This window comes from Magnolia sinica, chromosome 5 (genome assembly GCF_029962835.1).
Source record: "Magnolia sinica isolate HGM2019 chromosome 5, MsV1, whole genome shotgun sequence".
Classification (NCBI taxonomy): Eukaryota; Viridiplantae; Streptophyta; class Magnoliopsida; order Magnoliales; family Magnoliaceae; genus Magnolia; species Magnolia sinica.
In genome coordinates this window covers 26,479,087-26,623,265 of record NC_080577.1, presented here as the reverse complement: position 1 = coordinate 26,623,265, position 144,179 = coordinate 26,479,087, and the positions used below count along the sequence as shown (strand labels likewise).

At 39.6% G+C, this 144,179-nt stretch overlaps 2 protein-coding genes across 2 annotated transcripts; both read left to right on the top strand.

Annotated features, from left to right (window-relative positions):
* Positions 1-23,468: 23,468 nt before the first annotated feature.
* LOC131245828 (uncharacterized) lies at positions 23,469-51,223 on the top strand. The gene is made up of 18 exons (XM_058245546.1): positions 23,469-24,178; positions 26,132-26,242; positions 26,374-26,430; positions 26,636-26,712; positions 26,797-26,896; positions 27,711-27,784; positions 28,334-28,434; positions 28,670-28,773; positions 37,067-37,120; positions 37,221-37,276; positions 37,368-37,406; positions 37,742-37,883; positions 38,906-39,090; positions 45,753-45,820; positions 46,016-46,088; positions 47,043-47,104; positions 47,770-48,985; positions 50,773-51,223. The coding sequence occupies exons 1-18, from the start codon at positions 24,098-24,100 to the stop codon at positions 51,029-51,031; spliced, it is 2,859 nt and encodes a 952-aa protein (XP_058101529.1). The 5' UTR covers positions 23,469-24,097; the 3' UTR covers positions 51,032-51,223.
* A 6,025-nt stretch (positions 51,224-57,248) lies between these two features.
* On the top strand, positions 57,249-124,482 carry LOC131245827 (glutathione reductase, chloroplastic-like). Its single transcript, XM_058245544.1, has 17 exons — positions 57,249-57,490; positions 57,682-57,841; positions 63,791-63,855; positions 64,248-64,317; positions 66,635-66,706; positions 96,091-96,294; positions 98,107-98,180; positions 98,324-98,407; positions 106,754-106,841; positions 106,941-107,022; positions 107,291-107,364; positions 107,616-107,723; positions 107,854-107,918; positions 121,486-121,599; positions 121,953-122,052; positions 123,610-123,663; positions 124,145-124,482. The coding sequence occupies exons 2-17, from the start codon at positions 57,701-57,703 to the stop codon at positions 124,238-124,240; spliced, it is 1,491 nt and encodes a 496-aa protein (XP_058101527.1). The 5' UTR covers positions 57,249-57,490; positions 57,682-57,700; the 3' UTR covers positions 124,241-124,482.
* Positions 124,483-144,179: the final 19,697 nt, after the last annotated feature.

Sequence of the window (144,179 nt, the reverse complement as noted above, 5' to 3'; positions counted from 1 at the left end):
CTTTATTTTCCTTGAATACACAAATTTCTCCCCTGCTTGGGGTAGAAAAGTCCACTGACTTTTTCTATTATATATAATATAGATAGGTTATTTTTCTCTAAGTGATTAGGGTAGAAGATTAGCAACACCAATAACCTTCCACTCACGTGAAAGATGGTAGAAACGATTGCTTTCCTAGCATATGTTACCCGTTCAAAAAGAGATGGATAACTGTGAAACTGTGAAAGCCTCGCAAGCATCCCTTGCACGCCCTTACACATGACTACACGTGCCATCCAATCCTGTAAATCATTTGGCCAATCAAGTGGACCATACGGGAACAAAATGAATGGACGGTAGACTAGCTTGAAGATGTCAGACTTGTTAGAATTTTAGAAATATAAGAGTTTCTTGTACACAACGGAGGATAGAAGAAAACGATCAGATCTATCGAGTTCAAGGCTCGACTTGAACAGTCAATTTCTCAAGACAAATTTGCTGCCCTTTTTTTGAAATTTCCAGCAAGTGCAAACAAAGGAAATCTGCAAATTGTCTTCAGGATACAATGAGCTCTCAATCCGATTTTCAATACGAAAATTTGCACATTTAAGAGTTGAATAGATCTCTAATTTTGACACCGATATGCCTTAAGACATTCAGAAAAAATTCAGCAAAAAATCAGGTCGAGAGTAATTGCACAGAAGATGATATAATCTCAAGGATTAAGAGTATTATCTTCTGGATTATAATATCCAGAATTTATATTAATTGAAAGGTTATGGATTTCTTCCTGAAGAGGTGCTAAAGTGCCTCTTCAAGAATTCATATCCATTCATAGCAAATAATTGCCTTCCATGAAAGGACATGACTCTATCCTATGACAGTTATTTCTGTACCCATTCAAGCAGAAGCAGTTATCTAACAGGAAAAACTATATCCACATAAGTGACACATGGCATAGGTGTCACATGTACAATCATGTCACAATTACTCTCAATTAGCAAAAAAGGTAATAAAACATCAGGGTACCATGGCCCAAAAAATTGAACCGTGTGCCAAAAAGACTAAGGTAATAAAGAACCAGTGATGGGGACATCACGCGCACTCACGCCGCCCCCCCTACGCATGTACGTACGTAGAAGGAGGACCCCACCATCGATCTGGCTCGATGACGACATCCAGGGAGGGCCTCCTAGCTAGAAGTCAAGTTTTGGTTCAGAAAAGTGGCCCGATAGTCAAGAAAAGCCCACCATGGGATCTCATGATCGTGGCCCACTCGTCGAATTGGTTTTATATTTTAGGTTTTGCTTATTATTATTATTTAGAACATCGTGAACGCTTTAGATTTCCTTGTTTGGTTTTTATTTTAGTTTACTTCATCGTCAAGTAATAGGTGTCGCACATGGTGCGAGTTTTTGGGTATAGGATTCTCCCTATAAATAGGCATCCCTTGTAGTTCTTTTGATTGATTGAAGTTAATAAAAAAATTTCTACATTATTTTTCTGCTCTCTTCGTGAGTTGTGGAAGAATTCAAAAGTGGGTGCGAAGCCCTCCCTTTTCGAAGGGCTAACTACCGTGGTGCGAAACCACATCGATCCCAATTCACCCCCATCTTCCATCATCTTTTTTTTCCATCTTCTCCCACCATCCATACTTCGAATTTGTCCTTTTGTTGCACCAGATTTCTTCATTGAAGCAGGTTTTAAGATTTCGGCCCGCAGGCGAGCTGAAACTTCAGCGGAGCACCACGCACAAACCGTATATCGGATCGAACTGAGATTTGGAGGTTTTGGAGTCCATCCCTAGCCGACCAGGGCCAAGGTGGCCTTTTTCTGAATAGTGGGCCCCACACACGTGCGGCCGGGATCACACGCACGTCCGTCTGGGCCATTGTTGCTGTCCACACGCGGGATCATCTTTTGGCTCAGGTTTTTATCCTCTTTTATCCTCTCATAGCCCTTTTTTTCATGAATCCTAACCCTATATTACATTATCCCTAATTGATTTGCCCCTTTTCATCACCTTAGGGTTCCTTGAATTGAAATTAGAGAATCCCTTGGATTATGGGGCTGATTTTTATGCATGAGCAGTTGATTTTATTTCCCTTTGACATTGTTTGGCTTATAATTTTATTGGTCCAGTCCTAGCCTGTGTCGGCTTGGACCCGCATAGATTCCCCTTTAACTGAATGTTTGGATTTTCATGTGGGATGTGGAATTTGTGTGATTGTTTCTGAATTGGTGTGATCTAAGCCTGCAATCTTGCATATTATATTTAAATTCACATCCTGCATCAACCAGGTACCATGACTCTTAGTGCTAAGTGCGCTAATAAAGCGTCCAAGCAGCCCTACAGCCCACGCCATGCGCACGCGTGCGCAGACGGTCCTCGAGGAGATTTAAACCCTAGTTACATAAGAAAAACCCCTTCTCTTACCGACTGGATATATAAACTATTTATGAAAAGTTTAAATAATTAATATATTTATTTACTTTCTAAAAATAACTTTTATTTTTGAAATTTATTTTTATTCTAAAAAACATAATAAGACCCTCTCTTTTTTTCATGGCCTACCTGATACTTTAGTTGTCTCAACTTTTGAATACACGATTTGAACCGTGGGTCCCAACTGATACATGGATAGGATGTCGAGAAATTTGTGATCGTGGACCCCACCTTTTATCCAATGGTATTTTTGGAGCAATACAAACATAAGTTGCAAAATTAGACCACCACGTACTGACAGCGAAATTTGGAACGAAAATGCCACTCCTTTCACAGAAACGGATTGGGTACTCCCTCGCTGCCTTTTACAGTGTGGTCCACTTGATAGTTATATCTATCTTATTTTTCGTCTCAAGCCTTAATATGAGCTCGCTAAATAGATGGACAGTTTGGATATAACACAGACCTCATGATGGGACCTACAAAAGCAACACAGAAAAAAAAAATGTCAGACTGTCGCGGCACTACTGCCGGTACGGTGGCAGTGCCGCGGTAGTCTGACATTTTTTTTTTACAAGGAGAACTTTTTACCCCTTACATTTTTCTCTACTACATAATTATGTAAATATGTATAGATAAGTATATAAAAATATTTTTCTATCTTTTAATTCATTTATTTGTCTATTTATTCAACAAGTATATCTCCTAAACTAGAATAATGTATTTAACGTACCACATATGATTTTAGGGTAGGAGAAGCTAATTAAGCCAAGATTCCATTGGGTCGATAGTCGAAAATCCATTTTATTCACTTTGTGGTCAATGTCAATCACTTCACGATCAAACTGGAAATTCAGCGGGGCAAAAATGAAATTGAGTGGGGCAAACTAGAAATTGAGCGGGGCAAACATGAAATTGAGCGGGGCAAACTAGAAATTCAGCGGGCAAACATGAAATTGAGCGGGGCAAACTAGAAATTGAGCGGGGCAAACATGAAATTGAGCGGGGCAAACTAGAAATTCAGCAGGGCAAACATGAAATTGAGCAGGGCAAACATGAAATTGAGCAGGGCAAACATGAAATTGAGTGGGGCAAACATGAAATTGAGCGGGGCAAACTAGAAATTCAGCGGGGCAAACATGAAATTGAGCAAGGCAAACATGAAATTGAGTAGGGTAAACTAGAAATTCAGCAGGGCAAATATGAAATTGGGCAAGGCAAACATAAAATTGAGTGGGGCAAACTAGAAATTCAACGGGACAAACATGAAATTGAGCGGGGCAAACTAGAAATTCAACAAGGCAAACTAGAAATTCAACGGGGCAAACATGAAATTGGGCAAGGCAAACATGAAATTAAGTGGGGCAAACTAGAAATTCAATGGGACAAACATGAAATTGAGCGGGGCAAACTAGAAATTCAACAAGGCAAACTAGAAATTCAACGGGGCAAACATGAATTTTAATGGGGCAAACTAAAAATTCAGCAGGGCAAACATGAAATTCAATGGGGCAAACATGAAATTGAGCAAGGCAAAGTAGAAATTCAACGGGGCAAACATGAGGTCTGTGTTAGGGACCGAATGCATTTTATATAGGGGAATGGCTATGGGAGAGAGTCCATCCATTATAGAACTCTTTCACTTAAGTCTTCTCAATCTCTCATGTACAAGGAGAGAAGTCATTCTTCAATACAATTATTTCTTGAGTTGTCTATAATACTTCATGCCTATAAAACTATATATACCTAACGTGATTAATTTAAACCAATCATTGCATTACCAGATGAAAACATGTCATACATGGCCAATGATTCCAACATTCTCTAACTTGGGATAATCATGATATTCTTCAATATGCAATGTATTATATGGTAATTCATTAATGATTGAGATTCTACTAGATATTTTAATGGATCCTATAAAGTATCCTGAATTATTTAGTCGATTAGAACCATCGACATTAGACCACAGTAATCATCACCTCATTTATCAAAGTAGGACTAGGCGTGATCACAATGTCAGCATTTCCAACGATATAAATACTGAAAACATTAGTATAAAACATGAAAATCTCATGCTAGGTGTAACTGGCATGCACACTTCTAAGTGGTCCAATCATCTCTATCAAGAGATGCCTTAGCTTCAATCATAGCCATTCATAACCGTTAATTTCACCTTATGCATGCCTAATGAGTATATCTTAATAAACAATAATTGAAGTTTGAATAAGCAGTTAAATCTTAATTTACTGAAATGCGTATGCCAACTTAATATTTGTACTCGCTCTGAATATGAGCATCCTACGATACAATTATCAGATAGGGTTTACAAACAATATTTGACAATTACAGATCATTTTTCTTTAAAAGAACCTTAGTGTATGCTCATTTGCATTGCATTACTGATTCGAAGACCCATGAGAAAAACCTTATCTTTTACTTTCTTCAAAAATCCTTTCAAACCCTCCTTCTTCTTCTTTTTTGAGGGGGGGAGGGGGGTAGCTTGTTAGTACAATCCACTGTCAGTGCACACTCCGCTATTAGCCACCCCCACTAGGGAATTGATACCAAGACCTCAATGTTGAAACGAGGTATCTTCACTTAGTCTACCACTTAAGATATGGTCCAAGGTGTAATTCTTTCAAACCCTTAAGCATGTCTAGCAGTAACTCTAATATTGATTACACCAGTATATATAATCAAAACTAGAAATAGAAACAAATTGCATAAAAACACTCAAAACTGTGTAACCTATCTATCCATCGAATCAACCGGTCAAAACGCTTTGATCGATCGGGTCGACATGTTAACTAAAGTTTTCGATATGTCGAAAACTCCAAAAATTGTCTAAATTTTTTTGTCAAAAATTTAAATTTCTTTGATAACATTCAACCTTCATGTTTGCCCCGCTAAATTTCATGTTTTGCCCAGCTGAATTTATAGTTTGCCCCGCTAAATTTCATGTTTGCCTCGCTGAATTTCTAGTTTACCTCACTCAATTTCATATTTGCCCCGCTGAATTTTTAATTTGCCCCGTTGAAATTCATGTTTGTCCTGCTGAATTTCTAGTTTGCCCTGCTGAATTTCTAGTTTGCCCCACTCGAATTCATGTTTACCTCGCTGAATTTCTAATTTGCCCCGCTCAATTTCATGTTTGCCCCACTCAATTTCTAGTTTGTCTCGCTCAATTTCATGTTTGCTCTGCTGAAATTCATGTTTGCCCCACTCAATTTCTAGTTTGCTCCGCTCAATTTCATGTTTGCCCCACTAAATTTCTAGTTTGCCCTGCTGAATTTCATGTTTGCCCAGCTCAATTTCTAGTTTGCCCCACTGAATTTCATGTTTGCCCTGCTAAATTCCTAGTTTGCCCTGCTCAATTTCATGTTTGCCCCGCTCAATTTCATATCTACCCTGCTTAATTTCTAGTTTGCCCTGCTCAATTTCATGTTTGCCCCGTTGAATTTCTAGTTTGCCCCGTTGAAATTCATGTTTGCCCGTTGAATTTCTAGTTTGCCCTGCTGAATTTCTAGTTTGCCCTGCTCAAATTCATGTTTGCCCCACTCAATTTCTAGTTTACCCCGCTCAATTTCTAATTTATCCTGCTGAAATTCATGTTTTCCCTGCTGAATTTCTAGTTTACCCCACTTAATTTCATGTTCGCCCCGCTCAATTTAATGTTTGCCCCGCTCAATTTCTAGTTTGCCCCGCTCAATTTCCAGTTTGACCGCGAAGTGATTAAAATTGACCACAAAGTGAATGAAATGGGTTTTCGACCATCGACACGATGGAATCTTGGAAATTAACTAGGTTGGTTGGCTAAATTAGCTTCTCCTACTCCAAAATCATATGTGGGACGTTAAGTAAATCATTCAGTTTAGGAGATATGCTTGTTGAATAAATAGACAAAGAAATGAATTAAAAGATAGAAAAATATTTTTATATACTTATATATAGATATTTACATAATTATGTATTAGAGAAAAATTTAAGGGGTAAAAAGTTCTCCTTGTAAAATAATAATAATAATAATAATAATAATAATAATAATCTGCCATACTTCCACGGCACCGCGATAGTCTTTATTTTATTTTTTTTTTGCTTTTGTGGGTCCCATCATGAGGTCTGTGTTATATCCAAACCGTCCATCTATTTGGCGAGATCATATTAAGGCTTGAGACGAAAAATAAGACAAATCTAACTATCAAGTGGACCACACTGTAAAAGGCAGTGGGGGAATTGAACGTCTACCATTGAAACCCTTTCAGGGGTTACAGAAGTTTTGGATCATAATGAAATTTGTTTTTCCTCTTCATCCAGGCCTTTGCGACCTTATGAATAGATTGGATGGAAAATAAATGTTATGGTGGCCCTATAAAATTTTTAGCGGGGAAATTTGATTTTCACCACTGCTCTCTGTGGTGTGGTCCAGTTGATCTTTGGATATGATTTTGTTTTTTTTTTTGGATAATGCTCCGAAATGATCTCAAAATATGGATGAAGCGTTGTGGATATAATAAATACATAGCTGTGGGGCCATGTAACTTTGATCTTTTTTGAGCCGTTCGTACAACTCTCAGTTGGAGGAGCGTCAGCGCTCGTCCTGGAAAGGAAGGGAGGGGTATTTTCATCCACAAATTCGTTATCCGTACGAGCAGGTCTACGTTCGCAAGTTAAGTTTGTATTGTTTCCAATAAACCATTGGATAAAAGGTGGGGTCCACAGTCACAAATTTCTCTAGGATGTCACATGGTCTTGTCTGGTATGGCATATTGATCGTTTGCCTCCAAGTGCAGAGGTTCGTAAGTAGTATCTCGTGAATACAGGGTCTATCCCACAGGGAGATGAATTGTGAGAAGAAAAAAAATCAAATGCAAAACAAACTAAGTAATAAAAATTAATCTGATGATTTGATTTTGAAATTTTTGAATGGATGTAATTCAACTAAATAAAATAACACCTAAGCTTCAAAGTTCTACACATAAGTTAATGTTTCAAAATCATGATGACTTGGATAACACAACTACGATCTGAGCACTATGGTCAACTTAATCGAAAAATAAAACAGTTTGAATATTTTAATAAATGATAAAGAAGATTAGAAAATAATGGATTTACACCATTGACATATATTCTCAAGCGTCAATGATTTTAAGTATTCAATATCTATAGGATAATAAATATCAAAGAAATATAACAGGTTGAGAACATCTCCTATCAAGGAAATCTGATTGATCTAAGGTAAGCCTATCCATCAATGTGGATCTCATATGATGGAAACATATGGATCATATGGATCTCACAAGAGGATAAAAAAACAAAACATAAATAATAGATAACATGCATACACCATTCTTCTCATCATTAAAACAATCAATCATCGTAATCTTAAAAAATTATTAAACTCATGTGCTTCCCTTCTAGCTTGGGCTAGAAGGAACTTAGAAAAACATAATTAAATTGAAGAAATAAAAAACAATAAGAAAAAAAGAAAAAAAAATGCAAATAGAAAAGATCTAAAATAAAACAACTTATAAAGTTTTAATAAAATTAAAAACTCTTTAATAACCCTGAATATTACTCTTGAATGCTTCTAATGATGTTTAAGAATGCCTTAGGAAGCCCTATTTATAAGTAGGAAACTCCAATTTTTGTACAAAGTTGAAAAACCCTAGAAAATGCCTCAAATATACGTATTTTCTCAAAATAGACTTCTCACTGTATAGTTCGTTTAAAACAGACTTCCTGCTGCGCTGTTTTTCAAAATAGACTTCAGAGCTTTAGAATACACTTTTCAGGACGATTTCAGGATTCTTCACTTCAAATCTTCAATTATTTTCATTCCTCACTTGTTTTTCTTGTATCTTTAGCATGTGAATTCTTAAATCTTAGTTTCCTACAATTCATCCCTTGCCTTGGTGATTTTCGAGCATCAAATTCTTACTTTTTAGAACCATTTTTCAATCCAAGCTCTTAAATTCACCCTGTAACACATACATGAGTAAAATAGAATATTAAGATAGTTTATGTTCATAAAATCAAAATATAAATAGAAAAAATTATGCAATATTTGAGTCTCAACACATAAATAGCAGCGTGTAAAGGTGCGTGTGTATGGGTGTGTTTGGGCTATCAAACCTCTTACCAGGACATACTCATCTTGCTGGGTCGTTCAGCTCCTAACCCAAATAAATCCAGTCGCTAGAAGCAACCGTTTCCATTAATGACACTTCTGCGAGTGTTTATTGGAGTATTTCTTCGTGAGATATCAAATTAACGGTTGAAATTTCATTCATTCGTTCATAAATATAGACGGCCTACATGTACAACAATCTGGACCATCCAAGTGGTGAGGGCTATTTTTGGGGCTCATGAACTAATTGGAAGATCCCCAACCATCAGATTCCATTCAATGAATTTCAACCGCTGATTTCCTATCTGAGTAATGCTGCTGCATTCGCCATACAAGTATTCCTCTGAAGGTGGGAAGTAATAAGCTTCTGACCGTCCTGATGTGCGGGTGATTTCTAGTCCATCCATCAGTTGCGACAGATCATATTAGGACATGACTCAATAACCAGGCCAGTCCATAAACTCAAGTGGGACGGATCATAGGAAACAATGAGGAATGAGATGCATGACATAACTCATTTTCTGACCAGGACAAGTAATAGTTACAAGTACCTAATGGCTCGTTGGAAACCAGTTTCCACGAGATAACTCGTGAATGCTCTTTTTAAACTATCTCCCATAACACGTGATATATATATATATAGGGAAAAGGTACAATGCGCTCGACCTCAGGAGTCCGTCCCATGAGGTCTAGCTGTGTGGGCCCCACCGTGATGCCTTTCGAACATCTAACCCATCAGTCAGACGCACCATTCCATCATGGGCCTAGGTCTCAAAAATCAATCAATCCGTGACTTTTGTGGGCTACACCACATTAAGAAAAGTGGGGAGGGGCTGTGCACCATTAAAACATTCATAATCAGTTTTTTGGGCCCACAGAGATGTGGTTTGCAAATCCAGCCCATCCATTATGTGTGTCCCACTTGCATGAGGGTTCAAACCAAGTTTCAGCAACATTCAAAACTCAGGTGGGCCCCACCAAGTGCTTTTATATGTTTTAACGGTGTTTCACATGATTTTAGATGGTATGGCCCACCTGTGTTCCATATACGGCTGATTTTTCGGATATCCCATATTTTAGAGGGTACCCATCAAATGCACGATGTTGACGGTCGACACGCATCATGGTGGGGTCCACACAGCTCGACCTCACGGGAGCTTATCGTGAGGTTGAGCACATAGTACCTTTTCCCTATATATATATAATTCAACTAATTCATTAAATGAATTACCTCATTAAATTTTTACACCTTCAAACTTAGCCTTGATCTAAATTTTTAGTGAGTCATAGAGAAGTGAAAGATATATTAAAGGAAAATTTTACAAAAACAAAAAAAAATTACCTCTAGCTCTGCTATGGCCCATCAAATTTTTACATCAATGTAACTTTTGGAATATTGAAATTTTATGAAGTGACTCATTTAATACTGTTCAGATTTTGTGCACACATCATGTGTTAAAAAGTACTCATGAGTTTTAAAGAGGACTGGTTTCATGTGAGCATTTCACTTTGGCATACTATTCAAACTATAGCAATTAAATTATATCATATTAGCAAATGTCACACATGTAAGGCTAATGAAAGTAGATGATGTAGTACCTTTAGGATTCTCTTGAAAAATTTAAAACAAAAAAATAAAAAAATAAAAAAATCTTTAATTGCAGAAAAATGCTCCTTACAATTCATCTATCAGTTAGCTTGATCCAAAATTTTAATGAGTCATAGAGAAGTGAAAGGTATATTAAAGGGAAAAAAAAAAAAAAAACAATTCATCTATCAGTTGCAATAAATTATATTAATACATGAGTCAAAAATTAGGCCAGTCCATAAACCAAGTAGGACATATAATAAGTGTTACGGGTAAATCCGAACCGAGCTACAACAAGTTAACTTCGGCGTCGATGAAGAAAGCCTCGGACGGGTAACATCCAAGCTGAGGAAAACATCCGACTCGGGGGATTCTGGTAGAACTATATGTCAACCCGATCCTCTCGTCATCTCGTGAATACGACCTCAGAGCAGTAGCAATATGTCTGAGCCCACCTGTCCTTCACATCTGAGCCAGATTGTACTCCACGCTTGATCGACATGACCCTCTAATTGAACGTATTGTCTCATCCGTGGGCTTGACTCAGGTCACTGAGTAGGATCCGAGCTGGGAGGTTGATTCGAATGGTAGCCTGATCAACGACATCATTTAATGAGTCACTCCAGTAACTCACGATTAGAGTTATGCCCGGCGCATGTTCTTTAGGTAACTACCAACTATTGTATCCGCATAATCCTCGCGTGATAGCTATGACTATACTGAGATTGTCAACACGTTCACTACGACCTTCAAGTATAAATACAAGTCATTTCTACAGTTGAAAGTATGCAATCTCTCCCACCCTCAGGTCATTTCTACGGTTGAAAGTATGCAATCTCTCCCACCCTAATTGTACGTTACACAACTAAGACCCAATTTCTTTAGCTTGACTTAAGCATCAAAGAGTCCCCTGCTTCAGCCAAGGTATCTTTTGTCTGTTCCTTTATGCATGACCAAGGTTCGCTCCGAGCACTGAAGGCTCGGCAGAGGGTGGTATAGATTTTTGCATTAACAATAAGAAATGGTGGAGTTTTTTTTTCCTTTCTTTCTTAATTAAGAAATGGTGAAGATGAAAGCGCACAACAAATCTCAAGTAGCATTGTTCAAGTTATGTTACATGCGGTGAAAATGTTTATCTCCATGCACAAAAATGATAACAAACGAGATTTACAGCGACCAAATGACATGTTGACGAATGTGAAGCTATGATGGCATTATCGACACCGTAGGAATCAAATCATATTAAAAGTTTTATTGGCAAACATTGCATATGTGAGACAATTGAAGGTGGATGATGTCATCATACAGTTTAGGTCTTGAAAGGCACATTTTTCTTCAGTCATGGAAAAATGCTCTTTGTAACAAGTTTATTATTTATTTATTTTTAAAGGTACAAATTATATTTCTCCTAAATTCTCATTTAAAAAAAAAAAAAAAAAAAAACTTCAGAAATAATAAAAAGCTTAGCTTCTTGGGAGATGGGTGTGTATCCTTTCTTGCTGTGAATATAGACACGCTCTGGGTGCTCTCTTTATAAACGGTTGGATGTCCTGTAAAAGATCACGTACCCATAAAATGTTTCAACGGTGACCGTTATCATTCCTATTTTCCGTGTAGCATGGCCTATTTAAGTTTTGTATCAACTTTAGTTTTGGGATCACGTCTTAAAATGAGCTGGCACAACTGATGAACCCAGCGGATGTTGCACACACCTTATGGTGGGCCCCACATAGCTTTCGATTGTATAAGGAATCCCCCCGGCGATGTACGTAGCATTATTCAACGCTGTAGCCAAGACAGTTCAAGAAAGTAGAAAAGTCTCCTCGCGATCACAGGGTCACTCTCTTTTTAATTCCCCCGGAGGCCGATTGAGTTCTGAGTAAATTCTGTGGGGTCCACTATTGACGGAGAGGCAGGTCCGTCAATGAGTGATCCTAGCCATTTGTTGAAGCGGACAACTACAACCAATGATCTATATTTAATGCCAGCTAAATGGCAGGGATCAGGGTTATCTATGGGTGGAGCGGATTAGGTGAGACCCCGAATACACCCAGGTGGGTGGGACCCCTGACTGTGGGGTTATGTGCCTTAAATCCACACCTTCCAACCGTTTTAAAAGATCATTTTAGGGCATGATCCCAAAAATAAAGCAGATCCAAATTTTATGTGGACCATACCACAAGAAACAACAGTAGCTGAATCCCCAACATTAAAAGCTTCATGAGGTCCACCGGAATATTTATTTGCCATCCAACCTGTTGATAAGGTCACAAAAATATCGATTAAGAGACTACACAAATATCAACTTGATCCAAAAATTATGTGGCCCACAAGAAATTGTTAATGATGGATTACAACTGTTTCCTGTATTATGATCCACCTGAGATTTGTAACTGCTTCATTTTTTGGATCATGCCCTAAAATGAACTTTTAATACGGATGAACGGCCTGGATGTAGTTACATACATCACAGTGGGTCCCACGGTGGATCCGGGGTCTCACCCGCTCCCATCTATGGGAAGCTTTTGACATCTCACCCGTCTAAACGGTGGGACCCACCAGTAAGACCTCGTGCCTAGCAAAATGAGGCCAGTCCAGTCCACTAATCAGGTAGGCCACGTGTATTGAATCAGATTTTTGGTTGTCCATTGATACTGATGGTGCGGACTGCCTGATGTGCAGATTGGTCTTATTTTTGTTCCACATGATCTTCACGGTGGGGCCCACCTTTTAGATAATGAACCCAAAAATAAGGAATATTCAAGGCTCAAATGGACCCCACAGTGGGGATTAAATTTATACCGTTGAAAAATTATCAGGGCCACGGAAGTTTTGGATCAAGATGATATTTGTTTTCTCACTTCATCTAGGTGTATATGGCCATATACACAGGTTGGAATAAGCCCTAAGAAGGTTTCGGTGGTGGGTCCTTAGCACTACTGCTTCTGTGGTCCATTTGAGCCTTGGATCTGTATTATTTTTGGGCTAATAAATCTAAAATAATATGGGAAAATGGATGGACGGTGTGGATAAAATCCATGCGTAACGGTGGCCCTCGATGGCCGCTTGGAGCCTCCGCCTGTCCTGAGGTCGGAACCGGCTGTGGTAGTACCTAATCCGCGCTCCCTCACTTTTAACTGAAATGGATTGGCTACAGACCCTGTCACTGGCCAATGGCTAGTGGTCGGTATTCCGTGGGTTCCATCATGATGTATGTGTTTCATCCATACCGTCCATCCATTTTTTCGGATCATTTTATGGTATGAACCCAAAAATGAAGTTGATCCAAATCTTAAGTGGACCGCACATTGTTCATTGAACGCCCACCATTAAAATCTTCCTGGGGCCACAAAAGTTTTGGAAATTCTGATATATATATATATTTTCCCTTCGTCCAAGTTTGTATGACCTAATCAACAGGTTAGATGTTAAATAACCATTACAGTGAGCCCTATGAGGATTTAAATGGTGGATATTCAATCACTATTGTTTTCCCATGGTGTAGTACACCTGAGTTTCCGATCTACCTAATGTTTTTCCTAAGAAAGAAAATTATCTTTCAAAATGGGTGGACGGCATGAATAAAACACATACATCATGGCGGGACCCACCCACGGACCACTTGGCAGCCTCACTAGCCAAACCGCGTCCACTACGAACCACTTCGTATTACCAGAAGGTTGGTCCCGCACGTACGGTTGGTTGGACTATTGTCGTGCAAGTTTTGTGGGTTTCGTCATGAGTTATGTGTTATATTCAAACCGTCCGTTCAATTGACAAGCTTGTCTTAAGGCTTGAGACTAAAAATAAGATAAATCATACTATCAACTGAACCACATAATGAGCTTGTCTTAAGGCTTGAGATGAAAAATAAGATACATCGAACGAACCCTACTATAAAATGAGTAGGGGATTAAACATCTACCATTGAAACCCTTTTTGGGGTTATAGAAGTTTTGGATTAATATAAAATTTATTTTTCTTCTTTATTCAAGTTTGTGTGACCTTATGAACAGACTGGATGGAAAATAAGCATCATGGTGTGCCCTACAAATTATTTAACAGTGAAAATCATTATCTCTGCTTCTATTTGTGGTGTGGTCCAGATGACCTTTGAATATGATTCATTTTTTGTATAATGCTCTAAAATGATCTCTAAAAATATACAAACGGTATAGATATATTAAATACATCAATGTGGGTCCATGTAACTTTGATCTCCTCTAAACCGTTCGTACAACTTGGCGCTCGAGGACCGTCAGTGCTCGCTTCACACGACACGTACCTACAGCAGCTATATAGCTGGTGTGAGGTACACCAGCCGATCCGCTTTCCCCCCTTCTGCACCACCAAGTCATGATCCAGACCGTTCATCTACGAGCTGTTGTAAATGAATGAAGAAAAAAAAGGCTCCCAGAAATTGTTTGGAATCTCCATCTCCACCGAGGAGTTTCTGCATAACCTTTGTATGGGCGGTGAGGATCTTGATGAGCGAGATTTATACCATTGCCCATATACGGTAGGCTGTTATATCAATGGTTTGGATTATAGCTACGTGCGATCAGAAGGGGCGAGCGTCCTGACAAACTGTGGGCCATAGCTCTGAAATCACAGCAATCAATGAATCCTGATGAAAATTAATTGGATGGTTAAAAAGTAAAAATACAGAGCTATAAACTCAACGGAAAAATTCAGATGGTTTCCATCATCGTATCAGTGTGGCTTTTGCGTTATGCTCAATCGTAAACGTGGGTCATTGATTTGGACGGTCTGAATCCCTTTACAAGCGTGCCATGTCTACAGTGACGAGTCACCACCATTTCCAAAATGGTCTTAAACTATCATTAGACTCTACGGCAGATTACGGGATGGTCATTCTGTCCATAAATGACCAAATTACCCTTCCCTTTCTAGAAGTGTGGTTGGGAAAGTTGGCTTTGGTGAGGGAGACTCGGTCCACATTAAGGTATTTGACATTTCTCGGTGAAATCTGAACTGTTGAGTGTTATTTGGGAAAATACCTAAGACTTTATTAATCACAAGTTATTTAACTACGGTATTTTTAAAAAATTTCAAAATACTTACGACGACTTTATTTAAAATGTCTTCTTTATTTTCATTGAATGCACAAATTTCTCCCCTGCTTGGGGTAGAAAAGTCCACTGACTTCTATTATATATAATATAGATAGGTTATTTTTCTCTAAGTGATTAGAGTAGAAGATTAGCAACACCAATAACCTTCCACTCACGTGAAAGGTGGTAGAAACGATTGCTTTCCTAGCATGTTACCCGTTCAAAAAGAGATAGATAACTGTGAAAGCCTCACAAGCACCCCTTGCACGCCCTTACACATGACTACACGTGCCATCCAATCCGTGTATTAGTAGGGACCCACCCTGTAGATCATTTGGCCAATCAGGTGGACCATACGGGAACAAAATGAATGGACGGTAGACTAGCTTGAAGATGTCAGACCCTCTCTTTTTTTCATGGCCTACCTGATACTTTAGCTGCCTCAACTTTTGAATACACGATCTGAACCGTGGGTCCCAACTGATGCATGGATAGGATGTCATGTGGACTTGTCTGGTATGGCATATATATATATATATATAGCCGGGTGTAAAGGTGCGTGTGGATGGGTGAGTTTGGGCTATCAAACCTCTTGCCAGGACATACTCGATCTTGCTGGGTCGTTCGAAGCAACCGTTTCCATTGATGACACTCTTGCCAGTGTTTATTCGAGTATTTCTTCATAAGATAATCAAATCAACGGTTAAAAATTTCATTCATTCGTTCATAAATATAGACGGCCTACATGTACAACAATCTGGACCATCCAAGTGGTGAGGGCTATTGTTGGGGCTCATTAACTAATTGGAAGATCCCAACCATCTGATTCCATTTAATGAATTTCAACCGCTGATTTCCTATTTGAGTAATGCTACGGGATTCACCGTACAAGTATTCCTCTGAAGGTGGGAAGCAAGAAGCTTCTGGCTGTCATGATGTGCGGGTGATATCTAGTCCATCCATCAGTTGCAACAGATCATATTAGGACATCAGTTAAAAAAACAGGCCAGTCCACAAACTCAAGTGGGACAGATCACAGCAACAGTGAGAATGGAGATGCATGACATAATTCAGGTAGCATTGCTCAAATCATGTACCTATAATAACTACAACATGTAATAGTTACAAGGGCCTGATGGTATATATATATGTTGGCACACTAATAATACTCACCTGAGAACTGGTCCTTAGGTGAGAACTTGCATGTATTTTTTTTAAATTCATTTCACATGATGTATATATGCACACAGTCTACTAGATAAGTTACCTCGTGAAATTTCTACAGTTTAAAACTTTGCTCAATGTAAAATTTAGTGGGTCATAGAAAAGTTAGAGACAAATCAAAAGAGAAAATTACATTTTGCTTTGCCATGTCCCATCATTTTTTACATCAGGCTAACTTTTGGAGTCTTAAGATTATGAGGTAATTCATCTAATGGACCCGTTTAGATTTTGTACATAGATCACGTGAAAAAGTGGTCACGAGTAAAATTGGATGATGTCCCTTTAGGTTTTACTCTTGAAACACTCTTTTTTTTTTCTTTGGTCATGGAAAAATGCTCTTTGTACTCTTAGTTATCATAATGTGTGTGATGTCCAATGCATATATCAGTTGCAACAAATCATATTAATAGGTACGTCAAAAACTAGGTTGATCCACAAACTCAAGTGGGAAATATGATAGGGAATAGTGAAGATGAAAGCGCAGAACATATATCAAGTAGCATTGTTCACATTATGTTTCCTCTAATAAAAAAGTTTATCTCCATACACAAAAAATCATAACAAATGAGGTTTATAGGGACCAAAATAATGGCATGTTGGTGAATGTGAAGTTGGAATGGCATTATCCAAACCGTAGGTATCAAATCGTGTTGGAGATTTCATTAGCAAATGTTGCACATGTGAGATAATTATGTTGAAATTTTAGTTTATAAAATAAATAAAATTTTAAAAACTTTGTTTTTCCTCCAAAACATTTTTAAAAAAATCAAAGAAAAATTGGATTTTCTTTAATCCAACATTGGATGGAGTGTGAGAAAAGTTGTTATTTACAAGTGTTTAAGCGAAGCGGGGAGTATTCTTAGTTGGAAAATTTGAGGATGAGATGCTTGGTTTGTGTTATTCCGATGCCTAACTATAATACACATGGGCATGGGTGTGTGCAGTGTGGCTGTAGTGGCGTTAAATGGCACACTTCACACTTCGCACGTGCTTATCGTGTTGCAAAATAGTTACTCCCTCGTAACCTTACGCGAACTGCGACCTTTTTTTCTTTTTTCTTTTTAAATGGCTAATAGCCTTAATATGCAAAACGGTTTGAAAACGGACAAGCCTTAATGATCCAACGATCTGAAACGTTTAAAAATTAGTGCCAATGGTCAAAAATATTTCACAAACATTATAAACCATTGATGACCACCTGGCAACAGTCCACACCCCAGATACTATATAAATTAGACCATTCGGGTCCTAAATCACCTAAGTCAATCAGATTCAATTAAAATCCAATCTAATCTCAACATTTTTATTTTTAAGAAATTGTTAAGTAACTCGAACATTGTTTGAGTCATTGAGTTCGACCACTCAACAAATTCGCTAGATTTATGAATTGCGTCAACGGAATCCCTGAGTAGATCCATACATGATTGTTGCACTTATGATCGTAACAAAAAGGCTTGTCTCATCATGAAATCAATTCGCCATTAACCCATCAATGGTCTTAATTTTAATCGAAAAAGGGGTGAATCAAGCATTAAGGACAACATATTACATACATGATTCAGTCTAATGTTAATTTTATTTTATTTTTATTTTCAATTTTTTAATATAATTTGTCCAACAAATTGAAGGTGGATGAGGTCACCCTAGACTTTAGCTCTTGAAAGACACATTTTTCTTTCATCATGGAAAAATGATCTTTGTAATAATTTTATTGATTTTTCAAAAAAATTTTAAAAAAAGTAAGGAATTATATTTCTCATAGATTCTCCCAAAACAAACTTTAGAAACAATAAAATGTTAGCTTGGTGGGAAGGAATTGGATTGGCTGGTGTACCACACACCATCGATGTGGTTGGTGTGTTGACGTCACCAAGTTATGTGGGTCCCATCATGAGGTGTGAGTTATATCCAAACTGTCCATCTACTTGGTGAGCTCGTCATAAGGCTTGAACCTAAAAATAAGACACATCTAAAAATCAAGTGGACCACACGGTAAAAAGTAGTGGAGGATTGAACATCTGTCATTGAAACCCTTTTGGGGGTCACAAAAATTTTGGATCAATATTTATTTTTTCTCTTCATCCCGGTGTGTGTGACCTTATGAACAGATTGGATGGAAAGTAAATGTTACCATGAGCCCTACGAATGTGTTAACGGTGAGAATCATTATACCCACTGCTATTTGTGGTGTGGTCCACTCAGAAATTACTCATTTTTCAATCAACATCTAAAATGATCTCATAAAATGGATGAACGATTTAGATATAATAAATACATCATTGTGGGGCCCATGTAACTTTGACCTCCTTTGAACCGTTCATCCATTTGGCAAGATCATTCTAGATCTTGATTCGAAAAAATGACTAGTTTCCAAGGCTCAAGTGGACCACACTACATATAATAGTGGGGACAATGATCCTCACCATTAAAACATTCGTAAGGCCCACCATAATGTTTACTTTCCATCTAATTTGTTTGTAACATATACCTGAGTGAAGAGAAAAAACAAATATCATATTGATCCAAAATTTCTCTGACCCCTTGGGGGTTTCAATTGAAGGCGTTCAATTCTCCACTGCTTTTTACAATGTGATCCACTTATTTTTGGATCTATCTTATTTTTAGCCTCGAGCCTTAAGATGAGCTCACCAAGTGGATGGACAGTTTGGATATAACTCATACCTAGTGTTGGGACCCACGTAACTTGGTGACATCAACACAGCACCCACATCGGTAGTGTGTGGTACACCATCCAATCTTCTTCTTTTTTTTCACCACGCCATAGTGGGATTTCACCACCAATGGATGCTCAGCCCTCGACCGAGTGTTGAAACTCTTGAGAGTCTACCACTGGAGCAAGAGTAAGGATCCGAGTAAACCGGGTAACTGGGTCACTCTCTTTTTTATTCGTCCCACGTTCCAAGTAAACTCTGTTGGATCCACTATTATTTATGTATTTTATCCACTTCGTCTATTCAATTTACCAGATAATTTTAGAGATTGGGCCAAAAATGAAGCATATCCAAAGCTTAAGTGGACCACACTACACTAAACAGTGTAAATTTAAGTCATCCAGTAGAAAATTTCTTAGGGCCAAGGAAGTTTTTGATGAATCTGATATTTGTGTTTTCCTTCCATCCATGTCAATGTGATCTTATGAGCAGGTTGGATGACAAATAGGCATCACTGTGGCCCTAGCAAGGTTTCAACGGTGGAAATCATTATTCCCATGGTTTCCTGTGGTGTGGTCCACTAAAGCTTTGGATATGCTTCAATTGTGGACTCAAACTCCTAAAATGAGCTGGAAATTAGGGTGGAAATCATTATTCCCACTGTTTCCTGTGGTGTGGTCCACTTGAGCTTTGGATATACTTCGATTTTGGGCTCAAACCCCTAAAATGAGCTAGAAATACTGATGGACGGCGTGGATAAAACACATACATTCATGGTGGGCGCAACAGCTATCGTACTCAGTACACAATCCATTTCATTTCCCCGACCCAGCAGTGCTACAGTTGGGACCCACTTTTCAGTAATCTAAGCCAATTATCCCCTCAATGAGTGATCCTAGCCATTTGTTGAAGCAGACAACTACAACCAATGATCTATATTTGATGCCACCTAAATGGCAGGGTCAGGAAGCCGATTGGTTGATGTACCACACACCAGCGACCTGGCTGATGCGGGTACGTGTCGTGTGAGGACGAGCGCTGACACTCCTCGAATTCCGAGTGGTACGAACGGTTCAAAGGAGATCAAAGTTGACTCGACTCGACTCGTCGTGAATTTGAGTCGAGCACAAGCACCTTTTGTATATTCGTTGTGCTTTCGAGTAGAGTACGAGTTGGGCAGTACTTGACTCGTGTGCTCGACTCGATAGTAGACTCGGTACTCGACTCATACTCGGGTGTATATATATATCCATCTCAAAAAACAAAAAATCCTACGCCCCCCTTTTCGCCCATCGTTTTCACAGCGCAGCCCGCTCGTTCGAAAAACCCAAATTCCTTCCCTCCCAGCGCCCATTCGAAAATACTCTCTCTCCTCTCATTCCCCTGTGACTGTGAGGCTGTGACCCTGCCCGGTGTTGTCCGCCGTCCGGCCGGTCCCTCTTCTTCCCTCTCTCTCTCTCTCTCCCTCTCCCTCACTCACCTGTCCAGCGAAGCTAGTCCCTGCCGCTCGTCCCTGCCTGCCCGGTGCCCCTGTCTGGTGGTAGTCTCTCTCTCGTTCGGTCGTTTCGACATTCTCATTTAAAAAAAACCCAAAAACCCTAACCCGCACGGCCACGGTGACCGTCTGGCGGTCCCTACCCTGCCCGATCGCCTTCTCCCTTACCCTTCTTCTTCCCTCTCTCTCTCAGGATCTCACATTGCCCTGTCCACAGCTCGTCACTGCCTTACCCTGTTCGCAGCCCGTCCCTGCTCGGTGCCCCTGTCCCTGTTGCAGCTCATCTCTGGCTTGTTTAAGGTAGAAAACTGTACCTTGATTTATGCATTAGCATGCAAATAATATGATGTTGGTCTATAATAGCATGCAAATAATATGATGTTGATTTATGTAATATGATGCAAATAATAGCATGCAAACTGTACCTTTTTTTTTTCCTGAGGCTTAAATCATGGGCTTCATCTAATAGTTATTTTCTAACTTAAGGGAAGGTGATGATCATGTATGAGTCTTATGGTTGGAAATGGGAAGAAAGAGTAAGGTGCTCGTACTCAAACTCGCCTCGAAAACTCGGACTCAACTCGACTCATTTTCTACTCGTACTCGACTCGCAGGGAGTCCATGCTCGTTGGCCGAGTAAAGCCGAGTACGAGCAAGACTCGGGCGTTAAGAGCCGAGTACGAGTAGGGCGATACTCAGCTCGGCTTGACTCGTGTACAGCTCTACATGTAGCAGACCAGTACGGAATCCAGATTATAAATATTGTGGGCCATAACTCTGAAATCACAGCACTCAATGAATCCTGATGGCTATCAATTGGATGGTTAAAAAGTAAAATATCGAGCGGTACAAAATTATTATTATTATTTTTTTTGTGTTTGAGCACGGGTAACCCAAATATCCACTGGCTATCCCGGGCTATCTCACACGCCACCCCTCTCACCCCAGTGAAAAGTCTCGGATACCACTTAGATGCAGGACAATTAATCAGTTATTCTAAAAACTTGAATTGTTAAAGCAAGGTGAATCAATCCCTTTATCTCATAATCTAGTCCCCACATCTCATGAATTAAGACTTCAGTCGAACCCTTCCGTGGGCCTCAAATCACATGGGTACCGCCTCACACAAGCCACCCAAATCACACAAGTGAAGCCCACCTCTCACAAGCTACGCATCACACAGTCTGCCCACTCCAAGTATGGCTCCGCATCCCACATGCTACCCCACTCGAACCCGTATGAAAATGCCCTGCATTATAATAATTTCAAATATTTAATTTTTTTTGAAAACCAAATTTCAACATTGCCATCTTCATATCAGTGTGGCTATTGTGTTACGGTGAATCGCAAACGTGGGTCATTGATTTGGACGGTCTGGATCTCTTTACAAGCCTGCCATGTCTATAGTGACGAGTCACCACCATTTCCAAAATGGTGTTAAACTATCACCAGAGTCTACGACAGATTACGGGTTGGTCATTCTGTCCGTAACTGACCAAATTACCCTCGCCTTTCTAGAAGTAGTTTACTTCATCCGGACTCGCAGATTCCCGAGTATGGATTCTTCAATGCCGGACAGAGACCTCCGTCTCTCCTATCTTGCCGGTCCACGTTAGCAACCCCAGAACATAAACGACTCGAGTCTAAACTACGCACAAGTGCACGGTACGCACACTCATTTCAGTTGCCCCACCTAGAATACGCTACAACATTTGGACGTACTGCTACTTTCTACGTCGGAACTGAGGCAGTCATACGTATGGTCATCTTGCAAAATTGCAATGATCCAGAGCGCTAAAATGCTGATCCTCACAAATGGACGGTTGATAATTGATATCCTAAAAGCAGATGGTGAGATGTAGACAAAAGAACCGGAATATGGTAGAGCCATCTCTCTACAGTCACGTGTCAAGGTCATGTGAAAATCTGGTCGGCCATTTGCGGAATTCCATCATGATGGTCCATTTCTCAAAAGCACGCCTGTTAGACAATCTTATCCATTTTTTTTTACCCCTGGCCACTAAAGTGACGGTGGAAAATCAAACTAGCTAACGGTCGAAAATTCGGTGGGATAAACTGTCGAGAAAGCAAAGGATAATCTGCCGCGGATCAGGTAGTGTTGGGCGCTGTAGGGCCTAATGTTATATATTTCTTTTATATCCGTGCCGTCCATCAGATTTTCCCCCATCAATTTAGGGGATGTACGAAAAAAATGAAGGATATCTGAAGGTCAAGTAGACCACACCACAGAAAAAAATAGGGACTGAAAGGCCACCGTTAAAAAATTTCTTGGCGCCACGAAAATTTTATATCAAGCTGATATTTGTGTTTTCTTTTCATCAAGGTATGAGTGACCTTATCAATTAGATGATAAATAAACATTACGGTGGCCCTAGAAAGATTTCAACGGTAGGTGTCTTTATCCCCACCGTTCTTGTGGTGTTGTCCACTTAAGCTTCGGATCTGCTTCATTTTTGTGATCACACACTAAAGTAATAGGGAAAAACGGATGTACGGTGTGGATATAAAAAAAATGCATGCAACACATCAATGCACCTCCATTACGGGTGGTGTTGGCAATTAGAGAACACGGTCCATGTGAACAGTCAAACTGTAAAATGATCAAAGATCGACGTATTTCAAGCTGGAAATCTCCCATCGAAAGTGAGGCCCACCACTGAACGGTGTGGATACTTGAAAATGATCCAACATCCAATAGCTACAGTGCCGAGGTATAAAACAACAGTACGTCGAGATGTCTTGTACCAACCCCATCCAACTCAGCCGGACCAATGATTTCGGTGTACGCGTGGATGCACGACAACAACCGATATAGGCGTCGTTGCGTACCACGCACTCATAAGGAATGCGATGCTCCCTCAAGATTACAGCAGAAGACAGACCCAACGCTCTACAACAGACGGCGAATCGCTGTCTTCCAACGCCGAAGAATCGGCCTGGCTATGTTCCGATTCCCAAAACGAGTTTCCATGATTCTTCCGTAGTTGAATTTCGTCGACGTTTTTGATTCGTTTTATTATTATTATTTTATTTTATGTTCTTGATGTATGGGAGTCGATATCGAAAAGCTGCAACGGTTTTAGATGACGATCTGCTGTTCTGGAAAAGATTATTTTTTATGATTTGCATTGTCGATTGAGAGGATTTGGGAGATCTAGGGTTATTCGGATACGTCTCATGCTTCTGAAGTAATTCGATTCGTGCTTCTGAAGGAATCTGATGTAAGATCTTCTGTCTGAAGAATTCGCAGAGGAGTTCAGTGTTTTCATTTCAAGGAATTCTTTGATTTATGGTTCCAGAGAAGTTCGATTAGCAGTTCTGGATAAGTCTAGCAAACTGCGGTTTGGATTGGAAAAGTTCGATTCAGAGTTTTGGAGAAGTCTCGTTATTGTGATTCAAAGTGGAAGAGTTTGATTTGCAGTTGGAAGAAGCTCGATAAGAGCTTTTGGAGCCTACGATCTTTGAATATGGTGAGCGGGCATCTTTTCTATTATCGGAAGAATTCATGGCCTCCGGAGGAGTACGTCAGCAAGGCTACGTTGCAGTTGGTGAGTTCCCATCCACTGACTGAGATTCATTAGGAATTCTGTTTTATCTTGTTCGCCAAATCCTTCTTGAATCATTGCTCTAATTTGGTTTTGATTCGATGTCGTTAGAGTTAGTTTAGGTTATGAAATAGTTGGGAAGCTTTGGATTCTAATATAGGATTAGGTATGCTTTTGTGCCTCATGAGATTCAATGAAGTTCTCTCTTCAATGTACACATTTCAAATATGTACGGCAATGATAGGGACTGTTGACTTTGTGGTCACCATGTGGACCACAAAGTTAAACATGGCATTGATTGAGCGATTCTGACCATGCTGTTGTTGTGAATTTTACTTGTTGAAATGTGGATGATTGCTCTGTTTTTTTTTTTTTTTTCTGGGTTAGCTTGTTAGTACACACACATGTCAGTACACACACTCCATGTTAGCCACCCCCACTAGGGATCGATGCCAAGACCTCAAGTGTTGAAACGAGGTATCTCCACTCAGTCTGCCAATTGAGCGATGGATCTGGGTGTGCTCTGCTTTGAATGAGCCATCTCATTTTCAGGTTACTGATAGGATGGTAGTTACCGCAGTCCGATCACCTTGATTGTTTGTATGGCCCATCCACATGGTGTAGCACCAAACTGATGGTCATGATCACTGTGCACTAGGGGTTGGTTTTCTTTTATCTATGTCAATTTATCTTCACTCCCCTGAATTGTTTTTCAGTCGGTACGATTTCCGGTTGAATCTGCAGATTTCATTTCCATTTAGTTGATTTTTGTTTAGAAACTCAGTTGAGTCCTTGCAAATCTTGCTAAGCTGTTTCTAGCTTTCTACAGACTGAAATTCAGGTTGAATATAGGAAATAAGTCCTCCTTTACCTGCCCAAGAGGAAGAAAATGAAGTGCTTGGAGAGGTCATCAATTTTCCCAGTGCCCATTGAGTTCTGATGACTCAATCAAAAAAAGTAGAAAGAAAGAAATTGCAAAACTTAAAAGTCACTAGTTGTGTTCCATCAAATTTTTTTTTGGGTCCATAAGGTTTAAGTGGTTCAACTGTTAACCATATCCATGAAATAAAATTAGGAAAGAAAGAAAGAAATGAAATGAAAGCACCGCTCTAATCTTTTCCTTCCCTTTCATGCCATTAAAACTGTAGATTTGTGACTATCATCTGATCAAACATAATGATTCTTAAGAATTTAGCTTTTAAATTCTTTATTTAACTCAAGACTTAGTAATATACGTAATCATTAAGAAAACAACAGTCATATTGGTGATACACTTTCTTTTGAATAAATTTTTGTCTAGATTTTCCAAACAAACTTTTAAGGAAAATTCCAGAAAGCCTTGTCTGCTGCACGGTTTTAGTTAGACTCTTACTCAAGCCTTCAGCAATTCTTGGTCTCATTCAGAGCATTTAAATCTCAACGTAAATGATTGGTATTAGGGGTGTAATTTGGGTTGAGTCGTCTCAGTTGCAATCAATCATTCAACTTGTTAACCCAAACCTAACAGAGCAGATTTTCAAGCTGACCTCATCAACCTGAACCCAACCCATTTTCTTATTACCCACATCCCTGACCCAACTAGACCTGAATTGTCATATTTGGGTTATGAAACTTCCTCAGACCAGTGATGACCCAAAACTCTTCTAGGTTGTATTCAGGCTGAGTTGGGTTGGGCAATGACTTAACCTGAACCCAACCCAAATTTAAACCACATAATAGAAATATACCCTGAAAACAGCCTAAGTTAAAGATTCAGATTGGGCCAGTCTAGTTTTGGGTTGAGCCTAGCCCAAGTTGTAGCACTAGTTGGCAATGTCTGCAGCCCCTAAAACGATGGGAGGTTCATTTTAAGATGACATAGCAGTTTTAGTGTTTCTGTTTCTTCTGGATCATACTATCAGATCTTCATGTTATTTCATTTTCCTTCCACTGATAATTTTGAGATTCTGCTTGTAGCTGGACTTTGATAGCGCTGCTCCACCAGAGCAAGCATGGAGAAGGAGACTAAACAGCCATGCTGATAGACTAAAAGAGTTTAGTGTGACATTTACAGAGGCATTGAAGATGGTAATCTCTTCTTTAGAACTTGATTCCAAAGAATGCAGAAGACCTGCATATCATGGTAGATGTGGTTATGTACTTCTTCCTCCTTGTTTTTACTGAATGGCTGCCTCTGTGTATTGTATCTTTGAATTCAGATTCGTCTTGGGGTTCGTCTTTGGTCATATGTAAGGGAAGAAGCTTCTCAGGGAAGGGTAATTATCTGATTTCTTGACCATTCTGTGAACATCTTGCAAAATTTCAGGAATCCTTGTTTTGTCTTTGTAAACTTCTAATGGTTGGCTAAAAATGTAACTGCGCGGACATAATAAATAATGCTGGTTTTACACTTTGGACCACCTTTCATGTTTAGCTTTGTTTGGCATTTGAAATTTAAATTGCTACTGTTTTTCCCCACAGAAAGCACCTATTGATCCATTTACTCGAGAAAGTTGTAAGCCCTCGGCTTCCCAAGGGGTACCACTTGGAGGCATGGGGTATGTAGTGGATGAATTCTCGTATTTGTTCCTTAATTACAATTTTGATTTTCCTCTTGATATGAACTTGTTTCTATGTTGCAGAAGTGGTAGCATATCAAGAGGTTTCAGAGGGGAATTCAGGCATTGGCAAATTATTCCTGGTTTATGTGAATCGTCGCCCGTCATGGCGAATCAGTTCTCCGTAAACTTCTGCCCTCCATTTGACTTGTGTATTTTTACCATTAAGGCTCTGTTGTATTTTTACCATTAAGGCTCTGTTTGATATTTTGGCTAAAGTCATAGACATTGTACTTGCTCGGCGAACATAAGATATCATTACCATCATCATCTTCTTCTTCGTTATCATCGCCGTCACCGTCATTGTTATAATCACCTTCATCATCGTCATTTGCATCATCATCTTCATCATAAGCCTTGTCCCGGCTTTTCATGGTCAGCTTTATGAATGCAATGCATCTGTGTATTTAAATATTAAATGGGTCTGTACAGTTGTGAGATATGTGGAGAGAGAAAGATGTGATTTGTCTGAACATGCATGCATATAGGCCATATAAACATGAAATGGGTTTGTGGACTTCACTTTTCTCTGTTTATCTGTTGATATGTGGTGGAAATTTCATTGTTTATCTGTTGATATGTCGTAGAAATTTTGTTGTTTATCTGTTGATATGGGTTTGTGGACCTTCAGTTTAGCAGTTGCTCAGACTGGACACATAACACAAATCATTTAGGAGTTTGGCATAATGCATAACATGTTAAAACAGAATCTCCATTTGCATTCATCCTCTCAAGTTCTGATATCATTTGGGTTCTCTACTATTGTTGAGATTGGTCAGATATCCTTCTCATGTAACCAATCTGTCTTTGATTGTCTACAGATTGTTGTATGCATTCTTTGTGTTAAGTAATTTATAGCTACGTAGAGGTTGATAGTCACAATCAATTTGTGTTTCACCCATAAGTTTGTGTTTTGATCCATCTTTTGTAAGCTGCAGATTTTCATATCTCGAGACGGAGGAAACAAAAACTACTCCTCAGTTTTAGCCCCTGGCCAGCATGAAGGGATAGGGTAAGAAGATTATTTTAATGCAAGAAACTTATGTCATCTGTTAATAATTATCTTCTCATTTACTGACCATGAATTTTTAGGTATAAATTATTTGATTCCTTAACAAATCATGATTGATTAACCTAAAATGTGCTAGACTGATGCAGTATAACATTTCTCTACGAGGGTTATAATAAACAGTAGAGATCATGTAACTCCATTCAAACTTCTTTTCCAACTGAGACTAGACCTTTCTGCTACCACCTTGTGCTTGTTGCTATCGTTCTGAATCTCGCTTGTTGACTAAATGCAGCCCATTCACTGACAAAGTCAAAAGGATGATAATATTGTCCCTTTGAGACCTTGACCCACTTCACCTTAAAGAGTTTTAGCCGACTTTAGCTTGTTTATGCTGTTATTCATGGGGATGCAGGATCCATGAACAGACCAAGAAATGCTTCCAGCTATCAAGCACCATTTCTTTCCTTTTCTTTTCTTTTTAAGATGGATAAATGATGACCAAGCTCTACATGGTTCCTCAGGTTTTGTTTCTTTTTGGTTTTCTTTCAGAAAAGCTGGTGATCAGGGTATATCATCGTGGGGCTGGAACCTGAGTGGTCAGCATTCCACATATCATGCCCTATTTCCAAGGGCGTGGACAATCTATGATGGTATTGTTGCTAAGTAGCAATTTTCCTTAAGATCATTGCCTTTTCTTCTTGTTTTAAATAGTTTTTTTTCCCCCTTATTTTTTGACTCAACATATTTAATTTAGAGAGAGAGAGAGAGAGAGAGAGAGAGAGAGAGAGGTGAACATTTTTTTTTAATGTTCTGGAACTTTTTCTTTTTCTTTTTCTTTTTCTTTTTCCTTTTCAAAAAACATCACTCCTTTGTACCTATCTCCAGGTGAACCAGACCCAGAGCTGAAGATTTCATGTCGCCAAATATCACCATTCATACCACATAATTATCAAGAGAGCAGCCTTCCTACTTCTGTGTTTGTTTACACTGTAAGCATATTTGACTTCCTTCCATTACCTGGGGAAGGAAATGAACTTTATAATCCAAATACGTGTTGCAGTACACTGTATGCTGAGTTTTCTTTTTATCAAATTTCGATTTGAAGACATACTCTGGAGTCTGGATACTGAAGATGGAAAAACATAAATTACACGAGTGGGAATCAGTTGCATGAATATGGTCAACAACATCTTGACCTATGTGCAGTAGCACAGTAAAACTGGTTATTTATAAACTAGACCATCTTCACGCTTATGATGATGAAAATATTTGCCTTCTTGAAGGTGCAGAAGAACCGGTATCGGAGTAAGAAACTTCATTTGATGAGATGCCAGTCGTGGACAAATTAGAGTCAGTTTCCCAAGAATATCTAAATATCGTGGAAATGCGAGAAAAATGCAGTGTGTGCTCGGGAAATGTGGAGGATATGCATTTACAAGTGTAGTTTTGTAGATTAAGATAAAAGAAGAGAAGAAAGCGGGGGGTTGGGTGGATGGGATTAGTGTCCTCTCTCCCCTTTATATTATTCAATAAAAAGAATAACAAAAATACCCTTTAAGTAACAAAAACAAAAATCTCCACTAAGTCCTAAACCAGCACAACAGCTAGTTAAAAAGACTAGGTGAGCGGTACAATGGTATGACCGACGTTCATATCTGTGAATAATCCAATCCAAGTTGGAGCATAGATGTTGTCGATGCCAAGCATGGGTATATGCATATAGATAGATTGATTGTGACTAAGGACCTTGGTAAATGCCTCAGCAAATTGATCTTGAGACCAAATATATGGCATAGAGATCTCACCACAAGAGACCTTCTCACGTATGAAGTGACAGTCAAAATCAATATATTTAGTTCTCTCATGAGAGATCGAATGGTTTGCAATGTAGAATGTTGCTTGGTTATCATAAAATAATTGTATAGGTAGATTCACTTCAAACTAGAGTTGGGCACAGGACGAGTCGACTTGGTAGACTCGTTCAAACCCGACTCGACCCGAACCTAGTGGGTGATTTGATCCGAACCGAGAAGACTTTGCCCAATCCGAACTCAAACTGAGTTGACTCTGGGTCACCCAGTAACTCGACTCGACACAACCTGAAATCTGACTCTGTACTGACTCAACTCAATCCGAAACCTGACTTGACTCGGGTTCGAGTAGTGTGTGTGTGTGTGTGTAAAACAAAACCCTAAATCTAATCTAACCTACCGGCCGCACCTGACCCAACCCCTCTCCCTCCTCTCCCGAGCCTAACAACCACCCACCACCACCAAGCCACCCTCCTCTCTCTCTCTCTCTCTCTCTCTCTCTCTCCTCTGTCCCTTCCTCATCTCTCGCACCCGACGTTCTCAACCCGATAACCACTAGCTTGGCAACTCGGCCACTCGTCTCGACTGAGCAACTCGTCTGCACCCACCTGGCCCACCCGCTCACTGCCAACTCTCAATAACTACCCAGCTCTCCAAATCAACTAATTAAGTTAATTTTGTGTTTGAGAAGACTTCTATTTCATTATTTTCATCTATTATTGTGAAATATATCACGCTAGGGTATTCTAATTTGGGGGTTTTGTGAAATTGGGGTCGGGTAGGGTTGAATGGATAAATTGGAATGGGTCGGGTGCTTGTATTTGGTTCGGGCTAGCTCGGGTGCTTCTAGGTTGGTTGTATGTATTTGGTCCGGGCTAGCTCGGGTGCTTCTGGGTTGGTTGTAGTGCGTCTGGGCTGGCTGTAGTGTGTTCAGGCTGGCTCGGACTAAGCCATTTGTAAACCCTAAACTGTAAACCTAAATCCAAACCCTAAACCCTAAAGGTCAATAGGAAAATAAAAATGTCAATTCGACTCGACTTAATGATGACTTGACCCAACTCGGTCCCCTGTGACCGAGTCGGACTCAGTCCGGGTTAGTCCAGGCCAAACCTGAAATCGGATCGGGTTAGGCATGCTGGACTCAATACCAATTCGGGTCGAGTTCGGGTCAGGTCTATTTCAAAACTGAGTCGGGTTAGGTCGGCCCTAACTCGGTCCGACTCGACTGGATGCCCAACTCTACTTCAAACCCCATCTCGTGTAATAGCTTCTTGATCCACATAACTCTTAAGTAGTATCATTGCTCTATATTTTACTTCAACACTTGATTAGGCTACAACGATTTGCTTCTTACTCTTCCAAGTGACTATATTCCGTCCCACAAACATACAATACCTACTAGTAAACTGCCAATCTGTTAAAAAAACTATCCAATTTGCATAAAAGTACTCTAAGATACGAATATGATTGTTTCGTATGTACAAAATTCCCTAACCTAATGCTCCTTTAAGATACCACCGAATCTAAACAATTGTACCCACAAGAGGTACCCTCAGAGAGCTCAGAAACTGGCTTACCACACTCACAACATAAGATATGTCTAGCCAAGTGATAGTTAAATGGATGAGTTTCACAAGAAATCTTCTACACCTTCATGGGTCTTCAAATACATCTCCTTGATCACCAACAAGTTTGTGATCGAATCCATTGGTGTATCAACTAGCTTAGTATCAAGAAAACTTGTCTTGGTAAGCAAATCTAGAACATATTTCCTTTGAGATGAATTAATTCATTCCTTTGATTTGACAACTTTCTATATCAAGAAAGTATCGAAGATGACCTAGATTTTTTATGATAAAATAGCTTTGAAGATACGTCTTCAACTCCTCAATCCCCCTATTGTCACTTCCTGTAACAATAATATTATGAACACATACCATTAACACAATAAGACATGAGGTGTCTTTCCGTACAAAGATGGAATGACCGTCGTGACTTCAAACAAAGCCATAGTTCAATATAACTTTATTGAATTTGTCAAACCATGCATGTGGTAATTTCTTTAGCTCATAAATCGTCTTTCTCAGTTTACATACCTTGTCTGAATGTCCCTGAGCAACGAATCAAGGTGGTTCCTCCATATTGACCTCCTCTAAGTGATCATGAAGAAAGGCATAACATCCAGTTGGAAGAGGGGCCAACCATAATTAACACCCACTGAAAATATAACACGAATAGATTTCAACTTGTCAATAGGAGAGAAGGTTTCGGTATACTCAACACCAAGGGTCTAAGTATATCCCTTAGCAACCAAGCGAGCTTTTAACCATTCAAATGTACCATCAGGGTGGAACTTAATGGTGTTCACCCACCTGCAACCAACAACATATTTATTGGCAACTAGATTGGTGAGCTCCCAAGTGTTATTCTAGTAAAGGAGAGCCATTTCCTCTTTCGTTGCTGGCTTTCACTCCTTATGTAACAATGCTTCTTGGTGTGACTTAGAAATAGAATAAGAGGACAATTATAGGGCAAATATATGAAAAGTGGGAGATAAATATTAAAATGAGACATATTTGGAGATATGGTGATCAGTACATGCACACTTACCTTTCATCAAGGAAATAGGAACATCATACCTATTTAGAGACGTCAATGGATCGCTAGGTTCAGAAGAAGTTATGGTGGATGGCATGTCATGAGTGGCTGCACTATCTTTTTGTTTTAAGCTTGAGTAAACTTTCAATTTAGGCACAGTCAGTATGGAGTAAGCAAAGGGAGGAAATTGGATTATGTCTTCTACACCACAATAGGTATAGGCACAGCTTACATGTCAAGAGATTTACTGTCTTTTGATAAGAAATGAGTAGACTTGAAAAATGTAACATTTGCACAAACATATTATCGTTGAAGTGAAAGACTATAACAACGATAACCTCTGTGTCTGAGAGTTACTAAGAGAAATGCATTTAATAGCTCTAAGATCTAATTTATCATGGATCCACTCTAATTGATCAATAAAGCTTACACATCAAAAGACTATGGGAGGCAAAGAAAACACTGAAGTATCTGAGAGTAACACTTTGTGAGATGATTTACCCATTAACACAGTCGAGAGCATTCGGTTCATCAGAAAACACATCGTGAGTATTGCATCACTCCAAAAAACTTTAGTTTGGAACACTATTTTGTTGTAAGGTGTGGTCATGCGATGTTTTGATGCAATATATCTGTTTCAGAAAAATACAAACTAAAGGATTGGGACATATTTCTTGGCATTATTTGAACAAAAAACCCGACACTTTTTAGTTATGGTTTTGTACTTTTATGTGAAAAGTCTTAGAAGTAGAGAATAATTCAGGTCTACCTTTCATTAAATTGATCTAAGTCATTAACAAAAAATCATCAACAAATGTGATGAAATACTTATATGCTGAACTATTGAGAATTTTTAACCGATCCTCAAACATTTGAATGGACTAAAGGAAAAGGAACTAAATTGCGCTTTTCTAGATGTGGTGGAAAAGTAACACAATGATGCTTACTTAACTCACACACTTCACAAGCTAGAACTGATATTGATGATATTGATGACATTGAAATAATAACGGCTTTGAGAATTTTCATAGATGGATGACCGAAACGACAGTGCCACTCATAAGGAGAGATGTTCTTTTAACCTGCTAGGCCAACTACTCTGTGGTCAATATACTACAACCCATTATGTTCACGTTCTCCACAAAATCTTCTTCTTCATCTTTAGATCCTGAAAGACACAAAAATCGCAAACCAATTAAGAGATTTGGTGAGCTTACTAACAAACAAAAGACTTAAAAGAAAATTTAGGGACATAAAGAACAAATGACAACAAGATGGAAGAACTTAGACGAACAGTACCCATTTCACATACTTTGAATTGGTTACTATCTGCCGAAGTGATAGATTAACCATTAACAATGTATTCATAAAGGAAAATGCACTCGAATCCCCAAATATATGGTGAACAAGGAACTTGGATCCTAAATAGGCCATATCTGAAGTCATGAAAGTAGCCATAGGAGCGGAAGTAGGCACAAAAGTAGCAGGAACAAACTGATTCTGTAAATTTTTTAGTAACATAGAATACTCCTCTTGAGTTAGTGTAACTATTTCTCTAGATATACGTGGTTGTTCTATTGTAGAAGTATAACTAACCGAATGAGACCCACTGCTCTCTCCAATGTGAGATGCCTGATTAACTCATGTTTTCTTTCCATGAAGGTCCTAACATCTTTCAACTTGATGATTCATAAGCCCACAATAGGTGCACTTCTTAGGTCTTACCTAGTGTTTTAAATAGCTAGGTTATGTAGCGTGTAGCTTAGCCTTAATGCTACTTAGCTCATGAAAATAACTTTTAAGTCATGTGTAGCCCATGCTACATGATAATTTGCATACACTACACACCACATAGAGCATGTTGCACGCTACGTCGCTCACATTATAAGTTATTTTTCACTACAACAATAAAATCATTTAATGTTTTCAATGATTCAGTACATTTTTTCAATAAAAATTAGTTAACCTTTTCAATTCTTTTAGTAAAATAATATAAGTAATAATATTAAATAAGTAATCCTATATATATATATATATATATATATATAGGATTACTTATTTAATACTATTACTTATATTATTTTACTAAAAGAATTGAAAAGGTTAACTAATTTTTATTGAAAAAATGTAATGAATCATTGAAAACATTAAATGATTTTATTGTTGTAGTGAAAAATAACTTATAATATAAGTAATAATATTAAATAAGTAATCCTATATATATATATATATATATATATATATATATATATATATATATATATATTGCCCTTTCTTTACCTTTATACTTGATTATTTCTTATTACTATAGGTTGCGTTTGATTGTACCAAATATCATGAAATTTTATAAATTTCAATATTAATCATCCTAATTTGGTGCAAAATATCATGAAATTGGTACAACCAAGCACAACCTTTATTAAAAATATAGAAGTAGCATGTAGCTTATGCTACACGCTTCAGAGGGGTGAAAGCTACGCTACATGCTATTCGCTATTTAAAACATTGGCTACACCACCTCTTCCATGACCTCCTTCCACTTCATCACAATCACCTTGATTACTTATACGGTTAATACCACAATGAGCATCTCCTCTTCCTCTTCTAGTAAAATATGCAAGTGCAAAGGTATCATTGGCTCCACCCTTAGATCCTAGTGATACATGTTGAATGAGTGCATATACCTCATTCATAGATGGCACATCTTTGCCACCCAAAATCTATACAACAATGGCTTATACGTAGGTTTTAAACTAGATAAAAACCTAGCCACCTGACTCCCCACGTTGCTGATGTCTCCTTTTCAAATTAGTAGTAAGAGGTTGGTATACATTTAGTTCCTCTCACATTCCTATAAATTTTGAATAATATTCACCCAGAGATTTACCTCCTCACTGAAATCCAAATATTTCTTCAAATAGTTGGTACATATGAGAGATGTTTTTGCCAAATGAATACATCTCTCGTACCACATCCCACACTTCCTTTGTAGTATCTAAAAACATTATGTTCGCACCAACAGATGGTTCCATACCATTTTACACATCTGCCATAATTTGAGCATTCTTCTAGTTCCATTGACCATACCTGTTAGCATTGTTATCAGGCTTTTTAGTGGCCAAGTATTTTAATTTTCCTTTGACAGTTAAAAACACTTGGATGGATTTGGACCACTAAAGATAGTTTGTTCCATTTAATTTAATAGAGAGTATTTTGACCCCTAAAAATTAGATGGATTTATGAATCCAGTTCTCAAATCACTTTTTACTTCTATCTAGGACAATTGACTGTGATATATACCTCAAAGCTTATATGAACACAGGTCAACCTTACGCTTCACACATTATGCACACCACACTTGAAGAGAATAACTAGCCCACACATGTTCTAACCAATCATGAGGGTTGATCATCACTAACACGACATCCGAAGAAGGCAATCAGGCCACATGTTCACACACGAGAGGTGCTGATCATGAATACTTCATCCCCTTCTCATGCATGGACCATTATAAAGGCCCGGCACAACAAAAAGAAAAGAACCTAGGTTTCTTAAGATTTTCAGCACAAGAGGGATGGGAGAGACCAAAAATAAAAGGAAAAAGAATTATGAGATAGAAGGGAGAAAGATGGATTATATATATATATATATATATATATATATATATATATATAAAAGAAGCAATGATACCATGGAGTTTCTGTAGATTTAAGAGTAATATCATTCAATAAAAAGAATGTGACAAAAAAAACCCTTAGGTAACAAAAGAAAAAATCCCCTATTTGTCCTAAACCAGCATAACAACTAATTAACAAAGGAAAAAGACTATGATCAAAGACTAGGTAGGCCATACAATGGTGTGGCCCGCATTCATATCCATCAGCAACAAGAAAACATCAACTGAAAATGATTATGTTTTGCCTCTCCAATGTTGTCCTTAGTGGCCGTTTGGATGCGTGGAAAAATGTTTGCAAGTGAAAATCCATAGCCATGGATCTTTAAATCCTGTGTAAGGAGTTCAATCAAGATGAGGTTGTTTAACAACTCTTGGCAATCATGTTCATGATTCAGAATTCAAAAGTGTAGTGCGGACCATTTATTGATAAAGTGATCAGTGGCACATGTACCAACGTCGCAAACATGTGCTGATGCATCAGATCTGAGCTATGGACCAATCCGGTCCTAAAATGTGATCATGCCCTCCCTGAAATCTAGACCATGTACCATTGGGTTGCATCTGCTAGAGTGGGCTACTAAGGTTGCAGTAGCGATGTGGATTATAGCCATTTTGGGGATTCCTTATTCCATTGATAACAAAATTCCAGTTTTTGGGATGGGAACCTAAGTATTCCACTCTTGTTGAAACCCTTGTCCAAGGAAAGCTGTTTTCTGCCATACCTATGGCATCCAAATTGTGGAAGCCTTTGTGCATTTGATTTCACCCACTTGTAACTGTCTTACTTATTTGCACAAAATGTGGAAGCCTTTGTGCATTAGTGCATTTGATTTCACCCACCTGTAACTGTCTTACTTGAAAACATTTGAGAATTACTTTTGGAGCATTCTCAGATTCTCAGATCTCAACCTCTTGCCTAGCTCCTTTTGAACAACCATGTAAGACTGTCATATGATGCAAGTTGGCTTCATGCTCCCTTTGAAAATCAACTAGAAAAACAAGAATATGTTTCCATTAAATTGCCATCCTAGATGGATTTCCTAAATGGGCACTAGCCATGTCATGCTGACTCTAGTGATTGCTTGCATCATTTTTGGAGTGCCACAGGATGATTATCGTAAGATGTGAATAATGGTTTTTGATGGTGTTTAAATTCTATCTTATGCTTAGCATAATCTTACTTATTTCCAATTGTAGTTAATGAACACTGGAAGAGAAAGGGCAAAAGTCAGCCTGCTCTTTACCTGGGTGGTAAGTGAGTTTCTTCCTATCAAATCATGTAAATAGTATCTAGGCAGACTGTAAACCTGCTTACCTTTACGATGTCCTTTTTTTTCTTCTGTTTGCACAGAATTCAATTGGTGGCACTTCACACCAATCAGGAGATCATGTCAATGAGCCATTCATGTCAGTACATATGCTGTATTTTTCTAATAAAATATTTAGCAATCCAATATTTGATGTTTGCACTGACTATTGTCCCACTTTCTTTGTGTAGAAGTGAAGATGGAGTTTCTGGCGTGCTTCTACATCACAAGCAAGTCGTCAACCCTTGATTGCTCTTTGTGATGGTTGGTAGTAGATTTCCTTAGGTCATTTCTTGTGATCCTGTAAACTCCTGTCCTCAGCCTCTATGCTCCAACCCTTCCATATGTTTGTCCTTAAAATAGAAAACTTCTGTCAATTCTCATGGCTTCTCATTATTATCTGATACTTAAGCTAGATCTTAAAATATCTTCCTTAAGATAGTTTGTATGTCCTTCTATCACCGTTTCCATTATCATTACCATTCATTTTTCTTCTCTTATAACCAACTTGTAGTTAGTAGTTTATGCAAAGAGAATAATTCTGAATATGGCGGAAACATTGCAGGACTGCGAAAGATAACCCTCCTGTGACTTTTGCTATTGCTGCATGCGAAACTCAGAATGTCAATGTGACTGTTTTGCCAATTTTTGGGCTGTCTGAAGGAAGCCATGTTACTGCTAAGGATATGTGGGGCAAAATGGTGCAGGTACAGATGGATTCATTTTTTCTTTTTCTTTTTTTTTTTCTTTGCACATCTTGTCCAAAACTTTCTTTTTGTCATGGCTCAGACCAGTGTTCGAAGTATCTGTGATGCTACAAGTTCCGCTGGCCGGGGATACGGAAACAATATCGATATTGCCGATAATATCGCCAATTTCTGGCAATGCAGGGAAACCTGGGAAGACGATGGAATTTTTCAGTGAAACTTTGGGAGATGCTAAAATACACATATTTGAATATTTAGGAATCAAAATTTTGCAAAAGGAATGTATACATTATAAGTTTCCATTTAATGGGGCCCAAAAGTATATGTTGTCGTAAGAAATAAGCCCAATAGTAATACAAAAATCACTTAAATCTCATTAAACTGATTAATTAGCAAACAAACATGCATAATGCATTCATACATTATACATCCATGCATAAATAGGCATATAAATGCAATACACATGCATGATGATCCAACCATCCAACCATCAATCCATCCAACCATCCATTCATCCCGTCCATCCATCCATATAAACATTTTTTAATAAACAGCTTTTTGGCGATATCGATACATTGGCGATATTATCAAAATATCGCCGATACACCTAGAATTTACATAGTCGAAAATATTGGCGATACTAGCGACACCTGGAATTTACGCAGTCGAAAATATTGGCAATATCGATACATCGACAATTCTTAGCGATATATCGCCGATACCTGGAATTTTTTATACTACTAGTGTTATCAATATCGCTACCAGTGTTATCGGTATCACCAAGCTGGAGATGCAGATAATATTGGGGATATTATCATAATATTGAGGATACTCTAAACAATGACTCAAACACATATTGATGTACTCTAAACTTCGTATTTGCAAGTCATCGTTTAGACTATTTCCTAGTGAGTTGTTGAACTTTTGTTTGCAGCTATATATATGATTTTTCTTTCTTCTTCTAATGAGACCAGCTTCCAGTGGCTTGGGCATTATTTCTAACAGACTGTTTATTTCTCAAGGATGGTCATTTTGATAGAGAAAATTTCAATACTGGCCTCAGTATTCCATCAGCACCTGGAGACACAATTTGTGCAGCGGTGTCAGCTTCTACATGGGTAGAACCTCACGGAAGGTGCACTGTTGCATTCAGTTTAGCATGGTCATCGCCAAAAATAAAATTTCAAAAGGGAAGTATTTACCACAGGTAAAGTGCTACTATAGATCCATCAATTGTTGTCTATTTGTGATAGCATATATCCGATTTCCAAGCTTTATTGTGTCTTTTTAGGGTTTACTGATAAACATTTGGGACAATTCACACTCCTGACCAAAATAAAATGAAATATGCATTAGATGTGCTTCAAGATCTTTGGTAGGGATTGGCAGTGGGCTGACCTGGCCCCCCATGGCCCAGTTTCAAGACTGATTTTTGTGCTTGTTAAAGAAATGGGCCCTAGTCTAGTTTTGCCAACCTTTTCTGTAGAGGCCCAACCCCGTGTGGGTGCCATGGTCGTGAGTTGATGCCGAATGCAATCTGGCTCAAATCATCGCAAGTAGAGTCACCACTAGCTCTTGTGAGTTGATGCATGTGGAAAGCTAGAACTACACAAGAATTGAAGAAAGAATTGAAGAAAACTTACTCTAATTTCACGGGGTCCAACCCGAGATCTAAGGGAGCCAGTTACAATGGGAGAAGTGGTTAGGCACCTACCCTTGCCCATTTGCACAATCTCCACATCAAGAAATATGACAAAAGCAAGAAGAATTTAACGAATTTCAATGCATTTGATAAATTGAATACTATGAATGATACAAGTAAGAAAATGGAAATAAATTGACAAGAGCGTGGTGGTTCTCTGACTTCTTCTTGGCCTTGATCTCCTTCTATAATCAGCAATTCAACTCTAACTTCCGGCGTTTGGCTTCTTGAAAGAGAAAACTCAAGCCAGTGTAATCCTTTCTGAGCTTCCCTCCCTTACACTGAAACCCCAGCTCTTCCTCTCCTCCATTGCTTCTTGCTCTCTTCTTCTCTTTCTTTTCTCTCTTCCTTAGCTAGGTTCTCAACACATGAGAGTTTGAAGATCCGAAAGGCCTGGAAATTGTAGAATTATCCTCCTTTTATGGAGTTCTTGAGTGGCATTTCTACAAAATGAGAGAAGACGAGAGGCATTTAAAAGGGCGTAGTTCAAAATTGGGAGGTTTGTTCTCATCCATTAAATATAAGGACAAGATGGTCATTGCCTCTTTTGGATAAAAATAGGTAGTTAGAAATTAATCTCTCTAGAAGTTGCCTAATTGGGCATTTTTGGTATTTCCTTTAGCACTTTCTAGAGAGATTCTTTGTCTTGTTTTTTGGATTTAGAATGGGTTAATAAGGGATTTGATTCTCTAATCTGACCTGTGAAAGAGAAACCTAAAATTAAGATTGGAATCCACTAGAAATGGCTGGACAAATCCTATAGTCCTTTTGATAGCCATTCATCATTACGGGCCACGGATCTTACGATCCCTGGGCCCATTTCTCATGAACTATATACCATGGAAAGCCTTTTTCAATACCCCCTACAATGATAAGGAAGATCAAGAATAATTATGATTAATTATCAAAGTATGGTTGAGATTTTCGTGATCACAGCCCATCTTACTTTGATCTATCAAGACAAATTTTCTTGCAGGACTTGATATTTGAGATCCATGTGCCAATCCGACAGAAACTACCCTATGTCTTATAGGATTTTCCAAACACTTCAAGATCACCTTGATCAGACAAAATGAAGATGGGAACCACACTCAATTATTGTTGGTTTTGCGCATTTCACAGGGAGCATATAAAAGTTACTCACCCATTTGCTGCGTCTTTTATTCTGCTGGGTTTATTGGGATTATTTTCTTATTCTTAAGCCAGCTCTGTCTACATCAAGCCTCGAATTCAAAGTCACTTATGGCTGTGATGGGGACATCTCGCGCACACGCACGCCCCCCTTACGCATGTACGCAAGGAAGGGCCCACCTTCGATCTGGATTGATGACAACATCCTAGAGGGCCTCCTAGTTAGAGGACTATGTTTTGGTTCTTTGGGGTGGACCCGATCATCATGTGGATCCCATCATTGGATCTCATTATATGGCCCACTACCCCAGGTGACCTAGGACTTTGAGTTTTTCTTATTACCGTTATTAGGAACATCATGAACGGTTAAGATTGCATTGATTAGTTGTTATTTTTTGTTACTTTGTCTTTAAGTAATAGTATGCACACATGGCGTGGCTTTTGAGGTATAGGTTTTTCTTATAAATAGGCAACCCTATGCAGGGTTTTTTTCATTGAAGATGATTAATAAAATTCTGCGTTTTCTTGCTTCTCTAATTCTTTGAGTTGTGGAAACCTAATTGAGTGCGAAACCCTCCCTTCTTCAAAGGGCTAACTGCCGTGGTGCAAAGCCACACCCATCTCAAATCGCTCCTATCTCCTACCCTCCATATTCCTCATCTCCTACAGCCATCCTCTCATCAAATCCACTCACGTTTGCAGCTAATCTTTCCCCTACAGCAAATTTTTAAAATTTGGCCTTGTAGGAGGGCTGAAACTTTGGCGGAGCACCATGTTCAAACCGATCATCCGTTTGGCCTGAAATTTGGAGGGAAGGTAGCCCATCCCTGGCAAACCAGGCCCTAGCTAGCCGATTCTAGATTCGTGGGCCCCACACACGTGCAAGTCATCATCCTTGCATGTGCGTTAGGCCGGTTTGTTGTTCACACGTGCGGGCTTATCACAAGTTCCCTCGCATCTCTATTTCACTCCTATGTCGCCTTGTTTCCATAATCTTAACCCTAAATCATCTCAAATCCCCAAGTTCTATTCCACTTTTCAAATTCTAGGTTTTCTCGAATTGAAACGTGAGAATCCCTTGGATTAGGAAACAATCCTTTGCATATGTTGATAAATCTACTATCCTTTGAGCATTGTTTGGTCTATAATTTTTAATTGATTCAGCCCTAACATGTGTAGGTTTGGACCCACGTTTTACTTTATGTGGGATGTGGAATTATTGTGATTGTTTCTAAATTATTATAATTTAAAGCCTGAAATCTTGCACATCATATCTGATTTTCATGTCCTGCATCAAATTTGGTGTCAGAGCTTATGTTTTTCATTGGAGATTGCATTACATGTTTAGGGTTTAGTCTACTCACGTTTATTTTGCATTAAATTTCATCATATAGGGTTGTTTAGGACCCATCATTCACAACATAAACTGCTGAATTTTCTATTGTCAGAAATTCTCCAATTTTCATTGCTGAATTTTCTGTTAACGAACTGTCTGGACAGTTATGTTGCTGGAATTTTAGGAGTGTTGCGTAGTTTCCCTCATATAGTCCTATGGGAGCATTTAGTCTCATTTAGATGCATATAGTTGCATTAGAGGACCTTTGAGTTGAGTGGGTAGTTGTATGCTCACACGTACTGGTCACGGTTTTGGGTTGCACCCTGCACTAAACATGGAGCAATTACAAGAGTTGATGGACAACATAACCCGACAGTTTGAGTCTTTGGGTAGGCACTTGGAACAACATATTGATCAACGTTGGATCAGCTTAATGTGCGTGTTACCCAACTAGAGACCTCCGCGTAGGTAAACCCAGCCATTGGAGAAGATGCCCAATCTCAGGCAGGTGGTTAGGAGGATAGACAAAGGAATGAGGGTGACCAAAAAAATAGACATGGACGCGCACCCGTGCACCCACCCCGCGACGGGCATCATGATCATTATGACCCAAATGCGCAACTCCCCAAGGGAGTAAGAGTAGAGGCCCCTACGTTTAATGGCTACTTGGCTCGTAAGGCTCTTCTAGATTGGTTGGCAGATATAGACCACTATTTTGAGTGGTACAACATGTCGGATGCTTGTCAAGACTGATTTGCCAATATGAAGCTTGTGGGCCAAGCAAAGAGGTTTTGGGCTACTGTGGAAAGAAAGAAATAGAGGTTGAGGGAACCCCCAATAGTCCATTGGGGAGAAATGAAAGAAACTTTTAAGAAAAAATACCTCCATTTCTCTTATCACTTAAGGTTGATTGAGGAATCAAAGTCAAGTCTAAGCCTCTCTATATTCTAAATACCAAAGACTTTGAGCGAAAGACTGAGTCGGACTCGATGGTGTATACCCTTTTGGCTAGGGAAAGTGCACCAGAGGCTAGTGAAGAGTTACCCACTGAGGCCATTCCGGTAGTGGATGAATTTCGTGATGTCTTTCCCGATAATCTACCAGATGAGCTTCCCCCTATGTGGGATATACATCACGTCATTAATTTAGTCCCTAGGGCGACTCTACCAAAGGTGGTCAATAAGAGTCTGAGAAATTTGCTCGGGTGTTTAGTGGGGGAGCACACCAAGACGTGGGACATTGCACTACCTATCGCCGAGTTTGCATTTAATAGTTTTGTTAATAGATTCACAAGTTTAAGTCCTTTTGAAGTCGTTATTGGTTATAAACCTAGGAAGCCTATTGATCTTGTCCCTATGTCCCTGTCCCATATGCCATCAGAGTCTGCAGAGTCCCTTGCATATCACATCCATTCATTGCCTCAAGAAATCAGGCGCAAGATTAATACTAGTAATGAACATTACAAAATTTTTGCTGACCAACATAAACAATTCAAGGAATTTAATGCAGGGGACTCTGTGATGGTCCGCATCAGGCCAGAGCAGTACCCTCAGGGAACCATTCATAAATTACATGCGCGTAACGCTGGACTATTCAAAATTATAAAATGAAACGGTCTCAATGCGTATGTGGTAGGTCTTCCACTTTCCATGGGAATTAGTTCCACATTCAATGTGGAGGATTTAGTTGCATCTCAGGGGACCACTGATACATTGTCCAACCTATCACTAACCATCCTGATTCTCCAGACCTTTCCCTTGATCCATGGCCCCCTCCCGACCCATCTTCCCACCCTCTACCTCTCATACCTATCCTTTCCACACCCAGAGAGGAGATAGAGGATATTCTAGACCATCAGATAATATCGACGTTAGATGGCAGATTTCAAAAGTTCCTGGTCAAGTGGAAGTCACGCCCAGCTTTAGACATTACGTGGCTTACTAAGGAGTTTCAGAAACTTAATCCTGACATCTTGGAGTGGTTCAGGAGTTTTGTTTCACCAGTGGCGAAATCTTCGCAGCCGGAGAGAGTTGATGGGGACATCTCGCGCACACGCACGCCCCCCTTACGCAAGTACGTAAGGAGGGCCCCACCTTCAATCTGGATTGATGACAACATCCATGGAGGGCCACCTAGTTAGAGGACTGTGTTTTGGTTCCTTGGGGTGGACCCGATCATCATGCGAATCCTATCATTGGATCTCATGATCGTGGCCCACTACCCTAGGTGACCTAGGACTTTTAGTTTTGTTTATTATCGTTATTAGGAACATCATAAACGGTTTAGATTGCATTGATTAGTTGTTATTTTTTATTACTTCGTCTTTAAGTAATAGTATGAGCATATGGCACGACTTTTGGGGTATAGGTTTTTCTTATAAATAGGCAACCCCTTGTAGGATTTTTTTCATTGAAGATGATTAATAAAATTCTGCGTTTTCTTACTTCTCTAATTCTTTGAGTTCTGAAAACCTAATTGGGTGCAAAACTCTCCCTTCTTCGAAGGGCTAACTACCGTGTTGCAAAGCCACACCCATCCCAAATCACCCACATCTCCTACCCTCCATATTTTTCATCTCCTGCAGTCATCCCCTCATCAAATCCACCTATGTTTGCCACTAATCTTTTCCCTACAACAGATTTCCAAAATCTGGCCCTGCAGGAAGTCTGAAACTTCGGTAGAGCACCGTGTTCAAACCGATCATCCGTTTGGCCATCCCAAATCGCCCCTATCTCCTACCCTCCATATTCCTCATCTCCTATGGTCATCCCCTCATCAAATATACCCACGTTTGTAGCTAATCTTTTCCCCTACAGTAGGTTTTTAGAATCTGTAGGAGGGCTGAAACTTCGGCGGATCACCGTGTTCAAACCAATCATCCGTTTGGCCTGAAATTTGGAGGAAAGGTGGCCCATCCTTGGCCAACCAGGCCCTAGCCAGCCGATTCTAGATTCGTGGGCCCCACACACGTGCGGGTCGCCATCCTTGCACGTGCGTCAGGCCGGTTTGTTGTCCACACGTGCGGGCTGATCACAGGTTCCCTCTCGTCTCTATTTCACTCATCTTTCGCCTTGTTTCTATAACCCTAACCCTAGATCATCTCAAATCCCCAAGTTCTATTCCGCTTTTGAAACCCTAAGTTTTCCCGAATTGAAACGTGAGAATCCTTTAGATTGAGAAATAATCCTTTGCATGTATGGATGAATCTACTATCTTTTGAGCATTGTTTGGTCTATAATTTTTAATTGATTCAGCTCTAACATGTGTAGGCTTGGACCCTCGTAGATTCTCCTTGTTGAATGGTTGACTTTATGTGGGATGTGGAATTATTGTGATTGTTTCTAAATTATTATGATCTAAAGCCTGAAATCTTGCACATCATATCTAATTTTCATGTCCTGCATCAAGCTGTCACAGGCCCAGCTAGGACTGATTACCAGGCCTGAATTTCAGGCATGGTGAATAAATGAGCTGGGCTTGGGCTGATCACTACCCAATTCAAACCTGTCCTTTTGCCTCCATTAACCTTCGGCAATTGTAATTTTGTGTAGTATTTGTTTTAGACAGGTAGAGATACTTGCACTTCTGTTGATTGGTAGACCATATGAATAAATAAAAGAAGTCTTGAAATGTCATTAAGTTTTTCTTCAAGCCTTCATTTTTAGCTGGCTTTCTCTTAGTGCTCTTTATTGCACTGCAGGAGGTACACAAAGTTCTATGGCAACTCTGAAAGATCAGCTATTGACTTGGCACATGATGCTTTAATGAGTATGTATATCTCTATGTTAGTTTTCTTTTAAATGTTGCAATTACTATATGTCCTGAAAATCCTGAGTTATTCCAAGCTAGCATTGTTTATTCTAACGCACACTTTTAGGCTTCCAGATTCTTGTGGCGATACAGGTTCTCATCGCTGTTTTCATTTTAATCCAAAATCTGATATCATTTTGACATCTTGGTCAGATTATAAGTGGTGGGAAGAGGAGATTGAGAAATGGCAAAGTCCTATCCTCAGAGATGAAAGGCTTCCAGAATGGTAATTGTAACAAGTTCTATACTTCGTAAAGCTGATGATAATAATGTTTAAGATTTTCATTCCTGATGTCTTTCATGTTCAGTTTACATACTATTTGACTCTTCTCAATAGCAATTGTATTCCATGTTTGCTCTTAAATAAATAAATAAATGACCTGTATTCCATGTTTCTTGATATATGCATATTTATTTGTGGGTTTTGCTAATGTCCCCACCTTAATTGGAACATTAGCAATGTCCCCAAAGCTTTTAATTAACACATGGGAGGACATATAGTCGATTTGAACTGCTCATTCATACTACTAGGAGCAATAGATCGTGCAAAAAATCACACCAATTGGATGATTCTAAACATTTGATTAATAGCATGAAAATAGATGGTCAAGATTGAGCAGAGAAACAAAATAGGTCGAATCATCATCTTGAAACAACTTTTCGATGTATCCCACTTTGTATTGCTTATGATTCGAAAGTAACGCTTTGTTTTGATGATTCTAATTGTGTGATCTATGGCTTATAAACAACGGACAGTTATAATGAATCGTCCCCATTCAAAGGGCACAGATCATCCAATCAGCATGATTCTTGCACCATGGTTTGTTTCAAATAGTACTATTGAACGAACCATCCCCATTGATGATTGGGCATTCCAAGTATCATGTAAAAACTTTGGGGACATTGATAACATACCCCAAAGTTCGAGATGTTAGCAAGATGTTAGCAAAACCCTTAATATTTATTTATATCTTTTAATTGCATTATATGAACATCTCACTGCATGTATGGTGAAATGGAGATAGCTACTTTTACCCTCCTGGTGTCTTTAATTTGAACAACGGCTTGGAATCTAGCTATTTGCTTAAATATTCTTGGAGCACTTCATCGTATATGGTACTTATAGGAACAAAACAGATGTCACCTTAGAATCCTAAAATTTCCTGTTTGATGATTGCAGGTACAAATTTACTTTGTTTAATGAGCTTTACTTTTTGGTCGCTGGAGGAACGATTTGGACCGGTATGTTAGTCTTTTCATATTTCACTAATCTGCTTCTCATGTTCCATTGAACACCTCATTTGATACACATGATTAGCATATGCATGCTATTAAAGATTGAATTACATGTTCTTGCAGCCACTAGCTGTCAGTCGTGTAAATGTTATGAATACAAAATTATAGTAAATCTTTTTGTATTCTCTAATTTCTACTGCTCACTTTCCATGAGCTGCTGTCTGGAAATAGAGTATAGATCTTAGTTAAGCTCTGCATTCGCCAACCCTGCAGGACAGGACCTGTACGCCAGGTGGGTCCCATCAAGCAGATGGCTTGGTCCAAGAATCAGGTCAGTTAACTCAAGAGGCAGGTAACATGTGCATGAAAACAATGGATGAGGTTTAAATTAATTGCTAGCACTTAACAGTCAACATGCATGTGGGACCTGCCTGACGAGCATACCAGCCTGAATTTTGGGCCAGGGCATCTGTACGTATAGGGTTCATCCGATGCACGGCTTGGATATCCTACCCATGTGCCAGGCATTCATGTTTGGAGGTGTGTGGTGGGCTCACCAAACTTTAGTACATGGTTGCATCACTACCACACCGGTTCTCTTTAAGAGCTGTTTGTTTTAAAATTAGTATTATGCGGATGATATCATGATCATTGCAACTTGTCTGATGCAGATGGTGGATCCCCCGCCACCGATGGGAATTCAAGCACTGGTAGCAGTCACTACAAATCAATGAAAACACTGAATGGAGGTGTGGGTACGACAGTGGCCACAGTGAATGGCCAGGTGGGTGCAGTCACAGAGCATACTAGAGGAAATGGGCTCCGAAGATGTTTTTCTCGGGAGAAGAAAAATAGCAGTCTGAATGCACAGGATGACAGTGGAGATGTCGGGAGGTTTCTGTACTTGGAGGGAGTGGAGTACATCATGTGGTGTACGTATGATGTGCACTTTTATGCCTCTTTTGCTCTTCTCGAACTATTCCCAAAAATTGAATTGAGTATCCAAAGGGACTTTGCAACGGCTGTCTTATTCGAGGATAGAAGAAAAGTCAGGTTCCTGGCTGATGGTAGCTGGGGAATCCGTAAGGTTAAAGGAGCTGTTCCTCATGATTTAGGCACGCATGATCCATGGCATGAAATGAACGCGTACAACATTCACGACACAAGTAAATGGAAGGATCTTAATCCTAAGTTCGTGCTTCAGGTATATAGAGATTTTGCTGCAACAGGAGACATGTCCTTCGGAGTCGATGTCTGGCCCGCAGTCCGCGCTGCCATAGAATACATGGAACAGTTTGACAGGGATGGGGACGGTCTCATTGAGAATGATGGTTTCCCAGATCAAACATACGACACTTGGACAGTTCATGGCATCAGTGCTTACTGTGGATGTCTGTGGCTTGCTGCTCTACAAGCTGCAGCTGCCATGGCCCACCGTCTTGGCGACGGGGCCTTTGCCGAGAAGTGTATGAGTAAATTCCTGAAGGCCAAACCAGCATTTGAAGCAAAACTGTGGAATGGGTCATATTTTAACTATGACAGTGGGACGAGTAGCAACAGCAGGTCTATACAGGCTGATCAATTGGCAGGCCAATGGTATACAGCTTCGTCAGGTTTGCATTCTCTATTCAATGAGGGGAAAATCAGGAATGCCCTCCAGAAAATATTCGAGTTCAATGTAATGAAAGTGAAAGGTGGGCGTATGGGCGCTGTCAATGGGATGCATGCCAATGGTAAAGTCGATGAGACCTGCATGCAGTCACGTGAAATCTGGACTGGTGTCACCTACGGTGCTGCAGCCACAATGCTTCTTTCAGGAATGGAGCACCAGGCATTTACCACTGCAGAAGGTATTTTCATCTCCGGCTGGTCGGAAGAGGGATTCGGGTAAGTTCTTTTTCCTACAGAATGTGTGTCTGTAGTTCCTCCAATGTTTGATAGCTTGTGAGTAGACTTGGAACTTCGCCGGGTTTGGTCATGCTCCAAGTGCAGTCTGCTTGGATGTTAAAAATCAGCCAAGTTTCTTAGGAAAACAGCAGGTTTTTCATTGACTGGATTGAGTCAAACGTAGATTTGAAGGTTGATTTCTGAGTCATACAATTCAAAATTCAAGTTCTATAAAATTGTTTAGACTACCTGCGATGTTTGAGGCCTAAACACTGTTGTGATCCAAACCGCAATTGATGTTCTGCATTTGGATGAACTTTGCAAAACCCCCTCTTGTCTCCTGCTCGACAAAATAGGCAGTAAAATGGCAATACAGCACAAACCAATCCGATTGGTTTTTGTCAAGTTGACCAGAAGAGAAGGCTTGATACCCGATTTTCTGGAAACTCCCTTTTGGGAAGTGCATCCAAATGGGCCCTTAGAATCCTTTCATTTGTCAAGGTATTATGATGTCCTAGAAATAATGTGAAAGCATCTTCCATTCTTCCTTGATTGTGGACTGACCTGTTGTCATATGACTAGGTTTTCTGAGTCACAGCTAAATCTCCCCTCTTGACCAGATCTCGTTGATCTCGAGTATTCGTCCTGTGGGCCCCACCGCATTCACCATAGCCTCATAAGTGGACCTGTACTTTTTGAATGCAGAATCTTTTGCTTTACTGTCCAGTCACAGGCCTGATAAGTGGGCTTGCTTTACTGTCTGAAGGTCAGGATTGTTGAAGTGGGGTGGTATTTGGGTTCCTGGCTTGTCCCTGATGGGGTCCACTGGATGAACACTCCAGCTTCTTGGGCATCCAGCTAGCATGTGCACGATGACATCTTGACCCTTTATTTAATTGGATAATCTTGTACAATCTCATACAATCATGTTCTGCATACCAATGTTTTAAGTATGGACGATGTCAGCCAATATATCTTGTATCCCACCTGTGTGATATGAAATGCAAGAGGGGGATATATCCCACATGTTCGATCTAGTGAGCATTTTCAATTTTCAATCCTTTTTTTGTTTCTGTAAATTATGTTAAATCAGTGTGAAATTATTACAAATCCATAATTTTTCATGTTTTATATGAAATATCATGAATTGAGAGCTTCGATTTTGAGATTTTGAGGAGATGGGCTGAGTTGCAGAAAATTGAAAAAAAAAAAATCAAAAATTCCCAATTTCTTGCAAATTGGTTGCAATTTTTGTGTCTAAACATAAAATCAAACATGCATGTAACATGATCTAGTGATTTTTCTTTTGCCTTTGAATGTATTACTTGTGTTTCCACACGTCTTCTTACATTTATCAATTATCTGAATAGACTTTGAATATAACTACATCAATTCAGTTAGACAACACATAGATTAGGACTCCATACAAAGAAAACCTATTATGTGCACTGGTTTTTTGTAATGTTTTGATTTATAATTGAAGTTCCGTTAAAAAATTCGACCAATTTCCTTATGTTTCCCCATGTTTCCAATAACAGCGATACATTACGCGGTACAATCGATATATCATATGCGATAACCGATACGTATCTGTCTCCCAAGGAGGTGATACATAATGCAATACCGATATTTCAAACACTGCTGCATACCATATAAATGCAACTAATCATAACAAATGATAAGAAATGTACATTAAACTTTTATATAAGGAGATTGCAGGTGCTCACTTCTGACACGGAATTCTTCAAGTGATTGTGGGTGATTGAGATATCTTTGTTTGCTTGTAGGTACTGGTTCCAGACACCTGAAGGATGGACAATAGATGGCCACTACCGCTCGCTGATATATATGCGTCCACTCGCAATCTGGGCCATGCAATGGGCCTTATCCATGCCCAAGGCAGTCCTTGAGGCCCCCAAAGTAAATATGATGGATCGACTCTACATGACTCCCTACAGTGCAAGAAGTCTAAATGACACTAGCTTGAGGAAGGTCGGGACCAAGACCTGGTGTTTCAGTAACACAGTCTTTCATTGTGAGTGCTGATTAACAAGAAGAGAGAATTTTTAGCTGTAAATTCTGTTTTCTAAAGGGGGCAATGCAATGGAACCTTTGCTTTCCAAAACACTGCCGTCTAAAAAACCAGCTAGAAAAGGCTGTAGCTGAAGAGATTTCAATGTACAATGTCTGTACATACTGTTTGTATAGTGATGAGATGGGTAGAGAGCTGGTTATTTATATGGCCATTCATGATAATGTACTGTGCCTTGAGTAAGGTTAATACATGCGGCGTTTATGTCGGTTTGTCATGGCAGTGGAGCTATCTGAACTGCCAGGAAGAATTAGAACCATCCAGGAGGTGGTCAGTTGGCATGCTTGTCAGGGTCCTTGTAGATGCCCCGCCTGAAAATCAGGCCGCTCAACTCGTTTGAACAGGTCACGATCTTATAAACAGAAGGATGGCAAAGGGACCCATCTGATGGATGGCTTGGATCTCTCATTTTTGTGCTCCTTTGGCACTGAGTCTGTTTGGATGATGGGACCAAAAAGGAAAGAAAATGGATTACTTTTTCATGCGGGGATGCCACAACATATTTGGCTTATCAAACACTATAGTTAAATTCTCGTACACTTACATGAGATCAACTCCTAAAAATGAAATCCTTGAAACATAACAAGACCCTAAAAATGAAATCCTTCAACGTGCAGGGACTTCGGACTAGTTATAGAGCTTATAGACAAAGCCACTGCTGTTTGATTGACTAATTCCCTCGCTCAAACCTAGCAATGTCCGGCCAGATCTGCATGGGGCTGCTGTGATGTACCTGCTTATCCCCTTTCTCAGATCATGTTAAAATATGGGTCGAAAAATTAGGTAAATCCAATGCTTTAGTGGTCCTCTTGCATTTAATGCTTTATGCATTTAATACAATACCTTAACATGGTATGAGAAAAGGGATGGATGGTGTGGATAAACAGATACATCCGGTGGATACCAAACAGATCTAGTCGGGCGCAATCCGCTTCCAATTCCCACCTAAGAAATGAAAAGAAAGTTATCTGAAGCATATGATGCTTGATACTCAGGCACTCAAAAATTTGCATGGGTTAAAAAACCTTTGCTGAGAAAAGTCTCGGTCAATTTTTATTTTATTTTATTTTTTGGGACGTATGCCGTGACCGGATGACCGCTTGTCTATATACAATGTACCCGTGTGAATCCGCTGAATTTTGGTCGAAAGCATTCTCACGGGGCAGGCCCCACCTGATGAGCTTCGTTTCTTGTGGGATGTGGATTAGGTACTACCCTGCATTTCCAGGTCTATGAGAGGGCACCGTGATGTGTGGGTTTTATCTACACTGTTAATCTTTTTTTTTTTTTTTTAATCATTTTATGAGATGAGCCCCAAAATGAGGCAGATCCAAAGCTCTAGTGGACCACACATTGGGAATTGAACACCCACCATTAAAAAGTTCTTAGGAGCTGCAGAAGTTTGGATCAAGCTATATTCTTGTTTTCCCTTCATATGATATATGTCACCTTATGAACAGGCTGGATGGCAAATAAAAATCATATGTGGGTATTAGAAAGGTTTCAATGATGGCCGTCATTATCAGCACTGTGTGGTCCACTTGAGCCTTGGATCTACCTTGTTTTTAGGCCTAGACACTAAAATGATACGGAAAATGGATGAACGGTGTGGATAAAACTCATACATTACTGTGGCTCCACGGAGCTCTTGTGTCCCGAGATAGGTACAGGCGTATGTAGTACCCAATCCACGTCCTTTCTTGTCTGCCCGTTTCGATCGCGACGAGAGAGATTCGGACACATGAGACATACTACTCCAATTCACACGTGAAGGCGGCCGGTGATGCATACGAGCATGATTTTGTTTAAGACCATCCAATTCATAGAAAGATTGGCCAGTGGTCAAGCAACCCTTAGGAAATGGATGGTTGAAATTAAAACAATAGGTGGATACTAAAAGGAAAAAAAAATTTAAAAAAATGAAAAAATAAAATAAAATAAAATGAAATCTATTAATTAAAATAATATAATTAAAAAAATAAAAAAGAATGTTTGAGTTTGCCAGTGAATTTGGAATTAAAAATTAGGTTAGCTTTTGTATCTTTTATTTCATCCAGGTGAGTTACACATGATTAATGGATTTGATAACAGATAGCATCATGGACATCCTATCTCTATCATCACCTGTGATCTGGCCCACCAAAATTGCAGATCTTGGCTTTTAATTTTACTCCAACGGCTAGAATGTAGGATAGAATGTGATGGACGGAGTGGATGTTACCTGTACAATATTGCAGGTCTCCTCAGATATTGTGTTTTGCTTAGCCCAGGATCCAGACTGTCAATTTCTCTGGTGGGCCACGCTGTATCAAGAAAAGGAAGATCAGATGAGAATGAGAACCGACGGTCTTCACTCAACGATCATAAGAGGAGCTGACCGCCCTCTTTTCGGACCCGGATATGTTTTTTGTTTTTGGCGAGAAATGTTCCTCTGTCCATCGAGCGGTGGGTCCCACCTTGAGTTTCCTATTTCCACGCGGTAGTCAACATCTTCAAGGATAGAGTAACATGGGAGCGGATTAGGTGCGGCCCTTGCGGTGGGCCCACCTTGATGTATTTATTCTATATCCACGCCGTCCATCCGTTTTTTCAGATCATTTTAAGCTATGATCCCAAAAATGAAACAGATCGAATCCTCAGATAGGCCATACTTTAGGAAATAGTGGTGATTGATTATTAAGGAGGGACATAAGTTTTGGATCAAGATGATATTTCTGTTTTCCCTTCTTCCAGATTTATCTGTCCTTATCAACAGGTTGGATGGAAAATAAACATTACAAAAACAGTACGGTGGACCTTAGGAATTTTGTAATGGTAGCGTATTCAATCACCACTCTTTCTATAGTTTGTTCCATTTTAGATTTGGATCTTCTTCATTTTTGAATTCATCCATTAAATTGATCTGAAAAGTCAGATGGACGGTGTAGATATACGATAAATACATCAAAGTGGGCCCATTGTAAGGTTCGTTCCATCTTGGGTGTGGCCAGGGCCGCACCTAAACCGCTCGCGAGCAATATACGGACGAGGATTGCGTCGTACCCCCGCCCGGACGGTAATCCGTCCTGGCAGGGCTCTGTGGGGACCAAAGTAATTTAATTGTTTTATCCACGCCGTTCATTACTTTTAAAAGATCATTTTAAGATATTATTCAAAAATGAGGCATTTCTATATCTCCAAGGACCACAAAGTTGGGATTGAACTTTCACCATTAAAAACTTCTTGGTAGCTGGAAATGTTTCGGATCAAGCTGATATTTGCTTCTTCACTTCATCCACGTCTACATGACCTTATGAATAGTTTGGATGGTTAAAAAACATCACGATGGCCCTTAGAAAGGCTTCAACGGTGAATATCATTATCACTGCAGCTTCCTTTGGTGTGGTCCAATAAAGATGTGGACTTATTTCATTTTTATTATCATATCTTAAAATGATCTGTGAAAAGTGATGAACGGCGTAGATAAAACACTTACAATACGGTGGGCCCCACAGAGCCCTGCCCGGACGGATTTCTGTCCGGTCGGGGGTAGGACGCAATCCGCGTCCATGATGTACCAGGTGATATCAGAAGTACCTCAAAATTCCAGATTTGCCCGGACAGCAGAATGAATAAAAAGACAAATGCAAGCGTTTTTAGCCAAGTCGACTCCATGACACTTTCTTCTCTCGTTCCACTTGCTAGCGTGTGACACGTGAGAGAGATCCAAGAGCTTGGTTCATTTCACAAAGAAGTCGTGGTCGGCTGGCTCAGTAGCTGGGGTAAGTGCACGTTAGAAGCAAATAAATTGGATGGTTGAGAATCTTGAGATAAATGAATCAACGCTCCACTTTCACTGTATACGTGTGGCTTACAAGCCTTAAAAGGCAGTCATACTTTTACCCAGGGTGTCTAATGGCATGTTTGAAAACCTTGGATTAGAAATCCTCCGGTTTTACCTATGTAATGCTTGGCACAATGATTGTAATAAAGCCGTCGAAATATATATGTTGTTTGAAAATTATGAAATTTCTAAGATTCGAATGGTCCACAAGCTAAAGACAATACTTGAGTGACTAACTAATGATTTTTAACTGTTGATTTACATTAACAATGATTGGATAGTGCATATCATTGTATTAGAGTAATTATAGTGATGCAATTGATAATATAATTGTTTTGAATATCATAAATGGGCTATGTATCTAAATAGATTAAAGGCTTGGCTAGGAGAGTGAATTTAGACCCCCTTGGATTAGGAACCCCTTAAATTTGAAACCCTTCATATTTGAAATCCTCCCGGTGTGTTTAGCACTCATAATTTAGAATCCACTCCAATCCAAAAAGTAGTTATGCATAATATTTTTATAGGTGTTTGAATTTAATTATTAAATCAACTTTAATATCTTTAACTAATGAATATATTAAATGTTTAACAACATGGTTATAATAAGCGCATTGAAATATATACTTCGCCTAAAAGTAATAAAAATTCAAGTCTCTTATAAGCTACAAACACAAGATCACATCCAAGGGATTAACCAATGATTTTTAATGATTGATTTGCTTGAATAGCATTTGGTAGGAGCTATCATCACATTAAAGTATTTATAGTTATGCAATTGATAATTTTATTGTTTTGGAATACCATCAACGCGCCATGTGCCTAATAGATTTATAGTCTAGTGACATACATGTTACGCATGCAACTCTTGAAAGGCTTTTAGATGTAATCCAAGCTTTCACCTTTGATTTCAAGTTGGCTCATATTGAAGATGGCCTCACATGATGAATGGACCACATCAAAGGTGGACCCACATAATGCGCGATTACATCGAAAGTAAGCCCCCAAATGATGGATGGTCTACATCAAAGTGTGGCTGCACATAATAGCTCAACCTTTTACATCAAAGGTGGGACCCCATATGATGGATGGTAGACATTGAATGTAGGACCCCATGATTGAAGGTTGACATTAAAGGTGGTCCCACATAATGAATGGACCATATTGAAGGTTGGGCCCGACATGATTGATGGTCCACAACAAAGTTGGGACCTACATAATGGATGGTGAACATAAAAGGTGGGTCCCACGTGATGGACTATCCACATCAGTATGCCCCACATGATATATGGTCCACAACAAAGTTGGGATATACATGATAGATGGTGGATATCAAAGGTGGGCCCCTCATGATGAATGACTCATATTGAATGTAGAGCCTTACATCAAGGGTGGGCCTCACATGATAGGTAGTCCACATCAAAGTGTGGCCCAATATGACATAACATGCACATCAAGTGGGTCCCATTTGATGTGCAATCCACATTAAAGGTGGGTCTCACATGATGGATAATGGTAATTAAAGGTGGGTTCGCATGATGGTTGGTTGACATTAAAGGTAGGCCCACATGATGAATGACCTTTGTTGAAAGTGGGGCCCCACACAATGAATGATCCACATTAAGGTGGGCCCACTTAATGCACAGAGTGGGCTTCACATGATGGATGACCCACATCAAAGTGTGGCCCCTCATAATGGGCTGTCCACGTTAAATGGGCCCCACCTAATGGACAGTCCTCATCCAAGGTCTTGCATGATGGATGACCCACATCCAAAGTGGGCCATGCGTGGATATCAATGTGGGCCCCACATGATGGACAATCCACTTCAATAGTAGGGCCCACACTATGAACACGTCAAATGTGGACTCCTCATGATGGGTGATGGGTAATGGACATTCATGACCCCCACACGAAGGACCATTAACATTGATGAGTGGCCCTACATGATGGATGACCTACATCATAGTGGGTCCTTAGTGATGAATGGTCCACATCCAAGATGGACCTTCTATGACACTTTGAAAGTTTGGCTCACATAAGGGACACTCCACATGTTTGATGGGCTCCATGGTTGATCCACATTTAATGTAGGATATAATAAATACGGTAAAAATGTCTTAAAATATGAAAATTGTAGTTATCTATTCTTTTGTCATTCAAGGCATGATTGGATGAGATACACTAACACAATTATATAGATTACTTTTGTAATAAAGTTGCTGTAATTTAAAAAAAATGTACTCAACTCCTGATAAAAGCATTTATTAGGAGATTTCAACAAAAATGCTTATATTAAATAAATGTTTTTTTTGAAGACTTGAAAAGGTGATTTTGCTGAACCAGCTGCTCGATAAAAAAGAGCTTTATTGTAGCCGCTCTTATTGAATTTTTAAATGGAGAAGCCAAACGAGCCCTATTAAAAGTCAAAGCCCTTTCTCATTTCCTTTCGACATCTGTCTTGGTAATCTCACCAAAGCGATTTCTTTTCGATCTTCAAATCTCCATACTAAGATTCCTGATTCGAAAGAAACATTTCGATCCATCTAGCCTTTCATTGAAACAAGCATCTCTCACGGTTTCCAGCAAGGTAATTTCGATCCGATTCCGTTGCGATTTCACTTCCACTTTCAAAAATTTCATAAGTAAATTCATTCATTCTACCCGATTTTTGGAATTATCGTGAATTGTTTGATTCGAAAATCTCAGTAAGATGATCATTATTTATTGGACTTTTGTCGGTTTTCCTCCCTAATGATTCCGATTTCAATCTGGATTTAGTTCTTTTCATATTACAATCATGTCGAGAAAGATGCTTATAGACGGTGAGGTGGGGAATTCAACTGTAGAAGAAGCTCAGTATGATTTCGATCTATTTGTTATTGGAGCTGGCAGTGGCGGTGTTCGAGCTGCTAGAACTTCAGCTGGCTTCGGAGCTAAGGTAAAATGAAAACTGAAGCTCTATCTCTTATTAATTTGAGTGAAAGGATTTGGTGCTTAATGATTGTATCATAGTTATCAAAACTCTTTTATTTCTGCATAGCTCACATGTATGGGATTGGGACGTTTACCATGGATGGCTCATATCTTGAAAATCACAACAATCAGTTGATCCTAGCTGTTGATCAGAGGATTTTTGTAAATGGGGTCCTCTAACATCCAATTGTGTGATTTTTGAGCTATGGCTCATCCATGACAGGGGTTAGTAGATGGGTGGTCTGGATCTCACATGCGGTTGCCACATGTTCAGGGATAGAGTGCTTGATAGCTAATTTAGATGGTTACCTGTTAAATAAATAACTTAGATAGTTTGCTGGGTCGCATGCATTCTCTGAGTCCATGTGCACCTTTCCACGTGGCTGCATATCCAAAGTTGGCACACCCGTGGGGCATTGGAGCCATGAATCTGGTGGTTCCACTGTGTGGATGATCTTTTCCAAACATCAAGCTTGTTCATGGATCAGGTAGGTTGCATATGCACAAAAGTAACCAACCGTTTGAGAAGAATGTGAACTGTTAAAATTTTCTTTTGATGAGTGGCACATACTGACCTCTGGACTAGGTATCTACACAGTGGATCCCACCTGATGCATTGCTTGGATGGCCACACATATGCCAAATTGGCACGTGCAGCCATGTGCGGGTTCAACAAAACTCCTAACTAGACAAAGAGTGGTATTGAAGTATTATTTTCTTTCTTTTGAGAGGCAATATATAATTCTTTTCATTTAAGCCAGCAGTTCATGCATGTGGGGCCCAACTTTGTATTCCAGATTGTTCCTCTAGCGATCCCCACCATAGACTTGGTGACAATGCAAGAGATCTCCATCAGAAAATCCCAACCATACGATAATTGGCCTGCAAGTGGACGGGTTCAAAAGAAAATATGGCTAATGTTCCATATGCAATGGGAAAAAGTCTATTGATTGGAGGACTGGAAATGCTCAGTGGAGGATATTTAAGGCCCAACCACCAGATGAACAATCTGGATCACTGAAAGTAGGCCTCACCTGTACTAAATGTTGGCTCAAATGATGGAAATTTAATCCCAGAGGTTTTCAATGATTATTTATTTATTATTATTGTTTTTTAAAACTTCCTGCTAACATGCCTGGTGTTCATATTTACTCTTAATTAATTAGGTGGAATTGCTTCATTTGATTTGATCACTCTCTAACAATTTCTGTAAGGCAATACATTCATAGTTCCTGTTTGATCAATAAATGTTAGTTTAAATGTTGGTATTTAGTAGTAATTGGATAAGAATCAAATTGGTACATGTAAAAGCTCAAATGCATCAAAGTAGAATCAAATAACCATCTCAAGAATTTTATTTTCTTTTCTTTTTCATTTTTTATCAGTTATGGATAGTGTTTGTAGTATCGGTATTGTTACATGTATCACTGACTGGGAATATGGAAACATGTATTGATATCGCCGATACCCGATAGTATATCGCTAACTGAGGGAAACATGGAGAAAAAGGTGGATTTTTTAGTGAATAATGCAGGGGCATTTTCACACTTGGCTCGAGTGGGGTGTCCTGTGTGAAGCAGGGGTACACTCGGGGTGGGCGGCCTGTGTGAGGCGGGTGGCTCATGGAAGGTGAGACCCATGTGAAGTGTGGCATATGAGGGGGGTTATGCCGAGGGCATGACATGTGCTACGAGCTAAAGGGATTGATTCGCTACGCTTTATCAGTTCAAGTTTTTAGAGTAAGCGGTTAGTTGTCTTGTGTCAAAAGTGGTATTAGACCAGGAGGTCTCGTGTTTGAGACTCTTCACCGGTGGTGATTAATACAAGGAGCATTTTCACATCGGGCTCGAGTGGGGTGGCCTTTGTGAAGCGGGGGGGGGGGGGGGGCGGCGCACACTCGGGGTGGGTGACCCATGTGAGGCGAGACTTATGTGAAGTGGGGCCTATGAGGGGAGTTCGATCGAGGGCCTGACCTGGGCTATGAGATAAAGGGATTGATTGGCCATGTTCGATCGGTTCAAGCTTTTAGAGCAACTGATTAGTTGTCCTGCATCAGTGAAACTTTTTGAGATACTAAAAGACATGTTTACATGTTTAGGAATAAAAAATTGCAAAAAAGAACAATGCATAGCAACTTTTCGTTTAATAGGGGCCTAATCCACATGCCGTTGTAAAAACCAGTGTATATAGTAACATAAATTTATCCATGCATACATACATATTTGCAAAGTACACTATACATCATCCATCATCCATCCAACCATCCATCCATGCACAAGTACATACATGCCTACATGCATGTGTTCATTCATAAACACTTATCAATCCATTCATGCATGATACTTCCATATGTGCATAACACATCCATTCATCCATCCATTAATGCATGCATTCACACATGCATATATCATACATCCATCCATACATAATTATGAAATAAAATCATTATTTTTTAAAGTAGACAAATTTTTTATTTTTTCATAATTTAGAACTCCATTTTTTATAAAAAAATGCAACACATTACTCATCAATATCCATACGTAAATAGAAAAAATCAATACGCTTTTAATGAAACAATATCATTCAATATCATTATCATTTTTTTTTTTTTTTTTTGCATTTTCAAAATTTTAAATAAAATTTAAATGATTTTTTTTTTTTCAAAAATTGAAGAGTGGTCGAAATCCATTCCCCAACCAAATCTCGAAAAAAATTTCAAAAGAAAAAAATTTATTATTGTTTTTTTAATTTTTATTTTATTTTTGCATGTTTTAACCCTTCCCAAATTTTTACCTAAAATGAGGGATTTAATTTCCAAAAACTAAAGAGGTGCAGTTGAAATCCACATCCCACTAGACCCCCCCAAAAAAAATCGAAAACAAATTTTTATTTTTATTTTTTCTAATTTTAGTAGTATTTATGCATCTCCCCCCCCCCCAAAAGAAAAAGAAAAAAAGAAAAATTGATGGATTTGATTCATAATAATTGAAGTGGAGTGGTCAAAATTTATTCCTTAACCAGATCCCTAAAAAAAACTTAAACAAAAAAAATATGCACTTCAATTTATTTTCTAATTTTTGCAGTATTGTGCCCTTTTTCCCTTCTAATTTTAATAGTATTTAATCCCCTTCTCGATTTTTCCCCAAAATGATAGATTTGATTCATAAAAATTGAGGAGTGGTCAAAATCCACCGACATAGCCGGTTGATGGGAAGGATCCACCAAGCGTAGGAACCTTCAATCTAAGTATGAAAACTAAAACACATAGAAGAGAACAATTTCAAAATTTTGATTTAATTCAAAAGTGCGTTGATACTACTCATCACAGGCCCTTATATAAGTTTTGAAACGTACATGTAAGGAAAACTCATAATGTCATTGACAAGCAATGACTTATTACAAAAATGGAAAACAAATAAAAGGAATTTGACTAATGGATTATTCATAGCTAGCTGATTGATTTTGCCATCTAACTACCTAAATAGGAGGGTTGGGCCTCCTTATTGATGGGCCAATTGTTGGGCTTGGGCTTAATGGGTCTGGGCTTGGTCCATGGATCATGGGCCATATCAGCCTACATCATCGACTCCTTGACTAGATCCCTAAAAAAACTTCAGATTTTTTTTTTTTTTTTTTTCTTTCTCCTAAAATGAGGGATTTGATTCACAAAAATTGAAGAAGGGTGGTTGAAGTCCACTCCCCAACTAGATCCCCAAAACAATTTTCAAGAAAAAAAATCTATTTTTTATTGCATTTTTTTTCTTCTCAATTTCTACTTATTTATGTACACTTTCCTCCTCATTGACCTGTGTCGTTGATAATATCATCAATATAGGCGATATATGGGAGAATTTATAAAGGGTTTGTGGCGATTTTTGGTGATATTATCGCCCAATGATACAATAGCAGTATTTTGTCAATATTTTAGTGGTATTTGGAAAAAAGAGATTCCCAGGGCTTCTCGGTATCGCCGGCTTGGCAGTATTGATAATATCGCCGATAATATTGATATCAATGATATTGGAATGCTAGTTATGGAATTCTTTATTGGAGAAGGAAAGGAGTATATCTATCCATTAAGGGAACATACCCCAGAGTTTTCTTTTGATTCACTATTTGTAATCAATGAAAGGTTACACAAGGGTCTATTTTATCCATGGGTGCATTTGGATGTCTGAAAAGTGACTATTTTAATGGGTGCTTTTGTGCCAAATTAGCAAAGAGTACTTTTTTCTGCCACTTGCAACTTGGGGCCAAAAAGAGCCTTCTCTCATGTTTCCCTGGGCATGTGGCACGGGTTACAAGTGTCAAAGTGTCCTCAATTCTCTGAGATGGCTACTTCCGAAAATCTGGACATATGAATGCCTCCATACAGTGAGAAATAAGATAAAACAAGAAAATTATGAAAGATAAAGAAAGAAAATATCAATTTATGTTCAATTTATGGCAATTGATAGAAATAAAAAGACCCTATTTGAATGTCACACAACAAACATCAATTGCCCTTAAAAAGATTTGGCAATTCCGTCTGAGAAAATAAAGCAAACTGTATGGCATGAACTTTTTGATATTTGGCCTATTACCCAAACTAGAAATGATCACAACATTGTATGGTAACACAGGCTTTCTCCTATTTATATTCAAGGATGATTCTCAAAAAAGCTTTTTGATTTTAAATCTAGTGAGGAACTTCTTTGAAATTAAGGGGGACAACCCCTATTGGACTATACAATCTTTGAATGTGATAATTTCTCTAGCTGAAAAGTGAAAGTGAACCCTACAGCTTATACAATAGTTTCCTTAACACCAAAGGAGTGGATGCGAGCTTGGACACAATGAAATAATGAGAAATGTTCAACCTAACAGCAATATTTGACTAAATAAAAAACAAAGAAATGGGAAAACGTAGAGGCGGTTTGGCCATTTGGGTGGAGGGTGGAACCTTGGCAAATTTTTTTTTTTTTCCTTCTGCCAGATATTATAATATTTAACTATTTGCTTCAGAAGCAAATATTAGCCTTGAGATATGATGCCATATTTGCCATCAAATCTACCAACACTGGCCTATGCCAATATGATGCTGTAGTTACCATCAAATCTGCCAACACTGGCCTATGCCAAATTTGGCCTCTTGCAGTGATAAAACATATAGAGGTGTAAACCTTTCAAAAAATCACGATATTCACCCTTAGACCAAATGCACTTGAAAAGAACATGGAACCTCATGAAGGATGTAGATGATTCAAGACACGGAACCTCATGAAGGATGTAGATGATTCAAGACACATCATCTGAAGGGTTCTGCATGCGACAGTGTTTGATGGCATCATCAGGGCACTCATTCATACTGTGCATATGGTGTTGTGTCGTTTTGTGTCATGGAGTATCCAAGTGTGCTCGAGTGTTGTTGTGAAAAGATACTGAAAAGGAAAAGGGCCCTGCAACACCAGTTTTGAGGATTTAGATTTGAAAGAAGTGAGCCACCCTAATCACAAAGCAGAATGGGCACTTACCCATTTCTAGACACACCCTAAACTATTGTTTGACATTGCTGTATCACGTGTTCGAGGATGACCCTGAAATTGCTATTGTTGCTGCAAAAGTAGAGTAGATAGCTATTGATGTATAGATAAGCAGCTATTGATTTGAAATCTTGTTTAGTTATCGAGCTTGTGCTTCGGTTTATTGATTTTTAAGGTGCCCTTTTACATGAGATTCTTTTCTTTCCTGGAAGATACAGCACATAATCATTCGGCTTACAATATTTTTGTAGTTACACTTCAATTTCATTCAGGTGTTGAGATTTCTTTTTCTTTTGACTCTTCGCCATTTTCAATGTCTTTCACATTTGTTTAGCTATAGACAACATACTGTAAGCAGTATTGCTCTAACCAGCTGTGAATCATAATGCTAGGTTGCAATTTGTGAGCTTCCCTTTCATCCAATTAGTTCAGAAGTCATTGGTGGAGTAGGTGGAACGTAAGTCCTTGAACTGAAAACCTTGTACATGGTTTCTGATACGATTCTACTTTAACTGCCCCTTTGCAGAACTCCTGTCTTGTCTTTGTCATTAAGATGATTATTACCCTTTGCCATTATCTCTTTGAAAAAAAGTAGAAGCTACTATCAATGTAACGCTACAGGCTGGCTTTTTGAGGGACTTATGAGTCTATAACTACTTATTTTCAGTACTGTTCTTTGTTTTGAAGGGGATTTTGACCACCTGTTGGGTCAGAAAATTCTGTCTTCCTTTTTACTTTTTATACTCACTAATGTAAGGGTTTTCTACAATATATGGTATGTGGTTCTACTGACCTGAGGGGTATCTCACATGCTGATGATCATGACAACCCTTCTCTCTTATCTTGTAGGTGCGTTATTCGTGGTTGTGTTCCTAAAAAGATTTTAGTGTACGGAGCATCCTTTCGAGGTGAATTTGAGGTGGGATCTTATTGGTATTCAGAAAACATGATTTTTCACTGAAATAGTATATTTGTGGATTTACAGTATGGTTTTGATGAATATTTTATAGAAGAATTCTCTTTTGGAAGTTAATTCTTTTTAGGAACTAAATTCTGGACTGTAGGCCTAGTATAGTTCTACAGCCATTCACTCACTCTTTTTTTTTTCCATGTTTTCTTTAGTTTGATCTTGATACATGTATTTGAGATTGATATTCATTTATCAGTTGCTATTCTCCCTTTATTTTATTAGAAGCTTCATATGTTTTCTTTTCTTTGATTGTCAACTACTAGTCCTTTTTTTCCCCTTTTGAATAGTTTGAGAAGCTAATCTGATGTTTATCTTTATGATCTCAGAGGAAACTGTTTCTATTGTTAACAATTAGAAGTGCGATGTATATGAAGTTAAAACTATCAAGGACTATTCTTGAGGAATGTCGTCTAAAAGAAATGTGGATATGCCTTCAAAAAATAAATAAATAGAAGTCTTTGAGTCAAAGAATTTTTTCAACATGCTTTTCCATCTTCTTGTGGTGTATTTTCCTGAACGACATGTCTTCGAATTGCTTTCTTTGGTTTTAATCCACAAATTTTGTTTGGATTACCTTTGCTTATTTGTTGCCCATTTCATCAACAAATGGCTATCATATGTATGGTATTAAATACTGTGATAATCATTCATTGTTTCCACAAGGTTTGCATTCATTTGTTCATTTAATTTTGGGAAACAGCTATAGAAACACCTCTATACTTCTGACCATGACTTGCAGTATTTTGATGCCAGTATTCAGAATGGTTTACCATCTTTTGACCTAATTATTCTTTTGTATCTTTTCTTCTTCCATTTTGATTGTCAGAGAAGAATAACATTAGTAGATTTTTTTTTTAAAAAAAACCTATTGTACAATGACATAAACACTTCGGAAAAACTAATATAAAAGGTTTCTCCCTCACATCTTATCAACTAAGTCACCTGTTTAGGATTGCATCCCATCAATGTGGGAGAAGAAACTTTCCCCATATTAGGATAATATCAATGATCTCACTGCAAACTACAGCGATTCTCTAAGAGACCACCAACTCAACGATGCATCCAGGCCTTCCATCAAGGGAGGTCCAAGAGTGGACCCCACTTGCTGGACAATTGAACTTTAGGGCTTACTCTCATCTGATTAGACTACGGGGCCCCCACAAATCCAACTGAGTTGCCTCAACGTTTTGGACTGTGGAGGCTTACAAGTCCAAGCGGTGGACATTTTTGGGGTTCATATACAAACCGTAGGAAGTACTTTTGAGTTTTGTACCAACTGTAAATCCCCATAGAGCTGTATGGTTGTGCATATTTGAGTAGTTTGATTCTATACAGTTAGTTTCCTTTTATTAGAACTTTCTTAGTTTGACTTTTAAGCTAGAGTTTCAAATTTTGAAGAGAATTTTCATCGTAAAGAAGCCCAATAAGTAGTTAATGAGGCCATATGTTTGGACTACTACATTATTTTTTTTATGGAATAAAATTGTTTCAGGCATTTTGTTTCTATATTTATTGACTAACAATGTTTTGGGTAATTATGCTTTTCTTTAGAAGAGTGATTCTTCTAATTGTTATAGCAGGTTTTACTCCTAGAACCCTGTTGGGTTCTCCCACAGTTCCCATTTTTCTCATCTGGAGAGTTTCTTTTCTTTTTCTAGTTATAGAACCTAGATTACTTTTGGTAATCAATTATCACTGTCCTTTATTGAGTTTGTTTTATCTCCTTTGTGGCATTATAAGGTGGAGATTGAAGTTCTAAATTGGTTCATTCAATTCTCCACTCAATTGATTTCAGTTTTGCCTTTTACTACGTCATTTGTAACTGATGACATCGAGGGAGTCCATGTACTGTCTTCTTTGAACCTTCATAACTTCCACACACCATTTGATGTGATACATCATACATGTCAACCTGATATGTATTGGCTTTACAGACAGGCAAAACGGAAAAACCAAAACAGACAGATTTATCATTATTATTCGATGCGGACTTTGTTGGTTAATATACAACAAAAATATTGATTCTGGGGGCAGGCGATTGAATTCCTTTTTTTTTTTTTTCCTTATATTTGATGCCATGTTCTTTTTTCTAATTGAGGTTGTGTATCGTGGTGCCTTAAATTTACTCAAATTCAACCAAAGTTTCTTACTGTTTTCTTTCTTCCATATATTTTTATTGTATAAGTAATGCCAGTTCCACACATATCATTCATGATTACTTAAGTATATCTGATGTATTGATCTAACGGTGATTTTCCTTATGCAGGATGCAAAAAATTTTGGGTGGGAACTTAGAGAGCCAATTGAATTCAACTGGAAAAAGCTTTTGCACAATAAGGTTAGTGTTAATAGATTTCTTCTTCTTTATGTATGTAATTTTCTTTGTTTAATTAATGGAAAATTTATCAAAATATGTATGAGATATTTTGGAATGTATTAACTTACAGGAGTGCTATAGATTCTCCAACATCAAGATAAGGTCTTGACGCCTCTTCTTTTGCAAAAGAATGACTGATGTCATTGTCTTTCTTAAAGCATGATATTAAGACTGTTTATATCTTGCTTCTAAATGTCAAATTTCACTAATATCCTTAAGAAAATGTCAAATTTCAGTAACAGTAGATCATGTTCTCCAATTGCTTGGAATCTTTTGAGAGTGTGAGCACTTGATGACATCTCATCTCACCCTTTGCAATTGACCTCTAGAAGGAAGAGGAAAGTTTTTTCAATTCTCGAAGTTCCTGAGCTTCTGCCATGTTTGTATCTTTGAACCTACCAGACTGGAAATTGCCATTTTTGTTTTCTCCATCTCCTATTCAATTACGCTTCTAATCCTGGAAGATCATGTCCCCCCCCTCGCTGCCGCAAAGTAAGTTTGAGAAGTTTGGAAGGGAAAGGAAGAAGAAGAGAGAAGAAGGAGAAGAAAAGAGAGTTTGTGAGAGAAGGGCTTCTTTGGTGTGTTAGGGAACAACAAACCCCCCACACCTTTTATTATAAAGCTAAGAATAAGTACTCTGCAGGAGCATACACCACTATATATATACTCACACCCAAAAAGACACAAATATACATACTACCCTTTTTATACTCCCTCTCAAGTTGGAGCATAGATATGGATCGTGCCCAACTTCCTAGTGATACGAAGAAGAGCATCCTGACAAAGAGACTTGGTAAGAACATTGGCCAGTTGGTCTCCATTGCAAACAAATGGAGTTGTAATTTCTTTGTTAGCCACTTTCTCCCGAACGAAGTGACAATCAGCCTCAATGTGCTTCGTGTGCTCATGGAACACCGGATTGCTTGTAATATGAATGACAACTTGATTATCGCAATGCAAAGGAATGGGACTTGGGGGATTATAACCGAGTTCCTATAAGAGGGTTTGAAGCCAAAGTTTACATGTCGCATGAGCCATCGCCCGATACTTAGCCTCAATAGAAGATCTCGCCACGATGGATTGTTTCTTACTCTTCCAGGTGACAAGGTTACCATCGATAAATGTACAATACCTAGATATAGATCCTTGATCATTTAAACTTCTAGCACAATTAGCATTAGAGTAACTAGATAGATGAAGATGGCCATGTTGTTGAAATAGTAAACTTTTGCCTAGAGAAGATTTAAGAAATCGAAGAATATGATATACCGCTGTCAGATGTATGGTACGTGGGGCATGCATGAATTGACTTGCAACCCCCACAACATACGAAAGATCCGGCCGGGTAATAGTGAGATAGATAAGACGTCGAACTAGCCGCCAATACATCTCAGGATTAGAGAGGGGCTTACCGTCATCCGGACCAATTTTATGAGTAGCTTCTGTTGACATGCGTATAGCTAGTATACCTTGTATAGTTCGTTTCCATAGGTAGAGGATTCTGCTTTTATTATTTTCCTTGTATAGATGACTGTAATCTCTATATATTCAACCCCTTTGGGTTGTCTCAAATACAGAAAAGCTTTCAGCTCCTCCCGGTTTACATGGTATCAGAGCTTCACTGATCCAAAACCAGCACCACCTGTCATATCCGACCATCCCTGTGTCCGGTCATCATCCCTGCTGCGTCCGGCTATCATCCCTGCTCGTCCGACCGCTCCTGCGTCGTCCGGCCACCCTTGCTGCCTCATCTGGCCACCCCTGCTGCGTTGTCCGACCATCACTGCGTCTTCCGACCACCCTACAGCGTCGCCCCTGCTTGTCAGACCACTCCTCTGCTCGTCTAGTGCTCCTGCGTCGTCCGATCACCCCTATTGCACGCCCCTTTGCGTCTTCGGCCACCCCTCTGTTCCAGATATAGCTTTTCCAGATCCAGAGCCCCTGTTGCTGTTGCTCCAGATCTAGATTTTCCAGATCCAGATCTAGCGCCTCTGTTCCTGTTGCTCCAGATCTAGATTTTCCAGATCCAGATTCAACGCCCCTGTTCCTGTTGCTCCAAATCTCGATTTTCCAGATCCAGAGCCCCTGTTGCTGTTGTTATTCCGCCAGATCCAGAAACTGCAATCCCATGGGTATCTCCTGTTGTACGGTACATCTAAAATCTTCTTCTGCTGCAACTTTTTGTGTGCTTTACATTACTTTAGATCGATGGACAAGAACTCATCCCGTACAGAGGCCCCATATTGTAGTTTTGATGGTACCAACTATTCTCTATGGGCCATCCATTTTCAGAACTTCCTCAAGGGTTGTGGTTTGTGAGGACTAATTGATGGATCTGTTCCTATCCCCACTTCCACAGATGTCGACAAATTAGCTGATTGGGAAATGAACAATGGACGGGTTATTACCTGGATTCTCGATTCGGTCGATCGGTCCATTGCTGTTGGCCTCACACCTCATTGCACTGCTAAGGCAATGTGGGAGCATCTTTAGACAATTTACCAATAGAGTAATGCGGCAGGGTTATACTGCCCGAAACAGGATCTCGTTAACCTTACTCAGGGTGACAACAGTATTCAATCATTTTATTCCAAAATTGTCACAATTTGGACAGAGATGGCTATGATGGATCCAACATTTCCTCATGACTTTAAGATATTCCAAACTATGCGCGAGAGTGCGCAAGTTCGACAATTTCTTATGAAGTCGCGTCCAGAATTTGAGCATTGTTGGGCTGTTCTCTTGAACCGTAGCCCTACTCCTTCGTTGAATTCGGTTATTAATGATTTATTGGCTGAGGAACAACGACTGAAAGTTCTTTCTCTTCCTTCAATTCCGGGATCATCTGATATGGTGCTTGCTGTGTCCACCACTACACTAACACATGGTTCCACTCCTTTGACTTGTTGCGGCTGCAACAAGGTAGGTCATGTTGTCGCTCAATGCAAAGAATGGTGCATTTATTGTCGGCAGACTGGTCATGGTATTCAGGACTGCCAAATACAGTTCAGACTCCCTTAGAACTTAACGTTCAATATGGCCGTGACGATGGTGATCTACTTGTACAGCCCGATTTATACCGCCATTTGGTTGGTTTACTTAACTATGACTCGCCCTGATATTGCCTACGCTGTCAAGGTCGTCAGTCAGTTTGTTTCTACTCCTCGGACTCTTCATATGACTGCGGTGTTGCGCATCTTACGGTACCTACGAGGGACTCTAGATCGATCACTGTTCTTCTCCTCCATAGCGACTTTGGACCTTTGTGCTTATTCTGATGCTGATTGGGCCGGTTGCGCTCTCACACGAAGATCTACCACTGACTATTGTGTTTTTCTTAGCACTTCTCTCATCTCTTGGAAGTGTAAGAAGCAGGCCACTGTTTCCAAATCGAGCATAGAAGCCGAGTATCGGGCGATGTCCACTGCGTGTAGTGAGCTTGTCTGGTTATGTGGATTTCTTTCCGACTTGGGCATTCCTCTGCAGAATCCTACTCCACTCCATGTCGACAATCTAAGTGCTATTCAGATTGCCTCTAACCCGATTTTCATGAACGGACGAAGCATATTGAAGTTGACTGTCACTTTATCCGTGAGAAATTTCAATCTGGGCTCATTTCTCTTCCACATGTTGCATCCCATAATCAGATTGCCGACATTCTCACCAAGTTTCTCACTTCTGCACGTCACTCATTTCTAGTTGGCAAACTATTACTTTTCGATGACCAGCATTAGTTTGAGGGGGGATGTTAGACATACTCACATACCTTGTATAGCTAGTATACCTTGTATAGTTCGTTTCCATAGGTAGAGGATTCTGCTTTTATTATTTTCTTTGTACAGATGACTGTAATCTCTATATATTCAACCCCTTTAGGTTGTCTCAAATACAGAAAAGCTTTCAGCTCCTCCCGGTTTACAGCATCCATAGGCATGACAACAGGCTTATATCCTAGCATCCTGGTCTCTGAGAGAAGATCAAGTGCATATTTCCATTGAGAAAGCACAATTATAGACTTAGATCGGGCAACTTCAATGCCCATGAAATAGCGAAGGGCCCCAAGATCTTTGATTTTAAATCGAGTCTTGAGAAAGAATTTAATGTCTACAATTTTTGTAGTATCATTTCCCGACGACATAATGTCATCTACATAGACAATCAACACCATGATCCCCGTAGACTGACGACAGATGAATAGGATGATCAGCTTGATTGCAAAAAAAGCCAAAGTCTAAACGAGCCCGACTGAATTTATCGAACCAAGCGCATGGGGACTGTTTAAGACCGTAGATAGACTTCTTAAGGCGACACACAAGAGGAGTTAAAAGGCATAGAAAAACCTAGGGTTTGATCCATATAAACCTCCTCAATAAGATCACCATGTAAAAAGGCATTCTTCACATTGAGTTGAAACAAGCGCCAAGACAAGTTCGCTGCCAAAGAGATGACCAGGCTAGCAGAATTGAGCTTGGCCACATAAGAGAACGTCTCAAATTAATCCATGCCATATGTTTGAGTATATCTCTTTCCAACTGACCGTGCTTTATAGCGATCGATCGAACCATCTGTAAGATACTTGATGGTATAAGCTCATTGACATCCAACAATTTGTTTGCCTGTAGGCAAGGGAACCAATTCCCACATATTGTTCTTCTCCAGCTCTTGCATCTCTTCCATCATAGCCTTAGTCTAGTCAGGACTACTCATACCTTCCTTTAAATTACGAGGGGTAAACGAGGAGGATAAGTAAATTGCAAAAAACTAGAAAGAAGGTGAAATATTGTGATATGAAATAAAATTGCTAATGGTATGCTTACGTAAAGTGATGAGAAGATCATCATGAGTTTGAGAGTGAGAGCTTATACCTGAACCACCAGCAGAAGTGGACGAAGTGGTAGGTGGGTGATCGGTAGAAGTTTTAGTTCGTTGATGCTACACAAGAATAGGCTTTGGAACAGACGGGGAGATACCACATCATTATCAGGACCAACAACTGGAAGTGGTATAGGGTTGGAATTAGATTGTACAACCTCCCCCTGACTAGCAAAAGGATGGTGCAGAGATCTCCCTTTAGCAAAGAAGTATTGAATCTCTTCAAGGAAGGTGACATTTGCAGACATATACCTTTTACAGGCCAAAAGATCATAACACTTGTACCCTTTCTGAGATCGAGAGTAACCTAAGAAAATACACTTTATGGCCCGAAGACTCAAGTTATCATTACTCCTATCAAGAATCTAAATAAAGCATGTACATGCAAAAACTTTAGGGGCTATTGGAAATGGTTTATCTCGTTGGTGCAAGATTTCAAATGAAGACTTGTGTGATAATATTTGAGATGAAATGCGATTAATCAGGAAAACAACAACAAGTAAGGCATCATCATCTTTAAATTGTTTTGGAAGATTCATACTAAGTAGGACATCACGAGTAACTTCAAGTAGGTAATGGTTCTTTTGCTCAACTACACTATTTTGTTAAGGGGTGTGTGGATAGGTTGTGTGGGACAAGATATCATGATCTTGCACAAAAGATAAAAAGCATTCGACATATACTCGTCCCCATTATCAGAATGTAAAGCTTTGATGGGGCATTGAAATTGGTTAACCACTTTGTTGTAAAAGAGCTTAAACATATCAAAAACATCACACTTGGTTTTTAAAAGACAAACCCAGGTCATTCGTATGCAATCTCAATGAATGAAACAAAATATTGATATCCAAAAAGAGAGGTGACGGGAGAGGGATCCCAAACATCAGAGTGGACCAACTTGAATGGTATGGGTTTCTTCTTAGACAAATTAAGAGGAAACAATCCGATGGTGTTTGGAGAACTTGCAAGTTTCACAGTTTAAAGGTTTTAATACAGATATGAAAGGAAACAAAAAGTTTTGATTTAGACACGGATGGCTGACCTAAACGACAATGCCATCAGGACACTGACCCCTTAGCTAAAGACAAGGCACTAGATGTTATTGCGGGTGCATCATAAAAAACAATTCCTCCACGATCATAGCCCCCCACCAATCATCCACTTTGTCTGGAGGTCCTAAAACACATAGTGAGAAGGAAAGAAAGTTATTGAACAATTCAAGGATTTCGTAAAAGAGCTAATAGATAATAGATTGAGAGGGAAGCTGGGAACATGCAAAACCGATAACAAGCGCATAGTAGGAGAGAGCTTGATGGAACCAAATCCAAATACATGAGTTGGTTTCCATCAGCAACCTTGATTTAGTGTGACTGGATATAAGGAGGATAGGAGCTAAACAAATGAGGCTTACCAGTCATGTGTGAGGTAGCTCTAAAGTCAATGACCTAGGAAGTAGGTGTAGAGGCCACATGGAGGGCAGTACCTGACTGGGCTATAAAGGCTTTAGAAGTGTTAGGGATGTCACGCACATGTAATCGCTTTAAGGCATCATACGTCTCATGAGACGAGAATAGAATCACTTGGGGTAGACTTCTCTATTGCAGTTAGATCTCAAGTCTTCTCGAAACTAGTGGAGACACCACCGACCACTGACACACTTGCCCAAGATGGGTGACCGACAATGTTCCAACAATGAACAACAGAGTGGTTAATACCCCTATAGTGAGTGCAATAACGAGGACCATCACGTCAACATTACGTCCCCCTCGAGTATTTGATCCAAAATCTCGTCAATGTCCTTGAGTACTCCATGTAGGAACTCTAGTGTCATGGCGGAATAAAAACAGGTCTCCAACAGTGTATGCAGATTTATTTAGTGAAACAAAGGGAAAGGATTTATCTGGTGAAACAAAGGGAAAGGCAAATGATGTAGTGACCATTTGACACATTGCGTAGATAGTGGTTACAGAGGGTGTTAGTGCGCTGATCTATGCACCTTGTTTGTCAATTACGTGAGTCCATGTGTCATGTAGTCGGTTGAGTACTCGAAAGCTGAAGATCGAAGACATAAGAGGACATTGAGCATCAAGGAGCGAAGAATAGGTATATGAAATGTATTGGTGACCGTAACCTTGATGTAAAATAACCCTTGAACCTCTAGATGATCATGGGCTAATAGGTAAACCTTTGATTAATTATCCCTTCGCCTTAGGAGCTAAATTGGAACATGATAAAAATGCTATAAGAGCTTATGAGCTGTTGGAAATCAAGTTGCCAAAAACTAGTAGTTTCTGAGTGAGTTCGATCGATCAATTGAGTGATTGAGCAGTCCTCAATTGATCTTGATCGATCGAACATGGCTAAAAGAGTCTAGTGAGTTCACTGGACCATTTTGGTCTAGCTCGATCGATCGAGGGCTAGGCTCGATCAATCGGGCCTAGCCGTTAGAGATCCGTTGGAGCCTTTTTGTTATAAATATTGCATTTAGATCTTTGGAAAAATTATGGATTTTGGCATTTTAGAGACCCTAGTGCATTCCAAGCTCTACCAAACCTCGTAGTGATGCAAGACACTTGATTTAATGCTAGCATGCAACGTGGAGAATATGAAAGAGTCCATAAAGTAATTCATTAACAAAAGATGCTAACCTACCAATTAATTAAGAGTAAACAATAGGAAATAAAATTTGATTTAACCTAAATCACATGCCCGCATGCTAAGAAATCGCATAAATCAATTAAAACTAGGATCGATGGAAGGATAGAACTTCCAATTTAGCATAGGCACGTTCCACACTCAATGGACATATTTGTAGGTTTTATGATTAGGGTTAGGAAAGAAGAAAATCTGAAATTAGGAAAATTAGTGTTCATGGGAATTGGGGATTTTGGAATTAGGGTTTTTAGAAATTGGGGAAAATAGGAACTTGAAGATCTAGGGTTTAGAAGGTTGTAATGGGAAGGAAAAGAGGAAGACGAGAAGAAGACGAAGAAGAATACCTTTCTAAGAAGAGAGAGGAAGGATGTAAGAAGAATAATACCTTTCGACGATGAGGAAGAAGGATGTACCTTGGGGAATCTACCACCAAACAAGTTTGTACCCTTGCACAATTCAATTGGAAGGGAGTGTTTTTTTTTATAAATCCTAGAAAATAATGAGGAAAATTCCTTCACACAAAAGAGTTTCTCTTCTTTTTTTCTTCTTAAATCTCTACTAGGGTTAGAACTCTACTCCCCTTTTGGTTTTATAATTAAAAAATTCGGAATTAAAATTTAGCATAATTACAACTGTGCTACTCACTTAAGTGGCCCATCATTCAAAATAAGAAAACTAAAACATTTATTATCAATCCCAACCATTAAATAAATCCAAAAAAAAAAAACATAAAGAAGGCAAGATCAGGGTCCAAGGGGCCTAAATCAGGAAGATTTGGTGGCTCGATGGCCTGATCAACAAGATCCAACGGTCGGATCGACACGAAATAGAAATTCTATGACAAATGATCTCCTAAGCAACCCACATGCATCATCCCAAGGCGGGGTCTTCTTGATGCACGTTCAATGCATCTGGGGTCTTCAAAATGGCCTGGCGGGCCCCATTTGGAACTCGTCTCCCATTCACAATGAAAGTTGCACTGATGTGAGTGGTCATCTCCGTCTCTGGTACACCCGAGTACATGGTATTCCAAATCGGTTACGTAACGGCCGTTACAGAAAAACGGGCTGTAACTGCCCTGTAACGGCTTGTAACGGCCCCGTAACGGTCCTATAATGGTCCAGGAAGAACATTTTTCAAAAAAAAAAAGGCCGTGACGGCCGATACGGGGGTTGTAACGGCCGTTACGGCCCGCATCATAATGGTAATGGTGGTGGCTGTTACGGCCACCGTTATCGTTATGGAACACCTTGCCCGAGTAGGTCCTCTGATGTCCCCATCATGTAGGCTCTTTTCCAATGGGATTCATGCTCTTTTCTTAGTGATTCTTCACTCTAATGAGCATTCCAAACTCTTCTACAAGAAGATCATGATCTCAAGCCTTCTTTAGAATTTAGGCACCGATTTTTTTGGCAAATCCTAATGTTTATCAACCTCTAGAGTGTCCATCAAGGAGAATCCCCCGGGAGTTCAACTTTCCATTAGTTGTAGGAGATTCTTCCAAACCGATAAGTAAGTGTCATGTATGAGTCCATACTCTATTTCCTTGTGTAGGATTGATTGACGGGGACATCACATGCACACGCGCATGCACGCCGCCTCCTATGTAAGTACGGAAGGAGAGGGAGGGCCCCACCGTCGATCTGGCTCGATGACGATGTCCAGGGAGGGCCCCCTAGCTAGAAGACGGAGTTTTGGTTCCTTGGAGTGGGCTTGATAATCAAGTAAAGCCCATCATGGGATCTCATGATCAGGGCCCGCTAGTCGGATTGATTTCATATTTTAGGTTTTGATTATTTATGTTATTCAGAATATCATGAACGCTTTAGATTTCTTTGATTAGTTTTTATTTTGGTTAATTTTATCGCCAAGTAATAGATTCCACACATGGCGCGAGTTTTGGCGTATAGAGTTTTCTTATAAATAGGCACCCCTTGTAGTTCTTTTGATTCATTGAAGTTTAATAAAAATTCCTGCAAGTTTTTTTCTACTCTGAGTTTTTGAGTTGTGGAAAAATTCAAGTGGGTGCGAAGCCCTCCCTTTTCGAAGGGCTAACTACTGTGGTGCGAAGCCACATCTATCCTCATCCGCCCCTACCATTTATCATCCATATTTCCTCCCTTTTCATACCTGTTTTCATAACCCTAACCCTATATTGCATTATCTCTAACTTATTTGCCTCTTTTCTCACCCTAGGGTTTCTCGAATTAAAATTGGGGAATCCCTTGGATTAGGGACTGATTGCTGTGCATGTGTGGCTGAATTCTATTTCCCTTTGAGCATCGTTTGGTCTATAATTTTATTGATCCAGTCCTAACCTGTGTAGGCCTGTACCCGTGCAGATTTCCATTTACTTGAATGTTTGAGCTTTTGTGTGGGATGTGGAATTATTATGTGATTGTTCTGAATTAGTATGATCTAAGCCTGAAATTTTGCATATCATATTTAAATTTCATGTCCTGCATCAAATTTGGTATCGGAGCTAAGGGTTCTTATGGGGGAATACATTACATGTTAGGGTTAGTTTGTTTAAGTCCTTCATGCATCCAGTTCATCACATATATCTGTTAGAAGTCTGTAGTCCCTGATATTAGTTGCTGAAATTTTTATTAGCAGGAAGTTAGCAATTCACATGGCTGTAACTTTCTGTTATTCCCTTATTTCGACAACTATGTTGCTGGATTTTAGTAGCACTGCGTAGTTTCCCTCATATAGAGTCTCATAGGATCATTTAGTCCTATTTAGTTGCATATAGTCGTCATAGAAAGTCCTTAGTTGGAGTTAACAAGTGTATGCCCACACGTACGGGTCATGGTTTTGGCTTGCACCCTACACAAAACATAGAGCAACTGCTAGAGTCATTAAACAAACTGTCCCAACAGATCGAGTCTTTGGGTAGGCGCTGGGAACAACATATAGACCAACGCTTTGATCAATTTAATGTGCGCATTACCCAACTAAAGGCCTCCGCCGGGACAAACCCCACCATTGAGGTGGATGTCCAATCTCAGGCAGGTGGATAGACCAATGAATGGAGTTGGCCAAGGAATTAGTTATGGGCGTGCACCCATGCACCCACCCCATGAGGGACATTAAGACCACTATTTTAAGGGGTACAACATGTGCGGTCTTGTGGCTGGAGAGAGTGCACCAGAGGCTAGTGTAGAGTTACCCACTGAGGCCATTCCGGTAGTGGATGAGTTTCGTGATGTCTGTCCTGATGATTTACGGGATGAGTCTCCCCCTAGGAGGGATATAGAGCACACCAGAACATGGGACACCGTAATACCTACAGTCGAGTTTGCGTTTAATAGTTTTGACGATAAGTCCATAGGTCTCAGTCCTTATGAAGTCGTTACTAGATATAAACTTGAGAAACCTATTGATCTTGTCCCTATGTCACTGTCCCATAGGCATTTAGAGCCTGCAAAGTCTTTTGTGCATCACATTCATTCATGGCATCAAGAAATCAGGCAGAAGATCACTACTAGTAATGAACATTACAAATTTTCTGAAGACCAGCATAAATGTTTCAAGGAATTCAATGCAAGGGACTCTGTGATGGTCCGCATCAGGCCTGAGCGGTATCCTCCGGGGGGCCGTTCGTAAGTTACACGTGTGTGGCGCTGGACCCTTCAAAATTATAAAACGAAACAATCTCAATGCGTATGTGGCAAATCTTCCACCCTCCATGGGAATTAGTTCCACATTCAATGCAGAGGATCTAGTTGCATTTCAAGGGGCCATTGATGCATTGTCCAACCTTTCGCCTAACCATCCTAATTTCTCGGACCTTTCCTTTGATCCATGGCCCCCTCCCGACCCATCTTCCCAGCTTCTACCTCCCATACATACCCTTCCCGACCCATTTTCATAGTCTTTATGTCCAATACCTACCCGTCCCGACCCATTTTTCCAGCCTTTATCTCTTATACCCACCCTTCCCGACCCATTTTTTCAGCCTCTACGTCCCACACCTACTCGTTCCGGTCCATTTTCCCTGCCTCTACCTCCCATACCTATTCTTCCTGACCTTTCTTCCCAGCCTCTACCTCCCATACCTAGCTTTTACACACTCAGAGAGGAAATAGAGGATATCCTGGACCATCAGATAGTTTCAACGTCGGACGGCGGGTTTTAGAAGTACCTGGTTAAATGGAAGTCACGCCCAGCTTCAGATAACACGTGGCTCACTAAGGAGGAGCTTCAGAGACTTGATCTTGACATCCTGGAGCGGTTTAGGAGTTTTATTTCGCCAGTGGCGAAATCTTCGCAGATGTGGAGAATTGATGGGGACATCACCCGCACACGGGCACGCACACCGCCCCCTACGCACGTACGGAAGGAGAGAGAGGGCCCCATCGTCGATCTGGCTTGATGAGGACATCCAGGGAGGGCCCCCTAGCAAGAAGACGGAGTTTTAGTTCCTTGGAGTGGGCTCGATAATTAAGTAAAGCCTATTATTGGATCTCATGATCGGGGCCCCACTAATCGGATTGATTTCATATTTTAGGTTTTGATTATTTATGTTATTTAGAATATTATGAATGTTTTAGATTTCTTTGATTAGTTTTTATTTTGGTTTACTTCATCGTCAAGTAATAGGTTTCGCACATGGTGCGAGTTTTGGGGTGTAGAGTTTTTTTATAAATAGGCACCCCTTGTATTTCTTTTGATTCATTGAAGTTTAATAAAAATTCCTACAATTTTTTTTTACTCTCCGAGTTTCTGAGTTGTGGAAAAATTCAAGTGGGTGCAAAGCCCTCCCTTTTCGAAGGGCCAACTATCGTGGTGCGAACTCACATCTATCCCCATCCGCCCCTACTCTCTATCATCCATATTTCCTCCCTTCTATAATCATCCTCGCTTCGAATCCGCCAGTTTTTGCAGCAGTTCTTCTCCCTACAGCCAGTTTTAAGAATCTGGCCCTGCAGGAGGGCTGAAACTTTGGTAGAGCACCACGCATAGACCTCATCTCAGATCGAGTTGAAAATCAAGGGTTTTGGAGTCCTCTGGCCGACCAGACCCTAGGAGTCGGTTCGGGAAATCGGGCCACGCTCGCACGTGCGGCCACGCTCCCCCCTCATGTGTGCCAGGCCCTAGCCCGCTGCTTGCACGCACAGACTATCCCAGGTTCAGGTTTCCTCCTTATTTTTCCCCTTTTCATACCTGTTTTCATAACTCTAACCCTAGATTGCATTAGTTTTAACTTATTTGCCCCTTTACTCACCCTAAGGTTCTTTGAATTGAAATTGAGGAATCTTTTGGATTAGGGACTGATTGCTGTGCATGTGTGGCTGAATTCTATTTCCCTTTGAGCATCGTTTGGTCCATAATTTTATTGATCTAGTCCTAACCTGTGTAGGCCTAAACACAGTAGATTCCTCTTTACTTGAATGTTTGAGCTTTTGTGTGGGATGTGGAATTATTATGTGATTGTTCTGAATTAGTATGATCTAAGCCTGAAATTTTGCATATCATATTTAAATTTCATGTCCTGCATCATTGATGGTAAGTTTTTGTAACTCGAACTCGATAGGTTTTTGTGTAGGACCTACGCTCGTGTAGGGCCGAATTCACCGAACATGGATGCGTACATGTTAGTCTCCGTGGGAGCCTCTGGCGGGAGTAAACGTAGGTCCTTTGACTAGGACCGAGGTTGTTGGTTAGTTGATAGAAAACCAACTAAAGTCTTTTGCAGGAGCCTTCGGCGGGAGTATATGTAGACCTTGTGTAAGTTGTAAAGACTATAGGTGAACCTCATTTAAAACCCCCGATAGTGAATATCGGTACACTCTAGGACAGAGTGCATCTGCCGGGAGTGGAGTAGGGAAACTGAACCACTATACATGCTCGTGTTTAGGATTGTCATTTGAGCACATTTCTAATTTTGCTTGTGAATTTAATTTCTAAATTATATGTATGCATGATTAGATTAATGGTAGGAGTTGATAGTTAGTACATCCCACACACACATGTACATTATCTTGTTCAGACTAGTTGCTTAACATTTTGCATCTATTGTAGTCTATGTGATTGGACCCACTCTGGCTTGGAAGCCTTAGTGTTAATTGCCTTACTTAGTTTAAATTGGAATATTAGTTTAAGTGATTGAGTTTTAACTGGCATAATTTTAATAAGTCCTATTCCCCCCCAGGACATACCCTAAATAACAGAGAAGTACTTCAAGGATCTTGAATCTTGTTGAAACTTTCCAATGTCTGAGATCAATGTGAACATTCTTGATATATTTTGAGCTTTCGAGTACTTGTCATGAAGTGTATCCCATATCTTTTTCGCTAAAGTTAAAAACATGACGAAATTACTCATAGCTGGTTCCATACTATTGAGTAGCCAAGCCATGACTTGGTAGTTTTCCTTGGTCCAAAACTTAAAATTTGCATCTATAGATTTTGGAGCTTAACTGTCCATTGATAATGTGCGTTTGGGACAGTGAAAGCTGTTTTTTGCCGATCAGCTGGGTTGATACCCAGTTGCCAAAATCCTGCTTTTAGATCAAATTTTGAAAACAGATGAGCATCTGTCAAATGTTGAAATAAAGAAGCACAATTAGGCAATGGAAACTTGTCATCCTGCAGAAATGTTTTCGCCAGAGCTTATTTCAGCTATTTTAGCCTGCTTAGGTTTGTTAATTATGTGTTTATATATTTTCTGTCATTTCATGTTCTTATCATTTTCTAAATCGTAATTTTTATGTTCTGTGCTACAGTACTATTGCTACAGTACACTGCTACAGTACCATGCTACAGTACACTGCTACAGTACGATGCTACAGTAACACTGCTACAGTACCATGCTACAGTACATATACGAGTCTATCTCGGCCCCCCTAAAAACAACTTTACAGATTGAGCCCATTGTAAATAGTTGTTATTGTTCAACTTTACAGTGGTGATTAATAAGGGATGGGATTCTGAGGTTTCCACACCAAATCCTGAAGACATCTTGTCCTCCATATGGCTCACATGCAAGAACCCATGAGCAAACAACTCAAAGAGAGGACTATGGGACAAACAATCACAAAACTATGAAACCTCAGTTCCAGATGATGTGGTCTGAAAGGTCTAGAAATAGTTAAGGAGAAGCAACTCAACAACAAGAATCATATAAGGTGTGAAACCATCACAAACATTCTTTACATATGAGAATCAGTCATCAACACACACACACCATGAGCTCCAATGTATAGTCAGACCCGCTAGGACCAAGAAACAGTACATCCGACCCTCATTTTGGCTTCCCATTGCCCCTAAATCACCTATTCTCTCCAAAATAACTCCATGGGGAGTCAAATACAGTAAAACCGACCCATCATATAAGGAGAATCCAAAGAAACAACTATTGATTTGGGAGAAATCGAAGGAAAATCGAGATTTGGGGTTTTTCCGCCGAAAGAGAAAAATGAGTGACACATACCTTAAATGGTCTCTAAAAATCTCACAAAAATCACCATAATTCTTCTAAAATCGAGATCTATCAGACCACGTTCCCGATCAAAATAGAGTCGTACGGTCCAAACAGTAGTTGACGTCAGTAGGATGGTTGTTGATGTTAGCAATCTCCTATTTCACCAGTCAACACGAAGACCATGGCTCTGATACGAAGTAGATTTGAGAAGTTTGGAAGGGAAAGGAAGAAGAAGAGAAAAGAAGAGAAGAAGAAAAGAGAGTTTGTGAGAGAAGGGCTTCTTTGGTGTGTTAGGGCAACAAACCCCCCACACCTTTTATTATAAGGCTAAGAATACAGAAGACTGACTCCGCGGGAGCAAAGCATCCATCAAATTTAGCTTACCGCATTTATGCAGAATTTTTAAGCACTTTGTTATTTATCGCCTTCATATCAACCACTAGCTTTCCAACCTCTCGTCAAGTTGGTTATAAATGCTCTATGAATTTCTTTATAACTAATGCCATTTGCATGGAAATTTGTTTTGTTATGTTTCTTATTTTTCTCATCCAATTCTACCTCTTCCCAAAGTTGTATTATTTTTCACTTTTCACGTTTCCACATAATCACAGTAGAAGCTTCTTCCGCATTATATGACCCCCCAAGTTCAAGAAGATCCTCCATTCAACTCCACACCAACTTGCTATCTTCTTTTCGATAATCATTAAAATTCCAAAATGATTTAGGAAGTAATTCATTGTCAATCTTATAGCTAATGTTTCGAGTATCAGTATTTTCATTAAAATCGTTGATAATATCAGTACCGCCAAATCGGTGATAATGATGACATTGTAAGTTGCAATTTTTCCAAGCATGGCGATATCTCAACGTTATATCGCCTTGTATCTCTATTGTATCGATTTTTCAAAAATATTGCCAAAATATTGCGAGATTGTCATGTATATAAATTCCGAAAGTTGCTTGTATTGGTGATCTCCAACAACAACGTCTGTGCGTTGTTCCAAGAAATTCAAGAAAAAAAAAAGAAAAAAGAAAATTGGAATATTTTGATTTTTTTCTACAACACATCTTCAATTCTTGTGGATTGAATCTCCCATTTGAGAGAGAAATCGTGGATTGGAAGTTCAGTGGGCTTGAAATCAAGAAGGTATAAAATATTATAATACATTGGGTATTTTCTTTAATTTTCTCATGAATTTAACTTTAAATCCATGTTTATGCATGATTCTCAAGCATTGACATTGATTTGAGTGGAAAATTAAGAGATTAGAGGATTGAAATGGGGAAATTTGGAAAAATTGGGGAAATTCGATTTTCCCCCATTTTCTTGCCTAAACTAAGCAATTGGGGGCCTAAATTTCAACATGGTGATGAGAGTGGGCTAATCTATAGATTCATGTTGATCTCACGGTTTTTTAATTAATTATATTTTCAAAAATAAAAAATTGTGTTTAATTTGAAAAAAAAAAAAACATACGTTAAACCTTTAAAAAAAAAAGATTTATAGTGTTTTGATGTTTTCTTATTTATTGTCCATGCTTATGATTAATGGGTTGCATTTGTTGGTAGAATATTAGTTTTCTAAATAATATTAAGAAAATCAATTTATTAAAAAAATTTCCATTTGATTTTTTTTTTTTTAGTGAATGCATGGTTGTATGATGAAATGCATGCATGTATGTGTGTATATGTATGCATGCATGGATGGATGGATGGATCACATGCATGGATGGATGGGTGGATGGTTGGTTGGTTGGTTGGATGGATGGATGGATGTATGAATGGATATATGGATTATGCATGTGTGTGTGTGCGTGCATTGATGGATTAGTTGTGCATGTGTGTATATGTGTATGTGTCATTGTATGTATGTATGCATGCATGAATCAATGGATGGATGAGTGGATGGATGGATCATCATGCATGTGTGTGTGCATGCATGGATGGATGGATGGATGGATGAATAATCACGCATATGTGTATATATGCATGGATGGAGGGATGGATGGGTGGTTGGATAGGTATGTTTTTGAGTTCCTTTAGTTTTTAGATATCTTAGTTATTTTTTAGTACTTGCATAGTTGCATTTGTATTATATGAACTCATTTTGGTTACTATTGCATTGATTTTCTATGACAACATATCCTTTTAGGCTCCCATTAGATGGATACTTATTATGTATGCAAGTTTTTTTTATTCCTAAATAAGCAAATATGTGTATTTTAGCATCTTTTGAAATTTCACTAAAAAATTCCACCATTTTCCCCATGTTTCCCCAATGTTTGCCTCAGTATGCGATAGATCTTTAGGTTTCGGCAATAATATCGGCGATATCGATATATGTTTCTGTATCCCCAGCTAGCGATACATGTAACGATATCGATACTACGAACATTGCTTGCAACTGTATAGTTAAAGAAGAGAAGGTCCAGCATTTCTCACTGTTATCTCTCAGTTAATTTTTCCAAGGTTTTTATGTCCATAATAGTCATAAAAAATGTATTCTTTTTATCAATCATGCACACGTAAATGTGTGTGGATGACTTTGAGAATCTTCTTCTGGTGTGGCACCCTTGCACAATTGGATCAAAAGATCCTTGTGCTCATTCAAGACCTCTTTCAAAAATTACATTAGAAGTGGGCTCATGATAGCTTCTCATCATTTGTAGGTCACCTCAGTTTCTTTCTTTTTTTCCGTGTTTCCTCTTTTCCCTTTTATTTCCATCACTATCTGTGGAACAAAGTTACAGATGTCTATAGAATTGATAAGGAGATCTACTGGTGTACTGATGGCCTTTGATGACAATTTCGTGTGGTTTAGGGTCTGGGTAATACTTGTGATGTTTCAGGTGTTTTGTGAAGCTTTGCTTAATGATACCTGATACTGCATAAAATGGAACATGTGTCAATTCGCACATTGCACAATGGGAAGCACCCCTTGCTGATTACCAGTCTTAATTGAGAAAGGATTGCTGGACCACTAAATCCATAATGTAGCTTCTACTCTGTTTCCATTTGGATTTCTAACTCTTTATTCTGGATGGCTTTTCTTTCTTTTAGGATCTGATTTTGTGGATTCTGTGAGGATTGGTCGTCAAATCCTAATTTAGTGATGAGGACAACCGGAGGGAAAATTCTACTTCCATTTTACCTTTCAATAAAAAAAGTTTCCATTTTCTGCCTTGATTTCAACTTTTGCCTAACGTTGGAAGATAAAGTAATTTCCCATAAATCTGCATTCCCATGTGAAGTTTGCATAGTTACTAAAGCAATTAAATTCAGAGAATAGAAAATAATTGCAGTCTGAGAAGCCACATACCAGATTTTGATTCACAAGTGAGATAAACAAATCACTCCACCGTCCACACAAAGCCAATGGAGTTGCACTGATGGTTTCTAGGGCATTGCTCCTCTAGGTAAAAAATAAAAAATATCCCTTCAATTCAAATAGATTAAGGCGTATAGGAATTCCATCTTTTGGTTACCGAAGGGCTCAAGCAGACTTCTCAAAGTAAAAAGGAAACTTCTAAGCTTGGGTGTTTCTGCTTCCGTGGGGGACACAACTATAGAAGGAGTGGAGAGACGGGTAGAAGGGGTACATCAGTTTCCTCATGAAGATATTATCTTGGAATGTTCGCGGGCTGGGTTGCCATGTTAAGCGATCCATAGTGAAGAAGATCTGCAAGAAGTCCAAGGCCCATTTAATTGTGCTCAAAGAATCCAAACTCCAGTCAGTAGATAAGAAGATCATTCGCTCAGTTTGGGACTGAAAAGGAATTCAGCGGGAAGCTCTAGATGCCTCTGGAACATTGGGAGGCTGAAAAGGAATTCAGTGGGAATCTCTACATGCCTTTGGAACCTCGGGAGGTATGATCATCTTATGTGATCTTGCTATCTGGCGTAAGGAAGATAGTTGGTCAGGTATGCTCTTGGTTAACCTTGCCTTTGGTTTTCGTTGGGTCTTTTCAGGAGTCTACGGTCCCTCTCACTCCCACTTTCAATATTCCCTTTGGGCTGAACTGTCTTTAGTTTGGGAGAGATGGCATCTCCCTTGGTGCATTGGAGGAGATTTTAATGTTGTGCGGTTCATTCATGAAAAACTTGACAGAACCAGAGTGTCGGCCAACATGCGAGGTTTCTTAGAGTGGTTAGGGAAACATGACCTCATCGATCTCCCCGGGGGGGGGGGGATAGGTGGGTGGGGTAATGCAGGGGCATTTTCACACCGGGCTCGAGTGGGGTCGCTTGTGGGATGCAGGGGCACACTCGGGGTGGGTGCGGCACACGGAGGTGTCGTGTTCAAGACTCCTTACCGGGGGTGATTAATGCGCATTTCACATCGGGTTCGAGTAAGGTAGCCCGTGGGATGCCGGGACACACTTGGGGTGGGCGGCCAATGTGATTTGGGGCCCGTGAAGGGGGTTCGACCGAGGTCCTAACCCATGCGATGTGGGGCCTGGGTTATGAGATAAAGGGATTAATTCGCTATACTCTAACAGTTCGAGCTTTTAGAGCAAGTGGTTAATTGTCCTGCATCAGCGGGGGGATGAAATTCACTTGGTCCAATGGTCCTGTTCCTCCAGCGATGTCTATGCTCAATAGATTCTTGGTTTCTCCAAGTTGGATTGAAAGATTTCCCTTTTCTTGTCAACGTCATCTCCCAAAACCAACTTTGGACCACTGCCTGATTCTCTTGGAAAATGAAGAAATAAAGTGGGGCCCTCGACCATTTAGATTTGAGCTGGCTTGGCTTATAGGTTGAGGGTTTTTCAACCCAAATATCAGGCTGGCGGTCCTGATTCGTGGTTCAGGGAAAACTTGGTTTTGTTCTATTTAAGAAATTACAGATGCTCAAAGCAAAACTCAAGAAGTGGCGCAGGGAGATTTTTGGTATGAGGGAAGTGGGATGTCAACTATTCTGGAGCAGATTCAAGCATTAGATGTTCAGGAGGAAGGGGGCCCTCTGTTTGAGGAGGAAATCACTCTAAAGAGAAGTTATCTTCAGACTATGCATCCAAAATTAAGGAGGAGGAGATTAAATGGCGCCAATGCTCTAGGCTGTCTAGCTCAAGGAAGGACATGAAAATACTAAATACTTCCATGGGGTGGCCAACACTAGAGCCAAGAGTAATTTTACCTCCTTACAAGGGGTCCGTATCTCTAAAAAGGATGATATAATCTTTACAGTAGTTAACATCTTCTCCTCTCTCCTTTCAGATGAGGGTTTTGATAGACCTGCCATTGGCGATCTTGCCTTGTTGAGAATCTCCTCAGAAGATGAAGTTTCCCTAGAGAAACCCTTTCTTCCTGAGGAAATCAAAGCTGCAGTTTTTAACTTCGCCAAGGATAAGGCCCTTGGACCTGATGGCTACTTGTTGGCCTTCTTTCAACATTTCTGGGAGTTGGTCCAACATAATGTTGTTTCTTTCATCTAGGATTTCTTTATTTCAGGTCGAATTTCATTGGAAATGGGCTGCTTTTTCATAGCCCTAGTCCTTATACTAGAAGGTGCCGAGAGTATTAAGGATTGTAGACCCATCATTTTGATTAGTAACTGTTACAAAATATTGGCTAAAATCCTAAGCTCTATAATTAGGTAGGTGCTCCTTAAGGTTCTATCCACTTTCCAGAGTGCCTTTGTGTTTGGTAGACAAATCCCGGATAGTGGTTTATTAGCCCACAAATGTATTGACCCCTAAAATAGGGCTAGGAAGGAAAGCATTCTCTGTAAATTGGACTTTGAAAAAGCATACGATCAAGTCAGTTGGAAATTTCTGAATTACATGTTAGCTCGATTGGGGTTTGGGGAAACCTGGTGTCGATGAAACATGAACTGTGTATCTTCAGCCAATTCTTTTGTCCTTATAAATGGATCCCCGTTTGGCTTCTTTAAGGCCTCTTGGAGGCTGAGATAGGGGGATTCCTCTTTATTATCGTCTCTGAGACTTTAAGTAGAATGCTTAGTAGGGGCAGGAAGTTGGGTTATTTAGAGGGTTCTCGGTTGATAATTTTCTTGCTAGGATTAATCACCTTTAGTTTGCGGATGACACTCTCATCTTTTGCGAACCCTCGGAACTGTCGATTATATGCCTTGTTATGTTAATTTTCTAGCTTGAGGTGGACCAGAGCTGTACACGAGCTGAGCTAAATCGAGTTTGACCTAAGTTTGGTGTGGCTTATGTGACACCCCCTGTTCGAGCTTTACTTGAGCCAAGCTTCGAGCCTATCTCTATTGTTTGAGCTTGGTTTGGTCCATATTATACGAGCTTGAGCTTGGCTTGGTTTAGTCCAAATATTCGAGCCGAGCCGAGCCGATTCGAATCCCGCATTAGCGTACTGAGTAAACTTTGTGGGCCCACCGTCATGTATATGTATTATCCATGCCGTCCATCCGTTTTTACATATCATTTTAGGACCTGATCCAAAACTGAATCATATTCAAAGCTCAAGTGGACCAAACCATAGGAAACAGTGTACATGTATTATGTATATGTATTATATATTATCCACATCGTCATGTATATGTATTATCCACGCCGTCCATCTGCTTTTACATATTATTTTAGGACATGGTCCCAAAATTGAATCATATCCAAAGCTCAAGTGGATCACACCATAAGAAACAGTGTGCATACAATCTACGAGCTGGATCAAACCAAGCTGAATCTAGTCGAGTCGGTACTACCCTGGTTTGAGCTTGGTTTTCTTTTTTAAACGATCTCGACTCCGAGGCTTGGTTTGATTTGAACTTTTATTCGAACCAATCCAAGCCGAGCTTTTTCAAACCAATCCGAGCCGAGCTTTTGAGCTGGCTTGGTTTGTGTCCAGTTCTAGAGGTGGTATCTGGTCTCAAGGTTAACCAATCTAAAGGTGAATTTCTGGGAATCCACACCTCCGATGAGGATCTTAATACCTTGGTGGCTGCGTTTGGATGTCGGGTGGGATCCTTCCCATCGACCTACCATGGGCTTCCATTGTGTGTGGGTAAACCTGCTTTGCACCTTTGGGGTAGGGTGTTGGAAAGATTCAAATGAAAACTATCTTCTTGGAAAGGCAACCTCTTATCTCTGGGTGGCAGAATTACAATGATTAAAACTTCTCTTTCCAGCATGTTGCTTTACTTCATGTCATTATTTTGTTGCTTAAGTCTATGTTGCTGAAATTAATTAGCTTAGTAGGTCCTTTTTGTGGCAAGGTTGATCTCCCTGATTGAAATTTCCTTTGTTGAGTTGGGAAAAAGTTTGCAAAACAACCTTTGAGGGAGGGGCATGTATTAAGTGTCTTGAGTGCGCTAATCCAGCCTTGTTAGGTAAGTGGGCTTGGAGGTTTGTTAATGAGGACCACTCCCTCTAGAAAAGGGTTAAAGTATGGTGTAGAGTTGGACGGGTGGTGGACCAAGAAATCTTCCTTGTATAGATCCCCGACCCTTTGGAAGGAAGTGTAGGAGATTAAAAGGAAGAAATAATGGTGAAGGGAAGAGAAGAAGAGTAGAAGAGTAGAGGAGAGGAGAGAGTTTGGGAGAATGACTGTTGTGTTTCTTTCACTAACACCAACACTCTTATTATTATAAAGATACAGAGTTCTGCAAGAATATGAAGGTGCAAATGCACTAATACAATAGGCAAACAAAACACACACACACACCAAATGCAAATATACAATCTCTTCACTCCCCCTCAAGTTGGAGAATAGATATTGATCATGCCCAACTTGCCATGAATGCGATGAAGAGCATCCCGAGTCAAAGACTTAGTGAGAGTGACGACCACTTGATCCCCGGAGCGAATAAAGTGGGTGACAATGCCCTCGGAGGCAACTTTCTCTCGAATAAAGTGACAATCAACTTCAATGTGCTTGGTGCGCTCATGAAAAACTGGATTACTTGCAATATGTATGGTTGCTTGGTTGTTACAATGGAGAGGAATAGGACCCGAAGGAGGATAAGCCAGTTCTTCAAGAAGGGTGCAAAGCCACACAAGTTCACATGTCGCATGAACCATGGCCCGATATTCTGCCTTAGCTGTGGAGCGTGCAACAATAGATTGTTTCTTGCTCTTCTATGTGACTAGATTCCCACAAAAAAAAAATTGTAATGGCCAGACATAGAGCAATGATCATAGACACTACTAGCACAAATGGCGTCAGAGTACCCAGAGAGGTGAAGATGGCCATGGAACCGAAAGTGATGCCCAAGACCAGGAGCTGATTTAAGATACCGGAGAATGCGGTAGACAATAATAAGATGCAGCAAACGAGGATCACGCATAAATTAGCTGACAACACCCACTACATAAGATAGATTTAGCCGGGTAATAGTTAAGTAGATAAGTCGACCAACAAGGCGCCGATACTTCCTTGGATCATATAGAAGGCCACCATCATCCGGTTGAAGTTTTTGAGAAGGATTCATGGGAGTAACTATAGGTTTGCACCCTTGCATACCCGTTTCCGTGAGAAGATCAATGGCATATTTACGCTTACGCTGAGACAGGACCACCCTTGATTTGGAGCGAGCTACTTCAATGCCCGAGAAATAGTGAAGAGGGCCAAGATTCTTGATTTCAAAACGAGTCTTCAGGAAGGCTTTGACAGCTTCCATGCCAACAACGTTACTCTCGGATAACACAATATCATCCACATACACAACGAGCACAATAATTCCCGTTGATTGGCGACATATGAGGAGAGAATGATCGGCGTGACTACACACAAAGCCAAACTCAAGGAGAGCATGACTAAATTTCTCAAACCATGCATGCAGAGACTATTTAAGGCCATAAATCGCTTTCTTTAATCAGCATACAAGGTGAGGATTGTCAGAGGCCACAAGACCAGGCGGTTGATGCATATAGACTTCTTCTGTGAGATCCCCATGAAGAAACACATTTTTCACATCAATCTGGAAAATGGGCCAAGATTAGTTGATAGCCAAGGAAATGAGCACTCAAATGGAGTTAAGCTTGGCCACAGGAGAGAACGTCTCAAAATAGTCCATGCTATGTGTCTGAGTATAGCCTTTAGCAACAAGCTGAGCTTTGTGACGATCAATGCAACCATCGGGAAGAAACTTGATGGTATAAACTCAGTGACATTCCACAGGCTTGTGTCCCTCAGGAAGAGAGACCAACTCTCATGTATGATTTTTTTTTCAAGGGCAGCCATTTCTTCCATCATTGCCTTTGTCCAATTAGGACTCTTGAGAGCATGGGAAATAGAATGAGGAATGTCCACTAAGGAAATTGTAGTTGCAAAAGACTGAAAAGAGGGGGAAAGATGGCCATATGAAACAAAATTGCTAATAGGGTGCTTAGTGCAAGATCAAGTCCCTTTGCGGAAGGCAATAGGGAGATCTTGACTGGGAAGGGATTGATCACTTGAACAATCATTTGAAGTGAGCAGAATGGTGGATGGCAGAGTAGTAGAAGGTTTAGCCTGTCGATGATACACTTGAAGAGGCTTGAGAGTACTTGACTCGCTAGCAGATGGAGGAACAAAGGAGACAATAGACTCCCTTGAATCAGTAGAAATAAGAAGAGGAAGGCGGGATGAATGCTCTCCCTGAGTCACAAGAGGGTCACCAAGAGACCTACCATGATTTGAGAAATAAGGAATGTCCTAAAAAAAGGTGACATCAGTCGATATACACTTCTTGCGAGTCAAGGGGTCATAACACTTATACCCTTTCTGACTATGAGAGTACCCAAGGAAAACACATTTAGTGGCCCGGGGATTAAGTTTATCATTACTACCATCCAAAATTTGAATAAAATGTGCAACCAAACACTTTAAGGGAGAGGTGAAATGGATTGTCATGGGGATACAAAATACCAAAGGAAGATTTATAAGATAAGGTGGGAGATGGTTTGCGGTTAATGAGAAATGTGGCAGTAAGAAGAGCATCACCCCAGATATGTTTCGTTAGGTGCCTATCAAGAAGGAGAGTTAGAGCTACTTCAAGAAGATGATGATTCTTTCATTCTGCAATACTATTCTGTTAAGTGGTTCATGCACAAGATGTCCGGGACTAGATACCATGCTCTTGCAAAAAGGATAAAAACGTAGTGGACATACTCCCCCCATGATCAGAGTGGATTGTTTTGGTGGAGTATTGAAACTTAGTAAGCACTTCATCTGTAAACCCAAGTCATCCGAGAATAGTCATAAGGTAACAAAATATCGAAATCCGAAAGTAGAGAGAACGGGGGCAAGGCCCCAAACATCTGAATGGACAAGTTTAAAAGGTTGAGATTTCCTTCTAGATGAACCAGGAGGAAAAGTGGCACGACGGTGCTTAGGTAGTTCGTAGATCTCACAACACAATTTTAGAACCATACATAAATGGGAACAAGAGGCTCAATCTAGCTAAAGATGGATGCCTTAAATGACAATGCCATTGTGACACGGACACGCGATCAGGGGAGAGTACTGGAAGCTTCAACGGGTGTATCATCATGAAGGTAAATGCCTCCTTGCTCATGGCCCCCACCAATCACCCTCTCCGTCTGAAGGTCTTGGAAGACACAATGAGAGGGAAAGAAAGTCACAGAACAATTCAAGGTTTTAGTGAGAGAACCGATAAACAATAAATTGAGTGGAAAACAAGGTACATGTAAGATAAAGGACAAAGCTAAGGTGGGAGAGAGAGAAATGGACCCAACTCCTGAGGTAGGAGTTCGATTTCCATTGGCAATGATAACAAATCGAGACCGTAAGAGGAAGAGTAAGAAGAAAAGAGTTGAGACTTACCAGTCATGTGAGGTGATGCCCCAGAGTTGATGACCCATGAGGTAGGGGATGAGGACACAAGAAGAGCAGTACCTGACTGAGCGGAAGCTGCATAGGAAGGCTCAGGAGTATCATGAACATGAAGTCGCATCAAGGTATCATAGGTAGCCCGAGAAATAACAAGAGATTTCCCAGGAGGTGTCTGTTCAACAACATGGGAAGAAGCCTGCCCCTCAGTAGTATCTGTAGCAGTACAAGAGGCAGCGGCATAAGGAGGACGGCCATGTAGTTGCCAATAGTAATCAACAGTGTGACCGGTTCCATCGTAGTGAGAGCATCAGTAAGAACCATCATGACCATGGCCACGTCCTCCGCGACCACAGGGGGGATGACCATTATGATCATGGTCATCGTCTCCACCCCTACTACGACCACCTGATCCAAAGTCACGCCCCAAACTAGGAGATGGTACTCGGGGTCCATGAAGAACAGGAGAGCGATCCACAACAACATGAGCCGGCCGCTCTGTAGGCACAAAGGAATAAGGGGAAATCACAGAAGTGGAAGCCCACTAACACATGGCATAGACAGTCGTCAACGGTAGGAGAGGATCCATCACAACAACCTGACTCCGAACACTGTAATAGTCGGAGTTCAGATGGCTAAGAACTGCATGATGCGAGTGTCGTCGCACTGCTTCCGAGCATATTCATGATCGTCTTTACACTTCGAGGGAAGAGGCTGATAGATATCAAGTTCATACCACATGCCTTGTAAAGTCGAATAATAATCCTTCAATGTTCTGGACTCTTGTTGAAACTGGCCAATATCTAAGATAAGTTGGAACACTCTTGAGAAGTTTTGAGCCTCAGAGAACATATTATGAAGAGTGTCGCAAATGCTCTTAGCTGTAGATAGAAACATAATAGAGTTATTCACGGAAGGCTCCATGCTATTCAGCAACCAAGCGATAACTTGATAATTTTCCTTTGTCCAAGTCTTGTAACTGGCATTTGAAGCGCTTGGAGGGTCATCCAATATGTAAGATAACTTCTCACAGGCCCCCAAGAATACTTTGACGGATTGAGCCCATTGAAGATAGTTGCTGCCATTCAACTTAACTGACATAATCATCAAAGGGTTGGATTCAAGAGATGCGACAGAGGAAGATGAAGCTCCTTTGTCTTCCATAGATGACCCACAACAGAAACTCACGAAAAGAGAAGAAAACTGGCCCACATGCAGACCAAAAGAGGAAAATGGCAGCCCGGAGCTACAAGGCAGCAACCAAATAGCCAACAAGGGAAAAACAACAGCTAGAGATAGGATTGAACAGTCAAAGGGACCATACACAGCAGCTGGGTGTATGTTCGGAACAGTTAATCCCCAAAAAACGCACAGCTGGCCACATTTTTGGGTAAAGCATCACTCGAAAATGATTTTTTCTTAGAAAATCCTCTATGGAAAGATTGAGGGGGAGGTATTTTGACCATTCATGTTGAGGGGATTTGAGAAAAAAGCTTATTGATTGATAGAAATCAAGAAAATGGAGGATTGTCTCATGTTTTTTGAAAAACCCTATTTTAAGAAAATTCAAGAAAGGAGTGATAAAAAAAAGCACGAAAAAGCACCAAAAATCTTATCACATCATGTTCTCCTAGAATCCAAAGAAATCTCTTCAAATCCCGCCATACATCTGTACGCTGTTGATGTCAGCAATCTACTGTTCACAGAGACAAGTTTTGACGCTGGAAATCGCTCTGATACCAAGTAGGAGATTAAAGGGAAGAAATAATGGTGAAGGGAAGAGAAGAATAGAAGAGTAGAGGAGAGGAGAGAGTTTGGGAGAATGAGTGATGTGTTTCTTTCACTAACACCAACACTCTTTTTATTATAAAGATACAGAGTTCTGCAGGAACATGAAGGAAGGTGCACATGCACTAATACAACCGGCAAACAAAACACACACACACACACCCACACACACACCAAATGCTAATATATAATCTCTTCAGGAAGTGGATACGATGGCTGCCTTGGTCTTCTCAAACATCACCTTTGAAGTGGAAAATGGTCTAAGGGCCAGATTTTGGTCAGACCCGTGGTGTGATTCCTCACCCCTAAAACCTTCCCAACTCCAGCTAGGCTTTGTGCTGACCCCAACATCTCAGTCCCAGATTGTTTCTCCTCTTTGGAATTGGGGGGAGTATGGACTTCCATCTTTCAGAGAGACCTAAAGGAAGATGAATTTGCTTACTCATGCTTCTATCTTGCCTGCAGAAGTTCGAGTTAATCTCTGACTCCCCGGATTCAGCATTGTGGAAGCTGGGATGTGGAGTCTTCTCCATCAAGTCTTTTTAAGAGTGCATCACTTCTCCTTCGGAGCCTACCCCCCTCCTCAGTTGCATGGGATCCCTGTGGTCCTCGGGGGCCCCTCCAAAGGTCTGTGCTTTCACCTGGCCGGTGGGAAGAAGTCGAATCCTAAAATTGAAAATCTCCAAAAACAGGGTTTCATTCTCCCCAATGCCTGCTACCTTTGCATCCAAGACGTGGAGTTTGTTTACCACCTCCTCCTCCACTATCCGTTTGCTGCTTATATTTGGAGTGGAATTCTGCAACAGGCAGACATTTCCTAGGTCTTCCCTTATTCTATTGAAGGCCACATCAATCTTGGGAGGTTGGTGGTGGTGGCAAGCTTGGAAAGAAGAGGTGGCGGCTCTGTCTCCTCTCTGCCTTCTGGGAAATCTGGCTAGAGAGAAACAAGTGATGCTTTAATAATGAGATCAGACCTGCTAGAAGAGTGTTTTGGTCTATTCTGCAGTCAGTTAGAGATTGGGCCTCTCTTCGAGGCTCCTGGGTCAGGTTTTGGGCTTGAGCAACTAGCTCTTGTATTCTTTTCCTTTTATCCAGTCCCCTTGCAGCTTTCTTGCTTTGGGGCCCTGGTTTTTTTTTTTTTTCTTTTTCTTTCTGGTTTTTCTGTTTCCTTTTGTACTGTTTTGTTTCTTGTCTGCCTTTGTTTCTGTTTGGCTTCGTGCCTTCTTTTAATATAATCATCTTTCAAAATAAAAAATAAAAAATAGAATAGTTTCTTATTTCATAAAATCATAGAATCTAGTTCATATGAAGAACCTGCTACTAGCCTATTTATAGGCAGAAGTACATGGGTTTCTAAGTGAGACTCAAACTATTCCTAATTAGTGCAAACACCTTATCAGAAACATTCCCAATCATATTGATCTATTAATAACAGACTGTTTTCTAGAAGAAAATAGTAGACTGACTGATACTAAGATTCCAAATTGACTGGGACTCTATATAAACCATGCTGAGATTAGTACTACATACCGTAGTGTTACCGAGATGCACTGTAGGACGCTGTGAAAAACCTATCACTATAGGACTGATTGCGTCATTGACTCTTTGTAACAGACTGCCATTTGGTGTTTTGGGATTTACAATGGCTAAATTTATCTTCGTGTTTCACAGGCCCTCGCTAGAAATTATTGTTCTGGCAGATACAGCCTTCCCAGTAAATTAACAAAGCTTGGATGCACTGTCTCAGTTAAATTTCAGCATTATAAACAGTTTGGAGTCTGGATAGTACTCTATTGGTAACAATATTTCTTCCGTTTCACATTCTATCTTTTTGTTTGTTCATATTGCAGACACAGGAAATAATCAGATTAAATGGAATATACAAGCGGTTATTGTCCAGTTCTGGGGTAACAATGTTGGAGGGTGAGGGAAAGGTAATTGATTCTCATGGAGTTGAGCTGACACAACCAGATGGTGCGAAGCGCCAATATTCAGCAAAGCATATCTTGATTGCCACTGGCAGTCGGGCTCAACGGCCATCGATTCCTGGGCAGGTTAGTTTTATACTAGGGTGCTTAGAAATTTTTTGATGGTAAACTTAGGCCCCTCTTCACTAGCTAATATGCAACACATGTTGCTTTCAAAATTTCAAATTTTCATTCATCACAAAAAAGGAAAAAAAAATTTCCAAATTTCAAAATCCTTTGATCTTCCGAATTTCAAAATTAGTTGAAGTGGCATTGAAGTTATGATTGCTCTTCAAACCCCTACCAACATAGGTTCCAACTATTTCAGCTCTAATGCATATTTACCCAGCTTCGGTTTCAGACAATTTGAATTTCTGCCTTAAAGTTTTTATACCATATGTAATTGGATGACTAGCAATCCAGCTTTCTCGATTGAGTGGACAGTTATTCATATCTGCATTATTGTGGGTTTGATTATATGTACTGATTCACGTTTTATGTTTTGTTTTTCTCATCTCACGGAGGCAATATAGTTGTTGGAAGTTGGTTAGTTGACTTGGAAAATGTAAATATGTTTATAAAGATTAATCAAATCCTGTTATTTCTACAACAAAAGACTAGAACTTCACATAAATGGCATGATAAGAGCATATTCCAGTTACAGAATTATTTAATAATAATTATTACTATTATGAATATATTAAAACACGAGAAAAGGTCTTAAGAACACAGAATGTTTACTTTCTCAACAGAACCAGCTATAGAAATTCCCCAAGCTCTGCCTTTGTTTTTATGCATGCATTTTGCACATGTGCATATACATGTCCACTTGTGTTTATTTCTCAATTTTGATCTTGTTTGTGCATTTCTAGGCACCTATTGCATCAATGTTATTTGGATGTCTTTATTCTTGTTGTGTTTCTTAACCTTGTTTAGTTGAGCTGCATTATTTATGATTGACTGGTAGATAATAAAACTAGCTATATTATCATGGAATTGAAAAAAAGTTATGGTGGAACCCAACATGCAATACAGGGATGTAACACTTATTCTGAAAAAAAATAGAGGCCCGTAACTGTCCAATATGGGGCTGATACATTTTCTTCATTAAAAAATGATTGACCGTTACAAGGCGATTACAGAACATATCGTAACAGCCATAAGGCTGGCCATTACAGCCAACATCACTGTTATTAAATATGTTGTGTATTATACATGAATAAACAAATACATCCATACCAAGGAACAGTTCCTTTTCCATATAAGTTTCTAATTTTATACACTGATCTTTTCCAGTTAGTTGGGACTTGGGATAAGGCTTAGGTGATGATGATGACTACCTTTTCCAGAAACTCATCCCTTGGTTCAATAAATTTGTATCATGTCGATTGGCCGCTTTAGGTTTATGCTTATGAAACTTGCTGAACCTTTTTGTACCCTACATTTTACAAAAAAAAAAAAAAAAAAGGAAAAAAAAAAAAGAAAAGAAAAAGAAAAAGAAATACTTATTTCCAGTTCCTTTTCAAATTTTTTTTTTTTTTTTTAAATTGATTTTGTCATGATCATCTGGTTTCATCACACCTTGCGACATTTCCTCTGGCTGTGCTTTAATACTTCATCGTTTTTGCTCTTGGTTACAAATCTGCATCTTTTAGAGACTCTTGGCATGCAAATGAATGCTACCATACTTTTTCCACTTGTCGATTGTAGATCCAATCTTTTATGCACTTGCGTCCATAGCTTATGCTCTTTTTTTTTTTTTTTTTTTGGGAAGCCTTGATGCATGTTTTGTGCCTTACATATCTTGAACCCACGATGTGTTAAATTGGAGAATGTGACTTAAGGTTCTGCTGCTTTCTCTTTGCAATTGTAACATCTTACCTCTAACATGTCTTTTAGGAGCTGGCTATCACTTCTGATGAAGCTTTGAGCTTGGATGAGTTTCCCAAACGTGTTGTGATACTCGGAGCCGGGTAGGTTATTATCAGTTTTTTTCCCCCACTATGCTATGGAAGCAGGTCATTGTCAGTTGTTCACTTGTCATGTCTTGAAGTTAATCCCCTATTGGTTTGTTCTGGTCATTGCTTAATTCCTGATACAACCCCATCTTATATAGGTACATTGCAGTTGAGTTCGCTTCAATATGGCGTGGGATGGGTGCTACAGTGGACCTTTTTTACCGAAAAGCACTTCCATTGAGGTTAGCTCAGGTTTTGATATTGTCTTCCTTTTACTTTCAGACTTTGTGGTTTTCCTTTTCATTATTTTTCCAGTTTCTTTTAATAACATGGTAGTATTGTACCGATTGTATATGTTCTCTTATTGATTGCAATTCAAAGAAAATCTAGGGTGCTTTGTAATGTCACTGGGCAATGGCTTTCCTTAAAATTCTTACAGTAGCCATGGGCGCTATCAGAGTTCATATTATTAGTATTGTTACATGTATCGCTGACCGGGGACCCAGAAACATGTTTCGATATTGTGGATATTATTGCTGATGCTAGGAAATGTACCATTGACTAAGGCAAACATAGGGAAAATTGTGGGAAAAGAACCATATATAATAACTTTCCATTTAATAGGGGCCTAAAGCAAGTGTTGTAAAAAATAAGTGCGATAGTAACCAAAATGAGTCCATCCATCCGTCCATGCATACATACATGCACACATACCTGCACACATACATGATCCATCGATGCATACAGACATGCATCTATCAATCCGTTCATATGCACATGATCCATCCATCCATGCATGCATGCACACATACACACGTACATGATTCATCCATGCATGCATGCACACATCCACACATACATGATTCATCCATGCATACAAACATGCATTCATACATACATACAACACATACATTCCAACCATCTATCCATCCATGCATATATGCATCCACACATAAATGATCCATCAATTGATGCATACATATGTACATAATCAATACATGCATACATACATACATGTCTATCCATCCATCCATCCATACATACATACACACACACATACATGTCTATACATCCATGCATACATTAATACATCCATCAATCCATCCATGCATACATCCACTAATACATCCGTCTATCTATGCATGCAAACATACATCCGTCCCTACATACACATATACATGACAAATCCATACATCCATCTATGCACACATACATGCATTTTATGATACAACCACGCATCCATGGAAAAAATATTTTTAAAGTGGAAATTTAATTTTTTAAATGAATGGATTTTTTATTTATTTTTCAAAATTTTAAATAATTATTATTTTTTTGAAAAATCTACATGAATCAATAGATTTACTATCTCTCATCATCATATTAAAAATTGGGCTCTCAATTGGTTAATTTAGGTAAGAAAACGGGGAAAAATTAGATTTCCTCGACCCCCCCGCCCAAATTGTAACTCCCAAATCTTTCGATTTTCTACTCGAATCCATGTCAATGAGCATCATGCATAGACAAGGATTTTTAGTGAAATCTATGCAAAAAGAAAGAAAGAAAAACACAAATTTTTATTTAAATTTTTTTCTTACCTTAGGTGTTTCGGCCCACTGAGCTTTCGAGCTTCAATTTCTCCCTCAAATGAAGGATTCGAGTCACCGTGCTTCAAGAAGAGGTGTTGAAATCCACTCTCCACAAGATGAAAACAAACAAAAAAAATCTAAAAAACCGGATTTTCTAATATATATATATATATATATTCTCTGCCTATTTACACAATTCACGTATGCTTTTTCCATGTATCAAGTGGTATCGGCAATAATGTTGTTGATACAAGTTGATACATGGGAAGGGTTATATGGAAACATTGGAGGCATTTTAGTGATACAATAGGGCAATACCTGGGAATAATTCCATTTTTTTGGACTTTTTGGTATTGTCGGCCAGTGATACCAATAATATCGGTGATAATAATATTGATATTATTGCTGATATCTGAAAGAGTGGGTGCTGTAAGCAAACAGTCAATACTATCTGAGTAAAGCCCTTTAGGGAGTCCATTTAAAAGTTTGGTAACTAATCATGCTTGTCCTTGCCTTTCTTTCACTGACATATTACTGTAGTAGGGAGGGAGAGGGATCTAGAAAGCTTAATCTTGAAGAATAAATGGGCTAACCAAACCCACAAACAACATAAATGAAAGTTGAACATACACAATGCATACATAAAATTGACTTTTTGCATTTTTAACATCCTTAATGATGGCTTGCTTATAAGAGAAGAGAATCAAAGAGATGGATCTCTACGTTGAGATAACAAGGAGATGCTCTCCACGAAATTGAATGTGGCAATTCAATCATAATGAAAAGACTCGAGGAGTAGTTGTTTCTTTCTGGCTTAGAGTCATATGAAGGTTTGAGAGTGGTGATTGATGGTGTATGCCAATGCAAGGAGACCGAGATCATAACTTGTAAATCACAAACTCTTTTTTATGTATTTATTTTTTTGGATAGTCCTTTCCCTGCCTCTAATCCTCGGGTCAGTCTTGTTTCTCATCCTAGGCCGGTTAGCTCTCTATCCTTGACACTGAGGTGGATACGTGGAGGGAGGAAATTCCTCATCAGATAGGTCTTGCTCCTAATCGGCCCACTGTAGTGCTTAGTGGGGCCGCTCCTTTCTCTCAACTTGAGATATTGTCTACCCTTATCGTCTCATTAGCGCTAGTTGGTCCTCTTGTCCCATCTGTAGACAATGGACACCTGTCGATGCCCAGTCAGAAGGTGGCTCAAGTGTTTTAATGTTGGGCGGTGGGGTGGCTTCATCAAGGCAGGAGCCGAGACATTTTGATGCCCCGTGTAGGGGCATGATTAACCCTCTGTTATCGATTGTCTCGTCTGTGCTAGTTGAATCTGCACGCGTAGCCTCTATCGTCCCTCAATCTTCCAAGGCGTGTTCTTCTTTGGCCATGTGCTCTTCATCCCCAACGGGGTCCTGTTATAGCTTGCCCGGTGTCCTTTCCTCTCCTTCATCAGGCAATGCCTTTGAGAAGAGCGTCACCTCTGCTTTTAATGGCAACGCTGCGGCCTTGCCACGAGTCAACCCCCCTAAGTGCTTGGAATGACATTGCAAGTCAGCCTGCTTTAAATATCAAGGACAGGTGTCCGAGTCCCAGGGTCTCGAATAGAGAGGGTATCGCAACAATTGATTTATCTCTTGATGTGGGCGTCTCGGGGTTGGCTAAAAGAGACCTTTCCATTATGAGTTTTGACGAGGGTGCCTTTTAAGGAGAGGAAGATGGCTCGTAATTGATCACGTGCTCTCTCTTATCGGCAGTCGGGAATCTCAATGATGGTGACATGGAGGATGTCCCTCCACCTTAGATCGGCACAGAGGGTCTATCCCCCAGGCGAATGTGTCTTCTTTTTCTTCGACAGATGTGCCTCTCGCCCTTCTTTTGAACTCGGTCCTCCATTCCTCCCCTCTTACTTTTGCCGAGTCTTTTTAGACCTTTTTGTCATCTTTAGGGTTGGAGTCTCTGAGGTCTTGTTTTGGTTTAGTTGAGTCTAGTTTGGTCTAGAGTACGGAGGTTGTTGGGCCTCTAGCTTTGGTTCCCTTTTCTCCTATTTCCTCTCGATTGGTTTGTTCATCTTCTAAGGTTGGGATGGTTGTTGCTATTCAGGTTGAAATGACTAGGGTCTTCTGGTGGAGGCCTTAGACATTTCCCCTCTTCGAGCCTCTTTTTGTTTCAAGTAACCTCAAGGATCCTTCTGGCCAGTGCTCGCCCTTTGTCATCTCATAGGAGTGTGGAGAGATTACTAGAGTCGATTAAAAAGAAAAGATGGATGGAGGAGGCAATCCGTCATGTGGAAAAGTTGCTAGAAGTGGTGTTTGGTAACCATGATGAAGATTACATAGCCATGTTTCAGCTGGTTGTTGGGAGGGGCATTTGGATTCTAGTCTCTGCTTCCCCTATCCATTCTCCTGAATCGGCCAAGCGATGTAGGGAGTTGGATAATCTTGGTTGCTTCCGAATTCTTAGATGGAAGCCATTCTTCGCAGTAAGAGGAAGGGTAGAGGGGTAAGGTTGTTTCCCCAATGAAGATCCTCTATTGGAAATTCGGGGGTCGGGCTATTCCCGAAAGAGATCTCAGGCGTAAGAAATTTGCAATCGCTTGAAAGCAAGTCTAATAGTCATCTAAGAGTCCAAGATCCAAGCCGTTGACAGTGGTCTGGTAAGATTGATTTGGAGTCGGAGAGGTGCGGAGTGAGCGAATGGCATTGGGTATGGGGGCGGTATTTTAGTTTTTTGGGACTCGTTGTTGTGGCGCAAAAAGGATTGTTGGGTGGGTCTCTTTTTAGTTAATGTTGTTCTTCAGGAGGTCCCTTCCCGATTCAAATGGATCTTTTTTGGAGTTTATGGCCCTGACCGGCCATTACTCTGTGGTGGACCTTTTTTTTTTTTTTTTGTTTTTTCCAGGGTGAGGGGTGGTTCCTCATGTGGTTTGGTTACCATTAGTATGCGCTCCTTTTCTAAGTGAGTTAGGAAGCATGATGTTAACCACTAGTATGCGCTCCTTTTCTAAGTGGGTTAGGAAGCATGATGTTAACCACTAGTATGTGCTCCTTTTCTAAGTGGGTTAGGAAGCATGATGTTAACCACTAGTATGCGCTCCTTTTCTAAGTGGGTTAGGAAGCATGATCTTGTGGATTTGCCTATGGCGGTAGTGAGATGTACTTAGCTGAGTGACCGGTCATCCATGACAATGAGTCTTCTAGAAAGATTCTTAGTCTCCCTGGACTAAATTTGGAACTTCCCTTTTACTTGCCAATCTGGCCTCCCCAAGCCAGTTTCAGACCATTGCCCGATCTTGTTAAAGCCTGGAAGTAGATGATATCAACCGCGGCCCTAAGCCCTTTAGTTCGAGTTCGCTTGGCGAAATGGAGGGTTTTCATGCCATGGTCTCTAACTTGTGATCCTCCTTTGAGGTCGAGGGTACATTAGGGTTTAAACTTTTTCAAAAAGTTACAGATGTTGAAATCCAAGCTCATATCATGGCCTTGGGAGATTTTTGGTCTAAGGGAGAAGGAGATGGCTTCCTTTATGAGATTCATGTGTTGGACATTAAGGAAGAAAGAGACCCTCTCTTTGATGTAGATAGATTGCTGAGAAATAAGTTATCTTCTGACTATTGTTCTCACCTCAGGGAGGAGGAAGGAAGTTGGAGATCATGCTTTTGTGCTGTTTGGTTGAAAGAGGTAGATAAAAAATACAAATTTCTTCCATGGTATAGCCAGCGCAAGGGATCGATCCAACTTTATTTCCTCTCTCATGGTGGACAGAGTTAGAGTTTCTGATAAAAGTCAGATTTGTAATTCTATTGCTAACTTCTATTCCCTCCCTCTTTAAACTGAGGGAGTAGAGTGTCCCATGTTAGATGGCCTTCATTTCGATAACATCTCAGGAGGATGCAAATTCTCTTGAGAAATTGCTCCTTCTCGATGAGATCAAGGCAACAATCTCCGATTTGGGGAGGGACAAGTTGTTGAGGCCCAATGGGTTTCCCTTGGCCTTTTTCCAATCTTTTTGGGATTTGGTTAAGTCGGATCTCTCAGGCTTTGTCAGAGAGTTCTTTTAGTTGGGTTGTCTTCCCTATGAGATGTGATCTTCTTTCATCACCCTTATTCCGAAGTTGGAGGGAGTAGAAAACTTGAAAGATTTCTGCCCGATTAGTTTGATTGGGGGCCTATACAAGATCATTGCTAAAGTGCTTTGTCAAAGGTTGAGACAAGTGCTTTCGAAGGTTGTCTCACCTTATCAAAGTGCCTTTATTCTTAGGAGACAAAATTCTGGATAGTGTGTTGATTGCACATGAATGTCTTGATTCGTGTCAATAGAGTGGGAAGGTTGGGCGTCCTTCGTAAACTTGACTTTGAGAAGGCCTACATCCATGTCGATTAGACTTTCCTGGATTATATGTTATCTCTTATGGGCTTTGGAGCCAAATGGAGGATCTGGATCAATTCATGTATTTCTTCAGCCAGATTCTTTGTGCTCATTAACAGTTCTCCCTTTGGCTTCTTTTAAGTCTTCTCAGGGCCTTTTCTAGGGTGATCCTTTGTCTCCATTTTTCTTTATCCTTGTGATATAGGACCAATGCATGAACTCAAATAATGTGAGAGATCAATAAGCAAAATTAAATTAATTCATGAAAATCACAAAGCTTGATACCATCACCACAAATATCAAGATTCTAGAAGGAGATCATGCATAGTTTAAGCCTAGGTTGCCAAGCATCATCCTACAAGACCATTAAATATGAAAAACTAGGATTTGATGGATATATAAACATCCAATTAGCACAGGGTTAAGCCTATTTTAAAGAAGAAGGTCTAATACTACTTAGGGTGACATTAGGGATTAGGGAAATTGGGGAAAACTTGGAATTCGGGTTAATTGGGTAAATTGGGTAAAGGGTTGTTAAAGGGGTTAGGTATTAGGAGAAGGGAATTAGGGTTTCAACTGTAGGGAATTTAGGGATTTGGGTTTAATTGAAGGTTTTGAAGATCTAGGGTTTGGTAATTTGAGAAAATTGGAAGATTTGTGATTTTTAGGTTTAGGGTTTGAACAAGAGAAGATAGGGTTTTGTTGTATGGGTAATGGAAGGCCAAAAGGACAAGGGTGGGACCGTACGGCCAGCCCTATGGGTTCACACGTGTGGCCATACGGTCACACATGTGCGCTAGGTAGGGTTGGGTTTTTGGATTTTTATGGTTTGGCTTGTCGAGAAAGGTATAAAGGAGGAAAATCGGAAGGTTGTTGATGGATTTTGGAGAAAGGGTGAAGAAGAAAAGAAGAAACTTGAAGAAATAACTCGATTGTTGATGAAGAGATGTGAATGTGGAGATAGAAGGAAGCCTCGCTCTTCCATTGATGAAGCTAAGCCTCGCACTAATCTTCCTTCCGAGTCACATAGAAGATATCCTCACATCACATGAAGATTAGGGAGACAACCCACACCCCCCCCCCCCCCCCCTTTATATAGTCTCAAGACTTTTCCAAAATCACAAATTAAACCCTATTTTAATGACTTTGACCAAAATAACCATAATGTAATGAAAAATAAAATAAAATCACTCATAAGCTGTCCAAAGCATAAATCAATCATAAAATAAATTCTAAAGCGTAATTATGTCCCATGATGACAAGAATGGTTCATGATCAATGGCCCAATCATGTAATCCATGCGATCCAACAGCCCTATCATCGTGTCCCTCAAATCCAACGATCCAAATCACTCCCTAAAGCAACGCATGTGCATCTTCCCAATGTGGTGTCTTCTAGATGCTCGCACATGCACATGGGGTCTTCAACATGAACATGGATACTTGCCTAGCCACAAAGAAATCGGTGCAGCCCGCCTCCTCTAATACGTACGCAAAAGTGTACATGATGTGATGTCATCATTAACTAGTTTCTGAGGCCTAAAATACTTTGTAGGGGCCAGGTGGTAGGTTTGTTTCGCAGGTTCTCAGTGGAGAATCATCCTCAGTGCATTAATCATCTACAGTTTGCTGACAATACTCTGTTGTTTTACGAAGCAAGTGATTCCATGGTGGATTTTCTGGGTATGATTATCTGCTGGTTTGAAGTAGTTTTTGGCCTAAAGGTAAACAAATCTAAATTTGGTTTTTTTTTTTTGGAATACATCTATCGAGGGAAAGATAACTCCTGTTTGGTAGAATGGGTTAAAATCAGGAAGTTCAAACTAAATATATATAGATATAGTAAATAAAGGATGCTAAAAATGAGGAAGTTCAAATTATTCACTCCTTATATATAAAGTATGTTTTCAACCATATCTATAACCAATTTATGTCAGGCACCACTCCATAAATGTTAGTGTTAGTAATATAGGTAGTAACGACGTTGCAATTTTCTGCCTTGGTACTGCACTTAACAAGTGTTGAGACTTATTGTGGCTAACTATTATGAACCGTGTCCCAGGTACTTGATATTTGGGATACCGGATGAAACGGGTTGTGCCATTTTACTATTATATTTCTATATAGATTTGAACGTTAATTAATATATAAAATAGACAAAGGATACTTTAAATGAGGAAGTTCGAACTAAATATATAGATATAGTAAATAAAGGATGCTAAAAATGAGGAAGTTCAAATTATTCACTCCTTATATATAAAGTACGTTTTCAACCATATCTATAACCAATTTATGTCAGGCACCACTCCATAAATGTTAGTGTTAGTAACATAGGTAGTAATGACGTTACAATTTTATGCCTTGGTACTGCAATCAACAAGTGTTGAGACCTATTGTGGCTAACTATTATGAACCGTGTCCCAGGTACTTGATATTTGGGATATTGGATGAAACGGGTTGTGCTATTTTATTACTCATAGTTAGTTAAATCCTGGTATATGAGTCTGAATTTGTTCTTTCATCTCTCTCTAAACAGAGTGCTATCTCAAAGCATTACTTGGCTGCTTTAGCAGTGTGTGTCGAGTGAATTACTCTTGCTTATGGTGTTGCTGTAGGTTGTAATCCCTTCTTCCTTGTTGCAGAGGTTTTGATGATGAAATGAGGACAGTAGTTGCCAGAAATCTGGAAGGCAGGGGAATTAAGTTGCATCCTGAGAGGAATTTGACAGAGGTATCTCTAGTCCTGTGAGGATTGGTTACTGTAGTTTAGCTTTCCTCTTCTTCTTCTTCTGAGCTTTCAACTTGTTCGTACTGTTGCTTTTGCTTTTAGTTGATCAAAACAGAAGATGGCATACGTGTTCTCACAGACCATGGAGAGGAATTGGTTGCAGATGCTGTGTTGTTTGCGACTGGTAATTCCCTGTCGATCTCTTATCTATAATTGTTGTGAATAATCACTTTGTTACTTACTCTGATTGCATCTTCTAAGCATTAAATTTGGATGTTCATCCTGTCTTACTTTGAGCTTTATAGAGGCATGGGTGCATTCACATCTTTGCCATATTAAAATTGTATCATTCTTTTTTCTTTTTTTTTTCTTGTTTTTTTGAAAGGTAAATTGTATCATTCTTTGAGAAGTACATATTATATTATGTACCATCTTCTCTCTTGGAATCGCAGGTCGAGCTTCAAACACAAAGAGATTGAACTTAGAAGCAGTTGGTGTTGAGCTTGATAAGACAGGAGCTGTGAAGGTTACTTGCTTTATCTTTATCTTTTCCCATGTATGCTAGGAAGTTGATCATCTGGTCTCCCTTATGTAGAGTTGTGGTGTATATCTTGGTACTGCACACGGTTTCTTTTGATACTGTAATACAATGTACTTTGTGATGAAGATTGGAGCCAAATCATGGTCCCAGGAAAATGCAATCTTAGGTCTTATATTCCCACTAGAACATAGTCAGACTTTATTGAAAGCTAGTAAGTTAAGTTTTTATATTTCCAGGTAGATGAGTACTCTCGCACCACTGTCCCTAGCATATGGGCTGTGGGTGATGTGACAAACCGAATGAATCTTACTCCTGTGGCCTTAATGGAAGGAACCTGCTTCTCAGTAAGTAGATCATATGAAACTTGATTAGTTATTTTCATTATTCTGCTCAGAAAAAAAACTTTTATTTTTTGTTTATTCTTTTGATCAATGAAATTGTCATTCTGTTTTCATTCTTCTGCCCTGCCTACAGAAAACTGTTTTTGGTGGACAACCCAGTAAGCCTGACTACAATCATATACCATGTGCTGTCTTCTGGTATTGAAACCCTTCCTACTTGCCATACAAAGTTTGTTCATATGCCTGATTTACTGCTGCATACCTCTCCCATGTTAGAAATTCAATGTAAATTCTCCTGGAGGATAGCGCACTTTTTTGTTGAAAGATTATGATTTTATTGATCAAATGGGCCAAATCGACTGATAGAATTACAAATCAGCCCAAGATACAAAAGAAAGAGAATAATCACCCAAAACTGGGGAATTCGAGGCCCAATCCAAAATATCCAACTTTGCTCGCCTAAATACATCTGCCACTACCCCACTTTCCTCTTCCCCTGTAAGATTAAAAGGCTCACCAATAATGCCCATCTCCATAATTTCCTGCCTCTTTCCCCACCCTGCCCCCATGCAAAGCGAGCAAGAACCCCTCAATCGACTTCAGCATCACCCACAAAACGCCAAAAGAACCCAAGATTTTTTCCAAAATTCCATTGCAAAGGGGCAATGAATGAAGAGATGGTTAACTGGCTCCTCATTCCACCAACACAAAAGGAAAACGTTGGTGATAATCATCTTCTTACACAAATTATCAAATGTAAGCACCTTCTTCCTACCCATCAGCCATGCGAACACTGCAACCTTGGGGGGAGCCCCATAGGACCATAGATAGGAGCGCGCTTTATCATCGCTAGACGAAGATTAGTGCAGTAAACCAAAAAAGGATCGAACTGGGAATTGTCTAGATTTGTCTTTTTTCCAAACCATGCAGTCCAAAGACGAGAAGTAATACCTGAAATCCGCTTTAACAGGACAATGAACTCTTCTTCTTCTTTTGTTAGGTTTCTACATCACGAACCTGATTCTTTTACCGTCTCCCAATGACAACCCAATCCCTTGAACCTATTCCTCATCCTAGAGATCCCTTTCCACAATGTTATTGCCACCACCCCCCGTCACTAACTATGTACTTGAAACTATTTCCTTCCATAGACCGCTCTCCTCCACCCCAAACCTCCAATGCCATTTGCTCAGGAGTGCCTTGTTCATAACTTCCAACCTCCTGATACCTGCTCCCCCCCTTCACTGAATGGTTTAAAAACCTCCCCCATTCCATTAGGTGGAACTTGTTTTTTTCCTCAGCTCCTTCCCACAAGAAATCGCCGCTGCCTGGGGATAGGGCCCCTTTCAAAATATAATTCTAACTCAGGTATTGATTGATACATGTTGCAATATCCTTTAGATTGTATATCATAAACCAGCATCCCCATACCTGTAAGTTAATGATAACTAACTTATTGTTTTAGATTCCAGTGTCTTCTCATGTGAACTTTTCAAGGTAGCCTGAGAAGAGGGGGGCTGGATTGAATGGACGGTTCAAATTGATGACATGGACTTTTCACGTGTCCATATGCAACCAAGTGCATGGGAATGCTCATGCACTAGTGCACTGAATTTCCTGAGACATACATTTTTTAAATCTCTATCCAAATTTCCAAGGGGATGATCATGTCAAACATATGAGATTAGCGTTGATTCATCTGGCTCTCCCATTGCTTGGGATATGTTTTTCTCAATATTATTGACGATATGAACAGGAATTCTGTCTATCTCAAGCAGTGTGACAAATATCGCAGAGATTTTGAAAATCTTGTGATAATACTATGAGAAATAAACTAAATGGCATTATCATGATATTATTGTGAGATTTTCAAAATCTTGTCAGATTTCAAAATATCGTGTTTTTATTGTGATAACGACTCAAAAATTAGTGAAAACACCAACCAATTTGTTATATTTGCATCCACCAATGTATTTTCGGTGAGATTTTCTCAATAAAATCCGAGAAAAACCTCAAAATTTGAAAATCTCCAGAGAATTTTTTGGGCTGAGAAATTGTGGAGAACTAGATTTGTCACTATGATCTCAAGTCAGGATATTTAGTTAAATAGGGGTGCTTCCCTCATATATGCAAATCATATTCAGGGTAAATACACTTGTAATTTCTCTCTTGATAATCAACGGCAATATCAACTGTTTTGTCTCTTGCTTTTTTGACATGTGTCAGTGTGAGGAGCTTGGTATGTGTGATCAGAAGATTTTGGATTGCTTATGCTGTCACCCTGCGAGTCTGTAGCCGCATGCTTCCCACTTCGTCTACTGTTCTTTTATTCTTTCCCTGTCCAGTTATACAAAAATTGAAACCTTTTTCAATTTGTTTATCGTTTTGTTTCCCTACCCAGTCGTCTAAAAACAGAAACGTCATTCGATTCGTATATGTTTTTGTCTCTCATTTGTCAATATTACATAATTCTATTTTTTGGATATTATTTTTCTAAAAGACAATAGTAATCCATCGTCTTGTTTTTCTTCTCACTATGTTACCAGAAAACACACACACATACCATTTACCTGTTTTCTCTGTAATCCTTGCATTCTTCTTTCTTGTATTTTTATCACATTCTATTTTTATTTTTTCTCATATGTTGGTTTTTATTTATTTATTTATTTATAAATCACCCAAGACTGTGGCCCTTACCGCGGGGCCCACCTTGATGGATGTATTCCATATCCATCTGTTTTGCAAGACCCTTTTAGGGCATGAGCCTAACAATGAAGTAGATCTAATTCTCAAGAGGACCTTATCATTCATAGGAAACAATGGTGATGAATATTAATGGGCCACAAAAGTTTTGGATTAAGTAGATATTTGTTTTTTCCCTTCGTCCATATTTATGTGACCTTATCAATAGGTTGGATGACAAATAAACATTATGGAAACATAAGATGGGCCCTATGAAGTTTTTAATGGTATGGCATTCAATCACCACTGTTGTATGGTCCACTTGAGATTTAGATCTTCTTCGTTTTTGCACTTATGCCCTAAAATGTTCTAAAAAACGGATGGGCAGCTACATCATGGTGGGCCGCATCATCTTATGCGAGAATGGGACACACCTAATCCACTCCACTAGCCATCACAACCTTTTTTTTTTTTAAAGTTTAATTTTAAACATTAATTTTGTATATAAAATGGTGGTGAACCAGTCTTGTTATGTTGTGTGAAACTCACACTATAAAATAACTTAAAAGTTACTTAATCTATTAGTTTTGTTTCAAGGCAAAATGGTGGTGACCCTTGCTTTTTAATAGTGTCAAACACACATTTTAGTTAACCTTAAAAATTAAGCTATAAGGAAAGAGCTTGGAAAGAGGGTTTCGAAAACCCCTCTTTCAAAACCCTAAAAGTCGACACGCAAGTTCTTCGCAGCCTAGTAACCCTAGAATCTCGGAAGCGTCTTCACTCTCCCAATGCAGATTCAACTATCAATGGAAATCCCAACAATATTAGAAAAAATCTCGTCGAAATTCTGGATTTTTTGGGCTATTTCATACTTTTGAAGACCACACTATTGATCTACAGTCCAATCACTTCTCGATCTTCTGGAAAGAGGTATTTTTAAATTCTGAATTTCTTTTTCCAGTATTTACGGCTCGATTTTGTCGGCGAAATATGAAAAAGTCGGCGAAATGTCGCCGATATCCAAGAGAGAAACGAAATATAGGGTTTTCGGTTTCGAAGGGCCAGCGATACTGAAATTATCAGCGATAATTCGATATTATCACCGATAATTTAAACACTACCTATAAGTAAGTTACAAGTAAGAAGCTATATATTCACATTAAACAGAGTTGGAAGTGGGGAATCATTCCAAAATATTATAATCACATAAGAAATCTTAGCACCAAATATGCCATTTTGCTAAGTTAATGCAGGGGCATTTTCATACTGGGCTCAAGTGGGGTGGCCCGTGGGATGCAAGGGTACACTCGGGTTGGGCGACCTATTTGAGGTGGGTGCCTCATGTGAGGCGGGCCCCACCCGTGTGAGGCGGAACCCATGTGATGTGGGGCCCACAAGGGGGGTTCGACTGAGGACCTAACCCATGGGATGTGAGGCCTAGGTTATGAGATAAAGGGATTGATTTGCCATGCTCTATAAGTTCAAGCATTTAAAGCAAGTGGATAATTGTCCTACATCAAAGTGGTATCAAAGCGGGAGGTCTCGTGTTCGAGACTCCTCACTAGGGGTGATGCAGGGGCATTTTCACACTGCGCTTGAGTGGGTGGCCTGTGGGATGCAGGGACACACTCAGGGTGGGTGGCCCATGTGAGGCGGAACCCATGTGATGTGGGGCCCACGAGGGAGGTTCGCCGGTGACCTAACTCATTGGATGTGGGGCTTGGGCTATGAGATAAAGGGATTGATAAGTCATGCTCTATTAGTTTGAGCTTTAAAAGCAAGTGGTTAGTTGTCCTACGTCATAAGTCTATCTAGATAAATATTTAAGCCAATTCTTAGGTTAAACTGATGTAGAGCGGGTCGCGGACACTTTCATGTCCAAGATGGATCAGAGAAGCCCCAATTGGAGGCAGAAGTCATTAAGACCGTTAGAACCTTAAAACAGGCATATCTCGCAAACCGGAATGAGTTACTCGATGTACCATATATGAATTTGGGGGTAGGATGAGCTACTTTAGCCAACCAACCCGGCCATGTCGGGTTGCCTATGCCGAATTTCCGAGATTCCATCATATCAACGGTCGAATTCCATGTTTATTTCTATTTTTACTATTTTTAGTAAGTTTTGGTTTGATTGTAACTCTTCATCCGTTGGGCTTTAGGAGTTGTGTCCAACATGAAAAGCGTTTAGAAAAATTAGGAGAATAATGTGGTTAAGCCACATAAGACACATACTATAAATAGAAAATTTACTATTTATAGTAAGTTACGAATTTTAGGGAATTTTAGTTATAGTTTAATACCTAAACTTTTTCTAAGTCTTGGTATCCCTATTTAAAGGGTTGTAGACTCGTGTATCAATTATCAACATATTTATTTCAAATATTTTAGAATTATTTCTATTTCTTTTCCACGTGGATTTGAGAAGTCTTTGTGAGGAGTCCAAAGAAGCTCCGTGGATTCGGAGTAGTTATCATTGAGGAATACGATGATCGACCTCATCACGTTCATCCCTACGTCAATTGGTATCAGAGCGAGGACTCCCCTCGGGTTGATGACAAACAACGAAGGTATGAACCAAAATCCTGTGGACGGTGATCCAGGGATTCGTTATCTTTCGGAAATAATGGAAGCTTTCCATCGGGAAAGTCAGTTAACCATGCAAGGGCTGCAGGCAACCCTCAACCATATTGTGGATGCATTAATTCCGCCTCAAGCCCAAGGCGATGCTTAACCGCATGTGGTCGTTGTACGAAACAACCCTGATTTCCGCAGAGCACCCACCGATAATGGTGAATCGTAGGCCACCACTATGAATACGAGGAAGCCATTGTACATGCCAAAGGTAGAGATAAATTTACAACGGCACAAAATCTTTTGAACAAGGTGCACTGCATACCAAAAAGTCTGCAATGTGATCATCAATGTCAGGAGTGATGAGAATTTCGTGTCGAAAATAATGGTGAAAAATCTACAACTGAAAACAGAAAGGCACCCGTCTCCATACACGATTGGATGGATCAAGGAAGTTAACACAACAGAGGTAACCAAACGATGTTGTATATCCTTTTCCATTGGTAAATACGAAGTAATGTGTGACGTAGTCGACATGGAAGCTTGTCACATGTTACTTGGTCGATCATGGCAATATGATATTGATGCTACACATAGAGGCCGGGATAACGTATTTATATTTATTAAAGATGGCAAAAAGATTATCCTCGCCACTATGGGAACGGAGAACCAACCCAAGACTTCTAAAGTGGAGGGACAGTCTCTCCTAACCGAACATGATTTTGTTAAACAATCTAAGGAAACAGGAGACATGCATTAGTTGAAAAAGAAAAATATATGGAACTTGTAAACATTCCAAAAGATTTAAAACTAATGTTGCAGGAGTTCAAGGCGATTGTGCTCAATGAACTCCCTAATAAATTGCTATCATATGAGATATACAAACCACTGAGGAAGGAGCTGGTGGCGAAGGATGGATGGCCGAGGATCGTGGCGAATCTTTGGTCATGAGGCGATTATTGTACACCCCACGAAAGTAGTTACATCCACAGCGACACAATATATTCCGTACGCGGTGCACCGTCAATGACAATGTCTGTGATGTGATCATAGACAATGGTAGCAGCGAGAACATCGTCTCGAAAGTGAAGGTGGACAAGTTGCAGCTACCTACGACAAAACATCATTTGCCTTAATTGGTTGGATTAAAAGGGTGAACGAGACCAAAGTAACTGAACAATGCACCGTCTCATTTTCAATTGATAAAACTTATAAAGATCAGATAATTTGTGACATGGTCAACATGGAAGCATGCCATATGTTACTCGGTCGACCATGACAACCGCGATGCGACCCACCAAGGGTGAGACAATGTTTATGTCTTCGTTAAGGACGGTCGAAAGATACTCTTTGCCCTATAGCACTAGAGAAACACCCCAAAGCTTCTAAAGTGAAGGGGAGCTCCCACTTGACCATTCGAGATTTCGTGGAGGAATCTAAGGAAACCGGCGAGGTATATGCCGTGGTGGTAAAAGGTAAGGAATCGAAACCCTTAGACATTCCTCCAAGTTTAAGGCCTTTCCTGAACGAATTTAAAGAAGTTTGGCCCGAAGATTTAATCGATAGATTGCTCCCCATGAGAGACATCCAACATCACATAGGCCTTGTCCTTGGGGGCTAGCTTGCCCAACCACCCTCATTGTCAGGTGAGTCAGAAAGAATGTTATATCTTGCAAGCAGAAGTGAAGGAACTCATCGATACTAGTTAAGGAAATCATGAGTACATGTATTGTGTCATATTAAGATCCTAATGCCAAATACAATAAAAGGGCTAATAAACATCGACATCAGAAATTATCTCAGAATCACGAGCCAAGTGAAGGGGTCTGACGTAGAACGTGTCACAAATACATTCCTAGCATGGTTGAACTAAAAGAAGGTGGACCATAAATTGACCGTAACTTTTGATCTGGGTATCGTTACGGCGCACCTGACCGGGTATCAAGAACCGAAGCAGGACAAGTTTTTTTAAAGTGGAGGGGGCTGATGTAGAGCGGGTTGCGGACACTTTCATGTCCAAGATGGATCAAAGAAGCCCCGATCGGAGGCAGAAGTCATCAAGACCGTTAGAACCTTAAAACAGGCATATCTCGCAAACTGGAACGAGTTACTCGACGTACCATATATGATTTTGGGGGTAGGACGAGCTACTTTAGCTAACCAACCCGGCCATGTCGGGTTGCCCAAGCCGAATTTGCGAGATTCCATCATATCGACGGTTGAATTCCATGTTTATTTCCGTTTTTACTATGTTTAGTAAGTTTTGGTTTGATTGTAACTCTTCATCCGTTGGGCTTTAGGAGTTGTGTCCAACATGAAAAATGTTTAGAAAAATTAAGAGAATAACGTGGTTAAGCCACATGGGACACTTACTATAAATAAAAAATTTACTATTTATAGTAAGTTGCGAATTTTAGGGAGTTTTAGTAATAGTTTAATTCCCAAACTTTTTCCAAGTCTTGGTATCCCTATTTAAAGGGTTGTATACTCGTTTATCAATTATCAACAAATTTATTTCAAATATTTTAGAATTATTTCTATTTCTTTTCATCGTGGATTCGAGAAGTCTCTGTGAGGAGTCCAAAGAAGCTCTGTGAATTCAGAGTAGTTATCCTTGAGGAAGACGGTGATTGACCTCATCACGTTCATCCCTCCGTCATAAACCAATCATGAAGTGTATCATAAAAGTGGGACCATGGATTCAAAATACCTATAATATGGAGTAATAACTCAATTTAAGCATTGGGAGGAAGCTAAAAGTTTAATAGTAAATCTAACAATCAAAATACATCAACAAAATTAGGGAGTCATCCATCTAGTGGACCCAATCACATAAATCTACCAATGCCCAGAGATGGGTGTCCATTTGTTTCCCATGCTATGGCTCATATAATAAATAAAATAAAACCAGTGAGGTCTAGAAGATAAATAATCCAGATGCATTAAAATAGTTAAATAGAAAACTAAAAAAAAAAAAGAAAAAAAGAAAAATAAGGGTCCACCTTGATGGGCTGGACCATGGGGTCCACCTTGATGTTTGTATGCTATATCCATGCCGCCCATAAGTTTTGCTAGCTCATTTTAGGGCTTGGGCCAAAAAATGAAGTAGATCCAAATCTCAGGTGGGCCACACTACAAGAAACAGTGGTTGATTGAATACCCACCAATAAAACTTCACGTGGGCCACAAAAGTTTTTTTTTTTTTTTTTAATAAATTTTTTTTTTATTAAGATGACATTTATATTTTAATATCATCTAGGTCTCTATGACCTTATCAATAGGTTAGATGGCAAAAAAAAAAAAGAAAAACCATTACAGTGGGCCATAAGAAACTTTTAATGATGGACGTTCAACCACCACTTATTCGTGTTGTGGCCCACCTGAGATTTGGATTTGCTTCATTTTTTGGCCCAAGACCTCAAATGAGTTGGTATAATTGATGGATGGCATGGATATACCATTCAATGTAACGTTTTAAGGTGGTCCCCACTGTCACGGCCACATAAGAAATTGGGCCCGATCCCAATTTTCAAGCAATAAAAAAGGGGACTTGCAACTTTAAAAAAAAAAAAAAAAAGAACTTATAAGGCAAAAAAAACCCTACCATTTGTAGAGAGGAAGAGAGAGCGGTGACAATTGTAGAGAGAGTGAGAGACGATTGAAGAGAGGGAGAGAGAGATTGGAGGATGGAGAGCCGGAAACCCTCGTTCCCCTCTTTATAGAAGTTGATCAATGGTGGTTGTTGGTGCGGTAAATGGAGCTTTGGTGATAATGGTGTTGTAGGGTCTAGATTGGTTACGCTACCACAGGGTCTGTTGGAGATTCTTCAATGGCTGGTTCTTCTTCTTCATTGGTGGTTGGTAGGTTGGTGCATTTCCCCCTCTTCCCCTCTATTAAAAAATTAGACCATTGGGCCTGTAAGTAACTTACAAGGAAGTAACTTCTCACCCCCAACCCCTGAAGTTTTTTGGAAGATTTGCCTGTTAGTGACTTATAGGTGAATGTCCTCCTCCAAACACCACATATAAGTGACTTCCCTATAAGTCGCTTACATTTTACCCAACTTACATGCATCTAAACAAGCTCTTAGTGTACAATTTTGGAGTGTCACATCATGTATAAAATATGAACTTATGAGACCTATCGGGCCAGATAGTCGAGACTACAGTTTAGGGTCTATATATGTTTTATTGGCGCAACACGTACTTATTTCGAGGATGATAGAATGCCTTGATTTACTCAGGAGAAACAACCATACTATGATAGTTAACTCCGCCTAGTAGCTGCAAGATAGCTGGTCCCAAGCCTGGGTAAAGGCAGGTTGCTGTTAGGTGGGCAGCTAGTTGTTAAAACTCTACCAAGAAAATCATGAGAATTCTGTTTCTTCGATGATTCGAGAAACAAGACTGTTAAATCCAAACCTCAAATAGCTGGGACAAGGCTGTGATTATGATGTTGATTTCTCTTTTCATTTCCCAAGCAATACGATCTGGTTTGCTAGATCAAACAAAATATTTTGTATGTGACAGGTGGGTATTATAAACCATGTGACTCACTATGATTCTATAATTGAGCTAAATTTGTATAACAGATCACTATGACTTGAAATGATCGTCCATAAAGATACTTCTACACATTCTAGATTGTCCAGTGCAAAGAAACGTTTTAAATCTAATGAGACCCAAGTACTGGAGACAGACAAAATTGTATGTTCATTCATGCAAATGATTCGGTTTACATTCATAGCATTTGGTTTTTGGATATTTGGTCAAGGTTTGCAAAATGGTTGCCTTTGGTCATTATTAGTCTAAGCAAAGCTACAAAATACAGTGATACTGTGGAAGCACTGCATAATTAAGTTTAGAAGCAAGCACAACGGAATAGTGGCATACAATGTAGTGAACGTTGTGCATTGGATGGGATAATTTGTATGGTTGGACTGTACATTGTCAATTACCTCTGTTAAAGATTTACTTTCTGATGAGGATATCACTTCACGTACACCTTTGCATATGTATCGGAGGAGGAAGCAGGCCGCATCGATTTCCCTGTGGCTAGGCGAGTACTTGTGATCGTGCTGAAGACCCCATGTGCATGTGCGAGCATCTGGAAGACCCCATACTAGGAAGATGCGCATGGGCTGCTTTATGGGGGGATCTAGACCGTTGTATTGAAGGGACTTGACGATCGGGCCATTGGATCACATGATCGGGCCATTGATCGTGAACGTCCACACTAGTTTTTCTTATATTTTATCAAATTATAGGATTTAGTTTTGTTTATGTTATGTTTGGACATCATTATAAGGGTTTCTAGTTGATTTTAGTTAGACTAGGGCTATTTTCATCAAAATTCACAAAACATGGTGTTTGTTGTAATTTTCAAACTTTCTTGGAGCTATAAAAGAGGGTGGGTGTGTGACCCCCTCCTTCATTGGATTTTGTGATAAAAAAAAAAGAAGAAGAGAAAAGCTCTTGCTTTCTTCTTCTTATTCTTCTATCTTCATGAGATTTGAAGATACGTATATGTGATTTGGAAGCTAATCTTCATCAACGGAAATGTGAGGTCTCCATTTATCCCCACATCATTATCTTTTTTCCACTCTATCAATGTATTTTCTCTAAGTTCTTTGATTCTCCCATCCTATGTCTTCATCTTCTCATAAACCCATCTTTCCCTTATATATCTACCATTTCCAAAATCCTAACCCTAAACCTAAAATTCCTAACTTTCCTACTTTTCCAAATTACCCAAATCCTTAATTTTACCTTAGATTGTATTAGGCCTTCTACTTTGAAATAGACTATACCCTATGCTAATTGGATGTCCATATATCCATTAGATCCTAGTTTCCTTTTTTTTTTAATGATCATGTGTGACGATGTTAGTAACTTAGGCTAGGATTATGCATGGTGTTCTTTTAGTTTTCATGTAATTCATGTTAATCATTGATAGTGGCAGTTGCATCAATGTGGTCTCTGCTAGCACCGTGGGCCGCTTAGGTGTGTTAGTCGTTCCTCACCCTTAGCCCTATCGAGTATCATGGGTTGATGCATCTTCGATTCCAGTTTCTCAGTGTTGTCCCATTCCCATCCATTTTGGTTATTATACGGACACGTTGTGATGTGATGCTTTGCCTACGGATATAGGCCACATCATTTTGGGCAGGCCTTGATTGTATGACAGGGACGCAACACTATTCGGTCATTCGAATACATGTTCGTTTTTGTATGAAGGCAAAAAGGTTATCTTAAAGCCTCTTCCGCCCAAAAGCATCCCAGAAAAGGAGGACATCAGGAAACGTGGTCCTGAAGATGTGATAAAACTCTAGCTTAAGTCTCTTCCTATAGTTAATGCCAAAGAGTCTGAAAGAGACTAAAACTGATTTGACAATGTATGCTCACGTGGCAAGTGAGGTCACACCTAAGGTTATTATGGAGATGCCACTCGAGGGTAGTGTAGAGCTGCCACATGAGATGAGTCCGGTATTGGAGGAGTCTAGTGTTGTTATTCGAGAGGACATACCGGATGAGCTTACACCCGTACAGGACATTCACATGTTAACTCTACTAAACCTTCGTTATGATGAAATGAGTCCCGGGGAAGAAGTGGATCAGGAAAGATAAGTAAATGAGCCTAGGCCCCTATAGATTGCATACCCATGTCAATGTTTAATAGGCCTTCAGAGTCTGCACATGCATCTACACGACATATGCATGACTTGCACGTGGAGATTAGAAGAAGAATCAATATAAGTAATGAAACATACAAAATGATTGCTAACTCACACCATATGTTTAAAGAGTTTGTTGTGGGTGATGAAGTCATGATTAGAATATGTCTAAAAAGGTTTCCATAGGGAACCATAAAAAAATTACAAGCCCATAGCGCCGGACCATATAAAATCTTGAAAAGACTGGGTTCGAATGCTTACTTGATAGATCTTCTACCTAACATGGGTATCAGTTCCACATTTAATGTGGAAGATCTAGTACAATATAAGGGTCTTGCTACTTCGCTTGTTGATTCGTCCACAGACCTTCCACAAACCATGACCTAGTCCCAAACTCATGGCCCCTACTTGACCAATCATCCGAGACATTACCACCTTTACCCTTCTTGCCTGCTCGAAGCGAACAAATAGAAGACATACTGGATGCACAAGCAATTTCCACTTGACATGGAGCATTTCAAAAATTCCTCGTTAGGTGGAAGCACAGGCCGATTTCAGACAGTACATGGATTACAGAGGATGAGCTACAGTATTTTGATCCAAATATTTTGGAGCGCTATAGGAGTTTTAGTCCGCTAGAGGCGAACTCTTCTCAGCCGAGAAGAGTTGATGAAGACATCCCTTCACGTACACCTTTGCATATGTATCAGAGGAAGAGGCAGGCCGCACCGATTTCTCTATGGCTAGGCAAGTACCCGTGATCGTGCTGAAGACCCCATGTGCATGTGCGAGCATCTGGAAGATGCCACACTGGGAAGATGTGCATGGGCTGCTTTATGGAGGGATCCAGACCATTGGATTGGAGGGACGTGATGATCGGGCCATTGATCGTGGATCGTCACACTAGTTTTTCTTAGATTTTATCAAATTATAGGATTCAGTTTTGTTTATGTTATGTTTGGACACCATTATGAGTGTTTCTAGTTGATTTTAGTTAGACTAGGTTTATTTTCGTCAAAATTCACAAAACGAGGTGTTTATTGTAATTTTCGAACTTTCTTGGAGCTATAAAAGAGGGTGGGCGTGTGACCCTCTCCCTCATTGGATTTTGTGATAAAAAATGAAAGAGAGAAAAGCTCTTGCTTTCTTCTTCTTTTTCTTCTATCTTCATGAGATTTAAAGATACTTCCATGTGATTTGGAGGCTAATCTTCATCAACGAAGGTGTGAGGTCTCCATTTATCCCCACATCATCATCTCTTTTCCCCTCCATCAAGGTATTTTCTTCAAGTTCTTTGATTCGCCCATCTTAAGCCTTCATATTCTCCTAAACCCATCTTTCCCTTATCTATCTACCATTCCCAAAACTCTAACCCTAAACTTAAAATCCCTAACTTTCCTACTTTCCCAAATTACTCAAACCCTAATTTTTACCATAGGTTGTATTAGGCCTTCTACTTTGAAATAGACTATACCAATGCTAATTGGATGTCCCTACATCCATTAGATCCTAGTTTCCATTTATTTAATGATCCTATGTGACGGTGTTGGTAACTTAGGATAGGATTATGCATGTTGTTCTTTTGGTTTTCATGGGATTCGTGATGATTATGGCAATGCTTGTGTTTTTTTTTTTTTTTTTTAAATTGTCTTAATCCTGCTACTTGATCTCACATGTTATTTGGTTTATGCATCGGTCCTACATCACTTTCTTTGAAATCATTTACATTCTAATAAGAATAAGAACTATTACCATTATAAAAGTATATCTTTTGATTTCCCACTGGCTTATAATCCAATTGTGATGTGAGGCCTTCCTCTTTTGTTTCTTTGGTAGTATACCGCCTCTCTCTGTAGTGGGCCTTAGTGAACAACAGGCTATAGAGCAAGCGAATGGGGATATTTTGGTTTTCACATCAACATTCACCCCGATGAAGAACACTATATCTGGGTAAGTGTGGTGCTTTGGAAATCTGCTTTCTTATCAATGATACAATAAACTCAGAAGTTATGTTTAATGTTCTCTTCTTTTTTTTTCTTTTTTTTTTTTGAAGCTTCCTTTGCATTTCAAAAAATTCAAAAAGAAAAAAAAAAAGAAAAAGAAAAAGAAACAAAAAGAAAATTTTTAAAAAAAGAAAATAAAAATAAAAATCAGCCCTTGGTATTATAGTTGCCATCCAAGATCTCTCCTGCTCTACATTTAATTTCTTCGAATGTTCGTTATACTCTTTCTGAGCCATCTTTGTTTCCTAGTTCATCAACACGCTTTTTTCTGAACAACTTCTTGATTTTCTATGCTTTCAGAAGGCAAGAAAAGTCAGTGATGAAGCTTGTTGTTGATTCTGAGACTGATAAAGTTATTGGAGCATCTATGTGTGGTCCAGATGCACCCGAAATTATGCAGGTATTTCTTCTTCTTCTTCTTCTTCTTCTGATTAATCTCACTCTCCTGTGTCGATACAGTGTGCTTATTTCTTCAAGCACTCTTTTCCATTAAATGCACACTACATGTACTTTAGGCAAACTATTTCATCGATGTTAGGGTACACTCCATTTGGATTAAACTTAATCTGAATTTTGCATACTGTCCATGTTATATTCACAACAAGAATGTGGTGCTTTCCACTTAATCACAAATTCGGAAGCCTGTATAAAAGAAAAGTTTGAAATTTGTGATGAAGCGGAATAAACTGCTGCTTCCACGATATGAATCTGACATGGTAGGTATGGGATCCCACCAGAATCGGGATTTAGGCTTACTTCCAAGTTTGCAGAATCCCCTATCCAAATGGAACTGGAGCATTTCCTTCACTTTCCTAGTCCTAAGCAATGTTACAAAGTTTGGCTATGGGAATAATTTGCCTTTGCAATTTTCATGATTTGGGAAAAATCAGACAATTCAGGAGAAATTCAATACAAAAACAAATCAGAAAATTGAAATAAAATAAGAATATACTGAACAAATAGAACTAAATAAAAAATATGTATTTTCAAATAGTAAAAAGAATTTTCTTATTGCAAAGAAAAGAAACACAATTGATAGACCATGGGATGATAAGTCCCATATCTCCATCGTATATGGGGCCTATGCATTATTATCTAATGATTCACGCCCACCAGGGATGATTAATTGTTCAAAAGAATCAGAATGATTATGTTTTCTTGAGTGACTCAACATAGCTTGTAAACGAATGGCCACAACTGGAAATGGGAAACATTCTACATGCAAAACTTCCTTGCTGGACAGGATATAGTTTCACCAGTCGAACAGTTCATATCATCAAGTGTGGGCTTTGTATGTGATGATGCAGCAGCCAAAGGACTACAATTTCATGTAGTCTTATAATTCAAGGCTCACCTTGTACCAAATACGAGATACATTCCAGGAAGTCCATCTGAGGAAGATCGGGCTATCGTCAGTATCAAGGCAGCAAGAGGCTCATGCCAGGCCAAAGATCTTGGCTGCCAATCTTCAAGTTCAAAGATTAAAAAAATAATAATAATAATAAAATAAAAATAAAATCCGTGATAGCAAGCTTTAACGTTGAGGACCCTCATATCCGAATGACCAATTCTTCATCAGTATCAAGGGCAGCAAGAGGCACATGTCAGGCCAAGGACCTTGGCTATTGAATGTTGATCCTCACGTTCAAAGATTAAGAAACATCCGTCTCAGCAGTTTTTAATGATGAGGATTCTCATGTCCAAGCAACCAAATCTGCCAAAGTAGTAGAACCCAATTCCCCTCATTAAATATTGTCATAGGGGTTCCAAGGGCCACACTCTGAACCTGGAATTCTTTAGCATCATCTCTATCCTGCTGAAAGATGTACAGTGCCTAGGAGACACGGATTAGACAGGGTATTGTGGGACTTTTTGAGTTCCTTTTCCAGTAAATCTCTTTTCTGAATACTCCTTGTTCAATTTAAATTTCTAATATCACTTTGGGTATTGTTTACAGGGTATTGCTGTTGCACTCAAGTGTGGAGCTACTAAGGAACAATTTGACAGCACGGTAAACCAAACTTCTCTCTTGAAACTTCCCCTCTATCATTACTCATTAGACATTTGACGAACTAAGAAATATGTAATTTTTATTTAGATGGGGGAACTAAGTAGCAGCAGACCAATAACACAAGAATCTTGATGCTTGTCTCTAATAAGTCGATAGGGGACTTTCGTTTCTTCTAAGACATGATTGATTGAGCCAATGACCTCAATCTACCGTCATAAAGTAGTGGAATCAGTACCCTTTTGCAACGTGTGGTGTTTTCCACTTGCGAAACTATTCGTTGCTTAGTTCATTATCATCCGATTGTGTAACGGACCTTAGACATCCAATGTGCATGGCGGTGTCCGCAGATTATGCTCCTAAACCAAAAAAAAGAAGCACAACTCTGTATCTACTCAATATAATCAAGACGTAGTATCACTATTACAGATGTATTGAGGACGTATATTCTACTGTTACTTAGGAAAGTGTTTTGGTTTACCAGGTGGGCATTCACCCTTCTGCTGCTGAGGAGTTTGTGACGATGCGATCAGTGACAAGGCGGGTCTCTGCTGGTAGTAAACCAAAGACAAATCTGTAAGCAAGATAGAAAGTGAAATGATAGCTTGAATGAAAACTTTCTTCTGTTCTATAGAAATACCTCCCTTTGAGAAATGCCGAGTTCCTCCCAAGTTCTCATAGCCAAACATCTTGTTATTTTCTTTTGTGATAAGTTTGGCTTTATTATATGTTTGGTTGCTCATCTATTAATTAGCTGATGAAATAAAAGAATTGTAATGATAATATTCATTAGAAATATAAAAGAAATAATTTGCTGATGAAGTGAGAGTATTGTAATGATGTTATTCATAAGAAAAAAGAACAAAGAATTTAGTAATGAAATTCTTCTGTATTTCATGGGTTGGAATTCATATAGGACTTGGCTTTATATCACCATCATGGTTTTAAAAAATGTCATTGCACCTTTACAATGGCTCTTATAACAGAAACTGCTACTATGCATTGTGTTATGCAATATAAAAAATAAAAAATAAAATAAAATAGGTGGTCAAAATAAGATCTGTTAACAATGGCAGTATTTACATGTTTTTCTCTTAAAAAATTAAAAATAAAATAGAAGCGCTGCTTATGAAACATATGGCTGTTTTTCGGTAGAAAAGCAGATATTATCTGTCTATAACTGCTTCAATTTCTGGACCCCAAATCTTTTAACAAGCTGGTATGACAAGTCATACACTTTTTTATTTTATTTTTACTGTTATCTGAAAATGGATAAATATTAGAAACATGAAAAGATCTTGTTATTTTGATTATCATTGAGCTCCTCGCAGTTAGGGCCAGATTCCTATGTTAGTAGTTCCCCATTGGCACGGTTATTCAGCAATCCAGACCATCCAACTCACTGACCTGATTGCTGGAAAGTGGCTGGGCCCAGGCCGAGCAAAATCAAAAATTTGAGCAGGCCAATCCCGGCAGATCAAAATCTATGCTAAACCAACCCCAGGACCGCATGTTGCCAGAGGTCTAATCGTTGGATGGAGCGTAACTGAAAAAATCGCATCTGCAATGGAAGCTGGGGCCCACGTGATGGACAGGTCAAATTGATGATCAGATCTTTTATATGGTACTTAGTTTGGACCATCCATTTTTGAAGCCATTATTAGATGGTTAGGATCAACCGAGCCAAGTCATTCTGAGAGAGGCTGAAGCAATCAAAAGATGAACCTCGCATGATGGAGATATCAACTATTCTAGAATAATCATTCGAACTGTCCATTTTCTTATCCATGTATAGGAGATAACCGACTTTTCGAGAGAGATGGAAGATCAAAGGCGTATCCACATGGTAGACTGTCCAAATTCTTGATCTGAACTTTCTAATATGAAAGTTCCGCACTCTCCATTCTTGAGCTACCAATCGAATGGTTAGAATCATATGATCTATATAGCATAATATATTTTCTAGCCATTTATTTCTCATTTTGACTTTTATCATGGTACAAAATTTCCGACAAAGTTATTTGATACTCTTGTGTAAATCGATGGTTGATATGTGGCATATGCCAACTAAAGAGCTGTTTGATATCTCTACTAATAAGATCTTATTTGCTTATTCTTGTTTATTTTATTTTATTTTTTATTTTTTTTATTTTAAGCTCTTATTTTCAAAATAAATTGTTTGGTAAAGATATAATATTGGAGTTTAATCTTTTAGAAACTAGTTAAAAAGCTCTTAAAAATAAATGATGGGGAGGTTGTGTTTTCTTTTAGAGTTAATTTGACTTAAGCGAATAAATATTTTTAGTTAATTTTTGAACAAGTTTATGTTGTGTTTTTAAGAAAAAAAATAAATTTCAAAAATAAAAGTTATTTTTATTTTTAGAAAGTAAATAAATATATTAATTATTTAAACTTTTTATAAATAATGTGTATAACTAGTTGGTAAGAGAAGGGGTTTTTGCTTACGCAACCAGGGTTCAAATCTCCTCGAGGAGCATTGTCCGCGCGGGCGGTAGGGATGCTTGGGCGCACTTAGCACTTTGTACGCGCGCATCAACGCATGGAGCAAAGAGAGCCTTAGTCTTTTTGGCACATGGTTCAAACTTTTTGGGCTATGGTACAACTAGAATTGAATTAGGGTTTACCCTGATGATTACTTTTTGTTGATTGAGAGTAATTGTAACATGATTGTACATATGACACCTATGCTACGTGTCGCTTATGTGGATACTGTTGGATAATTGTTTTTGTTTGAATGGGTACAAAAATAACTGTCATAGGACAAAGAGTCATGTCCTTTCATGAAGGGATATTGTTTGCTGTGAATGAGTATGGATTTCTTCAAGAGACACATTAGCATCTCTTCAGGAGGAAATCCATAACCTTTCAATTGATATAAATCCTGAATATTATAATCCAAAAGAGAACACTCTTAATTCTTAAGATTATATCATCTCTTGTACAATTACTCTCGATTTGACTTCTTGCTAAGTTTTTTCTGAACGCCTTAAAGGCATATTGGTGTCAAAACTAGAGATCTGTTCAATACTTAAATGTATAAATTTTCGTGTTGAAATTTGGATTGAGAGTTCATTGTATGATGGAGACAATTTGCAAATTTTCTTCATTTGCACTTGCTGGAACTTCCAGAAAAATGGCAGCAAATCTTTATTGAGAAATTGACTATTTAAGTCAAGCCTTGAACCCGATAGATCTGATCGTCTCGTTATCTTTTTTTTTTCTATCCTCTATTGTGTACAAGAAACACTTACTTTTCCAACAGTTTGTTCTTTAAACTTTTTAGGTAATTCACATCTTAACCTCCTCTCTTCTCTTTACCATCTCTCAAGGGTAGACCCACATGATGAGCAACCCAGATTGAAGATGGGGCTCTACATGATGAATGGTCCACATCAAGGGGGAGCTCACATAATACATGGACACATCAAAGATAGGCCCCATATGATGGATGCCCTACATCAAAGTGTGGAACTACATGATGGATGGCGGACATTGAAAGTGGGACCATATGATGAATGACCCATATTGAAGGTTGGTCCCCACATGATGGATGGCTCACATCAAAATGTGGCCTTACATGATGAACAGACCATAGCAAAGGTGGGACCCACACGATGGATGGTGAACATCAAACGTGGGCCTGCATGATGGATGACCCATATTTGTCTCCCACATGATGAATGGTCCACATCGAGGTGGACCCACATAATGCACTATTCACATCAAAGGTGGGCTCCACATAATGGATGACCCACATCAAGGTATGGCCCAACATGATGGACCGTCCACATTAAGTGGGCCCACTTGATGGATGGTGGACATCAAATGTGGGCCAACATGATGAACGATTTGTATTAAAGTGGGCCTCTCATAATCAACGGTCCACATTAAGATGGCCCACATAATGGACGAAGTGGGCTACACATGATGGATGGCCCACATCAAAGAGTGGCCCTTCATGATGGACAATCCACATCAAGTTAGCCCCACCTAATAGGCGGTCCACATCTAAGGTCTTGCATGATGGACAACCCATATCCAAAGTGACCCAACATGAAGGATGATCCGCATAAAAGGTGTGCCCTACACGATGGATGATGGATATCAAAAGTGGGTCTCACACGATGGACAACCCACTTTGAAGGTGAGGCCCACACGATGGATACATCAAATATGGATTCCATGTGGTGGGTAGTGAACATTTATGTAATGGAGCTGTAATCTTTAAAAATGACATCAACTATCTCTAAAAAATCTTTTATTTAAATATTTTATCAAACGTCTTTATTTTATATAAAAGATTTTTATTTTTATTTTTGAAAACTCAATTTTACCAAACAAACTTATTTAAAACAAGAACTAAAATAAAAAGAACTTATTAGAAGAGCTCTTATTTTATTTAAAAAAAAAAAAAAAAAAACTCTTATTAAATTAGAGTAAAGATGCCAAACAAGCCCTAGGTGAGAAATGGTTCCAACCCAAGACTCAAGGATCGACACACTAAGTTTCATCACTAGAACATGGGTTCAAGTGCCCATGTGGTGTGTGTGCATGAGTGTGTAAAAGAAATAGGGAAAAGTAAAAACAAAATGAGAAATGCTCTAGTGTGCGCATAAGTGCTTCGATCACCTGGGTTGTCAAATCAATCTATCTGGACCGTCCATTAAATTCAGAACACATTTCATCGGCTACCACAAAAAATTACACAGTTTGGATGATCCAATCCATCCTTGATTTGACCTTAATTTCCATAGCCATCATTTTTTCCAGCCATGGATTGGATGGTTTTGATTGCCCAACAGAAATGATTCTTTAGAATCATAATCAATCCATGATGATCCGTGGATCAAATTGTTGCTTAGACCTATTTTTGCATAAATGATCTTGACTGTCCATAATTATGGCTATTGATCAAAATATTTGTCAGCTTAGGGTGATGTTTTCGTGTAGCCCATCAAATATGAGTTGAACCTAGTGAAGAGTCTAGATCAATGGATTGGATTAAATGCTCCACTGCAACTAGGCGCACTAGCGTTTGATTATAACTTTTCTTTTTTCTAATGCATCCATTTTCTGGAGAAAAGCCATGTACCACTATTAGTGGTGCAGGCACCTGTAGGTGATCAGTTCTCCCACTCCACATAGCTCCTCTTCCTAAACTCAATTGAAGATCAATGGGCATTTTGCTTGCTGAATAAGGACCGTCTCTACCGTCCATTAAATGTCCACCGACAGATCAACTAAGACATTGAATCAATGTAATGTTCATTTTAAGAACCATCTAAAGTGGGCCTTTTGTACGGTAGATAACAAAAGTTGCTAACGGTCAATATTAAGTGCGGCAAAGTGAAGTGATTGCAACCATTGTTCTATTATTTTTGGACCATGGGCCATCCATGATAGGGCCAAGTAGATGGACGGTCCCTATTGATACATCATCCTCCCTAGTAATTGGGAGAGGAAGGTTGCATATTTCGTCACATACATGCCATAGTGCACGTGTCCACACTCCGGAGCATGTGGCACACGTAAGAGATTCAGGGCGTTCAGCAGGCAGGCCGGGAGCTGGTCCACTCCATATATCGCATCGAATGTAATAACATTAATGCACATGCCACCACCTATACCAACCTGGCACATCATATTCAATCTCATCCATTCACTAGAGGGCCTACTTATTTTTAGGCACTTTCATGCAAGAATTAGGCCGGTACAATCGTAAGATGGGCCCCACTTTACAAAATGAATTTATGACATGGATGAAGTTTTTTAACCGTCTAAATGTTTCAGATATTGTCGCCTGCATAGTGAAGGGACTGGATTTGTTTTTAGGATAGAAGATAGACAATGTCCAAACTAACTTATGGAAAGGCTTGGATATTGCACCTGTCAGCCACATTAACTGTATGCAGTGTGCATTACCACAATCGTAGACTTGTACAGTTGAAGCTTTCTTTTAAATCTTTGGAAGTCTGTTGGAGCCTAAGTTGGACTCCCATATCGCCCGAGTTCATGAAATTTTTTGTTATATAAATAGTTAAGGAGAATAAATGTATTATGATGAGAAATATATTTATATATGAACTCTGACATTAGAGTGTGTTCTCGATATTTAAATAGAGAACATACTATAATGTCAATATTGATATATTATTGTATTTCTCATTTTCATTATTTATTATTTATTTTTTACTTTTTAATATAAGAATGGTGTGAAATAATAAGCAGAAGATCGTTATCATTTTCAAATAGGTAAAATCTTGAGTATATAAAATAGTTCTTGAATCCAAGACAAAAGGAAAATCTTAAAATTATATTAGTTCTTGAATCCACAACACAAAAGAAACAATTTGAAATTATATTGAAAGATATCCCAAAAATTTTGGATTACAAAAACTTAATTTGTCAAAAATATAAACATAAAGATAAACTTTATCAAAGCATTTCTAACATTATGTTAACAATTTATAAAAATACGATAATCTCAAAATTGCAAGAACAAGAAGATAATAGGAAAATAGAAAATTTTAAAAATAGTAATATTTTTTTTTTTCTAAAATTGCACTTTTAAAAAAAATAAATTATAAAATTACAGTATTGAACCAAAGCAATATGTTTTTTGGTGAAATGGATGAATTCAGTTAATGTAGTTAGCCGATTGGCCTTGAAAGCATCGTTAAGTAAAGATTAATAAGTTGTGCATTTTATAACGATGTTCAAATTAAAAGTTACAACTGATTTATGGTTTACACTTCAAATAACAATATCTCCTGGTTTGAAATAAATTCCTTCAAATGAGATGTGTCCGGACCCAATTACATCATGTCCTATGTAAGACTGGAGCGGAATCTGAAAAATTACTTCCAGTTCATTTGGGCCTCTTTTGGTCCAACCATGATAAGAATGTATTTGCTGCCCACTTTACATCATTTTTGTGCACCTTATCAACAATAAAGTTATATTTCGACAATTTTTTATGATTTCTTTTTAATTTTTTGACATATTATTATATTTCTCATATTTTATAATTTATAATTTATTTTTATTTTTTCACATAATCGGCCGTGAACGAGAAGGCAGACAGTCCTTTGCTTTTTGCGCCATAAAATTATGGCTGCTATATAAGTAGATCTAGGTCCGGCTTATTTTGAAATCAACAAGCAAGGACCATTCAAACCAGAGATCTTGACTGTGGACTGTAAATCTGGAGGAATTATGTTGGACCCATTTAGAGCAAAATCTAGATCATATATCATATTGTCTGGAGGAAATGTGGAATGGACCATTGAACTTGCTCCTCATTTTAGCATTGTAAAATCATGTCCATTGGATCAATAGATATGAGTCGCTACGGTAAGAAACCATTTATGAAGAGGTCACATGTCGTTGGACGTGAAAGAAGCTGGCGATGTGGGTGGGACCATGGACTTATAGCATGGTCCTAGATACAAATTTCAGATGGACCATTAAAAACTGTTTATAGGCCACAAAAGTTTTGGATCAAGCTGATATATGTTTTATTTTTCCTTTTCTTGAAGTTTATATGACTTTATCAACAAGTTGGATGGTCCACAAACATTATGGTGGACACTGGGAAGTTTTTAATGGTGGGCATTTAATGACTACTGTTTCCTGTGGTGTGGTTCACATGAAATTTGATTCTTTTTTTATTTTTGGGACCATGCCCTAAAATAAATCGCCAAAAAATCCATTATATTAGGCACAAAACTATAGATGTGTGCTCATTCTAAACCTTCTCAAATTGCGGGCACCATTGGAAAGACGACGGCCCGAAAATCATGTTGATCAAACAATCTTAACCATCAAAATTTTCACAGCACAGAGCAATCTTAGCCTCACCTATGGACCCATGCCATTGGAAAGAGGATGGCCTGAAAATCACATTGATTGAACAAGCTTAACCTACGTAGGTCGTTCATGCAATCCATGCCGCGGCAGGAGATGATAAAGTGGGGCCCATATAAGAAGATGATGGTAAAGCTATCACGAATAAAACATGAGACAGGTTAACTTATCATTTGGGACCATGACAAACCGTCCATCTATCTACCTACTGTGGACCACAGATAAATCAAAATACACATACAGATTGGATGTACCTATCTAATCACTGTCGTTAATATCAAGTGCACGAAGGTGAAATGAAATGATACGACTGTCTAATATTGTTGGGAGATGGACCATCCATGATAGGGCCCACCAGACCACGATCCTGATGGACACATCATTACTAGGGAGAAATGTCTCTACCCACATGGGATTCCTAGACATGCTTGCAAGATTTACTGTGCTCGTTGGACAGACTCCTAACTAAATGCTTTTTAGCCTAAAATCAAGCTAGCACATTCATTGGACGTTGAATCTTAATTGGTCGGTAATTTTTATTTTTTATTTTTTATTTTTTTTTTGGTACTTTTGTGGACAGTGATCTGACTAGTTGAAGGCCAGACTTTTTGGGCTAAGGAACCTTCATGTCCTCTCTTCTCCAACAACATCCTGGATGTTGCACATGTGGCACATGTGACACTCATATCGTTTGAGTTCTTTTTGATGGATGCGGACAGTTTCATGGCTAAGATGGATAAAAAAAGGCATGGTTGATAATAGAAGTGATCCGGACCTTCACGCTTTAAATTGGGTGTATCTCACAATCCGGAATGAGTCATTGAACACAAAATATATGACTTTGGGGTAGAACAAGCTACTTTAGCCACCCAACCCCGCATTGCCGGGTTGCGCAAGCCGGATTTGTTAAATAGCATCAGATCAACAGTCATCTCCCTATTTTAATTCTGTTTTTACAACAAATAGTAAGTTTTAGTTTGATTATAACTCTTCATCCGTTGGACTTCAGGAGTTGTGCCCAACGCGAAAAGTTCTTAGAATAATTAGGAGAACATCGTGATGAAGCCAAATAGGACAATTACTATTTTCGGCCGTAAACCTTGCACAAGTAGACATCACAACCCTCTATAAATAGTAAGTTTACTATTTATAGTAAGCTACGAATTTTAGGAGTTTTAGTTATGGTTTGCTTCTGATTTCTCTCTCATTACTTGGTATCCATATTTAAAGGGTTGTAAACTCATTTATTTCATTCATCAATCAAATTACACATTTATTAAAATTTATTTCTATTTTGCTTGCTTTCTTTCCCCATGGATTCATCTTTGCGAAGAGTCCATAAAAGCTCCGAGGATTCGGAGTAGTTAACCTTGAGGAAGATGGTGATTCACCTCATTATGTTCATCCATGCGTCAATTGATATCAGAGTGAGGCCTCCCGTCGGGCCGATGGCAAACAACGAAAATATGAACCAAAATCCTATGAACGGTGATCCAAGAATTCGTTATCTTTCGAAAAGAATGGAAGCTTTTCACTGAGAGAGTCATTTGAGCATAGAAGGGTTGCAGGTAACTTTCGATCGTCTTGCAGATGCGTTACTTCCGCCCCAAGCCCTAAGCAATATTCCACCGCTTGTGGTTGTTGTACGGCATAACCCCGACTTCCGTAGAGCACTATCAGTGGTAAATTGTAGAGATACACCAGATGATTCAAGTTCTAGTGACGATGAAGGCTTTGTCCGACGATCAATCTATGGAGGCAATCATCTAGATCGTGCCGAAAGAGACTAATGGTTTATTACGCATAAAAGATTTCCTCTATAGGCTAGTCGAAATAGAATAATATTTTAATTACATGGACGTGCCATAGCATAAAATGGTAAAATTAGTAGCATTTAAATTAAAATTTGGTACTTCCGCATGGTGGGAGCAATTACGACTCGAACATGCCTGACAGAATAAGGTGCCCATCTCATCATGGCCACGGATGTGGCGCCTTCTCTGATCACGATTCCTTCCTAGTGATTATGAGCAGATATTATTCCGGCAATCCTAAAACTGTCGACAAGAGAATCGATCAGTCACCGACTACACTGAAGAATTCTAGCGGTTGACAACATGAAATGACTTGTCATAAATCGAATTTTAGAATTTAGCACGATTTATAGGTGGGTTAGGACCGACGATTCAGGACCTAATTCAGATACACCCAGTCGGGACCGTGAATGAAACAATTTAATTGGCAGGTAGGGTAGAAACGCAACTTGTAAGAGTTACTACTCGACCCTATCCTTCAACTCGACCCCCATGATGAGTCATATGCAGGATCCAGTGCTCCCACGAGGAAAAGAACTAGTAGGAGAACGTCCTCAACTTCCTATAACCGCAAACCGTGATATAGGGAGTGACTCATTTAGGCTTTAACGTGTAGCACCCACAATAGCGGGCTCGAGTAGGATTTCAAATCCTTATGTTCGGCGAAGGTTGAACAATTGTTACTATTGTGGCTAACCAGGCTACTTATCAAAAACCTATCCTCAATGTCCTGCAGTACACTTGAGCATAAACGAAGGGGGCACTGAAGATGAGGCTGCAGAAGAAAGTCATGGCTTTGATGAGCATAAATATGCCACTGAGGAAGGAGCAGATGGCGATGAATGGATGAGCGAGAATCATGGCGAATCTCTAGTTGTGAGGCAATTACTGTACACCCCACGAAAGGAATTACATCCACAGCGATATAATATATTCCGTATGCGGTGCACCGTTAACAACAAAGTCTGTAATGTAATCATAAACAGTGGTAGTAGCGAGAACAACGTCTCAAGAGTGATGGTGGACAAGTTGCAGCTAGCAATGATAAAAAATCATTTCCTGTACTCAATTGGCTGGATAAAAAAGGTGAATAAGTCCAATGTAACTGAACAATACACTGTCTCATTTTCAATTAGAAAAAATTATAAGGATCAATACTTTGTAATGTGGTCGACATGGAAGCATGTCATATGTTACTCGGTCGACAATGGCAATCAGACCTTGATGCGACCCACGGGGGACGAGACAATGTTTACATCTTCGTGAATGATAGCCGAAAAATAATCCTTGGCCTTATGACACCAGAGAACTACCCTGAAGACTCTAAAATGGAGGGGAGTTCCCTCCTAACCATTTGAGATTTCATGGAGGAATCTAATGAAACATGCGAGGTAAGGGAGAGGAATCAGAGCCCTCAAATATTCCTCCAAGTTTAAGATATTGCTAAACGAATTCAAAGAAGTCTAGCTTGAAGATTTACCTAATGGATTGCCCCCCATGAGGGACATCCAACATCATATAAACCTCATCCCTGGGGCTGGCCTGCCCAACCGCCCTCATTATTGGATGAGTCTGAAGGAGTGTGAGATACTTCAGGGGCAAGTGGAGGAATTAATCTATAAGGGTCTTTTGAGAGAGAGCATGAGTCCATGTGCCGCACTAGTATTATTAATGCCAAAAAAAGATAAGAGCTAGTGCATGTGTGTCGACAGCCAGCCAATCAATAAAATTACCATCAAATATTAGTTCCCAATACCGCGGGTGGACGACATGCTCGATATGATAGAAGGGGCCAAGGTGCTCTGTAAGACCCGTATCCCAACCCGTTCCGTTCCGTAGACTTCCGTGATTTTCTTTCTAGTCGAATTTCAGCAACCTTCGATCCTTAACCGGTATTTGCGCGCGACCTTGAGTGTCATCCTGTAATTTCGAGTCGGCTTGACCTAAGACCTATGTCATTGTGACCGCATCGTCGCTGCGGTTCCAACGCCGCGTCTCATATGGCAATCTGAGTTGTACATCAAAGGATATAGGTCGTGCTCTATTTGGACCATTGATTGTGTTTTGGTGGGGCCCACCTATCACATTGACACTTTTCCCAAGGCTAGGGTGACATCACCCTAAGCCATCCATAATTTCTAGTCAAAGCAATAATGACCCTAGCCCATACTTACTACCTTTTTCCCAAAACATTTATTACCTAGCTAAGAGAGAGAGAGAGAGCTATCATCATTACTCTCTCTCCTTCATCTCTCTCTTCCCTTTTTCATTCTCCATTTTTCCCACCATGGTAGCAAGACCTTGGACGTCCCAAGCTCTCCAAATTCCTACCCCTTTCTCACCTTAGATTCCCCATATCCTGCCATCAAAAAGCTTATCTCCACTATTGAAGAAGCCCCATTGGAGCTTTGGAGCATCAAGGAAGAATAAGGAAGGTGGGTGCTTCTTTCTCTCTCTCTCTTTCCTTATTTCTTGTGAAGGTGTGGCCGTGTGGCCCACTCGGATGGACCCCACCTTGATGTATGTTTCATCTACACCATCTCATACATTTGGTGGCCCACCTGAGTAAGGCCCACCTAGAGATACATTATATCCAAGATCCGTCCAGCGTCCCTGGACGCTGGACTTCAGTGAAGGGTGAACTGCTGTGGTGTCTTGTCCGTCAAAGCAAAACAGCAGGTTGATTTAAAATTTTGGGTGGACCCCTCATGTAGGCTCCATCTTGATGTATCGGTCTAATCCAAGCCGTCCATTCCACTCCTTAGATCATTTTAGCCATTGAGCCGAAAAATGGGGCCAATCCAACCTTCTAGTAGGCCATCCCTTGGAAAACTATGGTTTTCACCGTTGAAAACCCACCCTGATGGTTCTATGCACTGAAGTATGTCCAATATTGGACTCGTTCTGTCCATCTTGATCAGTAGAAGCCAATGGATGGAGTGGATTCATCAGATGCGGGCCCCACATGTGATGTACCACAAAAATAAAAAAAAACAAATGCAGCAGCAACTGACGCTGCCGTTGTCAGAAGGCAGCAGCGCTGCCTGCACGCTGGCGGGCAGACTGATGGCAGCAGTACCCACGGCTCTAGCCGTGGGCCCCACCATGATGTTTGTATAACATCTAAGCCGTTCATGAGGTGGGTCCCTTCTTGAAGTGGGTCCCTTCCAAAACTCAGGCCCATCCAAAGCTCAGATGGCCCACATAACAGGAAACAGTGTGAATTGAACCGTCTGCCATTGAAACCCTTATTGGACCCACAGGACTTTTGGATCAAAATGAAATTTGTTTTTCCCTTTCATCCAAGTACGGGTGACCTTATGAATGGGTTGGATGGAAGATAAACGTGATGGTGGGCCCCACGTGGGACCCACAGTGATGCATGTGTTTCTTTTGTACCGTCCACTGACGGTGGACGGTGGCAACCGACCTTGACTTATATATATATATATGATGTGCCATATATTATTATAATATATTATATTACATTTTATATATGCTGTACATATATATATATATATATATATATATATATATATATATATATATATATATAGGTATATCATATATTAAATATATATATTATATTGTATATTATATAGATATATATTATATATTATATTATATAAATAGACCTAATGATGGGCCTTTCGTTGAACCCACCTGTTTCACCCTTGCCGTCCATCTATGAGGCCCACCTTGATATATCTATTTTAATTCTGCATCGTCCATTTGGATGGTGCCGTGTGGAACGCCACCATGATATATGTGTTTTTCTCCACGCTGCCCATTCCTTTTTGGGTGCGGGACCCACCCCACATGTGCTGCACGTGTGAGGGGTGGGGCCCACCTTGAGATATGCCTTGTATATCCAGCTGTCCATCTGAATGGGAGATGGAAGCAGATGGGCTGATGTACCTCATAACCAGCTAATAGCTATTGTATTGACGTCAGTAGTGGTTTGACCATGAGGTATTTGTTATATTCAAAACATCCATCCACTTGGCAGGTGGGGCCCACCATGATCTAGTGTTGTAACCACACCGTCCGTGCATTGGAACAGTGGGCCCTGCTCGTGTGACTTTCACACCGTCTATCAGGTTGGACGTGTGGCCCACCTTGATGTTTTGTACATTCACACCATCCATGCATTGGGACGATGCTGGCTGCACCATGACGCCAGTGTTATATCTGAACAGCCCATTCATTTAACGAGCTCGTCTTAGGCTTGTAGGCCACGTACGTGGACCCCACCACTACCATTGATGTATTTATTCTATATCCATGCTTTCCATCAGGTGGACCACGCTGCAAACAATAGAAGGTTGAACGCCTACCATTGAAACCCTTTGAGGAATGCAGAAGTATTGGATTTATATGATATTTGTTTTTCTTCTTAGTTCAGACCCTTGTGACCTAATGAATAGATTGGATAGAAAATAATCTCCATGGTGGTCCCTGAAAATTTTAAGCCGCGGGAAACATTATCACCACTGCTATTTGTGGTATGGTCCAGATGATTTTTTAATCATCATCTCCGCCCCTATTTAAGGTGTGGTTTTGATGATCTTTCAATACGATTCATTTTTTGGAAAGTATTAGGCCCATTGATGCGGCCCACCTGGCGTATATGAGGCCCATATGATGAGGCCCGACTTGAAGTACACGAGGCCCATTATGTGTGTATTAGGCCCTTATCGTACGATCCATTGTGACGTGTATTAGGTTCATGACGCATGGCCTATGTGATGTATTTGAGGCCCAGGTGTAGGGCCCACCTGTTGTATATTTGAGGGCCAAGTGATGCAGCCCATTAATGCGGCCACTTGATGTGTTTGAGGCCCATGAAATATGGCCCAATATGATGTACATATGGGCCCAATATGATGTACATATTTTATCTGCACCGTCCACGGGACGTGGGCCCGACGTGATATATGTGTAATATCTATTTCATCCGGCCACGAGAGACGTGGGGCCACCGCTATGTATGTGTTGTATAATTCTGCATCGTCTAACTTGTTGAATGGTGGGCCCTTCTACTGTGTAATCGCAGGACCCACCATGTTGTATGTGTTCCATCTATGCCGTCCACACATGCGGCCCACCTTAATATGTGAACAACAAGTACACTGTCCATCCGTTGGGCCCATTTGATATGTGCAGGGCCCGCCTCGATGTGATGTGTGTAAGGCCCATTACGATGTATTTGACGCCCAGATATGAGGTCCATTGTGATATATGAGACCCTTGTGTAAGGCCCATCTTGATGTATTTGTGGCCCGTCCATTGAGGCCCACCTGTCGTATATATTTGAGGCCTATGTGTGGGCCCACCTATGGTGTATTTAAAGCCCATGAGTCATGGCCCATGAATGATGCCCAATGTGATGTATGTGTGGCCGTTACGTTGTTTATGAATTCCTTATGTAGGCCACTCCTTGGGAGCAATGTTGGTTAGATGGCCGCATTGATGGACAATGACGGTTAGATGTCCTCATTGTGACCTTTCCTTAGGCCTTGTTAAGCCCATTTGTGTCGATCCCGATTGTCGTGACCGATTTACCGATTTTGATTATCGATCAACCCCGATTGTTGTGGCCGATTTGTCGATTGACGTGACCGATTTAACGACTCTGATTATCGATCGATCCCGATTGTCGTGACCGATTTACCGATTTTGATTATCGATCAACCCCGATTGTCGTGGCCGATTTGTCGATTAACGTGACCGATTTACCGACTCTGATTATCGATCGATCCCGATTGTCATGACTGATTTACCGATCTTGATTATCGATCGACCCCGATTGTCGTGACCAATTTGTCGAGGCCAGTTGTATAGGTCGATTCTGATTGCCGAGGCCGAGTATCGAGACGGTTCCGAGTGTCGAACCTAATTGTTAAGGTTGATTTCGATTGCTAAGGCCTATGGTTGATGCCTACATGATGCATACGCGATCCGTAGTTGAGGCCCATTGTGTTGTATTTGGGACCCCTGGGCATGGCCCATTGTGATGTATATGTAACCCATGTGGTGCGTATTAGCCCCATATGATGTGGCCCATTATGATTGTACGAAGCCCATTGTGGTGTGTTTGAGGGCTAGGCTATTGTACGGAGCCATTGTGATGTATGTTAGGCCCATGTGAAAGGCCCATCGTAATGTGTATTAAGCTCTTGAGTGAGGCTCATGGTGTTGTATATTTGTCCCTTGTGTGAGGTCATGGGCCCATTATATGTTTGGCTCTATATGAGCTATTCCTTGGAGGCAATGTTGGTTAAATGTCCACATTGTCGAAGCCAATTGTTGAGGCCGGTTATTGATACTGATTATGAGTATGTGACAGCATAACATCATCATACATGCCCATACGCATCATCTGCATGTGTGTTATGAGATGTGGTTGACCATTGCATATGTTGTTGGGCAGATTGTTATGAGACTCCCTGATAGGCGGAGGTTATCTCACATGAGTGCACAGTATGCTCATGATTGATGCATGACTATATTGTATGACTCATGCATCTTGCATTGCGTGCCCTAGCGACATCAGGGCCGTAGCCTCCACAGGCATATCGTGGATGGCCAGATGGGACACCGGAAATGTTTGGTTCTAGCATACGAGCGCCATAGATGTCCCTGGGTGAAAATCTCTAAACCTCCGAGGCCAGGAGACGCCCCAACGTCGAGACCGGGTGGATACATGAGCGCCCGAGTGCCGAATACCAGGAGGCCGCGTCTCCCACTGTGTCGTGGTCGGTTGGGAGGGGGTGTGGCCTTACCCGCCCGAGGGTAGGGGGCAATACTAGGCTGAGTTTGACCAGCTCGTAAATGGGTCCGCTATCGACGTGCCGGATAGGTATTGGCAGACTATTGGACAGGCGGATAGTGAGGTTTCTTACGCTCACTTGGACTGTGCGGCTAGGAGAGCGACAGTGCCATTTGGAGTGTACTAAACCCCGGTGGTGATCCCAGAGAGGAACTGTACAGATATGTGGATTTAGTGAGCAGGAGTTGCATACTCATGCATGCATTCGTTCATTCACTATCCACTCGGGTTGGTGGTGCGCAACTATTTGTTACGTGTGCCCTCGCAATGGCCAGGATTTCGGTTGGGGCGCGCGACTAACCTGAGATCAGGAGTTTACCACATTGGGTCTGACTATCCAAATTTATGTATGGGACTGGTTTGGATAGAAGTCCCTTGTGATGGACCCCATAGCCTGCGATACTACGTACTATCATCCCGATTTCACACTTCAGCATGATCGTTCCATTTGCACCACATATCGCATTACATTCATAGCATATGACATTTTGGGTTACTATGTTTTTGCATTATATGGTCTAGATATGACTGACGCTATTCGTGAACTCATCAAGGATTGCATATTACATCGCATCTTCGACATCTGATATTTGACTCTTTATGACTCCTCATTTGCATAGCTGTCCTATATTGTGTATTTTGATATTGATTGACTCATGGACTTGTCCGTATTTTCGCTTACTCTGTTATCATGTGATTTATGATCTTGTCAGTATTTATGTTTACTCTGATAATTCATGATCTTGTCTGTATATTTGTTTATTCCGATATTGTACGATTTATGGATTACCAGTATTTTTGGTACTGTATGATGATGGCATTGTATCGAATACTTGGCACTTATCTTGTGCACACACTTATACTACCCTCTAAGCTTTCTATAAGCTTATGCACGATAGATGCGTGCAGGAGATGTTAGGTTGCAGCATTGTTGAGCTTGGAGCGTGCAGCGGTCTTCTGGAGCTTGATTTTTAATTTATGTATTTTCCTTTCAGCATTGTACTCAAATGATTATATTAGTGGATATGTGATGATGATGTTGCCTTTGTGAATTGGGTAATCTTGTGGTTATGCTTATTATGAGTTAAATGTACAAAAAAAAAATCCTTCTTGTAAGATCCCAGGATCGGAATCTGGCGTATGGACGCTAGGAGCCGAGAATGGGGTACTACGGAGGCTGTCGGCATCGGATTCGGTGATCGGGATTCCTGCGAATCCGATTTCTGGGTCTGGGGCGTGACATGTTCTCTAAGCTAGACTTGAGAAGCAGGTACCATCAGATTCATATCCGATCCGGTGATGAATGGAAGACAACATTCAAGACCAATAAACGGTTGTATAAGTGGCTGATCATGCCCTTCGATCTATCGAACGCACCAAACACTTTTATGCGTTTGATGAATCAAGTGCTAAAACCATTCATTAGCTAATTTGTGGTAGTATATTTTGACGGCATCTTGATATATAGCCAGGATAAAACAGAGCATAGGAAACATCTCAGGCAGGTATTACAATACTTACAAGTTAACAAGTTGTACCTCTACTTGAAAAAATGTAGTTTTTTAACAGACAACCTGTTGTTCCTATGATTTGTTGTAACGTCTACATGTATTCATATAGAAGATGAAAATGTGTGAACTATTAAGGAATGGTCGATCCTAACAAACATTCATGAAATAATGAGTTTTCATGGGTTGACGACCTTCTATCATCGATTCATGTGAAATTTTAGCACGATAATCGCACCTATTACAGATTGCATGAAAAAAAGACCGTTTCGGTGGACCGATGAGGCTGATAAGAGCTTTCATAAAATCAAGCATCGGTTGTCCACAACACCGGCCTTGGTTCTTTCTAATTTCGACACGCTATTTGAGGTTGAGTGTGACACTTCATATGTCAGAATTGGAGGAGTATTATCATAGGAAGGTAGGTTGGTAACCTTCTACAGCGAGAAGCTCAGTGAATCTCGAAAGAAGTGGTTGACATATGAGCTTGATTTGTACGCAGTTGTTCAAGCACTGCGACATTAGCGGCATTATCTAATTTAAAGAGAGTTTGTTCTATACATTGACCATAAAGCATTAAAGTTTATTAATAGTCAAACTAACGTGAATCGTGTGCATGTTAGATGGGTTGCATTTTTACAGGAATTCACGTTCATTTTGAAACACAAGTCAGGGCAGCAAAATAAGGTGGCTGATGCATTTAGATGTTGTGCATCACTACTTGTTTCAATGAGCAATGAGGTAGTCGGCTTTGACCGTTTGAAGGATCTGTATGCCGAGGATAAGGACTTCAAAGATTATTGGATGAAGTGCCAAGAAGGTCATTCCAATGACCTACATATACAAGACAATTTTCTCTTCAAAGGGAATTAATTGTACATCCTAAAAAGTTCTCTGAGTGAGAAAATTATTTATGAGCTATATGGAGGTGGCCTTGGTGGACACCTTGGGCGAGACAAGACGTGAGCTCTCGTGGAAGAGCAGTATTATTGGCCACAATTAGTATGTGATGTGGGAAAAGCAGTACAACGTTGTCATGTTTGTCAGACCTCTAAGGGGTAATATCAGGATATGGGCCTTTACACCCCTTTACCTGTGTTTGACGGCCCTTGGGAGGATTTATCTATGGACTTCGTACTTGGTGTCCCATGAACACAACGCGACATGGATTTGATGTTCGTGGTAATAAATCGTTTCTCTAAGATGGCGCACTTTATCCCATGTAAGAAGACTCTCGATGCAACACACATTACGAACCTATTCTTTAAAGAGGTTGTGCGACTACACGAGGTTCCGAAGACTGTCACTTCTGACTATGATACGAAGTTCATTAGCCACTTTTGGCGTACTTTGTGGACTTGATTCGATACACGATTTTAGTTCAGCAGCGCCTATCACTCACAGACTAATGAGTAGACTGAGGTTGTGAATCACACATTAGGAAACCTCCTTTGATATATTTCAAGAGAAAAACTGAAGTGGTAGGATTTGACCTTATCTCAAGCTGAGTTTGCATTCAACAACATGGTGAACTGCTCGACAAGAAAATTCTTGTTCCAAATTATTCACGGACATGTGCCCCGCCACACACTTGACTTAGTCCTTCTGCCCAAGCTCCTAGGCATAAGCATTACAACAGAACATATGACAGACAAGATCATGGGCATTCATACGGATGTGCAAACTAAGCTACACCTTCGAATGAAAAGTACAAAGAGCAAGCGGACAAGCATCGGCGACAAAAAGTATTCAAGGTCAGCAACCATGTTATGGTCCATCTGTATAAAGAGAGATTTTCGACTGGGACGTACAACCAATTGAAGAATAAGAAGATTGGACCGGTACTAATCATTCGAAATATCAATGACAACGCCTACGTTGTTGATCTTCTAGATGATATGACGATTTCACGGACTTTCAACATAAGACGAGAACTCGAGGATGAGTTCTTTTGAAGTGGAGGGGATTGATGTAGAGCGGGTCGCAGACAGTTTCATGGCCAAGATGGATCAGAAAAGACTCGGTGGGCGACAGAAGTGATCCAGATCATCAGACCTTAAATCGGGCGTATCTCACAATCCGGAATGAGTTATCAGACGTAAAATATATGATTTTGGGGCAGAACGAACTACTTTAGCCACCCAACCCCACATTGCCAGGTTACATAAGCTAGATTTGCGAAATACCATTAGATCGATAGTCGTCTCCCTATTTTAATTCTGTTTTTACTATAAATAGTAAGTTTTAGTCTGATTATAACTCTTCATATGTTGGACTTTAGGAGTTGTGCCCAATACGAAAAGTGCTTAGAATAATTAGGAGAACATCGTGGTGAAGCCAAATAGGACACTTGCTATTTTTGACTAAAAACCTTGCGCACTAGTAGACATCATGACCATCTATAAATAGTAAGTTGTGAATTCTAGGAGTTTTAGTTGTAGTTTGATTCTAAATCTCTCTCATTGCTTAGTATCCCTA

Bases quoted from the DNA above. Each gene is read 5' to 3' on its own strand.
- LOC131245828 (XM_058245546.1), top strand. From the start codon at position 24,098: ATGGTGAGCGGGCATCTTTTCTATTATCGGAAGAATTCATGGCCTCCG. The intron at 26,431-26,635 runs GTAATTATCTGA...TTTTCCCCACAG, and splicing joins AAGAAGCTTCTCAGGGAAGG to AAAGCACCTATTGATCCATT. The intron at 48,986-50,772 runs GTAAGTTCTTTT...GTTTGCTTGTAG, and splicing joins TGGTCGGAAGAGGGATTCGG to GTACTGGTTCCAGACACCTG.
- LOC131245827 (XM_058245544.1), top strand. From the start codon at position 57,701: ATGTCGAGAAAGATGCTTATAGACGGTGAGGTGGGGAATTCAACTGTA. The intron at 98,181-98,323 runs GTAGGTTATTAT...CATCTTATATAG, and splicing joins GTTGTGATACTCGGAGCCGG to GTACATTGCAGTTGAGTTCG. The intron at 107,365-107,615 runs GTTACTTGCTTT...TTATATTTCCAG, and splicing joins ATAAGACAGGAGCTGTGAAG to GTAGATGAGTACTCTCGCAC.